Source organism: Oncorhynchus masou, chromosome 19, assembly GCF_036934945.1.
Source record: "Oncorhynchus masou masou isolate Uvic2021 chromosome 19, UVic_Omas_1.1, whole genome shotgun sequence".
Taxonomy (NCBI): Eukaryota; Metazoa; Chordata; class Actinopteri; order Salmoniformes; family Salmonidae; genus Oncorhynchus; species Oncorhynchus masou.
The window spans coordinates 30,805,370-30,945,384 of NC_088230.1; the positions used below are offsets into that span (position 1 = coordinate 30,805,370).

At 42.6% G+C, this 140,015-nt stretch overlaps 7 protein-coding genes across 16 annotated transcripts in view; 1 reads left to right on the plus strand and 6 right to left on the minus strand.

The window, feature by feature from the left end:
- matn3a (matrilin 3a) overlaps positions 1–2,005 on the minus strand; it is an 11,409-nt gene extending 9,404 nt beyond the window's left edge. The window contains exon 1 of the mRNA XM_064924657.1: positions 1,784–2,005. Coding sequence (XP_064780729.1) covers positions 1,784–1,949 — 166 coding nt within the window. The 5' untranslated portion in view covers positions 1,950–2,005. The remainder of the gene's footprint in view (positions 1–1,783) is intronic.
- Positions 2,006–5,966: 3,961 nt separating this feature from the next.
- laptm4a (lysosomal protein transmembrane 4 alpha) lies at positions 5,967–19,585 on the minus strand. Its single transcript, XM_064925626.1, has 7 exons — positions 19,380–19,585; positions 13,419–13,557; positions 11,114–11,190; positions 10,068–10,190; positions 8,476–8,571; positions 8,045–8,143; positions 5,967–6,917 (listed from the first exon to the last, which is right to left on the minus strand). Exons 1-7 carry the CDS (start codon positions 19,506–19,508, stop codon positions 6,843–6,845), a joined length of 738 nt encoding a protein of 245 aa, XP_064781698.1. The 5' UTR covers positions 19,509–19,585; the 3' UTR covers positions 5,967–6,842.
- Positions 19,586–25,167: 5,582 nt separating this feature from the next.
- On the minus strand, positions 25,168–54,695 carry LOC135506162 (pumilio homolog 2-like). 10 transcript variants are annotated; one of them, XM_064925629.1, is made up of 27 exons: positions 54,587–54,695; positions 52,698–53,052; positions 51,935–52,003; positions 51,686–51,791; positions 47,390–47,577; positions 47,001–47,173; positions 46,413–46,728; positions 42,468–42,561; positions 41,927–42,034; positions 41,609–41,745; positions 41,292–41,412; positions 40,331–40,498; positions 39,718–40,008; positions 39,307–39,534; positions 38,697–38,964; positions 38,232–38,361; positions 36,120–36,254; positions 35,541–35,678; positions 34,747–34,872; positions 34,337–34,408; positions 33,050–33,171; positions 32,556–32,748; positions 29,026–32,033; positions 26,208–26,289; positions 25,962–26,104; positions 25,721–25,835; positions 25,168–25,613 (listed from the first exon to the last, which is right to left on the minus strand). In XM_064925629.1, the coding sequence occupies exons 2-23, from the start codon at positions 53,037–53,039 to the stop codon at positions 31,902–31,904; spliced, it is 3,657 nt and encodes a 1,218-aa protein (XP_064781701.1). In that variant the 5' UTR covers positions 53,040–53,052; positions 54,587–54,695; the 3' UTR covers positions 25,168–25,613; positions 25,721–25,835; positions 25,962–26,104; positions 26,208–26,289; positions 29,026–31,901. The 10 variants fall into 10 exon arrangements, with proteins under 10 accessions (XP_064781701.1, XP_064781706.1, XP_064781704.1 ...); XM_064925634.1 differs by lacking the exon at positions 54,587–54,695 and adding an exon at positions 54,222–54,450 and having other exon boundaries at positions 46,467–46,728; XM_064925632.1 differs by lacking the exon at positions 54,587–54,695 and adding an exon at positions 54,222–54,450 and having other exon boundaries at positions 41,609–41,736.
- An 838-nt stretch (positions 54,696–55,533) lies between these two features.
- LOC135506163 (rho-related GTP-binding protein RhoB-like) lies at positions 55,534–57,449 on the plus strand. The gene has a single exon (XM_064925639.1). The coding sequence runs from the start codon at positions 55,739–55,741 to the stop codon at positions 56,327–56,329; it is 591 nt and encodes a 196-aa protein (XP_064781711.1). The 5' UTR covers positions 55,534–55,738; the 3' UTR covers positions 56,330–57,449.
- Positions 57,450–65,825: 8,376 nt separating this feature from the next.
- On the minus strand, positions 65,826–81,272 carry LOC135506161 (apolipoprotein B-100-like). Its single transcript, XM_064925627.1, has 26 exons — positions 81,143–81,272; positions 80,727–80,771; positions 79,814–79,926; positions 79,539–79,684; positions 79,160–79,307; positions 78,558–78,710; positions 77,917–78,041; positions 77,712–77,797; positions 77,138–77,588; positions 76,896–77,013; positions 76,625–76,771; positions 76,142–76,383; positions 75,829–76,051; positions 75,543–75,716; positions 75,239–75,442; positions 74,871–75,038; positions 74,395–74,600; positions 74,111–74,293; positions 73,869–73,999; positions 73,566–73,767; positions 73,273–73,445; positions 72,955–73,130; positions 72,720–72,835; positions 72,209–72,582; positions 67,275–71,956; positions 65,826–67,145 (listed from the first exon to the last, which is right to left on the minus strand). Exons 1-26 carry the CDS (start codon positions 81,195–81,197, stop codon positions 66,054–66,056), a joined length of 9,933 nt encoding a protein of 3,310 aa, XP_064781699.1. The 5' UTR covers positions 81,198–81,272; the 3' UTR covers positions 65,826–66,053.
- Positions 81,273–100,824: 19,552 nt separating this feature from the next.
- LOC135506164 (apolipoprotein B-100-like) lies at positions 100,825–118,798 on the minus strand. Its single transcript, XM_064925640.1, has 30 exons — positions 118,744–118,798; positions 117,264–117,305; positions 117,032–117,144; positions 116,778–116,923; positions 116,482–116,629; positions 115,893–116,045; positions 115,550–115,674; positions 115,366–115,451; positions 114,832–115,273; positions 114,618–114,732; positions 114,370–114,516; positions 114,059–114,270; positions 113,746–113,941; positions 113,448–113,627; positions 113,118–113,321; positions 112,812–112,979; positions 112,484–112,689; positions 112,204–112,386; positions 111,962–112,092; positions 111,647–111,854; positions 111,375–111,547; positions 111,059–111,212; positions 110,141–110,150; positions 109,489–109,598; positions 109,008–109,381; positions 102,858–108,890; positions 102,663–102,774; positions 102,473–102,496; positions 101,939–102,125; positions 100,825–101,811 (listed from the first exon to the last, which is right to left on the minus strand). Exons 1-30 carry the CDS (start codon positions 118,796–118,798, stop codon positions 100,825–100,827), a joined length of 11,424 nt encoding a protein of 3,807 aa, XP_064781712.1.
- A 13,943-nt stretch (positions 118,799–132,741) lies between these two features.
- LOC135506166 (apolipoprotein B-100-like) overlaps positions 132,742–140,015 on the minus strand; it is an 18,316-nt gene continuing 11,042 nt past the window's right edge. The window contains exons 25-28 of the mRNA XM_064925642.1: positions 134,943–140,015; positions 134,710–134,821; positions 134,191–134,377; positions 132,742–134,066 (exon numbers count right to left, since the gene is read on the minus strand). The exon at positions 134,943–140,015 is cut by the window's right edge and continues 966 nt beyond it. Coding sequence (XP_064781714.1) covers positions 133,590–134,066; positions 134,191–134,377; positions 134,710–134,821; positions 134,943–140,015 — 5,849 coding nt within the window. The 3' untranslated portion in view covers positions 132,742–133,589. The remainder of the gene's footprint in view (positions 134,067–134,190; positions 134,378–134,709; positions 134,822–134,942) is intronic.

Below are 140,015 nucleotides of genomic sequence, written 5' to 3' on the forward strand. Positions count from 1 at the left end.
AAGTATTTAAATGTATTTCCAGTTATTCATAGTTTTTCTGTTCCAAATTATAAACTGCGGAGAACAAGAAAGTATTTTTTGACTTGTTCCGGAATGCTTCACCCCAGTATTGTATGGTGTTTTGTCATTATTAGATTGCAAATAACATAAATTCTGTCTGGTTGATTATGTGATGAAATTATCAATGAGAATAGTTGATTATGTGACAGTAGTCCTGTGCTATTATAAAATAAAAAGACAGAGCTGACCTGGACAACTATGGATTGAATTGGTTGGGTAGGAAGGGAAACCTGGCTTCTACCTGTCTCCACACTGGTGGTGGTGATGACAACGCCGCTTTGGGTACTGACAGGTAGTGTTGGCGGCACGGGGGTGGTGGACACCTCCAGTGGCAAGGTGGTCATCACCGGTTGCAATGTAGTCACTGATGGTAGAGTTGGAACTGTGGTGGGTAGGTACACCACAGGGGTCGTTGGCACTGTAGTAGGTTTAGGCTGTACCAGAGGTAAAATGTGTGGACATTTACCTTTGAATTTGTGGTGGTGGCTCACTGGTGGGAAAAAAACTTTAAACGGGTGGTGGTGAACTACTGGAGGTGAAAGGTCTTGGTATAGGTTGTACACCACAGGTGGCGCTCTGTGTTGGTAAGGTGGTAAGGGGACAGAGGATCTGGGGTAAGCCACGGGTGGAGATAGAGGGCCAGGTTGTTGGTAAACCACGGGCAGGTGGATCCCTGGTGGCTGGTGGTGGTAGTGATAGCCTCTATGCCTGTATGCACTGGCGTGAACTAGGGGCCACCAGAGGAGGAGAGGAGGAGCGGTAGAGCAAATTAGTTAGTCAGCAAATGGGAAAGCTGTGAGTCTTTATGAATTATAGTTTCGAAGCGAGTTTGTATGAATGATAGATATGCTTCAATGTGAGTTTGTATAAATTATAGTTATGGGTGTGTTGATGTGAGAATGAACTCTGCTTGCTTTAAGAGTTAGCATGAGAATACTGATTAGTTTTTGAAGCATGAGTGACATTTGAGCTGGTAGCCGCTTGGCTCGTTTCGAACCAGCATAGAAGAATATCGCACTTATAAAATGAAAATGAAGATAAATTACTTACACATGCATTTAGTCTTGTAGCACATATAGATTTGACAGATATGGTATCGGTTTTATAAACTTGGATGTCATTGTTTAGCCAACAAAGCAAAATCAAGTATAATTTGTCTATTTTGAAATTGTATGGTTAAAAAAAGTCAATGTAAATCTATAATGAGTGATTGCCCTGTTGAACTGCATGAACATGGAATGCATATGTCCAAGTACCTTAGTACACGTATTAGAATTTCCACATAGCAGACTAGGGTTGCAAAATTCTGGTAACGTTCCCAAAAGGAATCTCCAACCAGGATTTCTGGAAAACCAGGTTAAAAGTTACTGGAATTGTGCAAATTTATAGCAGACCGAATTATCTACAATTCAAGGAGTGGCTATAATAAAACCAATTGTTCCGTGCATATTTTACGCGATTTTTACGCACGGACACTTGGTTGGTTCCCAATGAGGAGAAGCATAAAATTATCGGATTAATCTCTCGTGGACAGACTACGAGTAGTTCGCACGAGATTTTGATCGGATTAGACAAATAATTGAATTCAAAAAGCTCTTTTCAATTTTGGCGGAAAATGTAGTTGGCTAAACAATCAAGTGATATTCAGTGTGTATCATGACACAAAACACAAACACAAATAGAAAGGTGTATGGGGGACCGACACCTTTCTCTGAAAACCTACCTGAAGGAGCGAGCGTCCGCAGCGGTGGCCGGGCAATATTTCTACGTTGTGCATAACTTTGAGCAGTAACCTTCTGTGGATCGAATCCATGCAAACGGTGCGTTCCGTATACATCAGACACAAAGAGGAAAATGCAGTAGACGAGACTCCCGAATAAAGACTTCATTGTACCAATGTTTTCTTCTCGCGTCCGTTCAAGTTATTGCCAGTTTACCCAGTCAGCACAAATGTCTGAAACTCAAATGTTTAGGAGAGGGACTTGGAGGGTCAATTTGAAGACCACTGACTAAAGCACGTGTGTAATTATTGTCCAATCAGATGCAAGACGGAAAAGAGCGCATTTCCCCCCTCCCCAAACCAAACACCATTTTGGAAGGGTCAGTGATGTGCAGGATCCTTGAAATGAATTGTTTTCAAGAGGTCAAACCAATAATCACTAAGCTATTTGATTTTTAATTTTAAGACCTCTTGAAGTATCTAAAACATATACAGTACCAGTCAAAAGTTTGGACACCTACTCATTCAAGGATTTTTCTTTATTTTACTATATTCTACATTGTAGAACAATAGTGAAGACATCAAATCTATTAAATAACACACATGGAATCACATAGTAACCAAAAAGGTGTTCAACAAATCAAAATATATTTTATATTCTTCAAAGTAGCCATCTCTCAACCAGTTTAACCTAGAATGCTTTTCGAACAGTCTTGAAGGAGTTCCCACATATGCTGAGCACTTGTTGGCTGCTTTTCCTTCACTCTGCGGTTCAACTCATCCCAGACCATCTCAATTGGGTTGAAGTCCGGTAATTGTGGAGGCAAGGTCATCTGATGCAGCACTCAATCACTCTCCTTCTAGGTCAAATAGCCCTTACATAGCCTGGAGGTGTGTTGGATCATTGTCCTATTGAAAAACAAATGATAGGATGGCGTAATCGCTGCAGAATGCTGTGGTAGGCATGCTGGTTAAGTGTGCCTTGAATTTTAAATAAATCACAGACTGTCACCAGCAAAGCACCCCGACACTATCACACCTCCTCCTCCATGCTTCACGTGGCAACCACACATGCGGAGATCATCCGTTCACCTTCTCTGTGTTACAAAGACACAGCTTTTGGAACCAAAAATCTCAAATTTGGACTCATCGGACTAAAGGACAGATTTCCACGGATCTAATATCCAGTGCTCGTGTTTCTTGGCCCAAGCAAGTCTCTTCTTATTATTGGTGTCCTTTAGTAGTGGTTTCTTTGTTACAATTCGACCACAGAGGCCTTAGTCATGCAGTCTCCTCTGAACAGTTGATGTTGAAATGTGTCTGTTTCTTAAACTCTGTGAAGCAGTTGGGCTGCAATTTCTGAGACTGGTAACTCTAATGAACTTATCCTCTGCAGCAGAGGCAACTCTGGGTCTTCCTTTCCTGTGGTGGTCCTCATGAGAGCCAGTTTCATCATAGCGCTTGATGGTTTTTGCAACTGCACGTTTTTTCCAGATTGACTGACCTTCATGTCTTAAAGTAATGATGGACTATTTGCCTATTTGAGCTATTCTTGCCATAATATGGACTTGGTATTTTACGAAATAGGGCTATATTCCATATTTTTAGGGGTGCCCATGTGACTGGGCATCAGAAGTGTCCGGAGGCGAGAGACACAGGTTGAGGTTACCTGGGTTAAAGTAGTGCAGACGTTGTCGTATGCAGAGGCATTGAAGAAAGTAGAGGAAGATGGGTCAAGGGGGAGGGATCCTGAGAATATGTGTGTCAGTAGTAAATCTGTGCCAGCACAGAGGGTTAGGCCAACGAGCAATATATGGTTCAGTAAGATTGGCTTTTTAGCATTCATAGCACTGGTTCTCTTTTTATTTAACTAGTCAGTTAAGATCAAATTCTTATTTACAATGGACGGCCAACGCTGGGCAAATTGTTCGCTGCACTATGGGACTGCCAATCACGGCTGGATGTGATGCAGCCTGGAATTGAACCAGGGACTGCAGTGACGCCTCTTGCACTGAGATGCAATGCCTTAGACCGATGCGCCATATATATATATATATATATATATATATATCACTTTCCCCTTTTTCAACGCAAAGTATAAGGAATTCATACCCCCCAGTCTAGTTGGTGGCGGTAATGCAACATTTATTGAATGGCAACAGCCCTTTAAAACTCATCGAAGAAGTCTGGAGCTGGATTTGTCATGAACATAGATTGAGGGGAAAAGAACTACGCCAAAAAAAGAGCAGAGATCATGAAAAGAAGATGGTGTACAAGGAAGAAAGTGGAACCTTATTAATAAATATGGAGTGGGGGATTGCAGAATCCTTCTGGAAGGAGAAGATGGCGGATAAGGAATATGGAGTAGAGGATTGCACAGAACTTTTGGAAGAGCAGGAGAAGCAAAGTAAATGTGACGAGAGTGAGGGGGAATTAATTTTGGTGGCAGGTGCAGTGATGACCGGGAGCTGAGTGTAGAGGGAAGCGGTGCGGTGAGGACGATTGGCGTCGAGCAAAAAGAGGGATATGTGCTCTCGTAGCTCAGAGATGGAACCTGACGGGAGTATGGATGTTGTACCTGCACTGAGGACCGCTGAGTTTGGGCCTCATCCCCAGGATGGAAAGGATAATTCTGGCCCAGTGGGAGTGAGGTTTGTGGAGAGAATGGATCCTTGAATTTTGGCTGATCCATACGTGGTGTCGGGTTGGGTGGAGAAGAGATTGGGGACTGTTGAGTTGGTGAACGGAGTGGATTAGTGATCATTTACGGTGTTTCTTCAGTCCAGAGGGAGCTGTTGCTTCAGATTACACGATTAGGGACAATAAATGTGACTTTCTCCGGAGCAGGGTGCCATTGAAATGAGTGATAACGGGGTGGCATTAAGTGTTGAGGATCAGTTGAAATTGAAGATTCCTGGTGTCTGGGGATGCCCGCTGTTTGGTGCGATACAGATCCGGTGGAGAGCGTGGGAAATATACTACGGGAATTGCGCCGAAAATACTACGGTGTTTTAGGTGTCAAGTTTGTCATGTTGCAACAGTGTGTAAAACGGAGATTCATAGATGTGAGTAGTGTGCAGGAGGGCATGAGACGCAGGAATATGTTGTTGGTGGAGAAAGTTGTGTGTGTTAGCTGTGGGGGTGTCCGTGGGGCTGTAGATCAGGTGTCCGGTGAAAGGCAGGTTGAGGTTGCCAGGGTTAGAGTAGTACAGAAAGTGTTGTCTGCCAAAGCAGTGAAGGGAGTGGTAGAGGAGCAGAGACCAAGAGAGAGTGATGGAAGAATATCTACTTCAGTAAGGTGGGCTTTTTTAGCATTCATAGCCATGGTTGTCAATTGTACTGCAGAAATGAATGGCCTCACACTCGTACAGTAGGGGGCGGTGCATGCACCTAAAAGTTGGATGTGATCCACCAACGAAATCCAGAAGAAATTTCGCCACAGATGGAAACCACAAACCTATCTTTGATCTCCAAAGTTTGGGATTTTCCATAAAATGCGGCCGTGAATCCACCATATAAATAGTTGAAGCTCTCGTAATATGGATAACTATTCAAAAGATAGCTGATATGCATTTTTCTACATTGTAAAAGACACAGTGGGGCAGTAATTGCTATCGCGCAATTATATCAATTTATAAAATGGCAAGATATTTTTTACAGACTAGCTCAACAATAAGTGAATTTACAAATGATCCAATTATGATAATTCACGCGCCCCCCCCCCCCCCCCAAACGGAGGTGCGAAAACAAAAGTTCCCCTCCTATTTTAATTAGCTTCATGTCTCAGGTGGCCAAGTTGACAAGGCTGTTTGGCTTATCTCGGTCACAAAGAGGAATAACTTTGCAGCTTTTTCTGTTAAAACAATGCTATGCTGGCAGATGGTAACATTTAAATAAAACCCAGTCCCAAAATAATTGTATATCATAGGAAAAGACACCACATTCACATGGATTTTAACACAGAGGGCAGTTTGGATGTCACTTTAAGCCAAAATATATAATAATTTGACTTAAATCATAGTGCAACATCAGTTGGCTGTCATCTTTCAGCAAAAAAAAGGGGGGGGGGAGTGACTGGAATGAGCATTTAACCTGAGTACAGAACCAAATAGGTTCTCAACTAAGGATGTTTCTTTGCTCACATCAGGTTAAAATGAATGGACTCAGTCGGGTAATGGATACAAAATGTTTTTGAATGGTTTATTGAAGCTATTTGTTTCCCACAAGGATCAAAACACAATGTAAAGAAAAAGGCAGAAAGAAAGAGTAGCATGGATCCACTACTGTTCACACTAGCCGTTCGTTCCCTTCAGGTGAACCTTACGCTCTCCTTAAAGGGACAGTCCACTTCAAAACCAAAGTTTGTCTGATTTCAGTCTTCCAAAGCAAACTTTTGTTAAGTCTTATTATTTCATCTTGACATTGGACAAATTTTGAGGTCTGAAAACATCTGCCAACTGTTGGTGTACTATCCCTTTAACCAGCAGTGTCTGGACGCGTCGAACTGCAACACAATACACGAGCTTGACTAAGCTAACAACGCAAGGTCACAAAGGCGGTGGCGGAGAATGAACATGGCGCACACAGGTGGCGAATGGATGTCCAAGGCTAAATAAATAAAGGGATAAAGAGAAAGTGCTTCAAACGCCCCAAGCAAAAAACAATTCAAGGATAAAGATGAGTTATCATAAGTGGATTGTCTTAAGAGTATTCCTTTTTACATTCACGCGTTATAATATCAATCTATAAGGAAAGGATATTGTTTTTCTAAAGCTGGACTGGTGAAAGGCATTGAAGCGATGCTACTTTCACAATATCCTTTTTTATTAAGGCATCAAAAGACGGGGCTCGACAAGGAACGAACAGTCGTAAAGCTTTCATGGCTTTATACACTTCACCTGCCCCTCTCACTTGTCTACAATATTACGGGGGTTTGAATGTTAGCAAGACTTTATAAAGAGTATCCCTCCTCTCTAGAAATGCATGGTGGAGTCAAAATGACGAGCTCTGGGTGGACCACACATACATATATATGGGGGTAGAGAGGGGGGGCACGGGGTCTTCAGGCAAGCATGTAGGGGGGAGGGGGCTCTTTCTCTGGCATCTTCATTGCCATCTCATAGGTAGGCAGGATGTACTGAGGAGAGAAGGAGAATTATTTTAATTTATAAATATACTGCACACAGTGAGAGGACCAAAGCCATAATCATATGAGACATTTGATATTTTGCTAGATCCATCCAAGACTGGAAAGGAGGGCAGACTGGGTGTACAGTCGGGAAGTATTCAGATCCCTTGACTTTTTCCACATGTTACATCACAGCCTTATTCTAAAATGGTTTAAATACATTTTTCCCCCTCATTAATCTACACACAATATACCATAATGACCAAGCAAAAACAGGTTTAGACATTTTTGCAAATGTATTAAAACTAGAACACATACCTTATTTACATAAGTATTCAGACCCTTTGCTATGAGACTCAAAATTGAGCTCTGGTGCATCCTGTTTCCATTGATCATCCTTGAGCTGTTTCTACAACTTGATTGGTGATCCTTGATACTTCAGAGCACTCAGGACCTCAGACTGGGATGAAGGTTCACCTTCCAACAGGACAATGACCCTAAGCACACAGACAAGACAACGCAGGAGTGGCTTCGGGACAAGTCTCCGAATGTCCTTGAGTGGCCCAACCAGAGCCCGGACTTGAACCTGACCAAACATCTCTGGAGAGACCTGAAAATAGCTGTGCAGCAACGCTCCCCATCCAACCTGACAGAGCTTGAGAGGGTCTGCAGAGAAGAATGGGAGAAACTCCCCAAATACAGGTGTGTCAAGCTTGTAGCGTCATACCCAAGAAAACACAAGGCTGTAATCGCTGCCTAAAGGTTCTTCAACAAAGTACTGAGTAAAGGGTCTGAATACTTACGTAAATGTCAGTTTTTTTATTCTTAATAAATTTGCAAACATTTTTAAACTTGTTTTTGCTTTGTCATTATGGGGTAGTGTGTGTAGGTTGATGAGGGGGAAAAACAATTGAATCAGTTTTAGAATAAGGCTGTAATGTAACAAAATGTGGAGAAAGTCAAGTGGTCTGCATATTTTCCGAACGCAATTGAAACCACCTTGCATCCTGGAACAGACTCAGCATGTGAAAGGTATGCCCTCTACTGGTTATGTCACAGTATGCTTCAGAGGTTTGATTACGTGTGTCATTGACAATTAGTTTGGGACCTGGAGAGCAGGCTTTTTAGACACAAACCTGGGGAGGGGCCATGAAGGTAGGGTAAACAGCACTCTCCTGCACATTCCTGTTGTTGATGTACTTGTAGCAGTTCCACACACTGTTGATCAGGTAAGCCTGGGGGGGGGGAACAGCCAAAATGTTAGGTCTTTCTACCTGAGCCAGTGATGCTCAATCCTGGTCCTAGAGAGCTACAGTGTGCAGGCTTGTGTTCTTGCCCAGCTCCAACACCACTGATTCATCTCCAGAAGCTCTATCAACCATCTACTGAAGACCTGTCAGTCAAGGTCTATCATCCGTCTACTAAAGTTCAGCCAATGGATTGGGTAAATCAGATCAAGATCTCAGTTACCACTAACAAGTGCAGTAAATCTAAATATTCTTGGGTATCTGGATGGGGGGAAAATAAGTTTAGTATTCAAATGAGTCCATTTTCCAGAAACACACACCTTCGTGATGATGAGGAAGGCGAAGAACATGAGGACGAAGAGCAGCAGGCAGCTGGAGTCCATGGAGAGTAGGTTGTCCTTGTAGGGGAAGTCTGGCTGAGACGAAACACACATTCAGCATGTACAGAAACGAAACACCCCATAGAACCAGGGATTGTAGTGAAATATGGGCCTACAGAGTATCTTTAGCTTCAGTTCCATTGAACATCCCAGTGTTTTTTCATTTCTCATTCAGATGTCAAATCCATCTGATATAATGGCAGCAGGTCTAATGTAAAGACAAAGACAGTTCATATAAGGAAACTTGAAATCAATTCCCGAGGCCCTAATCTATGGATTTCACATGACTGGGCAAGGGCTTTCCCACGGGTGGCCTGGGAGGGCATAGGCCCAACCACTGGGGTGCCCACAAAAGAGCTTTATTACAGGCAGAAATACTTATCAGCACCCCCCCCCCCCAAGATGATGCTGCAGGTAAAGAAGCCAGATGTGGAGGTCCTGGGCTGGAATGTTACACGTGGTCTGCATTTGAGGCCGGTTGGATGTACTGTTTTGGAGGGCCAGTAGGAGGCACTCTTTCCTCTGGTCTAAAAAAATATCCCAATGCCCCAGCGCAGTGGCTGGGGACACTGCCCTGTGTAGGGTGCAGTCTTTCGGATGGGACGTAAAATGGGTGTCCTGACTCTGCGTCATTAAAGATCCCATGGCACTTATCGTAAGAGTAGGGGTGTTAACCCCGGTATCCTGGCTAAATTCTCAATCTGGCCATCAAACCATCACGGTCACCTAATAATCCCCAGTTTACAATTGGCTCATTCATCCCCCTCCTCTCCCCTGTAACTATTCCCCAGGTCGTTGCTGCAAATGAGAATGTGTTCTCAGTCAACTTACCTGGTAAAATAACGGATAAATAAACTGCCAAATTATCTAAAACAACGTTGGAGGCAGCTTATGGTATAGAAATTAATTAAGTTCTCTGGAAACTGCTCTGGTGGACATTCCTGCAGTCAGCTGGCCAATTGCATGCTCCCTGAAAATTTGAGATGTCTGTGGTAGTGTTTTGACAAAACTGCACATTTTAGAGTGGCCTTTTAATGTCCCCAGCACAAGGTGTACCTGTGTAATGATATTTAATCAGCTTCTTGACATGCCACACCTGTCAAGTGAATAGATTCTCTCAGCAATTGTGAACTGCTCACTAACAGGGAGGTAAACAAATGTACACACTATTTGAGAGAAATAAGTTGTGTGTATGGAACATTTCTGGGATCTTTATTTCAGCTCATAGAACATGGCACCAACACTTTACATGTTGCGTTTATATTTTTGTTCAGTATAGAAATTGTAAAAATAATTCATTCAACAACCAGCCACCCATATTGTTTTGGTTTAATTCATTGCTTTCATTGTTGGTGAGGTGGTGGACTAGCCGACAGGCCTGGGGAGTGTGGCGGACTAGCCGACAGGCCTGGGGGGGGGGTGGCGGACTAGCCGACAGGCCTGGGGGGGGGGGGTGGCGGACTAGCCGACAGGCCTGGGGGGGGTGGCGGACTAGCCGACAGGCCTGGGGGGGGTGGACTGGACTGACTCACCAGCTCTGTCATGTAGTCCTTGATCCGGGGTAGGTAGGTGAGGGAGCTGATGGCCACCAGACAACTCAGAGCAAAGTCAAAGAGCTGGTAGCAGAAGAACGGGATGAGCCAGCCGTCACGATGCTACATGGGGAGGAAGAGTAAACACACGTCATTGACCATACATGTAAAAGGATGGCCATTTCACAAGAGTTTGTCTGGGGGTTTGTCAAGCAAGAAGCATATCAAGCCCTAGCAAAAAACCTGATCTAAATTTTGGGTTCTAAGCAATGTTGAGGATGTCACAAAATTCACAGGCATTGAATCAATCTATGTACATCTGTTCTTAGGTCATCGGGACTGGGTATTTAGCAAGGGAGGCTACAGCCAGCAATGGAACTACTCTGACAAACACTGAATACAGGGCATCTACAAGGGTAACCTAAGAGCCTGTATTCACAGCTAAGGCATAACGCTCGTTGCTCACACAAAGATCAAACAAAACCTAGACAATGCGTCACGAAGCTCTATTCAGGTCCACGTCACATATCCATCAAACCTGTCAGTGTGGATGCCCATCAGGTAGGCCTGGTGAGGTAAAGATGATAACATTAGAACAACGTTGTGTAGCAAACTTTCCGCTCACCCTGGTGGGGCTAGTTGAATGCACAAGCAAGGAGTTTGCATGCAGTGAATCTGTTAAAAAGCATTAAGACATAAACAAATATATTGTCCTTTCAGACACCAGGAAGGGACAAAGCACTGCCATCAGAGTTGTGTTCATTGGGGCACATAGGTTTTAAAACATTTTGCAACACAAAGCACAAAATGAGTGTTTATTTATTGGGTAACTGCAGGTAGTTCTTCCCCGTGTCAGTTCGCTTTCTTCCATAATGAACATGACCATTGGTTGAAGTTCAGTGAGAACTCTTTTCAACTTCCTATTTCTCCCACTCCTCCAGGGGTAATTGTCATCCCCGCTGTCACAACTTACATTTGTATGCAGGGCTTAGAATATATAAGACATTTGATTGACACACACACAAAATAGATGGATAGAAACTTACAGTAATGGCTCCATAGACCATCATGGCGCTGATAGTGAGCATCAACAGAGAGATTGCGAATCCCACACAGGCATTCTCTATAAGCACAGAGAGAGAAATTCAGAGACTAACAGAGTTCATTCATTAGGGTCAAATACTTATATATATATATTCAACTACAAACTCAACTTGTAGTAAGTCTTGAAATTAACGTCAGTCAAAGGCGTTGGGAGAATCATTTCCTAAATCTAAAAAATATTAACCCAAATGTTGAATTATCTATAACTAACAATTGAATATAGTGGTATTGTGCACCTATCCTTGTGAGCCATCATGGCTGCCTGGTCTGGGCCAGTTGCATCCCATGATGGGGCCCCACAGAGTGCATTCATGCAACTGTCAGTGAGAGCGTTACTACAGAGGCCCAATTGATTTGTGTGTAACTGAAGCGTCTCCAGGGATGCATTGCCTACTAACTCGCTCTCTTTTAGCGTTAGCGTGCTCTGGGGAGCCCTTAGCTTCTCCCACTCAGGCACTCAGTATCATCAGTGAAGACGATGCACAACAACACAGGCTACGTTAGGCTAATTAATAGGCCTGCCATCTGCTGCGTCGGTCAATTGCTTCTAACAGCTCACAGCCTCGTGCTGGGCACTAAGTGAGTGAGTTGAGGTGAGGCATGTGTGGTTCACTCCAGACTATCAGTCAGACAGTCGTTCTAAAGCTGTGCAGGAAGCCGTTTCTCTTCAGAGTGGAACATATCCGATTGTCATAACGGTAACTGATGCAATCTGCAAGCCATTCCTTCCTAGTAGGGCATTTCTGAATGTGACTGAATGAGAAGAGGCGTGTGTAGACCATGCGGAGCTTCCAAATTCAGTTCTGAAGCTGTACATAGTGTGTGTGTGTGTGTGTGAATCAGGAGGGTCGTCACTGATGCAATCTGTAGCCCAATCCATTACAGTATATCGTTTAGCCTTACGTTCCGTGTTTGTCTGAGGCAAGGCTATACGTTCATCAGCCTCTGGCAGGCATTCTGGATCGGGGCATCTGGCAACACCAACAGGATAACTGTGTACCTTTCTATGCGCGTGTTAAATATCTGATATTACAGTGAAAGATATCAGTGGAAAAGAACAGATGGAAATGGTAGTCAAATAAAGAACTTTCATTTTTTTATGTAGGTAATTGTAGAAGAGTATTCGGATGGAACAACATCTCTTATTTGGGGCTTCTCCATTTGTTTTCAGCTCTGTTAGAATACTTCAGAAAGGTATCCTGCCTTCCTACCTACCTGGAGGTAATCACAGATCTGAAATGGTTGGATTGGCGCTAACGTTGTTTAATACTGATCCAATCGCTTATAGATCTGCACTTACCACAAGGACACAAGGAAAGATGCATTTTCAAGCCCTCTTCTAACAGGGGCCCTCTAACAAACCTTGTACTTTGATATCACAAAAATATCACACTGCAGGTCACAGCGGTTCAGTCCCTCATGTTTGGTCTGTAAACAATATCCTTTATTTAGACTGTAGGTGGGAGTCCTAGAAAAGGATAGACAGCATTGAAAGTGTCATACCGGGGATTCGTACCTCTAACGCGGGGCGATGTCATACCATTGCTTGTCCGAAGTCGGCTGTGTTGGCTCCAAACTGGCTCGCAACCTTCTTAAAACCCGTCAACCAAGTGGGAAGAAGCTGTCTAGAAATGGCACCCATGAAGCCACAACAGTGCCAGGCTTTGGATTTACATAGTGCGCGCACCCCCCTCCCCTTTTGGCACAGCCCTGCTCTGTGTGTGCGCGTGTGTTGTGGGGGTGGTTCAGTCGCTGCCCACAAGAGCCAAGCCCCTTCAGCTCTTACTGAGTCACTTTCTGGGAAATGAGGAGTCCTTGTGCAACCAAGCCAAATAAACAACGTAACCACACTGAATAAACTAAACAGCCAGCTACAGAGAGCACAGCTCAGCGCTGCCCAGCTCCAGGTTATGTATTAAAATCCTGATTCTACAGGTTGAGCCTGTGACAAAATAAGAGTTCTAGCTAAATCAGTCTGTATAGGGCTGAAAGGTTAAAGAAGCAGGCATTTGGCAAAAGTTATCAATGCTGGATGAGAAGGGGATTGGTGTGTGTGTGTGTGTGTGTGTTATGAGGTACCAGTCCAGAAAAGTACTGCAGCTTTGCTAACAAATACCAACATCGGGAGACTATGCTAAATCATGCCAGCTACTGCCTTTTGGGAAGATAGGCCAGTAGTGACAGCATCCACGATAGTCTACGTAGGCAACTCAAGTTGAACCAAACATGAAGATACAACGAACTAACCCTTTAAGACATTCCCCTCCACCTGGAGGGTGTGGCTAAAGTAGTGCTCGATAACCTCATACTGCAGGTCCACAGTGGGCATGTTCTCTGGATGGGTCACGGCCACAGTCAGCAGAATGCCCATCAACAGGTTCACCACCTGGAGAGACAGAAAGGCATTGCTACACTATGACCTTCAACACATAGCCTGGTCCTAGATCGGTTTGTGCTGGTTTGCCAACTCCTATAATGTGGCGTGAGTGACAATGACCATAGGAGTTGTCAAGACATTACAAACAGATCTGAAACCAGGCTAGGATACAGTCTGTTGTAGATGAGATCATTGATATTTTGTGACATACTAGGTTTCTGTTTCCACAGATAAGCAACAAATTACACTTCATTTTATTTGAAAAAAACCAAGGCACTCTCATTAGGAAGAGCCTAAACAATAGTTATTATTACCAGGTGGTTTGTATGGTTGCTCGGAGTCCTTTTCCCCTAATCTGTTTAATGGACTTTCCCTGTCAAAGTGTATGTTATATTTAAAATATGAAATCCCTCTCACACATTGCATAATATATTTAATGATTAGACTTGTGATATAGGCCTCGGTCATCAATGTATCCAGAGGTTTTGCCAACAACCGTTGTGAATGACGACAGATGGATCAAATGGGTCTTTTTACACTTGTCAACTTGATGTTAAATCATGCACTGTTATCCATCTTCACTGTGCAAAGCAAAACACTCCGAGATGTTAACACTTGTGGTTACGATCCCTCCGTAATTCTCACTTCTTATAATACATATATCAAGTATTAAAAATGCTTTGTTTTTTTTTAAACGAGAAGGAGAAAGTGAACATTTATTGAAGAAAATCCCGCAGGTGAAGAAGGTGGATGTGGAGGTCCTGGGCTGGAGTGCTTAAGTGTGGTCTGTGGTTGGTCTGCGACATTCAATTCTCTGGGAACAGCTCTGGTGAACATTCCTGCATTCAGAATGCCAATCACACGCCCCCTCAACTTGAGACATCTGTGGCATTGTGTTTTGTGATAAAACTGCACATTTTTAAAAGTGGCCTTCTTATTGTTCCCAGAACCTGTGTAATGATCATGTTTTTTAATCAGCTTCTTAATATGCCACACCTGTCAGGTGGATGGATTAGCTTGGCAAAGGAGAAATACTCAGTGTTGTAGAGTGGCGGCCTGTTGCCAGAGAATTTAATGTTAATTTCTCTACCATAAGCCGCCTCCAACATAATTTTAGAGAATTTGGCAGTACGTTCAACTGTCCTCAACTGCAGACCATATGTAACCACACCAGCCCAGGACCTCCACCTCCGCCTTAATCACCTGCGGGATCGCCACCTGATGAAACTGATTTTGCACAACTAAAGAATTTCTGCACAAACAGTCTCAGGAAAGTGCATCTGCGTGCTCATCGTCCTCACCAGTCTTGACCGGACTGCAGTTTGGCGTTTTAAGCTTCGGAGTAGGATTCTATTGCATTGACTGGCACGACTCAGGCCCGTACTCTACACAAATCAGTGCACCATAACAAATAAGAGCTGCAGTTGGGCCTATATGCAAAAAGGCACTTCGCCATATATGGATCTGTGCCGTTCACTTTGAACTGGACTGTGTTTACAACATGAGCGGTTGTCAGTAGATGTGCTTGTTTTGAGAGCAAAGCGACAGCTACATGTAGCGGTGTGCATATTTGTACATATCCTTTGCTACTTAGTGAGTTATTACATAATTTGTAGTCAGCAATGTGGGAGTGTTTGCCTCCTCCTACAAGAGCACACGGTGTGCATTTCTAGACATCTTTGAAGCGAGTCATAGCTTTTTTTTGTCATAAAAAGGGACAGTGTTGTATTTTGAGGCAGGCTTGAATAACCTAAGTAGCCAATAGGCGGAGGGTAGGATACATTGTCTGATTTTCTGTAATAATGGTATGGGAATTATGATGCATTTTCGTTCATCAAAGAACAACATTTTCAGTCACCTTGTCTGAAAAACAAGTGGATAAACCGGTTAATGTCAAGCCCTGCATGTTTTTTTTCTTCAAAAAGTCAAGGAATGTAGGCCTACATTGACCACCACACTGCTACTGTAGGCTTAACGATAGAACAGCTATTTCCATGTTAAAATGTTATGGGATGCATTTTCTCCATTGTTTTTGATTGTAGGCCACAATGGTAGGCCTACATTATGATCAAATATCCCCAGTAGCCTACTTGATCACTGTTAAAACTAACTTAAAGTGGGTACAACCTCAGTGTTCACAGTAAGAGCACGCCAGAAGTTGCACAGAATTTTAAATGTTCAAGTTTGCGCTCGGCAGACCTGAATCTTGCTCAGTGATGAAAAACATTTGAGGGAACATTGGTTATGCTATGGGCAGGCATAAGCTACGGGCAAAGAACACAACTGCATTGTATCAACGGCAATTATGAATACAGAGATACCGTGACGAGATCATGAGGCCCATTGTTGTGCCATTCATCCACCGCCATCACCTCAAGTATCAGCATGATAATGCACGTCCCCATGTCACAAGGATCTGTACATAATTCCTGAAAGCTGAAAATGTCCCAGTTCTTCCATGGCCTGCATACTCAGCAGAAGAGTCACCCATTGAGCATGTTTGGGATGCTCTGGTTTGGTGTACAACAGCGCGTTCCAGTAAATATCCAGAAACTTTGCACAGCGATTGAAGAGGAGTGGGACAACATTCCACAGGCCACAATAAGCAGCCTGATCCACTATATGCAAAGGAGATGTGTCCCAATGCAAAGGAGATGTGTCCCAATTGACCCAAATTAAATGTTCACACCATACACTGACTGGTTCTCTGATCCACTCCTAAGGCATAAAAAAAATCTGTGACCAACAGATGCATATCTGTATTCCCAGTCATGTGAAATTGATAGATTAGGGTCTAATCAATGTATTTCAATTGACTGATGTCCTTATATGAACTATAACTCAGTAAAATATATTAAATTGTTGCATGTTGTGATTATATTTTTGTTCAGTGTATCCAGCTAACGAGGTACTGGTAGCTAACTAGGTACTGGTAGCCAGCTACCGCTAGCACAAGCTACAGCACCGGCACCAGATGTGCATGGGAGGGAGCTGAAAGGAGACGGGTGTAATTGCAGACCGAAATTCAAGGTGTTCCTGCATATGCAGGAATGCCTACATCAGAGCTGTCAATTCTCACACATTGGCTGTGAGACACGCACATTTGACCCTTTTCAAGCCACACCTAATATCTCACACATTGAAAACTGCATTTATTTTCCTAATTTGTACATTAGCGCGTTAACTGTGCTCCAAATCTTTTGGAAATCAAAGCATCTGCGCCTACAATTTAACATCATGAGCAGGACCACTATCATCATCCTGTCTTGCCACAGCACTGTGAACCACAGCACATTGAAGCAAACGATTGGTCTAGTTATGTGAAGGATCAAGGGGATTGGATGCATGTTTTAAAGAAACACCCCTCAAGATTAGAGTGGAGCTGAGTTTATTAAACTGTAAAAAGAGCAGCATGGTAGCTGTGTTTTATGTCAAACGTCAACAGAATTAAGTTGTTGTTACTCCCGTCCATAAATCTATTGCAGCCTTTTGACAGCATGTACTAACGTCAATTTAACCTGCACTTGCATTAGTTCCCTCGTTTGTTTATTTATTTATTTTTTACCTTTATTTAACTCGGCAAGTCAGTTAAGAACAAAATCTTATTTTCAATGACGGCCTATTGGCATTCAGGCTGAGATAACAAAATGGGAGCCGACAGACCTACAGTATGTTTTAGCAGGGAAGTTTGGTAGGGTGACCTGATTTGGAACTATGACAATAATTGTGTCAGATTATGAACCCAAAAGTGTACGTGTGATTCTAAAGAGGATGGAAAATAATTTGGTTAGGGTGTAGTGGTAGATGTCTTATTTTTTTATAATCAATTTATTTAGTCTGATCAGTAGAACAATTCTAATTCTTAACAATGGGCTAAAATACAGGATAATTACTGTGCTTGTCAACAAGAACACTACTGTTATTCCCCAAACTTGTATTATTCCATTTTGCTAGTGGAATTACCCATTTGAAATATGATATACCTGTTGTGTCTTTCAAAACAATTTATGTATTATTGTAGCCATTCATGGACAGTTTTGAATAAGTCATTCAAATACTCCAGGAATTAAATATAATTTTTTACAGTTTAGTATTGTGCACATGCTAGGCAGAGATGGTAGGGGGACTCACCTCATAAAGACATATTTTGTCTATGTAGAGTAAGATGATGTCAAGGATATTCAACTAGTAGACGTAAACCTCCTAAATATTGATATTCATTCAAATGTCCTTGAAAGTTGGGTGATTGAGAAATTAATTGTTATAACAAGAACATTTTCGAACACCCAGCACTTGGAAAACATAGATCAGGGGTGACCAACCCTCCTGGATAGCAAGCAGGGTTTTCTTCCAGACCTATTTTAAAGAGATAGCTAGTTCACCCAAATTACAAAATGTTTGTGTCCTTACCTTGAAAGCAGTCTATGGACAAGGAGACTGCAATCTATGATTTGGCTACCCTTTGCCATCAACCTTTACAGGATCGTTGGGTCCCCAACGGGACGGTTGAGCTAATGTAGGCTAACGAGATTAGCATGAGGTTGTAAGTAACAAGAACATTTCCCAGAACATAAATCTTATATTGTCAGAAAGCTTAGATTCTTGTTAATCTAACTGCACTGTCCAATTTACAGTAGCTATTACAGTGAAAGAATATCATCATATATTGTTTGAGGAGAGTGCACAGTTATGAACTTGAAAAGTTATTAATAAACAAATTAGGCACATTTGGGCAGTCTTGAGACCATTTAACTGAAATGCAATGGTTCATTGGATCAGTATAAAACTTTGCACATACACAGCTGCCATCTGGTGGCAAAAAAAAACACATTTTGTCTTTGTATTATCTTTTACCAGATCTAATGTGTTATATTCTCCTACATTCATTTCACATTTCCACAAACTTCAAAGTGTTTCCTTTCAAATGGTATCAAGCATATCCTTGCTTCAGGTGCCGAGCTACAGGCAGTATGGGTATGTCATTCTCGGCTAAAATTTTAAAAGAAAGGGTCCGATCCTTCAGAGGTTTAAAAATAATGTTTTAACTCCTGTGCAGCGCACTACACACAACTTTCTACCTGAGAACAGGGATCAAGCCCGGTTTCCAATCTTCCCACTTTTTCTACCGTCTCCCTAGCTAATTTCATTACAGTCTGAATGCTTCTCAAACCATGTAAACAAAATGTTAGATTTTGCATAATTTAAAATTTCATCCCCTCAAAGTGGTCGAATGTTGAGTGTTCATTTAATGTTCAAAGCATCCTGAATACACCTGAAGTGTTTTTTTATTTTTCCACCCTGGTCATAGGCCTAACCCAATACGCAGAATGCAGTAAATTAGCTTTAAAACAGTAACATATTCCCAGCCCCCCTTCTAGGGACTCTGTCAAGGGGCAATGAAATCCATTTATCAAATCTCACTCCAGTTTTCTTCAAAAGTTGTCAGCCCTGCCCGAATTGCGTGCCGCAATCACACTATTGGCTGAAAGTCCCTAGCGGGTAACGTTGACACTTAGCTAATTAACTAATTTAGCTAACGTTAGTTAACTATCCGATTACATGTGTTAGTTAGTTAGCTAATACAGGAACAGTTACATAAATCTAGCTGGAAATATGTTCTAAAGTAGGGCACGCATTCAGATAGCAAAGTGACTTTCTCGACAAATAGTAGCTTCGGTTTAACTTACTGGTAACAAGCTAGCTAGTTAGTTAGTTAGTACAACGGCCTACTGTCGACAGTGCAATGGCAACGATGGGGTACTGCAACATGACTGCAACGAAGCTAACGTTAGCACAATCTAAAAGCAAGGCGACCATTGTATAGTACGTACCATGTACCAAGTGCCGAGAATGATGGTTCCCGTCCTGACATGGCAACACCCACAGCATCTCGTTGTGTAGCGCCTGTGTCGATTCGGTTTAAAATGGTGCATGTCTTCCTCTAAAGTAGGGATAAACATCGCTGAAGCTGCGCGATGAAGAAAGCCTGCACCATCGACAACCGACAGTGTTATGACGCGCCCACTTATATGACTGGCGTGGTGAAAGAAAACACAAACTATACCCTGTTTTGATTGACAGACAATTTGGCCATTAGTAGAGCTGAAATGGTGAACGTCAACAAATCAGCTGCCACTGCTCACACTGACAAATACTCAGAACTGTCCCCTGTGGCCCAGGGGTTGAGGGTGATGATGGGGTTGGAATACAACACCATCATCAGTTTCCATTCTCTCACATCAGTTTCCCATCTCTAAAAGACGATATGCTCTCCAAAAAATAAAACAAACTACTCGTTGTTATTCAGAAAATGTTATTGTTCTACCCTTACACACTTAAAATCTCTCACCTCTGCTTGTTGGTGATTAAACAAGTTACAATATGCAGAGAATCTATAAACATGAATAGAATCCATAACTAAAGTGGATGCATAGTTGCATACAGTATTCAGGTCAATGGCAGGGCAATGCAGAAGTCTTTTGGTGTGTTTGACTATTGTTGCTGTTGTTTTTGTTTCCATTTATCCCAGTTAATCTGTTTTTATTTATTTACTTTTCTGCTCTTTTGCACACCAATATCTCTACCTGTACATGACCATCTGATCATTTATCACCCCAGTGTTAATCTGCAAAACTGTAATTATTCACCTACCTCCTCATGCCTTTTGCATACAATGTATATAGACTCCCCTTTTTTTCTACTGTGTTATTGACTTGTTAATTGTTTACTCCATGTGTAACTCTGTGTTGTCTGTTCACACTGCTATGCTTTATCTTGGCCAGGTCGCAGTTGCAAATGAGAACCTGTTCTCAACTAGCCTACCTGGTTAAATAAAGCTGAAATAAAAATAAAAAATAAAAATAATGCTGCAATGATGGAATGATGGATAAATGGTAAAACAACAATGAACTACAGTGCCTTCAAAAATAATTCACACGCCTTGACCTTTTCCAAATTTTGTTATGTTCAGCCTGAATTTTGAATTTATTCAAATGAGATTTTGTCTTACTGGCTTACACACAATACCCCATATTGTCAAAGTGGAGTGATGTTTTTAGAAATGTTTACAAATTCATGTAAAATGAAAAGCTGAAATGTCTTAAGTCAAAATATTCAACTCTTTTGTCATGGCAAGCCTAAATAAGTTCAAGAGTACAAATGTGCTTAACATGTCACATAATGAGTTGCATTTAATGGCTACCTCATCTCTGTACCCCACACATACAATTATCTCTAAGGTCCCTCAGTCGAGCAGTGAATTTCAAACAGATTCAACCACAAAGACAAGGGAGATTTTCCAATGCCTCGCAAACAAGGGCATTTAAAAAGCAGACTTTGAATATATCCCTTTGAGCATGGTGAAGTTATTAATTACACTTTGGATGGTGTATCAATACACCCAGTCACTACAAAGATACAGGCGTCCTTTCTAACTCTGTCTTCAGAGAGTAAGGAAACCGCTCTAAGATTTCGCTATGGGGCCAAGGGTGATGTTAAAACCGTTACAGAGGTTAATGGCTGTGATTGGAGAAGAATGAGGATGGATTAACAACATTGCAGTAACTCTACAATACTAACCTAATTGACAGAGTGAAAAGAAGGAAGCCTGTATAGAATAAACTTATTCCAAAATATGCATCTTGTTTACAACAAGGCTCGAAAGCAATGCTGCAAAAAATGTGGCAAAGCAATCAAGTTTTTGTCCTGAATACAACATGCTAAGTTTTAGGCAAATCCAATACAACATATTACTGAGTACCACTCTCCATATTTTCAAGCGAAGTGGTGGCTGCATCATGTTATGTTATTTAATTTTCAATACATTTGCAAACATTTTTAAAAACATGTTTTCATTTTGTCATAATTAAATTATTGTGTGTAGATGGGTGTAATAAGTCAAGGGGTATGAATACTTTCTGAAGGCGCTGACTGTATGTAGCACAAAGACCATGTATGCCAAACTAAGGGTATTACATGTGACAAATTCAACTGAGATCCAGTCAGATTATTCCTACTTTCAGCTCTAGATGGCAGGACAGCAATAGTGAGACCAAGGTTTTCAAGACAAACTGAAGTCAGAAGCAGCCATGTGTTATCAGGGCAATTTGTTCAGTGGTGAAAAGTAATTAAGTAAAAATACTTTCAACTATTTCTTAAGTATTTTTGGGTAGTATGTGTACTTTACTATTTATATTTTTGACAACTTTTACTTTTACTTCACTACATTCCTAAAGTAAATAATGTACTTTTTACTCCATATATTTTTCAATGGCACCTAAAGGTACTAGTTACATTTTTTTATGTTTAGCCGGACAGGAAAATGGTCAAATTCACACACTTATCAAGAAAACATCCCTGGTCATCCCTACTGCCTTTGATCTGGCGGACTCAATAAACACAAATGCTTAATTTGTAAATTATTTCCACGTTTTGGAGTGTGCCCCTGGCTATCCGTAAATTAAATTTAAAAAATACAATTATGCTGTTTGGTTTGCTTAATATAAGGAATTTGAAATTATTCGTACTTTTAGTTTTGATACTTAATTATATTTTTGCAATTACATTTACTTTAAATTGACATATTTGTTTACTTTTACTCAAGTAATATTTTACTGAGTGACTTTTACCTTTACTTGAGTCATTTTCTATTAAGGTATCTTTACCTGTAATCAAGTATTAAGTACTTTTCCATCACTGCATAGACTGAATACTAATTTAGCAGACACTTGTATGCAAAAAAAATTTTATGAGTGCAGAAAACGCATTAAGATATAAGCAGAACAACAGTTATGGTTCACATAACAATATTCCACTCACATGGACCTATAAATATACATTTAAAAATGTCTACAGTTTCTCTATGAACATGTGAAAATATCTTAGAAATGTGTTTTTGCATGGTAAAACATAGAATCTGGTTCAGAAATGTAGTAATATAGTTCTTTATGACCTCGGTGATTCAGAGTCAGAGAGATAGATGGTTATTATATGGCTCTGCTTTGTGATAAGGTGCTTCTCACTGTTGCAACACAAGGAGTGTATTGTGTTAGGGAGGTCAATTTCCGCTCCTATTTAAGCAATAAGGGATAAGACATAGTACAAACAACTACAAGGTACACTTTAGTCTCAAGGCCACACTATATTAATTACATTCAACACAGTTGTATGTAAAGTGTCCATTACATCAAGGTGTATAATATCCACACAGTGCACACATGTTACAGATAACATAATACAAATGGGGAACAGTAATACAAAATGTACTTTGATTTTAAATAAACCTGTTCCTTACTCTAAAAAAAACTTTTCAAAAACTTGTAATTACATGTGTAGGATCTTAATGTGACCAGTTTCTCACAGCAGGAAAATAAACCTTAAGCAAAAGGAAATCTGAATTATTGTGTGGATTATAATTAAGAAATATTTGTTGAGATTGATTCATTTTTAGTAAGGGCAAATATATATTAAAATTGAAATTAAAACTTTAGAAGCCTTTTTGATAACACTTTACTTGACACCCAGTGTCATAACCATGTCATAAAATGTCATAACAGCTGACATAACCTGTCATAACCTTTCATATGGTCATGACACTGTCATGACTCATATATTTACACCTGTTGTGACATATACACTGAATAAAAACAAACGCAACATGAAACAATTTCAAAGATTTTACTGAGTTACAGTTCATACAAGGAAATCAGTCCATTGAAAAAAAAATGAATTAAGCTCTAATCTATGGATTTCACATGACTGGGAATACAGAAATGTCTCTGTTGGTCACCGATACCTTAAAAAAAGGTATGGGCGTGGATCAGAAAACCTGACAGTATCTGGTTTTGCAGCATTACACATCTCCTTCACATAGAGTTGATCAGGCTGTTGATTGTGGCCTGTGGAATGTTGTCCCACTCCTCTTTAATGGCGGTGAGACGTTGCTGGGTATTGGCGGGAACTGGAACACGCTGTTGTACACATCGATCCAGAACATGCTCAATGGGTGACATGTCTGGTGAGTATGCAGGGAAATTTTCAGCTTTCCGGAATTGTGTACAGATCCTTGCGACATGGGGCAGTGCATTATCATGCTGAAACATGAGGTGATTTGATGGTAGCGGATGAATGGCACAACAATAGACCTCAGGATCTCATCACGGTATCTCTGTGCATTCAAATTGACAACGACAAAATGCAATTATGTTTGTTGCCACTGGCAGCATGGGACACTCTGTTATCAACATTGACATTAGCAAACCGCTCGCCCACATGACGCCACACGTGGTCTGCAGTTGTGAGACCATTTAGACGTACTGCCAAATTCTCTAAAACGACATTGTAGGCGGTTTATGGTGAATAAATTAACATAAAATGATCTGGCAACAGCTCTGGTGGACATTCCTGCAGTCAGCATGACAATTGCACTCTCCCTCAAAACTTGAGACATTTGTGGCATTGTATTGTGTGACAAAATCGCACATTTTAGTGGCATGTTGTGGCCAGGGCAACAAATTGCAATGTCCGAACTGTGAGACACCTAAGACAGTGCTACAGGGAGACAAGAAGGACAGCTGATCGTCCTCTCAGTGGCAGACCACGTGGAACAACACCTGCACAGGATTGGTACATCTGAACATCACACCTGCAGGACAAGTACAGGATGGCAACAATAAATGCCCGAGTTACACCAGGAATGCACAATCCCTCCATCAGTGCTCAGACTGACCGTAATAGGCTGAGAGAGGCTGGACTGAGGGCTTGTAGGTCTGTTGTAAGGCAGGTCCTCACCAGACATCACCGGCAGCAACGTCGCCTATGGGCACAAACCCACTGTTGCTGGACTAGACAGGACTGGTAAAATGTGCTCTTCTCTGATATGAGTCACGGTTTTGTCTCACCATGGGTGATGGTCGGATTCGTGTGTATCGTTGAAAAAATGAGCTTTACACCGAATGCTGTACTCTGGAGCGGGATTGATTTGGAGGTGGAGGGTTCGTTATGGTTTGGGGCAGTGTGTCACAGCATCATCGGACTGGGCTTGTTGTCATTGCAGGCAATCTCAACGCTGTGCTTTACAGGGAAGACATCCTCCTCCCTCATGTGGTACCCTTCCTGCAGGCTTATCCTGACATGACCCACCAGCATGACAATGCCACCAGCCATACTGCTTGTTCTGTGCGTGATTTCCTGCAAGACAGGAATGTCAGTGTTCTGCCATGGCCAGCGAAGAGCCCGGATCTCAATCCCATTGAGCACGTCTGGGACCTGTTGGATCAGAGGGTGAGGGCTAGGGCCATTCCCCACAGAAATGTCCGGGAACTTGCAGGTGCCTTGGTGGAAGAGTGTAGTAACATCTCACAGCAAGAACTGGCAAATCTGGTGCAGTTCATGAAGAGGAGATGCACTGCAGTACTTAATGCAGCTGGTTTGCCACACCAGATACTGACTGTTACTATTGATTTTGACCCTCCCCCCTTTGTTCAGGGACACATTATTCCATTTCTGTTAGTCACATGTCTGTGGAACTTGTTCAGTTTATGTCTCAGTTGTTGAATCTTATGTTCATACAAATATTTACACGTTATGTTTGCTGAAAATAAACGCAGTTGACAGTGAGAGGACGTTTCTTTTTTTGATGTTTATTATGTGTCATGCCAGTGTTGTGACCATATGACAAGTTATGTCAGCTGTTATGACGTATTATGACCATGTTATCTGTTATGATGCTGGGTGTCAAGTAAAGTGTTACCGTCTTTTTAAACCTCGAATACACCACAAGTTTGCATTTTCTGCTGTGAATTTTCTCCTGGCGCAAACCCAACCAACTTCTTTCTCTCAAAAATGAACTCTTCAAACAAATCTGCTGGGTTGAGACATTATTTTGTCTTTGAGGGGAAGTTACGCAATAAACTCCTCCTTGGTCTTCGGTTTCTGATATCCTCCGTTAGGTGTGTTTTTCTGGTTGACAGTGTAGCCTCCCTCATCCTTCCTCTTCATGTTATAGACCATGAGTGTTAACAGGGAGGCAGCCAAGGCCAGTCCCACCACTCCTCCTGCAATAATAGCTGCAAAGAGGAAGAATAAGGTTGGGCTACTTGTACCTCAGCGCATCTGTCAGTTGATATGGAGGAAATAATATACCAAATAATATACTCAATAAGTTGGATGTTACCTGCAAGAGCTTCTTTGTTTGCTAGAAGACCTCCGCTCTTTGCTACATTGCCAATGGCTGATCCGTTGTTGTCATCTAGCTTAGGCCTTTTGTCAAAGGTCAAGTCTGAGTCCTCCTAAAGACACAGAAAAGATGGGATACTCACACGTTGCAATTTTTTCACCTCTATCAAGAGAGAACATATTTGGTTCATAGTGAATAGTGAATTCTTAAAAGACTAATCAATTCTTAAAATACCTACTGATATTTTATTTCTGGTGTTGTCTGTCATTATAATTGGGACGGCTTTATCCTCTTCATCAATGGCATTGAACATTAAGTCATCTTCACTCATTGTCATTGTAAATGTTGAGATAGTGGTAAACCTCACTGAGCCTTTGGACACTGAAGGGAGTGGAAGTAGAAATGTTTACTAAGAAATGTAAAACCCACAGACATAGACAGACAGACACACACACACCCTGACACACACAATGAATAGGATTACCTTCTGCCCGTTCCCCTGAACCTGAGCCAGAACTTTCCAAATCATGTCCCGATCCATCCAGCTCTTCTGGAGGAATAGAATACTGAGTACAAGGAAAAACAACACACGTACAACTTCAGTGTGGAAATGACTCCAGAAGTCCAACATAAGGCCAGTGTCCATAGAAGCCAATAACTGTGTACCTCTATACCAGTGTTGTGGAGTAATAAACTATATGTAGTTCAACTAGTCATTTAATTACATTTGACAGTAGCTTGGTGGTAGTTGAACTAAATTCAATTCTAGGTTGTGTTTTCATTAATTATTTACTTTTTTGCCATGTAACGGTGTACAGTGCATACGGAAAGTATTCAGACCTCTTGACTTTTGATTACAGGCTCAAAATGGCCAGAAACAAAGAGCTTTCTTCTGAAACTCATCAGTCTATTCTTATTCTGAGAAATCAAGGCTATTCCATGTGAGAAATTGCCAAGAAACTGAAGATCTCGTACAAAGCTGTATACTACTCCCGTCACAGAACAGCACAAACTGTCTCAACTGGCAGGTTCATTAAATAGTACCCGCAAAACACCAGCCTCAACGTCAACAGTGAAGACGTGACTCCGGTTTGTTGGCCTTCTAGGCAGAGTTCCTCTGTCCAGCGTCTGTGTTCTTTTGCCCATCTTACTCTTTTCTTTTTATTGGCCAGTCTGAGTTATGGCTTTTTCTTTGCAACTCTGCTTAGAAAGCCAGCATCCTGGAATCGGCTCTTCACTGTTAGAGCCAGTTTGCTCTGTTCTGTGAAGGGAGTAGTACACAGCGTTGTACGAGATCTTCAGTTTCTTGGCAATTTCTCGCATGGAATAGCCTTGATTTCTCAGAATAAGAATAGACTGACGAGTTTCAGAAGAAAGGTCTTTGTTTCTGGCCATTTTGAGCCTGTAATCAAACCCACAAATGCTGATGTTCCAGATGCTCAAGAAGTCTAAATAAGATTGTTTTTCAAAAATAAATTTGCAAAAGAATCCCAAAAGCTGTTTTCATTTTGTCATTATGGGGTATTGTGTGTAGATTGAAGAAAAACAAATGTAATATATTTTAGATAAAGCTGTAACGTAATACAATGTGTAAAAATGAAGAGGTCTGAATACTTTCCGAATGCACTGTATCTAACTACAAGAACTATGCACACTTTATTTTGCAAAAACAAAATCACTTGAAACATAATTGTGTTTAATAGGCTAAATTCCACATTGTTAACATATGACCCCAAAGTGATCTGTTCTTGTGATTTGTAGTCTGACATTTCAGATTTACATATAATTTTTCAGAAAGTAGTGAACTACTTTTTCATAGTCACTTTAGTGAAGTAAACTATGTTTCTTTAGGATAGCTTTAGTGTAGCTTAACTTCTTCCAGTGTGAAGTAATTGGTAAACTATACTTTCAGAGTAGACTCCCCATCACTGCTCTGTATCATTACCTCTCACTGGCGAGGAGGATTGTCACAGAAACAGAAAACAAGGATTTATCACATTTTCATGGTAGTTTTAATGATTTACTGGCTGAATAGTATTTACAGGGTTAACTTTCATGCAACCCTTTGAAACCATGTCATACTAGATTAAGGAGTGCAAGAGGAAAGGTTAAAACAATATTGTCTCAATAACACAGAGCTGTGAGTCAGCCAGTGAATCATGAGGTCTGAAGTCCAGTGCTACGCCAACAACTCGTCGCCCCACCAGCAACACAACATGGCCGATACGTAATGACTCAGGATGAGGCACTGCCGGCAAGCTGCCACTGTCCTATAAAAACACCCCGAGGGGACAATACATAGACTGTAGGGACAACAGCAGTAGCTGGATTTTTACAATGTAAATGAGTGTCAACACACTACAGATTAACCCAGTAAGATAACAAACAGAACATTGGATCTTTTGTATACCAGGAAATGGTTGGTAGAAGAGTGATTCACAACAGAAACCCACATGAAGTGTCAGACAGAATCCACTGAGTGGCTAGGGCCTAGAACTAATAGGGGCATCAATTTGGAAAATAAAATGTTTAATTTTATGTTTCTTATGACATTGTTTTACTAATTGAAGATATAGAATTAGGCCAGGATTTTCTCAGTATCATGGCGACATCATCAACTTCACTCCTGCAGCCCTGTGAAATTAATCTCTTCACAATAATGGTTAGTGATGTACACTCAGTTTAATCCATGACAGTATCATCACACATGAACAAACACTTAAAATGCAACAGTAATCCTGCATATTTAGAAAAATGACACCGATGTACTTTTCAGATCGGAATCTTACAATTTTTCCACCTAAAATGTGTGTGATTGAGTGGAGTCCATACTTTGTTAGGCTTGGTCAAAGGTACACAAGTTGTATTCAAATTCCATCCCTTGAAAGCCTGTCCGAGAGCTGATCCCCTAGCCTATCAAAATCTTAATGAAGTTCAACTGCCTGATATCTTATCAGGTAATGCATAATTGGTGTTAGGTCTAATGATACAATTCCAATGGCATACATACTGTAAATACTTACTTCTTAACTTTGCATTGATGGGAATGGGATCGTAAGTACGCATTTCAAGGTAAAGGCTGCACCTGTTGTATTCGGTGTTTGTGACCAATAAAATTTGATTTGATAAAATTCACAAGCTATCGATCACAAGGTATTCATATTTCAAGCTGCATATATATCCCAAAGCCTATGTTCATTCACTGCAGTCATAGCAAAGGCGACCAAGAAAAGTACACTGCACAAATCAATATTCATGACAAGTAAATGACATTGACATGAGAAGTATACCAGTCTACTCACCGATGTGGTTATTGCAGGTAAACATGCACCCATAGCAAACAGTAAAGTGGAAATCACTAAAGTCCTCATTGTATCTTGTCGTCTTCAGTGATTTTATTACTACTAGTGTAGGTCTTAAAATGTATTTTCCGTCTCATAGTAGTACAGGTGTACGTTAAACCTACCTGTGGCGGGATTCAAGGCCCCGCCCTCTGTTTACAGAAGCAAATAGTGAGAATGTCAGAGTTGGACACAGGATCAGAGTAAGAAAAATCTTGACTCAAATTAAAATTGTGTGCTCTGCAGAATATAGACAGACATTCAGCAACCGGTTTAGAAACTACTTTAAAACAATTGATTTTGAAAATTAGTCTTGAGTATAAACTGGAGACTGGCAAGAAGCACCATCTACTGCTCAAAACAGGTGATAAGCAGGTCAGTGAAATCCAACTTAATGTTCCAAATTCAAGTACTGTAGTTTGCGCAACACCAACTTCCGAAAATGTAAAAAAGGCACAGAAATAAATTATCAAATGTTAGAACGGTTTAATCATACAGCCACAATTCTGCTTCCAAAAAATGAATCTTTTTTTCTTCATCTAAATGTCTGGAAATGTACATAAGGCCACCTGAAAATGTACAAGACTTTGACAGTGTGACAAAACTCATATGTTCATATTTATATAATTGACAATATCTTACATTTCTTTTGCTTACAAGGTAGTAGCTGTTCCAAAATACAGCACTCTTCTGTACAAAAATAATTCTGTCATATCCTGTGAAGTTTCCATGGCAGCAGAGGGGACCAGAAGCAGCCTCATTTTAAGTACAGAGCATTGGTGTTCCTTTAAAACTGTCACACGTCAGAAGGACAATATAAACAGGAGACGTTATAAAGCTCCGCATACAAAACGAGGCCGACCTTTCTCATAACAGATTTAAAACAAAACCATGTCAGATCGAGAAGCCATAAAAAGATTGTTTTAAAATAACGCTTGATCAAATAAAACTGCATACATTATATTTGAGGGGAAAGGAGTGATGAATATACACACACATACATCAAAATGCACATTTAGGCAATTTTCCCCAAAAGTGTAAAAGACATCCATTTACAGCATCAACGTTTACAAATGTACAACTGTACAGACGAAATAAAAATGCATCACTACCAATTTATCAAGGCCTGTCAAACACCACAACTAGACTTTTGCCAATTAAACTTACACACTTATCAACTGCACATATACTACATGTATTCTACAATTATTCATATGAAGCAAAAGCCATTACTACTAGCGTCACAGAGGAGTTGTATAGCTTTTTAGATGGCCCCACTACTCACCCCACCTAATTCACTTGAATATTCAGACCAGAAGAAAAATTAAAATGAGGAATAACTAAATTAAAACAACCTCATAACGGTCGGTCTCGCATAAAACCATCCTGTTATTTTTCTTCATTTCATTCCCAATTCTACCCTCCGCTTTACATACTTGGGATGAGCCACTTCAAAAAAAAATTAAATAAAAACTCTTACCCCAAGCCCCCTAGCCAAAAAAGCAACCATTTAATATTTACTCATACACAAAGATGCTATACATTTTTGCTAAACTATTTCTACGCAAGAGATGAATATTCAGTACATAAATATACCACTTCTAGGGTAGTATTAATCTCAAAACTACAAGACAGATAGATGTTCCACAAAACATGATAAAGAAATCAGTCAAGTTATTAAAAACCTGTTACAGCATGCCTATGCTTACCCCCCACCCACACACGCCCCGCTACGGTCATTTACTGTAAAGATTACAACCAAGTTACACTTCCACTATACAACCCAACCTTGTGCTCTACTTCTGAAAGAGAGAAAACGTCCACGCTACCCGTGTCTGCCGTAAGCCCAAGCAGCCATTGAATGATCTGCGAGAAAATACAATTTTAAAAAGACCGTATAGGTGGGATTTAGTGGAATCACTGCTTACAGATGCAACAGCATATGTGCACTGTTGAATACCCATGCCATTTGTCGCCTGGAGCCGACTAGTCAAATCAAGCAAACAGTGTGAGAGAGAGAGTAGGCCAGTCTGCGGAAAAACAGAGGCAATCATTTTTTTTTATATCGAGGCGATCACAAGCCGGCAAGTGGATGACACTCCACTAAAAATGAAGCACAAAGCATTGTAGGTGTTCAAGTAGAGACCAGTGGATGACTAACTCATTGGCACGAGAGACATAGTAATCGTCAGTGGGACAGATGGGTTTTATAATCTATCCATACTATGCAGTGCAAGAAGTAGAAATGGATCCATCAGCTGCTTTGGCATTGGGATCATTTTGTGGTAGTAGAAAGATATATATATATATATTTAAACACCTGGCTTTTAATTATAACAGCTGATAGTAGTAGTAAGTCTGGGTACAAAAACAAATGAAAAATTGTTTAAAAGGATCACTCAAGTTCGGCCTTATAAAGTCACTTGCTGGTGTAATTGTAAGAATTGTACATTATCAGCAAATGCGGTTCTTTTTTTTTTTCTACAGAGAATTTACAAGGTAAAAAAACTAAATGTACAGGATTATATAAGAAAAACCAGCCAGTTACATCATAAACAAATTGTGTGTGTGTGGGGGGGGCTGTGCTTTACCCAAGAGATTGCCTGCAAAACTGTCTGCTACCCTCCATGGTGGCCACAAGCGCTGAGGGTAGCATTAGAGTGGCAGGGGTCAGATGTCACAGCATTTCACAGGTGACGTTTAAATCTTTTTGGTAATTCAGAGGGTGTCAAAGGTCAGCCCTGATGGCTCAGGAGCACCTCTTTACATAACTAGAAATAAGGTGAGGGGGGGCAGCTCCTACTCTGGCCTTTAGTAAGTGGACACAGAAGGCAGGACTACATGAGGCCGTTGGTGGGCCCTCCGATGGGCCCCAGGTCAGAGCTACTCTTCATGTAGTATTTCTCTAGCTTGGCCAGGATGTGCTTGCCGTAGGTGTACTTGCGCAGGGTGGCGATGTGGGGCCGGATCTGGGGGAGCAGAGAGCAAAGATTAATTATACCATTTTTGGTGGGACTGGACCAATGAGGTTTAAAAGTTGTTCTCGTTTTAATTTAAAAAACAATGCAGTCTGCGTTCCACTTAAAAAGTCTGCCATTGAAGGATACTAAAACAAAAAAAATGATGGGACAGCAGTCTGGTCAACATTCCACATAATACTGGACTTCACAAAGCACGTGATTAGGACAGACTCCTATGGCTAACAATTAGAACAACTTCAGAGTATCCGAACCATGTTGTACCCAAAATCACCAACCTTTGGTTGTATGACAATAAATTAACCTGGCTTAAACTATTCTGATTTAAATGAACAGGTAATAGGAGACGTGGGATGTGCTCACTAGGAACCAAAGCCAAGCAAACAGGCCAAAACGGGACTAACCTGAACTTCTCCAATGAGAAACACAAATGTTCATAGCAAAATGTTTCCCGTTGTGAAACGTATTGCACTAATGAATTCACCTCAGAGACGATGGTATGTGGCAACCCACCTTGTGCATGATGATTTTGCGCTGGGCGGGCTCGGCCATGTCGATCATCCGCTGCACCACGTAGTTGGCATACTGGTCCTTCATCATGGTGTACAGGGCGCTGTGGGGGCCGTCCTTCTGGCAGCACACCTCGTCAATCAGCAGGGCCCGCTCGGCACGGGACGAGTGGATCACGCACTTCTCCACCACGTTACTGAAGGAGAGACGAGAGGCTACATGGGCCGGTGTTCTGGACACAGTCAGCCTAGTCCTGAACTAAAAACCAACTCACTGGAGAATCTACATTGAAAACCACCCCTAGAAGTTTCAGAATGTGACTCGTCTCACTCAGTGGAGGCTAGTGTCACTTTAAAAATGGCCTCATTGTAATGGCTGGAATAAAATAAAGGGAAAGCACATCTCTATGGATCTCACGCCCACCAGCTATGAAACTGTATATAAAATGAAGACAGCCCTGTGATTAGTAATGGGAGAACGAAAGGGTTTTGCCTTACCTTGCAAATTTGTGCTGGCTCAGGAGGAGCACTTTTCCACGGACCTCTGCCACAATTTTGCTCTTATCTTCGGGTCTGCCGTGCTCCAGGACGTGCTGGATGACGTAGTTGCCGTACTGATCCTGCAGAGGGCGATGGAAACAGAAGACAGTGAGCATGTGTGGGATCACGTTTCCCATTCCCCACAAAGGAAAACAATCAATGACATAATCTTGTAACGGCATTTAGTTCACCCCCACTATGGATTCAATCATTTACAGACAGTTGAGACAGATTTTCTTTTGACAGATATCTATCGTGACAACCCCGCAGAATTGTATCAATAGCACCACATCATTACCACAGATTAAGGTCAAAAGACCAGAGAGGCTAGTGATTCGTATGGGACACAGGCCTATACAGGTCCACGAGCAAACAGCTGCATCTCCCTTCAGGGATGGCTGATAAGACCGTTAATGGTTGTGAGGGAAAACAACCCAATACACCTAAACCTGTGCAGGAAGACAGACACTGAAACTCACCTGACCAGATAATAACATCAATAGTGCCAACATTTGACAATCTTAAATGATGACAATTCCTCACGAAAACAGATAAATGCCAAAATGTTACAACTTCAATTCATTATTTTTTCACTAATGCTTTAAGATACAAATGTCAAATATAAAGTCAACATATATATATTTTTTTAAGTACATGTTTTGTCCTGGTTTCTTGTGGGGAAATCACCCATGAGTATCATGCCCCCCTGGCGTAATTACTCTACATGGTCTGATGGACTTTACCCCTAAGTTCCAAGAACCCACAATTGAGTTCAAAGCCTATCAGACAGTCTATGTCAATGTTGGGGGAGGGGGGTCCAAATTGTGGCAAAACAAATGCTCTCGACTTAGGGAGTCTTTCTACCAAGCAGTGAGGAATAAACATCAGAGAAGGAAGAGAAGAGAGCAGGAGGGAGGGGGAAAGAGGAAGAATCAGGAGGCGCCCGTGACCTAAGAGAGGGATTATCTAAACAGAGAGAGCTGAGAAGTGGGGTGCTGTGTATCCTCTACGTGACAGAACAGATTGTTTAGAAGCAAAGGAGAAAAAAAAAAGTGGTGAGGGAGGAAGAGGCGTGCTCTGAGTTTAGAGGAGGAAAGAGGCCTGCAAAAGAGGGATAGAGAGTTTAGTGACGGTAAAAAGGCCGTTACTGTGTTAAAGCACACTGGTTGTTGAGAGAGAAAGAGAGAGGGGAGGGAGGTGACACGAGGACAACGTCCGCGTGGGAGGGAGGCGAATTGCTCTGACCTTAAACAGTGCGTCGCTGGACACTGTATAATATGTTTTGGGTGTCATCTCCAATGAAACGCCTTGATATTTCTAGATGGAATAAGTGGGGGGGGGGGGTAAAATTAACATAGGTCAGAGGTAGAAATCATTGACAGCATTCATACACTTATCCTTATCTATCATTAACTGACAGGGCTCACAGTCATGTTCGTTAGGCACCAAAGGGAAGAAAACCTACTGAAACAGGGAGGGACTGCTGGGACTTGTCCAAAGAAAAAATCAGACACAACCCAGGCGACACAGCAACACTAACAATGCAAACGTCACAAGAACTACAACACACACACACAAAGCTCACCACACTGTCTGTATCTGTGTGACTTGGGCCCAGTTATGAGGAGACCAGGGGCTTAACTGGCTGCACTTACCTGGCCGAGCTGCTCAGAGTGCTGGTGCAGCTCCTCCAGGATGGGCAGGGTCTGCTCCTGGGTGCAGTGCTCTAGGATCCTCTGAATCACCCTGCAGCCGTAAGGGTGGGTGGACAGCACAAACACCTGCAGGGAAGAGACAGACAGCACACCTCAACAAAATGGGTGGCAGGATCCTCAGGTCTAGATAAGTGGAAAATAAAGTAACGCTTCAGATAATTGGAATTAAGCAGCACATTGATTAAAGCGTAGAGTATTTTGTCATTAACTGGCACTCAATGTCGATATGTGAAAATTTGTTCAATTATAAAAAATAATTTAAAATAATTAAAAAAAAAAAACACTTGAAAAGGGCCAAATGGGCCAGTCCATACATTGAATCCTAAGGAGAAAACATTTCTACTGTGCGTCTGGGTCAATTTTCAACAGATTAAGATTTTTCTGAAACGGGCAGGTACTGTTATTGGAGCTGGTCCAAAAAGAACAGATTTTGGTTTCCAGTTGTAAAAAGTGTTGCTGCGGAGTGCCCTGCTGAACACGAGCCTAGCTACACCTATAACTAGTGGTGCGTTTGTAAATTCACTCTGGCTATGTACTCCGATTTCAGAGCACTCTCGTCTGAGTGTGCCAGCGCACAGAATTACAAATGAATTTACAAACGCACAACACCCATTGAATATGGCCGTGTCAGTAAACGTCGGCAACAATTTGTTTTGTTTTTTTGCTAACAGAATCTCTCATTTTCTGTTACAAAATGTTTTTCCCATTGCGTGCCCTATTGAATGGGCTCTCACCTGGCCCTGGAAGGCGTCGATGATGAACTGCAGGGCCTGGGGCTGGACACACTCGATACACTTCTGCACCACATGGTTCCCATTCTGATCCTTCACACACTTCAGCACGTGGCCGTCCAATTCTCGTACGATGTCACTCTGAGGAAGGGGATAGAGGGAGAGGAGTCATCTATCCATCCCTCTCTCACATCCATCTATCCATTTTCAACCCGTCTAGGTCATTCCCATGGAAATTGAGTCATTCTATTATTCTGCTTCTACGGTACATACACCCATTCTCTTCCTTCTAATGGCTCATTGATAACAATCTAATTTCTACCATAGTCCTTAATGTCAACGGCAATTTCAAAGAAGCTTAAGGCTTTTCAAAGTGGACCGAAAAGGTCACAGGATCATATTACACAGGTTTCTATCCATCCACCATGCTTACCGGAGAGTCTTATCAGAAGACAGCAACTGATAACCCTAGGGCTACGTCATGGTCAAAAGTAGTGCACTAGAAAAGGGAATAGGATGCCATTTGGGATGCATCCTAGAAGCAATAAAATAAATCTAATGAGAAGTGAAGATCCCACTTACAATTACCTGCTGGTCAGAGGAGATAGACTCCAGGGCCTTCTGGATGACCCGGCAGCCGTACATCTGCAGGGCCAAGGGCAGCACGTGGCCACGGATACGCGTGGCCAGAGCCAGCTTCTGATCCGCACTGCCAAACTGCAGAGACAAACAATACTTCAATGACAGCGACTTGAAAGTTTGTTCGTTTTGATTGTATGCATTATATAATGTCCAGTAATTTAAAACAAATGCTCTTATCCAGATAACCATACAATAAGTGTATACCACTAAAGTAGTTAAGATAATACACGATTAATATTGAACCTGAAAAAGTAAGCCACAAGCTGCAATATCGGTGCTAGTAAAAATGCTAGTAAAAATTGAATTATCAGACACGTACTGGTTGAAAGCACACTAACAGGTGGTATTAGAGGTTGACCGATTAATCGGAATGACCGATTAATTAGGGCCGATTTCAAGTTCATAACAATCGGAAATCGGTATTTTTAACAAGGCAAGTCATCTGCACTCCACAAGGAGCCTGCCTGTTACGCGAATGCAGTAAGAAGCCACGGTAAGTTGCTAGCTAGCATTAAACAATCAATCATAATCACTAGTTAAACTAGTAATATCAACCATGTGTAGTTATCTAGCGTGTCCTGCGTTGCATATAATTGATGCAGTGCGTATTCATGAAAAAGGACTGTCGTTGCTCCAATGAGTACCTAACCATAAACATCAGTGCCTTTCTTAAAACGAATACACAGAAGTATATATTTTTAAACCTGCATATTTAGCTAAAAGAAATCCAGGTTAGCAGGCAATATTAACCACGTGAAATTGTGGCACTTCTCTTGCGTTCATTGCACACAGAGTCTGTGTATATGCAACAGTTTGTGCCGCCTGGCAGGTTGCGAACTATTTTGCCCGAATTTTACGTAATTATAACATTGAAGGTTGTACAATGTAACAGGAATATTTAGACTTAGGGATGTCACCCGTTAGATAAAATACCGAACGGTTCCGTATTTCACTGAAATAAAGATTTTGTTTTCGAAATGACAGTTTCCGGATTTGACCATATTAATGACCAAAGGCTGGCATTTCTGTGTGTTATTATGTTACAATTAAGTCTATGATTTGATAGAGCAGTCTGACTGAGCGGTGGTGGGCAGCAGGCTCGTAAGCATTCATTCAAACAGCACTTTCGTGCATTTTGCCAGCAGCTCTTCGCTGGTGTAACCAACGTGAAATTGCTAGCTAGTTAGTGGGGTGCGCGCTAATAGCGTTTCAAACGTCACTCGCTCTGAGACTTGGTTCTACACCTGCATTGCTTGCGGTTTGGACTTTTAGGCTGGGTTTCTGTACAGCACTGATATAGCAGCTGATGTAAGAAGGGCTATATAAACAAATGTGATTTGATTTGAGTAGTTGTTCCCCTTGCTCTGTAAGGGCTGCGTATTTTATGGAACGATGGGTAACGATGCTTCGAGGGTGGCTGTTGTCGATGTGTTCCCGGTTCGGAAGCTATACTGTTAGACTGGCAATACTAAAGTGCCTATAAGAACAACCAATAGTCAAAGGTATATATAAAATACAAATGGTGTATAGAGAGAAATAGTCCTATAAATACTATATGGACTAGAACCTAAAACCTCTTACCTTGGAATATTGAAGTCTCATGTTAAAAGGAACCACCAGCTTTTATATGTTCTCATGTTCTGAGCAAGGAACTGAAACGTTAGCTTTCTTACATGGCACATATTGCACTTTTACTTTCTTCTCCAACACTTTGTTTTTGCATTATTTAAACCAAATTGAACATGTATCATTATTTATTTGAGGCTATTGAGGTATTATATTAAGTTAAAATAAGTGTTCATTCAGTATTGTTGTAATTGTCATTACAAAAAAAAAAAAAAATAATAATAATAAATAATAATCCAAAAATAACCCCCCCCCTAAAAAAAATATTGGCCGATTAAATCTGTATCGACTTTTTTTGGTCCTCCAATAATCAGTATCGGCGTTGAAAAATCACAATCGGTCGACCTTGATATGGTATGATCCAATGATATCACAAGTATCCAGAGTGGCATTGAATCTAACCCGACAACTTTGACCAGTTCCCACCTCAAAGAACTTCTGGATGACGTAGTTGCCAAACACGTCTGTCATCAGCTGGTAGGCTGCTTGCAGGATCTCCCCAAACACCATCTGTCTCTCTGCTGGGGTGGCCCTCTCCAGCTTCTGTTGGATGAACCTGGACACAGGGGGGGAAGCAAGAGAAAGAAAAGGAGGAAGAGGAGTTAAGAGCAACCTGAGCATTACAGTGATAAGTGTTTTTCAACAGCATGATCGGAAGGCATAATATGCAGCAGAGGTTGTGTGAGTCTATGTACCACTGTGTGTGCATGCGGCGTGAGAAAATGCATGTTCATTTTATGTGAGTGAGCTTGTGTACGTGAGAGAGACTTTGTGTGTGTGTGTGTGTGTGTGTGTGTGTGTGTGTGTGTGTGTGTGTGTGTGTGTGTGAAAACGAGTTCATAGTATGTGAGAGACTGTGTCCATTCAGCCGTGCGTCTATTCGTCACCTACCTGGAGCCGTGCTGGTCCTGGGAGAACTCCACCATGTGGCCGGGCAGGTCACGCAGCTGCAGGTTGGGGAAGCGGTTGTTGCGGAAGTCCTCCAGCAGGCGGCTGCGCCCGCTGGGCATGACGTCTGAGCGGCTGTAGCGGGGCCGAGACGGCGGGAACAGCTGGCTGCTGGAGCTGAACAGGCTGGAGGTGCCCCCCGCACTGCGGTACTTGGCCTCCGCGCCGGGCGCCGCCGAGATGTAGCGCCCGCTACCGTTCGTCAGGCCACCTGGAGGTTGGGAATACCGGGAGGAAACAAAGGATGAGGGGGTGTTGCCATAGAGATAGAATTTTGACCCTCAGTACGTAGCTTGAATGGGAATTCCCCATCTGGTCACCATTTCTATGCGTGTCCAGCCATCCACTTAGAGTGGTGTTGAGTAAAGTGAACTAGACAGATTATATGTGAGAGACATCTCCATATGGTGCAAAACCATTTTATCTTTTGAAGAGTGACTGACAGGGTGGCGACAAAACTTAATTGTGTATCACTGCATGAAGTTTTCTATCTGCCTGCCCATCTTATGTTCATGTCTATGCTCTCCAACGCATTTATTACACCTGGTCTTACCCAGGTGAAGGCTGGAGGAGGAGCCGTGAGAGGAGGGCAGAGAGGGTGGGGGTGTGAGGGGGGAGTGGCCCGGTGTCAGGCCAATGGGACTGGGCGAGGAGTAGCCCAGGCTGTTGTAGAAGGGCTGACCAATGGGGGTGAGGCTGCTACCACCTCCACGCTTGTACAGGTCCGAGTTGGCCAGCAGGGAGTCCCGGCGAGAGACACTGCTGCTGGTGGAGCTCGACACTATGGGAGAGATGAAGACGGGGAAATAAGGAGACGGGAGAGAAAGAGGACAGCAGGGCATCCAAAGAGGGGGGTACAGAATCTTTAGAAAATGCAATTAATTGTCAAGAGTGCATGACATATCATCTTATGTATGCTTTTTGCCATATGAACAATGAATCTGAAGGTTCCTTCTCCACTAACCTGAGGAGCCGAAGCCTCCGAGCGCTGAGCCCAGGCCCACGCCCAGGGAGCCGCCGGCACCGCTGAATCCTAGAGACGAGGTGGGCGGTGGAGCCTGGGAGGTGTGGGAGAACAGGGAGCTGCTCTGGGAGCTGGCCGGCACCGACCCAGAGCCGTAGAAGGAGCTGGAGGGTAGGCCCTGGTTCTGCTGCTGCTGGGGCTGCTGCTGGGGTTGGGACATGGAGCGGTACAGGCCGTTGGGCTGGGGGCCTGACATGTTGTTGCCCGAGCCGGACGCTGACGCCACAGCCGCTATATAGACAGAGGGGAGAAAGAGGGATGGAAAGAAAAACCAGGTCACCATGGTTCAGTGTGGTGCCTATTTGGAGTAGACATGGGGTGAGCACTATTAAAACTGCTGGATAGCCCTGTTGGTATGAGCAATTAATCCTCATCATTGTAAGATTGAGATTCGATTATAAAGCCTTGCTCAACTTTCACAAGCAAAGTACAGTAATATTGTGTTCACACTATCAACATGGCACTCATTCCACTAGCTGCTAAGCCACCTCCAAAAACACAATTTCCCACAAACATTAGGAGAACACTGGGCCAGACAACCCGTGGTACTCACCAGCCTGCGCTGCGGCCTGTGGGTTGATGAGGAGCGGGGTTTGGACCAGGCGGACGGGCCCTCCCAGACCACCGCGGGCCCCAGGGGCCATCACCAGGGTTCCGTTCTGGTCGTAGTAAGCGGCGGGGGCCAGCATCTGGTAACCTGGGTGGGCAGGAGACAGACAAACTGAGGGGAAACACACTGTGAAAACCAGCCTGGCGAGTGAGAGTTTGGTCTATGAAGTTGCGTGTGGTCTACGAAAGGGCTGAAGACGTGTTATCTTACTGCACCAGAATCAGAAGGGAAAGGCAGTTTGAAAGAGTATGTACACAAACGTATTCCAGAGGGAATATGAGACAAGCTTTCATATCAAATTACCCCCCCCCCACTAAAGCACTACACAGACCTGTTAAGCCTGTTAGAAGGGGCTAAAGGGAAACCTCAACATGCCTTGGAAGGCTTCAAGAGTGGCATAGATGCACATAATGCTGAGAGCCAGTATAATATATTCACATGCTACTCTTCACCTCTCACCCCTTGGGTAAACTCCAGACTTGTACACGACTGGCTGTGTTATACTTTTCACACTCCCGCACCGACCCAAACCAAACGCTGCCTGCTCGGATATCCTCTTTTGACATTGTCCTTTGTTCCTGCAATTATGTGGCTGCTTAACTAGGCCTGCTCAGTAGAGCTTGGTTTGGCTCAGTAGTGTTCAAATCAAATTTTATTTGCGCCGAATACACATGCGCAGAATACAACCTTACAGTGAAATGCTTACTTACAAGCCCTTAACCAACAACGCAATAAAGAAAAACAACAAATAAATATAGGGCATCAGTAAAATAACATTGCAATGCTATTGTTACCAGGGGGTACAGGTACAGAGTCAATGTGCGGTGGCACCGGTTAGTCGAGGTAATTTGTAAATGTAGGTAAAAACCTGTGTGTGCTCAACTAACACTACTCAGTCACTGACCTGGCATACCAGCGTAGGCGAGGGCAGGGTTGGCGGCGGCAGCTGCTGCCAGAGACTCCTGCTGGCTCTGCTGGCCCTGACCAGGGGTGAGAGGGCGCTGGTTGTTCCCGGGGCGCATCACCTGGAGAGAGAGAGAGAGAGAGAGAGAGAGAGAGAAGATCAAGGGGTTATACCACAACCGCACTTAAAATGACTCAAGTCATCTGAGGGAAAATGTACAAGATAAATCATGGTCACTTCCAATACACCTTCGGCTATAACGCTTAACCCTTAAATTAATTCTCTAGTTAGCTGCTGTTAATTGGTGAAATGCCTACCTGTTGCTGTCCTGGCCCCGGTCCCTGATTGGATCCCTGCTGGTTAGCGTTGTGACTGGCAGCCTGTTGCTGGAAGAGGTTGGCTGGGTACACGCCCCAAGGAACACCATAGTACTGGGGAGGAACCACTGTAGGCCCTAAGGGAAGGGAGTCCTCAGTTACTACTACCAAACCTGTGGTATGAACTTGCAATTCAATTTTATACAGAAGATTATACACTCACGAAGCAGTAAAGCAGCTTTTGATGACAGTACCCACTCAGAGTGAAAGAGGTGCTATGTATGAATACAGTGTGTGTGTGTGTGTGTGTGTGCTAACCGGCAAGTGTAGCTGCTGCGGCCAGTCCTGCAGCGGTGTAAGGGTCGGTTCCGGGGGGTCCAGTGTTGATGATGTATGGGTTTGGCACGAACGCGGGAGCAAGGCCGGCTGAAGAAAACCTCCAGTTAGCAGTGTGTCCAAATCAAAACATTCAGACGTAATACTACACCAATAAAAGGTAATACTACCCAATCTGGCACAAATATGCGTGTGTGCAGTTTGGAGCCAAATAATGAATAAATCCACAGTACATTACTGTATATAGTAATCAAAACTACAATCATAATTCAGGGGGTGCTTGTATTGTTGCTGGGCAGCAGCCAGGGTAGAACATCTAGAACCTACTAAGGTGTTGTTGCTGGGCAGCAGCCAGGGTAGAACATCTAGAACCTACCAAGGTGTTGTTGCTGGGCAGCAGACAGGGTAGAATATTTAGAACCTACCAAGGTGTTTTTGCTGGGCAGCAGCCAGGGTAGAACATCTAGAACCTACCAAGGTGTTGTTGCTGGGCAGCAGCCAGGGTAGAACATCTAGAACCTACCAAGGTGTTGTTGCTGGGCAGCAGCCAGGGCATACTGTTGCTGCTGGGCAGCAGTGAGCTGCTGGACAGTCAGATGGTTGGACCTCTGGAACAACTGGACAACAAACGGAACAAGTTAGACACATTAATAGACAAGCTTCCACTATTCTCAGGGACAGGGAAGCAAACTGGTAAGGACCCAAAAAGGTGACAAACTACTTGCACAGAAACATGCATTTCAGATTTTTTTTGAATTATACACATTTGATAAATCTCAATATTCCTAACTATCCAAACCACAAAAACTTTATTGTCCTGGGGTTGGACTCTTTGGTCTGGGTTTAAAGTTACAGTATGTAACTTTTTGGATGAGTCGACACAAAGAAAAGTGAGTTATAGATCTGTCACTCATTAAAAGCAAGTCCAAGAAGCAGATCCTCAAGGTAGAAGGATTATTTTAAACATGTTATTGGACAATAAACAGATATGGCTTATTAACCTATACGGTCCGAATAATGATGATCCAAGCTTCTTTGAAAATATAAGAATTTAACACTAGACTCTATTATTATGGTGGGAGATTTTAATACGGTCTTAAATAGCTCTATGGACCGGAAAGGAAATCACACTACAAACTATCACCCTCAGGCACTTAAGGAAATCATGAATGTCATGGATATATTGGAATTAGTGGATATATGGAGGCATAAATAAAATGACCTAGTGAGATATACTTGACGGAGGCTTAATCAAGCTAGTCGTCTTGACTACTTTCTTATGCCATTCTCTCTGGCACCAAAAGTTTAAAAAGTGTTGATAGGGGACAGAATGCGGTCGGATCATCACATAATTTACATATATATTACTCTTACAGAATTTACACATGGGCAAGGATATTGGAAATGTAATCAAAGCCTACTAGATGATAAATTGTTTAGAACTAGGACAGATTAATTTATAACTGACTTTCAGACATAACATAGTTACAGCCAATCCTTTATTGTATGGGACACTTTTAAATGTGCCTTTAGAGGCCATGCAATTCAGTAATCATATATAAAACAAAAGCCATTTAGATCAAAAGAGTCCATATTAACAAAGGAAATTGAAGGACTAACAGTACTGTTAGATAGCAATAAAAAACGATACCATAGAGGCACAGAATAAGTTAGAGGAAAAACAAAAAGAAATGGAGGAAGTTATTCCAGAAAGATCCAGTGTAATATACTATAAAAAAATAAAGCGAACTGGATGGAATATGGGGGAAAAAAATACACCAAATTATTTTTCAATCTTCAATGTAGAAATGCTACCAATTTGTTTTTATTAAAACTTGTAACAAATGATGGAGTCATGCATGATTCACCAAATTATATTTTGAAAGAGGAAGTAAAGTACTTTAAGAATGTTTGTGTTTATAATATTGTAAAATTAACATCTGTACAGAAAGACTCATGTGAAGGCCAAATTACAGAGGAGGAACTACTTGATGCGATTGGGGCCTTTAACTTCTTCGATATAGGGGGCGCTCTTTTAATTTTTGGATAAAAAAACGTTCCCGTTTTAAACAAGATATTTTGTCATGAAAAGATGCTCGACTATGCATATAATTGACAGCTTTGGAAAGAAAACACTCTGACGTTTCCAAAACTGCAAAGATATTGTCAGTGAGTGCCACAGAACTAATGCTACAGGCGAAACCAAGATGAAATTTCATACAGGAAATGCCCCAGATTTTGAATGCTCTGTGTTCCAATGTCTCCTTATATGGCTGTGAATGCGCCAGGAATGAGCCTACACTTTCTGTCGTTTCCCCAAGGTGTCTGCAGCATTGTGACGTATTTGTAGGCATATCATTGGAAGATTGACCATAAGAGACTACATTTACCAGGTGTCCGCTTGGTGTCCTCCGTCGAAATTATTGCACAATCTCCAGCTGCGTCCACGTTTCCATTTGGTTCAGAGGAGAAAGGCAACTGCCACGAATGATTTATCATCGAATAGATATGTGAAAAACACCTTGAGGATTGATTCTAAACAACGTTTGCCATGTTTCTGTCGATATTATGGAGTTAATTCGGAAAAAAGTTCAGCGTTGTAATGACTGAATTTTCGTTTTTTTTTCTTAGCCAAACGTGATGAACAAAACGGAGCGATTTCTCCTACACAAATAATCTTTTTGGAAAAACTGAACATTTGCTATCTAACTGAGAGTCTCCTCATTGAAAACATCCAAAGTTCTTCAAAGGTAAATGATTTTATTTGAATGCTTTTCTTGTTTTTGTGAAAATGTTGCCTGCTGAATGCTAGGCTTAATGCTATGCTAGCTATCAATACTCTTACACAAATGCTTGTGTAGCTATGGTTGAAAAGCATATTTTGAAAGTCTGAGATGACAGTGTTGTTAACAAAAGGCTAAGCTTGTGAGCCAATATATTTATTTCATTTAATTTGCAATTTTCATGAATAGTTAACGTTGCGTTATGCTATTGAGCTTGAGGCTATGATTACGCTGCCGGATACGGGATTGCTCGACGCTAGAGGTTAAGGATGGGAAAACTCCAGGGCTGGATGGCATATAAAAAAAAAACTACTTTTGATATACTCAAAGGAACATTATTAGCATGTTTTAACCACTCGTATATAAATGGTAGATTATCAGACAAGCAACAAGAAGGTCTGATATCATTATTACTGAAACAGGACCCAAGTGGTATATATAAAGATCCAGTCCATTAAAAAAATTGGAGACCTCCTACACTTCAGTGTTGTGACCGTTTGCTTTATCTTGGCCAGGTCGCAATTGCAAATGAGAACTTCTAAACTAGCCTACCTGGTTAAATAAAATAAATGTTAAAAAAACAAAAACATTGCACACCAGGAAGAGAGTTGTGTTCGGCTAGCAGTGTTTCTGCAGCGGTGTTTGCAAATCGATTGATAGAAATCCTTATGATATCATTCTGTAAGGTAGACCTACTTTGCAGTCAACATTTAATTGGGAAGTTCTTTGGGGGAAAGCCACTAGATTATGCAGACATTAAAGTCATGCTAACTGGCTACACAACACAGAAACAGGCGGTACTTCAGAAAGTTGCAGGAAATAAGAATCACGGATGCATTGTTTGTCGGGTTCACCAAGGGGTCATGAAAAGGGTTGTACCAAAATGTTTGATGTATTATGCTTATGTTTTATTAATAGAAGGAGAGGGGTTATAAGACCCCTCCCTCACATGTATAGGGTCAGGGTCCTTGACTAATATATATATATATAGGTTTATAATTGTTCCACAGTAGTTTGCTCGCTCTCTTATAATGTGTGACAGACAGAACTCTGCAGGAGAGTGTGGGAGATAAGAGACTACTCAGACATTCCACAATAAATCAACTTTGGGGAGGGGACATTTATTGCCTAGCTTTTAGATAAACACTGAAACTCTTGTGTTTGTATAGCTATGGATGCAGGGTTTTGGTCTCAGGAGTAAAAAGGTAATGACGTAGTTAGTGACATCACTAAGGCGGGACTTCAGTTTAATAAAACAACTTGAGACCTTTTGTTTGATGCAGAACTTACTCAGAAACATGTGTGCTATATTCCTGTTTGTCAACTTTTGTCTGCAATTGCATTAAAGGTTTTTGAATGATTTAATTAAAGATAGCCATAATGCTAATTTCATCAATGAACCAATGATTGACAAGGACGAAGAAGAAACAAACACTAACATGTTCATGAATTGTGAGAAACTACTACAACATAACTTATTTTCTAATAAGTTCAACACTTAACTTTCTGTGCTCAGTCAATGATTGGACACAGACCCCCACCCACCCAAAAAACATTGTTCCTTCAGATCTCCAGGTCTATTGGAGATCAAAATGGCTCATATCACCAAAAAGTGACAGGTTTGCATCAATCTATGCACTAGAGAGAAATGTAGTCCCTCGTTACTACTTCCTGGTTCAACCCACCTGCTGCTGGGAGTTGTAGTCAAACAGGCCGACGGGGGTGCCGGAGGAGTCTACCTGGATCTGGTTGCCGGCGTAGTCGAACTGGAGTGACTCCACACCCTGCTGCTGCTCCATGTTGCCCATGTTCTGGGCCTCCTGGCTCTGGAAGTCCTCCTGCTGCTGGGGCTTGTTCTGGGGCTGCATGGTCTGGTGCTGGAGGTGGTGTTGCTGATGCTGGTGCTGCTGGTGCTGGACCATCATCTCCAGCCCTGCCTGGCCGGGGCCCATCCTCTCCACCGCCTCGGTGGGGGAGGCCTGGCGACTTCCTGGGGTGGGACTGGAGAAGGGGGGGTGACGGGAGCAGTACATGTGACAATATGGTCTTTGAGGCTTTAGTTCACAACTATCTCCCTGCAAAGTCTCAGACAGACTGCCTTACAAATCGGTTGCTCTTTGAAGCAAAAGGATTAAAATGTCTAATCGGCATAATTCAAATAACTTTTTTTCAAAAAGGGCTCTGTGTGGTGACGGATTGGTAAATAAAATATCTCAATGATAATTTCATGGCCCCCCATTCACCCCCCAATAACCACCCAAAATGGCCCATACTTGAAGTCTTTGCAGTCTCTGTCCATGCCATTGAGCAGTCCTCTCCCATTGGCCTTGGCCGCATCACTCTCCTCTCCCACTTTCATTTCTAGGCTCTTGTCCTCTTCAAACGGGGACGTCTGGTCTTGGGCGTTACCTTTCTCCCTCCCGTCCGGGTCAGCGTCCCCGCCACCCTACAAAAGCAAAAATGAATCAAACATTCAGAAGGCTTGTTCCTCCAAACAAACGCAAAGCTCCATCAGAGAACAAGAGGCTAGGCCCTAAGCAATAAGAATTTGATGTTGCATTTCTGGAATAACTCTACTGAAGCCGATGTAGATCTTCTGTTGGTTCTGAGTGGATTGGCGTAAAGGGCAGAGAGCAAAATAGACCTTGGCAGAAAGACTTACGTAGCCACCATTCCTGTAGCGGCCATCCATCTTGTCCCCGGGGGAGGAGCTCAGGACGTACTCCACCATGCTCACGCCCAGGCCTCCGCCCTCAGAGCGAGGGGACAGCACGGAGTTGGCGTCGCCGTTCCCATGGAAACCCTGTCCGGGTCGTCGCTGCACCATGATTGGTTGGGACACAGAGTGATCTGCTCATCAGAGGAAAATAATAGACAGCCAGGAAGGTGAGACATGGAGATTGTCCTGGGTCAATGCAGAGACAACCTTTCTCAAAGAGAACAGGAGTTTCGCCAGATATTTATAAAAAAAAAAAAATTTGAAAAAGCTATTTGCATGGTCTTCATGGTACCACTTCAACTATGTATTATCTCTACACACTAACATGTTACACTATGCCTTTATGCACAGAAGGAAACTTTTGATTTTGGGTTGAATCAGCCATTTTGTTAAAAGCACCATTAATTCTGAGCAAATAGAATGTTATAAAACAAGTAACTTAAGCGTAACTAAAAGTAATCCCCAAAAGTAATTATTCATCATGAGATAATAACTAAACTCAGCAAAAAAATAATATCCTTTTTTCAGGGCCCTGTCTAAGATAATTCGTAAAAATCCAAATAACTAAACAGATCTTCATTGTAAAGGGTTTAAACACTGTTTCCATGCTTGTTCAATGAACCATAAAAAAAAAACCATGAACATGCACCTGTGGAACGGTCGTTAAGACACAAACAGCTTACAGACGGTAGGCAATTAAGATCACAGTTATGAAAAATTAGACCCCTAAAGAAGCCTGTCTACTGACTGAAAAACACCAAAAGAAAGATGCCCAAGGTCCTTGCTCATCTGCGTGAATGTGCCTTAGGCATGCTGCAAGGTGCCTTAGGCATGAGGACTGCAGATGTGAATTGCAATTGCAATGTCCGTACAGTGAGACGCCTAAGACAGCGCTACAGAGAGACAGGACAAACAGCTGATCGTCCTCGCAGTGGCAGACCCCGTGTAACACCTGCACAGGATCGGTACATCTGAACATCACACCTACGGGACAGGTACAGGATGGCAACAACAACTGCCCAAGTTACACCAGGAACGCACAATCCCTCCATCAGTGCTCAGACTGTCCGCAATAGGCTGAGAGAGGCTGGACTGAGGGCTCGTAGGCCTATTGTAATGAAGGTCCTCACCAGACATCGCCATCAACAACGTCGCCTATAGGCACAAACCCACCGTTGCTGGATCAGACATGACTGGCAAAAAGTGCTCTTCGTTGGCCATGGCAGAACACTGACATTCCTGTCTTGCAGGAAATCACGCACAGAACGAGCTGTATGGCTGGTGGCATTGTCATGTTGGAGGGTCATCTCAGAATGAGCCTGCAGGAAGGGTACCATGAGGGAGGAGGATGTCTTCCCTGTAACCACAGCGTTGTCATGGCAGGCAATCTCAACAAGCGCAGTCCGATGATGCTGTGACACTTCCCCAGACCATGACGGACCCTCCACCTCGATCCCGCTCCAGAGTACATGCCTCGGTGTAACGCTCATTTCTTCGAAGATAAACATGAATCTGACCATCACCCCTGGTGAGACAAAACCGCGATTCGTCAAAGAGCACTTTTTGCCAGTCCTGTCTGGTCCAGCGACGGTTGGTTTGTGCGCATAGGCGACGTTGTTGCCGGATCTCAATCCCATTGAGCACGTCCTGACAGGTGTGGCATATCAACATATCAAGCTGATTAAACAGCATGATCATTTCACAGGTGCACTATGTGCTGGGGAAAATAAAAGGTCACTCTAAAATGTGAAGTTGTCACACAACACAATGCCAGTCCCCAGCTTTGAGGGAGTGTATAATTGGCATGCTGATTACAGGAATGTCCACCAGAGCTGTTGCCAGATAATATAATGTTCATTTCTCTACCATAAGCCGCCTCCCATGTCATTTTAGAGAATTTGGCAGTATGTCCAACCAGCCTCACAACCGCATACCACGTGTGACCACGCCAGCCCAGGACCTCCACATCTGGCTTATTCACCTGAAGGATCGCCTGAGACCAGTCACCCGGACAGCTGATGAAACTATGGGTTGGCACAACTGAAGAATATTAGGGAAGCTCATCTGCATGCCTGTCGTCCTCACCAGGGTCTTAACCTGACTGCAGAGTGGCGTCGTAACAGACTTCAGTGGGCAAATGCTCACCTTTGGATTGCCACAATGGAGAAGTGTGCTCTTCACGGATGAAACCCGATTTCAACTGTACCGGGCAGATGCTTCCTGCAGGAATGTCGACCAGAGCTACTGCCAGAGAATTGAATGTTACTTTCTCTACTATAAGCCGCCTCCAACTTAGTTTTAGAGAATTTGGAAGTACATCCAACAGGTCTCATAACCACAGACCACCTGTATCTTGTCGTCTGGGCAAGTGGTTTACTGATGTCAACGTTGTGAACGGAGTGCCCCATGGTGACGGTAGGACTATGGTATGGGCAGGCATAAGCCAATGACAATTTGAATGCAGAGATACTGTGACGAAATCATGAGGCCCATTGTCGTGCCATTCATCCACCGCCATCACCTCATGTTTCAACATGACAATGCACAGCCCCAAGTATGTAAAGGAGTTGTCGCACTGCATGAGGCAAATGGTCGTGACACCAGATACTGACCGCTTCTGATCAACACCCATATTCTTTTTACGGTATGTGACTAACGGATGCATTGTCTGTATTCCCCAGTCATGTGAAATCCATAGATTAGGGCCTAACGAATTAATTTCAATTGACTGATATCCTTATATGAACTGTAACTTAGTAAAATTCTTCATTTTTGCATGTTGCATTTATATTTTTGTTCAGTGTAGGATAACCAAATAATAAAGTGACCAACTATAAGACTTCACGTTCCTTATAACTGTAAAATTCATATTTGTATGTTTTATGTTAGAATTTTGGGGGGCATATTTTCTAAAGGTCTTTTGATCAAAATGTCGCTGTTCACGTCTCACAGAGCTGTAGCGTGGCTACCTGAACTTGTTAGGAACAAGCCTTTCATCTCATATTAATCTTAACAGTCTGACAAACAAACGATGCTTAAAAAAAATGTATCTGTGAATTTTGAGATTAATGGCTATAAATCGATCTCTGTGTGCTACAGCGATGAAGCCACACTATACTGCTGTACTATGATGTAAGGATTGCAGGCATGTGCTTTGCCAGTGCTTGTGACATAGGGTTCAGCCAGGAGTTGGACAGTCGAAGAGCGAAAGAAATGGTAGGAGGGCCATCCCAGCTTCAAGTGGTTTCAGATTTCACATCCTACTTCACATCGGCTCAAATATACTATGGTGTCAGTAGGAACCAGCCAATTGGATATAGTGTCCATAAAAATATCAGTCGGAACCAGTACAAGAACCATGCAGATCACCGAAACAGACATTACATCCAAGAAGTTAAAGCTGAAATGTCACTTTTTGGGTGACTCTGACCAAATTCACATAGGTATGCGTGTTATAGATCTGTCATTCTCATTGAAAGCGGGGCTAAGAAGCGGTAGATCTGGTCAATGTTTGCCATTTCTCTGCTTCCGCTCTTAAGTTTTGCTTTTGCGTCTTTTTCACTTACGGTTTTGTACACCAGCTTCAAAAAATATATTTTACAGCAGTTTAGATGGTACAATGATGCTCTACACCAGGAATAATGAACTAGATTTAGCTGCAGCCCAATTTCTCTCTTGAGCAGATGGTCAGAACATAATTACAAATAATTTGTAGACTGCAAATTGACCACAAGAAGCACAAACAGATATATTTGACTAAAACAATCTCAACCTTGCTTACATTTGTATATGATCATGTCATATCTCTTTATTAAGCATGGGTAATACTTGGGAACAGATTTATTGACTTAAATCACTTGGAGCCGATTTCCTGGTGTTTAAAAAAACAAAAAAAACACTTAACAGTATTTTATGTCCAATGAAAATTCCACACACACTATATATTTATATAGAGATTTTTGTTAGTGCTCAGAAAACCTGGGGGGATAAAACCAACCGGCGACAGTTGGGGAACCCTGCTCTACACAACAGTATACTGTTATGTCACATAAAAACAGAAATGATGATAACTATTAGAATTTTAGCAGCCAGGAAATTGAGGAGCGATTTCTGCATAGTGCCTCGAAGAATGTATGCATATGGGGGAGCCAAGGGGTTGATAAAAATAAAATTGGTTCTCAAAAAGCCCCGAGGGTTAAACAAACAGACAAACAAGCAGAGGCATAGAAAACCACTCACGAGAAGATCCCCATGCATTCTCCCGCCATTCCTCTCCAAGGAGCATCCCTTTCCTTCCATCCTTGGACAAGTCATCCGAATCCCACAGTTTTTTTGCTGGCAGAAGCTGTAAAGAGAAGGCAAAATGGCTACTTGGACATTCTCAACATTCTGGGTCACCGTGGGAAACTTCAATGGAAGATGTAGCACAGAATCTATCCTAGTTTTAAAGGGAGGAAATGTGAGATGTTGTGGTGGATCTCAACCTACCTCACCCATGCCCCTGGACTCCAAAGCAAGGGCTTGAAAACCATAGTTCATCTCATCCACAGTTCGAACCTGATAAAAAGAATAATTTGGCTTCAGTCAGAGCACATACACAATTCAACCTGGCAAAAATGGTATCCTCCAGCTAGTTCTGGACATCATATTGAAATTGGAGGAACACAAATTGATACAACACAAATGTATGCAAACTCCAGCCACACTTGCGAGGTTGTCCTATACAACAAAGATACGAGTCTAAATAAATTACCATGTTCACTAAAAAGTAATAAAAATCCTACTACTGTATGAGTTGTTAAAGCACAGGATGAGTTACAAATCTGAATTCGAACCTTAGATAGAGATCACTGACAGAGACCCCCCCCCCTCCCTCTTTACACAGACACATACTTCAAGTTAGTTGTTGTCATCAACAGGCTGGGTGTTTACTGGGAATGGAACATATCCTTCAAACTTTCACGTGCAACTTTGAAAATTAGAATGAACCACTAGGATATTTGACAGGCTAATGCTTTCTACAATTAATATTTGTTGAAAGTGATTTCTATGAAACAGAAGCAAGTGTAGCTTTCTAAAGAGTGGGAAATCTTTGGCTGGTGCAATTTATGTCATGCTCTGGACTGAAACGGCAAGGGTCTCTTGTGGTAAAGTAGTTTCTAGAAAGTATAAGATCTGCTTCATTCAAATATTTTATTATCAAACAGGAAGCTTGTAGCCAAGTAGTTTGGCTCTGGCAAAACCATTGTACCTGGTCAACGTGGTTGCCGTCTCCAGTGGGCCAACGGTGCTTGCTGGAGGTGCAACCTCCCAGCTGCTCCCCAGGCTGCCTCTGGAAGAAGTAGCCCACAGTGGCATCATCCTGAGAGCGCCCACTTAGTGGAGGCTGTGGGGTGCCTGGGATGGGGTTGGGTCCCTGCAGACGGTGTGGCCCTCCGGGACCCTGACCTGCAACCCCCATGGCAGCCAGGGATCCCCCTCCGTGAACTCTGACGCCTCCGGCTTCAGGAGCACCGTTTGTGTGCAGCATCCCGCCTCGTGTCTCCTGCCAGGCCACGTCATTCATACCTAGGATGCTGCATGGAACACTCATTCCACGGGGAAACCTTTGGAGGGGGAAATAACAGAACATGTGTGAGTAGAGTTGCTTTACATTGCATATGGATAGCACTTATCAAACGTAATGTATATACATTAACCTGAGGTTTCTGATATCGAATGTATTTGTATTTATTAGGGATCCCCCATGCATGCTTATTGAACCAACCACACACATGTATACAGTCTTTCTTTGGTCCCTAACAGAGAGTTTCCTTGCTTTGTTTCATAAGTTACAATAACATTTGTAAATTGACACACTGAAAGGTCGGTAGAACTTCAGCATAAAGCACTAGCAGCTAGTGTCAATCTAAGGTAACAATCTTCTCTGGGGACGTTACCTGCCCTTCCTTTGACTTGGCTACCTAGCTTGCTAGTTAAGTAGCTAGCTATTACATTAATACACTTGAGCTCGTTGCTAGCTAGCTAGCTAGCTAACATAAACTAATAAATATTCAGTGTCCGAAAGTCCGTGTAATACGCAATTTGGCCTTCTTAGCCAAACTAGGTAAAATCAATCGCTAACATGGTCAAATTTAACTAGCTAGCTATAGACAGTGGAAACCAATCTCTTGATAATAATCAAAACAATGTTAGGCAACGTTAGATGGATAACGTTAACTAGCTCTCCATCTAGCCTAGCTAAATTAGCTAGCTTGCTAAATAACTTGTTAGCGTAGCCAATCGAACAATGAATGTCTGCCCACCGAATGCTCAACTCTTCGGTGTCGGGTGTGTGTTTCGACATATTACAGGCAGCATGTAGCTAGCTAGATAACGTACTGTACTTCGTTTGATTAGTTTGGCTAGTTAAAAAAAAAAACTTGTCTGAATGTTAGTTATCATGCAAAATGTATACATTCGCCAATTTACGTTTCCTGGCAACATAACATAGAGATAGTTAACGATTTCTCTGTTCCGGACAACGGGCAAGTTCACTGGAAAAACAACCGTTCGTGAACTACGTTAGCTAGCTATCATTAGCGGTAGCTACCTGACGTTTGTTAGCTAGCTATACTGACAGAAGCCAAGTTAGCTAGCTAGCGTTAACAGTTCACCTGTAAATCCAGCGTCAATGTTGCATTTGTTAAAAGTAACTAATTTAACGAGCTAGTCAGATAACTAGATTTGTTGATGCTACCATGGCTAGCTAGGCAGATTAAGGAAGGCCTCTTACCTTTTCAGTTTGATAATAAAAATAAATAAAATACTCCCAAAAAATTACTAGCTAGCTATTGTAGTTAAATAAGTGCATACAATAAAAACATAGCTCTCCGTTGTTCACACGCCGCTGAACAGTTGTAATCAAACGTTTTTAACCGAGTGAACCATACAAATGCCGTCTGGTGAGCTGCATTAACAAAACACCATTGCTGCTGGGTAACTACACACTCACTAACAACATGGCCCCCCTCCAAGTTCCAGAGGGGCCTTACCCGCTAAACAAAAGGGGGAAATTCTCAACGACCACGGCAATAATCCACGTTTAAAATAATGAGAATACGTACAACATCGCATTATAGACATTTAGAAGATACTCACGCGCTGTCTTTTCGGTAGAAGAGCGATGCTTGTACAAAATGTCAGGGGTATAAATGTATATTGTTTTGTATCTGTGGAGATCGGTGTTTTAATGCTTTGGGATTGAACATGCAATATATACGAGTTTGACTATATCACGCTAGTGCCCTCTCTGCAGCCTATTATGCATATTGTACATTAATTAGACCCGCGCATAGTACGTCAATTAAACCCGCTATTTTCAATTATAATACAATATAAAATAATACCCACTCAAAAATTCTCAATTGTTGACATGTGGTAGCATATGCATGATTTATCCGTATCAATAAAAGTATTCTAGGGAGTCGTTTCAGTAAATGCTGATCAATATTTTTCATGATTGTTATAATTCTATATGTGTAACTAAAATCGACGAAGACACACGTTCCTATGCTTCTATCTCTATGTAAATGAGAGAGGGGGATTGTGAGGAGCATAGATCTGCCTGTGCTAAGGCCCTGAACAAAAAACGTGGCCTATGGAATTGTTATCTTGGGAGTTGATGACCAGTTGAAATATTTTAGTATCAGTATGGTCGAAGCCTTTTCTGGCCACGGTACTATAGCCTATTGTAGTCTACAGTTTAGGACAGTACCTGTGTGTTTGACAGAAGGATAAACTAGTGGCATATGCCCATGTCAAATGATTTTTCATAAATTAAATTATGTGATAATGAATTATGAAACATTTATTGAAACATTGTTTTGTGGTGTATGAAATATCCCAAAATCATATTGCCAAATTAGTTGAGCTCTGATTTTATAGAGCTGATCCCAGGTCAGTGTCTGGGCGAGACATGATCCTCGTGGTACGACCCTCCTCTACCGACAAAGCAGGTCTAGGATCCAATCACCTCCTTCTTTCGAAATAATGATCTCACCGCCCTACTTCCGATTGGATTGCTATATTAGGAAAGCACCCATGCTCTTTATAAAGGAAGCGCTTCAGTGGCTGGACAGGGAGCAAATAGTTGAGAAATATCGAATCCAGCGGAGAAAAGCAGACGGCTACGTTCAGGGAAGTTTAACCAGGCTCGTACCATAATTTGACTTCTTAGCTAACACAGACAGTTTATACGTCATATTTGTTTAACAGTTAGGATCAAGGGAAAGTATCGGTTAAGAGAAGCAAATGGCAGAGATACGAAAAAAGCTGGTCGTAGTCGGCGACGGCGCCTGTGGAAAGACCTGCTTGCTGATTGTGTTCAGCAAAGACGAGTTTCCTGAGGTCTATGTGCCAACTGTATTTGACAACTATGTGGCCGATATTGAAGTGGACACCAAGCAAGTCCAACTAGCACTGTGGGACACGGCTGGACAAGAGGACTACGATCGCCTTCGCCCGCTATCCTATCCGGACACTGATGTCATCCTGATGTGCTTTTCCGTGGACAGCCCGGACTCCCTCGAAAACATCCCCGAGAAATGGGTGCCAGAGGTAAAGCACTTTTGTCCCAACGTGCCCATTATTTTAGTTGCCAACAAAAGAGACTTGCGCAACGACGAGAATGTTAGGAGCGAGCTGTCCAGAATGAAACAGGAACCAGTGAAAACAGAGGACGGGCGCGCCATGGCCATGCGCATTGGTGCATATGACTATTTGGAGTGTTCTGCGAAAACGAAGGATGGTATTCGGGAGGTGTTCGACACTGCGACACGTGCTTCTTTACAGAAGAGATCAAAACCCTCCAGCGGTTGTGTGAACTGTTGTCTGTTGTTGTGAATGAACAGCTAACGTGAGCAATAATGTCTCTTACGTTAATGTACGGCTGCCAACACCACCAAGACCTGTTGTCATTGTGCTTGAAAAGATGCATGACCAAGTCTGTCTCCCATTAGGCTAAAGACTTTCTTTTGAGCCGGTAGCCATGAGAAATGTAATAATCCTCAGATTGTGGATCATCTTGATCTATTTACCTGATCCCTCAATTGACGCGAATACATACTCTAATACAAGTAGCCAACAACTGACACTCCATGCGATTCTAATTTACTGAATAAATTCATTGGCCAAGCATTCCGGATGCTACCTGAAATGATGCTGTAGCCTTTGAGGATATTGTTCCAAGGAGCCTACTTGAGTGTCGGGTGCCAAGGCTTGTTGACATGCAACCAGTTAGTCACGAAACGTGGTGATGCCTTAAACTCCACGCACATTTACATGGACAAAAACCTACACTTCCCTTGTCTGTCACGAATGTTGAGTACATTTTATATTTCAACTTAATCTGCCGATTGTGAGTGGTGTTGGTCCTTTAGCTGGTCGACATTTGAGACAAAATATCCACAGGGACGTATTATTAAACCAACTTCAAAACGCAGGTCTGTGTGTGTCAATCAATATGTTTGCTCATGAACAAAGGCATGTGCACAAGACCGAAGTACATGCACGTGATGTATGCATGATAACTGGTGTTTACATGGTTTTGTACATGTGCCAGGTGATAGAAATTTCAACTTCAGTATCAGCACTCTAAAAAGTCTAGCTATTTGCCTCAAATTCCAAGCAGCTGAAGGACCAACCACACAGACAACTGGTAGAATAAATTCCAACTTAATTTATTCAACATTCTGGCTTGTAAGGAACATTTCCATGATTGTTTGTTTGCTATGATGCTCTCCTAATGTTTTTAGAAGGCTGTTCATCCTGCCGTGTGCATCATTGCATTAACATGACCGGGATACCACTGCAGCACTGTAAAGCATGAATGCTATTATTTCACATACTGTATATGGTGGAGTTTAAAAAAAGATACCCATAGTGCAATATTTTGTCTTAGTTTCAAGTTTGTCAGTTTATATTGTTTTATGTTTTTAAATAATAAAGATCTGATTAGAATGTGTATAGCCTACTGCCAATGGAATTGTATTTGTATGGCCTGTTGCTGTGGATGTAAACTGTAAATGCACATGGGAAAACCTAATTATTTGACTTTTTGCATAATTTTCTGTCCCACATGGGAAATTTCATAATGGATCATCATATAAAAAATTAACGCTGGAATTTTAAGGTCACCATTACAGGGACATTAAAATGTGAAAAGGATCTCTCACCCCTGACTTATGGGTCTGGTGTTGTTCAGGGTCACAAAGCAATCCACTTATGTAATGCAGCTATAGCTTATTGATAGCAGCAGTTAACCCACAACCTGCATATTTACACACTCTCACAGCCTTGTTTTGGATAAATATTATCACAATTCAGGACAACACAAACTACCTCTGATGCAGAAATGGGTTAGGTGGTATGGAAAGCTATTATAATAAATAATACAGTAAATATATATTGGAAATTAGAGTTACAGCACAAGCGGATGACATGAGGACAGAACACAAAGGCACTGTTGTAATATGGGGGGACTGGGCGAACAGGTAGGCTGGGAGACTGCTTTCCATCACAACCCAACCACACACAATTGACTGGAAGCACTGGTAGGCCTGCTAAATGTGACGGTGGTCAGCTTAGTGGTTTAGAACAATAATGACACACAATTCTGTCCCCTTCTATTCTCTGACTCCATTATTTGGTTTAAACCAGGGAGATAAGATAGCAAGTGTGTGTTTCTAAAATTGATTATTTTGCGATGTTTCTATCAAGAGAACTGTCAGGATATTACGCTGTAATTTTTAAGCTACTTTGTCTAAAAAACAGTGCAGTGGAGGATGGATGAAAAAAATTACACATGAAAAACATGAGGGGGACTTTTGTAGCACACTTCTTAGATTCCACAGCCAGATTAGAGGAAGGTGAAAGGAATTCAATTGAAAGCAACAAAAATTAGTTGCACAGTGAATGTTTGAGAAGGCGCTCAGTTAATTAATAAGATATCTTGATATGTCTTTGTCAGTGTCTCAACAAACCAGTGTTTTATTGATGTTTTTGGTGCTCGACCTTTACAGTACCATGTTAAAATAGCCTTTGAATCAACACACAGGTGATGGGTGGGACCTATTTTCAGCTGTTTAATTCTCAGTAATCTAGTTTTTGAGAACTATAAGACATTTTTATTCACATCTTTAAAAAGTACAAATATCCACGTGTATAATGTGTGAAATGATTCTTGGGGGTCAACTAGTCATATGTCCACAGAAAACATTGTTATTACAATTTAGTAACTACGTACAGTACCAGTCAACAGTTTGGACACACATACTCATTCAAGGGTTTTTCTTTATTTTTACTATTTTCTACATTGTAGAATAAAACAGAAGACATCAAAACTATGAAATGACACATATGCAATCATGTCGTAACCAAAAAGTATTTTATATTTGAGATTCTTCAAAGTAGCCACCCTTTGCCTTGAAGACAGCTTTGCACACTCTTGGCATTCTCTCAACCAGATTCATGAGGTAGTCACCTGGAATGCATTTCAATTAACAGGTGTGCCTTGTTAATTTGTGGAATTTCTTTCCTTAATGCGTTTGAGCCAATCAGTTGTGTTGTGACAAAGTAGGGGTGATATATAGAAGATAGCCCTATTTGTCAAAAGACAAAGTCTGTATTATGGCAACAGCTCAAAAAACAAAGATAAACGACAGTCCATTACTTTAAGTCAGTCAATCTGTAAAATGTCAAGAACTTTAAAAGTTTCTATAAGTGCAGTCGCAAAAACCATCAAGCACTATGATGAAACTGGCTCTCATGAGGACCGCCACAGGAAAGGGAGTCCCAGAGTTACTTCTGCTGCAGAGGGTAAGTTCATTAGAGTTGGGGCGGCAGGGTAGCCTAGTGGTTAGAGCGTTGGACTAGCAACCAGAAGGTGACAAGGTGTCATTCTGCCCTTGAACAGGCAGTTAACCCACTGTTCCTAGGCCATCATTGAAAATCGGAATTTGTTCTTGACTGACTTGCCTAGATAAATAAAGGTAAAATAAATTATCAGCCTCAGAAATTGCAGCCCAAATAAATGCTTCACAGAGTTCAAGTAACAGACACATCTCAACATCAACTGTTCAGAGGAGACTGTGTGAATCAGGCCCTCCTGGTTCATTTGCTTCAAAGAAACCACCACTAAAGGACACCAATAATAAGAGGAGAAGTGCTTGGGCCAAGTAACACAAGCAAATTTGAGATTTTTGGTTCCAACCGCCGTGTCTTTGTGAGACGCAGAATAGGTGAATGGAAGTGTGGTTCCCACCGTGAAGCATGGAGGAGGAGGTGTGATGGTGTGGGGCTGCTTTGCTGGTGACACTGTCACTGATTTATTTAGATTTCAAGGCACACTTAACCAGCATGGCTACCATAACATTCTGCAGCGATACGCCATCCCATCGGGTTTGCGCTTAGTGGGACTGTCATTTGTTTTTCAACAGGACAATGACCCAAAACACCTCCAGGTTATGTAAGGGCTATTTGACCAAGAAGGAGAGTTATGGAGTGTTGCATCAGTTGACCTGGCCTTCACGATCACCCGACCTCAACCCAATTGAGATGGTTTGGGATGAGTTGCTCCGCAGTGCTCAGCATATGTTGGTAACTCCTTCAAGACTGTTGGAAAAGCATTCCAGGTGAAGCTGGTTGAGAGAATTCCAAGAGTGTGCAAAGCTGTCATCAACGCAAAGGGTTGCTACTTTGAAGAATCTAAAATATATTTAGATTTGTTAAAACGGTTGGTTACTACATTATTCCATACAGTATGTGTTATTTCATAGTTTTGATGTCTTCACTATTATTCTACAATATAGAACATAGTACAAATTTAAAAAAAAACTTGAATGAGTAGGTGTGTCCAAAATGTTGACTGGTACTGTATATCCAAGTAGTATTCAATTTTTATAGGAGACACACACTGGCCAATAAAACTTAAATGATGCTGTGTTCAGATGGCTGTGACATTACTGTGCTTTATTTGGTGGGAGCCTGGGAGGGTCTCCACAGATGACAGCATTGGAACAACCATTGGAGACATATAATTTTCTTTCTTTCCTTTCCCCCTGACCCCCTCCAAGGACAGCTGGGCTCTTTTGTGTAACATAACGATCTTGTTGGGGGGGGTTCTCAAAGGGTTGCTTTTTTTTCATTTGCAATTACTTAAGTTCTGTTGCTGGACCCTTTGTTTACGTTCTGTACCCACTGGATCTCTTTCATATAAACATTTCTTCCTTTCTCCTTTTTCCATATATAATCATGTATGATTTCATTCTTCCTGAAGGATTGGCAGAAAACATGGTTTTCATGGTTAAAACAAGTTTAAAGAAAGCTATTGGGTCTTGTTCCAAATTGAGGAAGTCTGCCTTCGGATACTACGATCTTAAATGTTCCAATAATGGGGTTTTCCCCCATGTAACAGGCAAAGTAGAGGACACTTTTTTGGTAGGGACTGTCCAATCTTATCTCAGTCCTAGATAAATTCATCAACAAAAGTAAATTGGTAGGAAACAAACTAAAGTATGTAACATTACACGGCATAATCTCTGCAATAATACATAGATTAGTGCAACTGTGCATTTCCAGGTTGATTTAAACCAAAACCTCAACTCAGCAAAAAAATGAAACGTCCCTTTTTCAGGACCCTGTCTTTCAAAGATAATTCGTAAAAATCCAAATAAATAAACAGATCTTCATTGTAAAGAGTTTCAACACTGTTTGCCATGCTTGTTCAATGAACCATAAACAATTCATGAACATGCACCTGTGGAACGGTCGTTAAGACACAATCCGATTACAGACGGTAGGCAATTAAGGTCACAGTTATGAAAAATTAGGACACTAAAGATGTCTTTCTACTGACTGAAAAACACCAAAAGAAAGATGCCCAGGGTCCCTACTCACCTGCGTGAACGTGCCTTAGGCATAAGGCAAGGAGGCATGAGAACTGCAGATGTGGCCAGGGCAACAAATTGCAATGTTTGTACTATGAGACGCGTAAGACAGTGCTACAGGGAGAAAGGAGAGACAGCTGATTGTCCTCGCAGTGGCAGACCATGTGTAACAACACCTGCACAGCATCGGTACATCCAAACATCACACCTGCGGGACTGGTACAGGATGGCAACAACAACTGCCCGAGTTACACCAGGAATGCACAGTCCCTCCATCAGTGCTCAGACTGTCCGCAATAGGCTGAGAGAGGCTGGACTGAGGGCTTGTAGGCCTGTTGTGAGGCAGGTCCTCACCAGACATCACCATCAACAACGTCGTCTATGGGCACAAACCCACCGTCCCTGGACCAGACAGGATTGGCAAAAAGTGCTCTTCTCTGACGAGTCGCGGTTTTGTCTCACCAGGGGTGATGGTCGGATTCACGTTTATCATCGAAGGAATGAGCGTTACACCGAGGCATGTACTCTGGAGTGGGATCGATTTGGAGGTGGAGTGTCCGTCATGGTCTGGGGCAGTGTGTTACAGCATCATCGGACTGATTCTTGTTGTCATTGCAGGCAATCTCAACGCTGTGCGTTGCAGGGAAGACATCCTCCTCCCTCATGTGGTACCCTTCCTGCAGGCTCATCCTGACATGACCCTCCAGCATGACAATGCAACCAGCCATACAGCTCGTTCTGTGCGTGATTTCCTGCAAGACAGGAATGTCAGTGTTCTGCCATGGCCAGCGAGGAGCCCGGATCTCAATCCCATTGAGCACGTCTGGGACCTGTTGGATCGGAGGGTGAGGGCTAGGGCCATTCCCCCCAGAAATGTCCGGGAACTTGCAGGTGCCTTGTTGGAAGAGTGGAGTAACATCTCACAGCAAGAACTGGCAAATCTGGTGCAGTCCATGAGGAGGAGATGCACTGCAGTACTTAATGCAGCTGGTGGCCACACAAGATACTGACTGTTACTATTGATTTTGACCCTCCCCCCCTTTGTTCAGGGACACATTATTCAATTTATGTTAGTCACATGTCTGTGGAACTTGTTCAGTTTATGTTTCTGTTGTTGAATCTTATGTTCATACAAATATTTACACATGTTAAGTTTGCTGAAAATAAATGCAGTTGACACTGAGAGGACATTTCTTTTTTTGCTGAGTTTAGTAACTAAACTCCACTTTGTATCTCGGAATAGTACCTAAAATGAAATGAATGGAAAGTTTTAATTGGAAAAGCAATAGAGAAATCAAGGGAACAATTGCCAGCAGCAGGACCATCAATATCTAATCAATGGATCTCCATTCCCCTATGTGCCAACGGGTTTCCCATTTATATGACAAAGAGTAACATCAGACTGTTCTTGTAAATCACAGGGAAGTTGGGATATTAATATCAGTCATCTTTATGGCTACTACGTATAACAGAGAATTGATAATTATAAACAAATACCTCTAATGACCTCATAGTCCCTCAATTGAAAGCCTAACATTGAGCTAGCTAGGCCTACACCACAGTACAACAACTCTCCACTATTTTCATCTCCAACTACATAAAGGACACTACACTCGATACTCTGTTTAAACGCTCCAGTGAAGATGTTTAAAATTACAAATGCTTTTAAATCCAGCCCCATGAAATAGTGTGTGTACCAGGAACAGCAGTTCATGACCTTGCATGCAAGAATTGAACCCATATATCAATTACACGGATAATATTCTACACAACTACACCGATGGATCACAGTGTGTTTCATGCTGAAAGTTGGTTGTTGTAATACATTTTACATTGACATTTTAGTCATTTAGCAGACACTCTTATCCAGAGCAACTTACAGGAGCAATTAGACTTAAGTTCCCTGCTAAAGGGCACATCGACAGATTTATCACCTAGTCGGCTTGGGGATTCAAAACAGCGACCTTTCGATTAATGGCCCAATGCTCTTAACCGCGAGGCAACCTGCCACCCATAATAATAGTGACGGATGCTGATATAGTTTTAGATGTTCCATTAGGAGGGAGGTGAGGATTTTACCCACTGGCTTTACAGCACTGGGCATGCCAGTATCATAACCAAGGACTGTGGAAATTACAGTAAACTTCTCTCCAGAGACACGCTAGCAATGACGTCATTTTTGTCTGCTGTAGTTTATATTTAGGCCATAGGATTTCATTCAACTTAAGGGTGGGCATGTTTGTTGAAGAAAGTTACATCAGAATGTATATGATGGAATTCCATAAGATTGTAAGGTTATTAATTATCTGATGGATACAAATCTGATGATGCAGTGAAATATCTTAATATTAATATATCTTAATATTGTTCTGTGAAGGAGAGTACGTTTTGATAGTTAAGAGAGTGTGTTGTAAAAGTTTTTATAAATTCCTTATTTTTCTGGCTTTTGAACAAGTTTGTGTCAGGCTGTATAATCCCTCATATTAAGAAATAATTCAGTTTCTTTCTCATATTTATTGTATGACTCCTAGGCCATTGGAAACACTCATTTGGTTTTTGGCTGCAACAGCATCTCCTTCAGGGCTACTGAAATATTGCACTGTGTAAAAGTAAAACATTTGAGTAAAATACACTGCTCAAAAAAATAAAGGGAACACTAAAATAACACATCCTAGAGCTGAATGAATGAAATATTATTATTAAATAATTTTTTCTTTACATCGTTGAATGTGTTGACACACAGAAATTATCAATGGAAATCAAATTTATCAACCCATGGAGGTCTGGATTTGGAGTCACACTCAAAATTAAAGTGGAAAACCACACTACAGGCTGATCCAACTTTGATGTAATGTCCTTAAAACAAGTCAAAATGAGGCTCAGTAGTGTGTGTGGCCTCCACGTGCCTGTATGACCTCCCTACAATGCCTGGACATGCTCCTGATGAGGTAGCGGATGGTCTCCTGAGGGATCTCCTCCCAGACCTGGACTAAAGCATCCGCCAACTCCAGGACAGTCTGTGGTGCAACATGACGTTGGTGGATGGAGCGAGACATGATGTCTCAGATGTGCTCAATTGGATACAGGTCTGGGGAACGGGTGGGCCAGTCCATAGCATCAATGCCTTCCTCTTGCAGGAACTGCTGACACACTCCAGCCACATGAGGTCTAGCATTGTCTTGCATTAGGAGGAACCCAGGGCCAACCACACCAGCATATGGTCTCACAATGGGCCTGAGGATCTCATCTCGGTACCTAATGGCAGTCATGCTACCTCTGGCGAGCACATGGAGGGCTGTGCGGCCCCCCAAAGACATGCCACCCCACACCATGACTGACCCACCGCCAAACAGGTCATGCTGGAGGATGTTGCAGGCAGCAGAACGTTCTCCACGGCGTCTCCAGACTGTCACGTCTGTCACATGTGCTCAGTGTGAACCTGCTTTCATCTGTGAAGAGCACAGGGCGCCAGTGGCGAATTTGCCAATCTTGGTGTTCTCTGGCAAATGCCAAACGTCCTGCACGGTGTTGGGCTGTAAGTACAACCCCCACCTGTGGACGTCGGGCCCTCATACCACCCTCATGGAGTCTGTTTCTGACCATTTGAGCAGACACATGCACATTTGTGGCCTGCTGGAGGTCATTTTGCAGGGCTCTGGCAGTGCTCCTCCTTGCACAAAGGCGGAGGTAGCGGTCCTGCTGCTGAGTTGTTGACCTCCTACGGCCTCCTCCACGTCTCCTGATGTACTGGCCTGTCTCCTGGTAGCGCCTCCATGCTCTGGACACTACGCTGACAGACACAGCAAACCTTCTTGCCACAGCTCGCATTGATGTGCCATCCTGGATGAGCTGCACTACCTGAGCCACTTGTGTGGGTTGTAGACTCCGTCTCATGCTACCACTAGAGTGAAAGCACCGCCAGCATTCAAAAGTGACCAAAACATCAGCCAGGAAGCATAGGAACTGAGAAGTGGTCTGGTCACCACCTGCAGATCCACTCCTTTATTGGGGGTGTCTTGCTAAATGCCTATAATTTCCACCTGTTGTCTATTCCATTTGCACAACAGCATGTGAAATGTATTGTCAATCAGTGTTGCTTCCTAAGTGGACAGTTTGATTTCACAGAAGTGTGATTGACTTGGAGTTACATTCTGTTGTTTAAGTGTTCCCTTTATTTTTTTGAGCAGTGTATATAGTTGTTGTATTGTAGCTAATTATGTTTATAAATAGATCAAGTACATTAAATACATAACAGTGTATTATAGTGTATTATCATAGTACATTTTATTTAATTAAAAAGCTGTTTCATAAGGTATTTGACCAAAATCAGAGAGACCCACCAAGAACCCAAGACAACATAGGCTTGATCTGTTAATGTTATTGATCTTGGCCGAGCAAGATAGATGTAAGGTTATGAATGGGTGGGGAGTGATATAGAAAAATGTATCTCGTCATTTGCATCAAATGGTCTTTATTCATGTTTTTCTTTCAAGTTTTTAAAAAGAACAAGACACATAGGGAGCAAAATTAAACCAGTTAAGTTGGCTGTCTTAACTTGTGAATAATAAACTAAATTATTAACTTACAAAAAATAAATGGAAATGCATTATAATATGAATAGGCTACATGAGAATAACAGTTATGTTTGTAAGTTGAAAGCCAATGAATTGGGCATATATGTTTTACATGTTACGCTGAGCAATGAATGGAATAGGAATTTCAATGTCCATCTGTTTGTCACTCACTGTCACAAAAGACCCAGCATTTCTGGTAATGTCCTGAAGGAACTCAGTGACCTTGATGTGGATGGCATTAATACTCTGAATCACGGAGTCAATCCAAGACTGGATGTCAGCATTGAGCTGCTCAATGGACATTTCAGCAAAGAGGTCGCGATATTCTCGGATAATTCTCTTGGCTTCCTCGATCTGCTGTGCAATATCAGACATGGCATGGGAGTCGATGGCTTTGCTGAAGACGTCACTCATCCACACGGTAAGTTTCTCCATATCCTGAGATTTCAGGGAGACAATGAGCTCTTCGGTTTTCTGCACGGTTAAGCGCAGGAATGCAGACAGCCTGCTCACAATATCCTCCAGAGGGATATCTCCGACTCTCTTCACAATGATGATCACCTGCTTCTGAATCTTCTCAATGGCAGCCATCAGGTCATCCAGGATTTCTCTCCCGCTGACCAGGTTGCTGGAGCCAGGAAGTGTGAATTTGATGTTTCTGATCTGTTCAAGGAGAGCTGCACCATGGGAGGCAAAGAATTCTGGAACCTTCTTGATAGCTTGCTCAACCAATTCAGCAAATAATCTACTCAGTTTCTGGTAGGCCTCAAGACCGGACATCTTTCCCTCAAGTCCAGGCATCTGGAACTGGGTCTCTCTCAGGAACTTGATGGCAGCATCGAGCAAAACCTGAACATTCTTCTGGTACTGCCTGAGGACGAAAATGACACTGTTGGAGAGCTTGTCTGTGATGGCTGTAAGATCCATAGCTGCAATGTTTTCTGCAGCCCTCTTGTAGATGACCTTGCCCTGATCCGTGATCTGTTCCATACTACCCTCAAGTCTGTCGGCTATCTTCTGGGGAGCAGACAGGATATCCTCCATGCAAACTGCTGACATGATCTCAGGCACCTTCGCCTTCACTACCAGGAGCATCTCAGTGGGAACCTCCATATTCCAGGTGGTCTGAATGTTCAGCTTCTCAGAGTTGATCACAGACATTTTCAGGGCCATGATCTCCACATCAGTGGTGGGTTCAGACTGCATGAGAGAATGAAAACAAAAACAGTAATAAGTGAGTGAAACAGCATTGTAACATGCTCTACATGGCTGTCATGAACACATTGCAAACAGTACTTATCAAGTCATTGAAATGTACATGAGTCTTACCGGGTATCTGCCGTAGAGTCTTCCTTTCACTTGGGGTGTTTTCTTGGCCTGCAGCTGGAGTCCTAGGAGTCCGGCATTTGGAGAAGACACAGAGATGATGAGGCCTTCCTGGGCATTTCCGAAGACCTCTTGGTTGACTTCCAGAGTCCAGAGGGTAGCTGTATTTGTGATGGAGGCATCCATACCATTGCTATTGAGGCTGATGGTGCTGTCATGACTGCCCTCAACATACATCGCTTCCAAATTCAGGATAGAGGCCAGTTTCAATCCATTGTTCCTGTTCAAGGTGGCGCTACCATCAATCTTGGCCTTCAGAGCATCAAACTCAGAGGTGGAGGAAGCGTCAAATCGGACAATGATGTCATCCTGATTGAGGACAGCAGCATTTGCCTTCACTGTCAGCACAGCTGTCTTCATGGAGAACTCGTAGGTCAGGTCACCGAAGATAGGGATCATGATGTTGCTCTGCATTTTGGGCAGAGTGATTTTTGGCAGGGTCAGCTTGCTAAGAGCAGATGGAACATGCATAGTAGGCATTGTGATGAGACTGAAGTCAGGCACAGGAATGGTGAAACCAGACACTTCAATATTCAGCACTGGAACTATGTGTGCCGGAACAGTGAGAGTTTTGGGTAGCTCAATGTTGTATTTCTCGTACTCTGCCTTTGCCTGGTCAAATGAGGTAGAGAGAATGGCAACAGCCTTGTCCCTTCCAACGATCATGTTCTTGTTCAGACTCCTGGTGTGCTTGTTGATGGCATTGAAGATTGGCTCCATGTCAATGCCAATGGTGATCATCTCAGGGTTCTTCTTGTATGTGAGCTTGGTGTCCATGTCAAAGGTCTGCTGAGGTGTGGTCAAGAGCACACTCAGACCGGTGTCCTCCCACAGAGAGAACTCAGTCCTACCTATGAATTCTACAGCTCTCTTGGGAATGGAGATGGGCTCCTTCAACACATCAAGGTTCACTTCTCCATTGATCTGGGCGAAGACGTGGATTTCCTGCTCACCATTGTCCATTGTGAAGTAGTGTGAGTATTTGTACTGGTTGAATCGTGCCAGTCCAGTCCAGCTAGCCTGCTGCACTCCAGAGTTGAGGTTAAAGGCAAAGTCATTCTGAAGATCAATCTTTCCAGTCAGCTTGAAGGGAAGCGCAACCTTGGTGTTTTCCTTGTTCTTGGTGTCAAACACAAACTCATAGGGTGTAGCGATGAAGTTGATTGAGTTGGAAATAATTCCCTCAACTTTGCCTACCAGCTCTGTGTTGCAGTTGGCAGATACCTCAATTTTCAGATCCTGCACCTTAGCCTCTGCTTTCAGCTCAGCAACACTGCTTTTGATGAAGGGAGTTTCGGTCTCAGTGTTGGCTTCAATGATGATGTGACTGAAAATGCTGGCTTCAGCATTCACATTCTGCTTCATTTTCAGGTTGTTGGTGTCGGTTACCCCAGTGAAGATCAGTTTGACAGTGTTGAGGTTCATTACAATCTGCATGTCATACTTGTGGGTTCCTTCATCTGAGTAATCCTGGATGGCAGATTTACCGTTACCCTCATTGGTAAGAGTCAGAGTGACAATGCCACCTTCCAGGAGAGCAACTGCCTTCTGGGTTATGGCAGCCTTGCTGAAGATGTTGAGAAATGGGAGGTTCACATTGTGGTTGTAGGTAGTCTCCAGTGTGGTAGAGACTCCATTCTCCATGTCGAAGAAGGCATTGCTAACCAGCTCGGCGGTGTAGGACTCAGTTGTGGCCTTGGCATTGGTCTTGGAGGAAGCCTGGACTGATGTGCTGTAGAAGGCAACTGTCCCTTGGTGGTCCACGGAGAAGTCCGTGTGCACGATATTGATGTTCTCAGAAACAGACAGGTGGCTCATCTTGGGCAAAGCAATGTCAACTTTGGCATCCAGGGTGTAGGCGAACAGATCAAAGGTAGAAGTGGCCTGAGATTTGAGGATAGCGTAGAACTCTGGTGTCACTGCGGTTGTTGTGGCATTCCGGAACTCAGCATTGGTGCTCATAATGTAGTCAGGTGAGATGACACTGAACTCTCCGTTGAGTTTTCCGAAACAGGGGACCCTGCTCAGTTCGATGACTTTCTGTTTCAGCTCCTCGGCGAATGTGTTATAATCAAAAGACCTGATCTTCTCTGTCAGTCTATCAAAATAGACACTGATGTTGTCTACCATTTGCTTGAAGTCAAAGGCATTCAGTTCATTTACAAACTCATTCACATGTGCCATGATTTTGTTCAGCATAGCTTGGATATCAATAGACTTAAGAGCATTGCTTGCTGACTGAATGTGTTTTCTGAGCTGGTAGGACTTCATGATTTCCACAACCTCATCCATGATGTTCTCAACCATCTTTTCAACCTCATAATTGGACAGGATCTCTTCAATTTTGGTGTAAACAGCATTTATCTTGCCAGTGATGTCATTTTTCTTGATCCACCTCATAATAGTGTCCCTGATTGACTTCAGGACATTCATGATTTCTTCAGTGGGAATCTTGGCCATCAGTGTAGGAATGTGGCTTTCAATGGAATTGATGAAGTTCTTCAGGTCCTGAATGAACAGGTTGATGTCGAAGCTCTCAACAACTTGTTTCAGTTCACCCACTTTCCCCTGGATCTTTGCTCTAATTTCGTATTTGGTGTCAATATCTAGCAGCAGGCCTTTGCTGTTTTTCATTGTCATCATCGTGGCAATTTTGACTTGTTCAATGACTGCAGGGAGGTGCTCAACAAATGGCAGCAGAATTAAATGGCTGTCAACATTCTTCTCGTACTTCAGGGAACCAGAGATGGCGTATTCCTCGTTTTCAACGGCCTTGTTCAAGATGGTGGTGAAGACAGCTCCTGTCATCTCCATTCCCATCGTTTCAGCATTGTTCAAGGCGCTAAGCTCTTGGTTGAATTCATGGTTATTCAGTTTGGATGTCATCTTCATTGAGGCATACTGCTCCTGAGGAGTCAGACGACTGGTTATCTTGTTGTCCAGGTTGGTCTTGACAGAGTCTCCATTTTCCAGCTGGAGGCTGGTGGAGGCCTTGCATTCGTGGGAGTGGGAGAAAGCCAGGGGCTCTGCCTTCAACAGGAACTGGTTGAACAGCTCAATGTTCTGAATTCCAAACATATTCGGAGTTCCGTTGGAGTTGAATAGAGCAGAAATGTCAACCATGAATGGCTCAGCGACAACGTTGACAGTGCTGTCCAAGTTCAATGCTTCAGAGTTGATGCTAGCCACGCTGTTGAACTTGGTGGACAGACCAGCAATCTCGAGGTCAGCGGTGTGTGTCATCTGAGAGAGTGCATATTTTCCATTGGTGTTGCACTTAGCAGTGGTGGTCATGTCAGCAAAACTGATCTCATAAGTGTGCTTGAAATTGGCCTCTTCGGAAGAGACTCCCTTCAGGCTGCCGGTCAGTTCCATCTTGTAATCCTCTACCTTGAACATAGCCTCGTTGACAAAGTTAATCTCTGTGATCTTGAGGTCGTTATTCAAGTTCACAGCAACACCCAAGCGTTGAATGTCGACAGAGATGTCGTGCTTGTAGGTGTTCTCCTTGTTGAAGAAGTTCTCGGTCTTGGAGCGGAGGGCTAGAGATTTAAGAGTGAGAGTCAGGCTGTGTGTGTTCTCAGTCTCCATCTGATACAGTCCAGCGACCAGCTTGTTGGTGAGGGACAAGCCATCTTCATTCACCTTCAGGTTCACTCTGTTCATGGTGTTGGCATCGAAGAGATTGCCCTTGAAAATGCTGTTTAGGTAGACCTCAGAGCTTGCCACTTTCCCCTCCAAGTTGAGGTTGGCGGTGGTCTCCCCAAAGGTCCCCTTGGTGTTGATGGACACATGGGCCCCGGTGGTATCGACTCCACCATTGAAGACATTCTCGAAGGTTATGGGGCTGCTTTGGGCGGTGGTGGTGGCACTTGTTGCTAGACCTTCCTTGTTCAGCGTCAGAGCAGCCTTGTGGAAGGCGCGGCTGCCGAGGACATTGACGGAAGCATCTGCATTGATCTCTAGGCTGGCGGGGTTCAGGGCTCCGGAGAGCAGGGAGTAGGCACGATTCTCAGTATCACCAGCCTGGTTTTCTACCCTGATGATGGCTTCATCCCTGGAGGCGGTGAAGTCCACTTTGCTGCGGATAATTTTCTCTTCAGCCTTGGTCACAGAGTTGGACTGGATCATCAGCTGGGCCTCTTTGTAGCTGATGCTGAACTTGGTGGTGTGCTTAATGGGGTCGTTGTTCAGGTTGGTATTGGACTCAATCAGAAGCTGCTCATTAGCATAGCCGGCCTTGAGCTTGTTGACAATCTCCAGGATTGGGGAGTTCACCCTCAGTGTGGACTCGGCTCTGGCTTCTTTCTTCATGTGTTCGAAAGAGAAAGACTGGGAATAGGTGGTGCTGGCGGTCACGGATCCAAGGGTTACACTACCATCCATGTTAGCATCTCCAATGAGCATGTCAGAGGCCAAGGAGGCCTGCGAAGTGATGTCCAAGGATGTCTGCAGACCCAGAGGGCTAAAGACCTGAATCTTGTGGTTTCCTGTGGCTCTCACTTTGTCTGACACACTGACGGTTTCCATTACCTCAAAGCTGGTGTCAATGAGCTTGTGGCTCAGGGAACCATTCAAAATCACATTCAGAGAGTCTTCTGGCACGTCAGTGATGAGGGCAGTTCCTGTAATGAGACAAAACAAGGGACATGAAGTCACTATAGTACACACAAGGTAAATCAGTCAAACTGACTCAAGGTAGGTTATATTGTATAACCTAATTTTAAGTTATTATGTAACATGTTTCTTCCTTTCCAAACATGATAATATGGCAATCTGTAAAACTACTAAACATTTCTGATTTGGAAGTTCAATGAACTTTTGTTAAGGTTATAAAAATCAAAAAGGTTAAAAAAAAGTTAAGAGAAAAGGTTTACCTTCAGATGTGAAAGCGAGGAGTTCAATGGGACTGTCAGCCACCACCTTAAACTTGGCAATGTAGCTGGGGCTCTCCACAGAGTTGTTGCCACCGGAGACCATTCCCTCCCAGTTATAGTAGTTGCTGTTCACCTTAGCAAACACTTCAACCATTCCGAAGAGTGGCACAGTGAGCTTGTAGTCATTGGGGATGGAGAAGGTGGGGACCTGGACCTCCTTGGAGGCAAGCTCCAAACCGACCTGGGGCACGGACAGATGTGGGGTGGTCAGCATGGCAGGGATCCTCAGCTCCTCAGATGACTTTCCTCCGAATGGCATGGGGATGGTGATGGTAACACGGTTCTTGTTGAACTGGTATTTGAATGTGCTCTCACTGTTGAAGGAATGAAATAATGCAACTAGTTTGTTATTATCAGACTATGATACTGGACACTGACATCACATAGAAAATTACTAGGCTCTATAGAAAATAGACCCCCAAAAGAGTTTACTGCTTTCAGATGTACTTACGATTTCAGGAACAGTCTTTCGGGCATTGTGGGCATCGCCAGCTCTGGCATGTTGTCCTTCAGTGTCTCAACCATGGGAACATCAAAGGTGATCTTGTCCATCCAAATGTTGAAGGCCTGTTAAAAAACTATTTTGTTATGCGTTGATCTGCCACCATTGGTTTGACTTCTATGGAAGAATAAAACATGAAAAGAATTGAGGAGACTGTACGAAAAGGATTTGGGTGTTGTCTTACCTCAAGAGATTTGGTGAAGATTTGACGCAGTTTCATGTCGGTCTTGACCACCTGCTTGTCCAGGATGTCCTCAGAGAGCTGCTTCAGCCGTGCCTGGAGGGCTTCGGTATGAGGGATGACCTTTTGGATCTCAGAGCCCATGTCGGACACCAGCTGAACCTCAACCTTGTTCTCATCTAAAAGGAAAACATGTTGTATTATTAGTACATTCAACTTTGAACCTTATGTCTATTGCATACTAGTCAAATAAACATACCACATAAAGATAGACCTCCTCCCTACACAATGGTGTATTATGAATTTGTAGAATCAGTGTACCGTATTTGAAGATGACTCCCTGAATGGAGGTGGTCTCGGGGAGCTTGATATCACTCCTGAGCTCCAGGGTGAGTTCCTCTGCACTCTTCATAGTGGCAGTGATAACTGCGTCAGTCTTGAGGGCAGGGACAACCAGCTGGACCTGCAGCATACTGTCGCTCATGGCCTCAAGCCTGGAGGAAAGAAAACCATCAGAATCTCTTAGAGATTCAATTCATTTCCAACATGTGCCGATCTATGAAGACATGCACCAATGAATGTGGCTAAAGGGGAGGGCTTTTGCGTTTACTTACTTGGCGCGGCCAATTAGAGATAGCTGAGGGATGTTCTTGTTGGTGATGTCGATGGTGATGGACTTTCCATTGGCTCTGCTGTCGGTGAGACCAATCCTGATTCCAGCCTCCACATCATAGTCGGGGATCTGGACGTTGGTGGTCAGGATGTTCCTGTTCCTGTTGTACTTCATGGTGGCGGTGGCCTCAGTGGGTTTAGCACCTAGGGAAACAAGGAGGAAGAGAGTGAGTTGATTTTAACCACTGACTCACACCAAACAGTATGAACCATGGGAAATGTAGTGCTTGGACAGATGTTCCTACCCTCCGCTCTAAGTGTCATCCTCACGGTGTCAACCTTCTGGCGTCCCTCCTTTCCCTCGCTAAGGAGGTCATAGGCGAAGGTGGCGGTGTACTCAGAGACCTCGTCAGTGGGCTCGATATCAAGAGCAAACCTAGAACAGAGAGAATGTTGTTCAGTATGATGCTCGTTTGATCTTCATACATGGTGCATTAGCAATATCCTTCCATAAACACATCCAGACTCCCTCAAATGTTGTACTTACTTAGTCTCTCCATTGAGAGGGAAATAAGGAGCAGCAGCGTTGTCACCAGCTAAGTTGTAACGGATGGTGGTGCAGTACTTCACTCCAGAGAAGAGAGGGTTGCAGTTCACGACGTTGGTCCTGCCCTCATCCATGGGGGGGATCAGAGTAGCCTGGCCAGAGGAAACTGTCAGCATTCTGTTGCTGTTGTTGAAGAAAAGCAAAAGAACAAAAATAAATAACAAATCATGTGATACATTTACTCGATTGAAAATTTGAATTTGTTTTGGTTGTTTTTTATGTACCTGACTCTGAAGAGCTGGGTGGAGCCCTGAGGAGCAGGGATACCCAGCTTGATCTGGTTCTGCTCCATGGTGATCTTGGCGTTGACGGCGCTTTCGTGGTACATGTTGGTGTGCATCTCCACAACGGAGCTAGTAAACTCAGGGATGTGTACTCCCATCTGGGTCACAAACTCCACTCCCACAGAGGGCATGAAGGACACTTCCTGCTGTTAAAAGAAAGCAGTGAGAGGCCCATTAGAAAACTCTTATGTATAAATGCCTTCATTATTATAAATGTTTCATATATTATTATTAAAAATGTTTATTACAAATACTTGAGAATTTTTATAAATGTCTACAAACAATTCGATACAAATGTATTAATAGTATGAAAACTACTGTTACTGAAAACTCAACAAAAAATGGAATTAGAATCTTGTGAAAGAATGTTGATTGAGTGCAGGAAGATAGCAGAGAACAGTGAGTGAGATATTTACCATGTTGCGGTGAAAGCGCAGGCCACCCTTAGCTCCAGGAGCAAAGGTACCGGACAGAGAGAACTTCAGAGGGAAGCCAGAGGCAGTTGACAGGGAAAACTTGTTGTCCATGAAGATGTAATGGGCAAACACTTCATTGTCAGTGCCTGCCACCATCTTCTGCATGAACTAAACCCAGGAAGAAATGTAATCAATGACAATAACAATAAATACATATAAAATATACCATTCAGCAGATGCTGTTATCCAAAGCGACAAGTCATACATTCTTGAACATTTTTATTAACATTAAATTGTTCTTATCTGGAAATAAAACAAGAGAGTTCTTCACACTTGGAGGTACACATATATGTAAACATGTGAATTACCTTTGTGGGCATGTCCTTGAGGAGGATCTCAGCGTACATGGCTGCGTATTGGGCAATGCCCTTCAGCTCGCTGCCCTTGATGTATCCAAGCTCAGTTCCCATGATCCTTAGATAGGCCATGGCTTCAGGGGACTCCTGAGCCTGCAGATCCTTCGCCAGCTTGTTGAAGTTGCGTATAATCTCCCTCATGATGTTCTCTGGGACCTGAAGAAAATATTTGAGAAGAGTTAACAATGACAATCGTACCACAAACTGAATGCAGTGGAGTAATATATATTTTTTTTACAAGATGTATGGTAATCACCTTTGTTTTCTCATTCTTCAATGGGGCAGCGAAGTTCTTCAGAACCTCGTTCACCTGGTCTGGCATCTTGTCTCCAGCCCAGTACATAGCCTTGGATATGGTGTCAGGGAAGAACCCGCTCTTTCCGAACAGAGCCTCAATGGTTGGCTCAAAGTCTTTTCCCTCCATGCCAATCTATAGACAAAAAAACAGCCAATGCAATGTAGAGTGGATATAACAAAAATCACACTACAAACCTGTTAATATGAGTTACTAGACATAAAAACATATTTCTGTTATTACATACCTCCCACATGTCCATGTTATAGCCGAAAGCCTTCAGGGTAGTCTCAAGCATGATCTCCTTGGGCAGTTGGCTGGTGGGATCAAAGATCATGTTTCCTTGCATGCTGGTCTTCATGTTGTTCATGGCAGCATCCATCTTGTAGTTGCGAGACATAGTAGTGTAGTCACCATGAGTGGTTGCAATGGTAGGGTCAGCGAGGACATCAAGGATCTTTTCGCCCAGCCTGGGGATTAGGATCACAGAATATTAAAGATCAGTACTAACACTAGATACTTAACTTTTTTTGTATAATATTATCAAAAAGTATACATACTTTATGGTCTCGGGGTCATTGGAGTGGATGATGTTGTAGATGTGAGAGGTCACGAAGGCCTTGACCTGCGCATTCTGCTCCTGGACGTCTGGTTTCTGCTCCTGCATCGACGCCTTCAGTATTTTCTTCACCAGCTCCAGGTCACTTGCCTCAGGTGTCCTCATCAGAATCAGGTAGGCTGCCAGTCTCTTCTGCACAGCACCCTTAGCGTATGAGCTCACCCTCTGGAGGTTAGAGCGCACCTGGAAAGGAAAAACAAAATGGCAGCTAATTAGTCAATGTATTTTTGAAAGGAGAATGTGTGCCACAGTATAGCAGTGCATGGCCCTTATTCACATGTCTCAGGAGTGCTGATATAGGATCAGCTTGTCTATTTATTTAGATCATAATGAAAAACATTATATGGGGACCTGATCCTAGATCAGCACTCCTACACTCCTTTTTAGTCCTTCAAGTTAATTTTGGAGTTTGAATATAGTTTACCTCATCGGTTACAGACATGCGCCTGAAGGCCTGGATGGCAGCGAGCTGGACCTGCAGGGTTGTGGTGGGCTGTCTCATGCACTTCAGCAGGGTGGTCTTCACGGTAGCGTCGGTGGCCTCCATGGCTTCTCCTATGTTGCCAATAATCTGGAGTCCATTACAAATAAAGAGAGAGAGAGTCAGATAAACAGTCAAATAAGTCAAGCTTTCCATGTCATGTGATTAGGTGGGAAGAAGAATCTAATTAGTTGAGCAACAGGTGACAACATACCCTCAGGGTCAGGAAGGTCAGCTCCTTTTCTCCAGCACAATCAGCACCCAAAAGGGAGACAAGGAACTCAGACACAGCAGCAATCTCGGGGGTGACTTTGCCCTCAGCCTGGTAGAGCCTAGTAACACAAAACAAGAGGGTGGCAATGAACATTTGAACCATAATGTTTATTAAACTAAATTGAAACCGTCAGTCATTGTCTATCAGTCAATAACCAAGTAGAGTATACATTTTGGACTTACTTTCTGACGACATTGCCTAAAGCAAACATGATGGGCTTGCTCTGTTTGTACTGAGCCATGCTGAGCATGTCTTTGACAAGGAGGCGGGAGGGGTTGGGCAGGAGTCCCAGGGCATAGACGGCGGCGTCGACTTCCATAGCTTCAGGCTCGAAGGTCCTGAGGTGCTGGAGCATGGCGCTGCTACACTCAGGAGTACCGCACTGGGCCAGGGCCTGCCAGGTCAGGGTGTCCGATACGAACACCATCTCAGGGACGGCAGGGCTCATAGCCTCACCCTTCAGTCCCCGGAGCTCAGACACGAGTCTCTGGAAGGTGCTGGCGCGCTGGTGGCCCTGGTTGGTCTCGGACAGGGTGCTCAGTTCCCTCAAGGTGGCAAGAGCAGCATCTGCTGTCTGGACGGCAGCTTTGTCCTCAGCAGCCTCCATGGGTAAACCCTTGAGGTTGGCCTCATCTTTAGAGAGTAAGATAGAAGACATTTAGTTTTAAAGGTTATTCTGTAAAGGCCGCCTGGTACAGTACACATTCTGTTTATCATTTGAGTAAAAGACGAATTTTGTCCAGTGTCAATTCTTACTGTGGTTGAAAACTCTTTCGTTGATCTTGCTAGTCTCCAGGAGAGTCAAAGTCTGTTTGACCAGTGTTGACACTCCATACTCAGTCCTGCATTTAGGAAGAGGATTGAAGAACATGTGACGAATTCTAAACTGGCCTGGGTCAAATCATTGCAGACTCAGTATTCTGTTCATAGGATTAAACAGATTGAAGTTGCCTGGATTTACTGGTGGGAGAAAGGGAGGAAGATGTGCTTCTCTGTGCAGGATCCAGCAGTCATGTGCTTTTTCTGGTTGTCAAACTTGTAGTTGCAAGTCTGGGTGCTGCTGATCAGCTTGGACAGTGGGTATTGCTGTTGACAGGGAAGCACAATTAAACACTTTGTCAGGAACAATAATCATGATGGGTTTATGGTGTAAATCAAGGTTCCCCAACTGACGTGATTTTATTTGTCCCCCCAAGTAAAAAAAAAGTTTAAAAAAGTGAGTTATATATTTTTTAAATTGTTGGCCATAAAAGACTAAAAATACCAGCAAATCAGCTCCAAGTGATTTTAATTTGGGAAATCTGCTCCAAAGTATTTCCAACAATAATATAGAGATATGTGAATGTGTACAAATGTAAGCAATGATGTTTTAGTCAAATATTTTAATCTGTTTGGGCATCTTGCGGTAAATTTGCAGTCTACAAATTATTTGCAATTATGTTCGGGCCCCGTGACTATCCGCTCAAGAAGAAAATTGGCCCGTGGCCAATTTATGATATGATATTCTATTAAAATGTAATGCTTAATCGAAGAATGACCAAATGTTTTTTTGTAAATGATGGCCATAAAGTTCTCTTTTTGCACTTTTCCCCTCCCTCTAACCATGCCAGAGATGATAGCCAGGGGGCTGGTGTGGTCCCTCTGGGCAATGAAGCTGTCGCATTTGGACAGGTCCCTGGTGATGGTCACGTCAGTGGCAATGTCTTCTTTGGAATTGACAGCGAAGTTGGTGCCACAGACTCCATGAAGGGTGGCCTGAACGTTGAGAGAGTTTTTGTTAAAGTAAATGACGAACATGCATCCATTTCGATTATTAGGTTAACACAATATACTTTGGTTTCTGTGATTCCTTGTCACATGACTGGTACCAAGAAGGATATTTACAGATTATAGATCTAGAATGGTCAACTCAATAAGATGGACACACAGTTTTGAGATGAAGCTATTAAGGACTTTGACCTGCAGCTTTATCTATGGTGCAGTCATTCTAGGTAGTCATTGTAACAACTTGTTGTTTGGTATTTATCACCCTAGATTGCGGCATCTTATCTGTTTATTATGTAATTTGTATCTTGATACATCACAAACAAAATCAAATTGCCTTGATGACCCAGACCTATATGGACCTGATGACTGTTATGTCACGTCACTGACTAATTGGCTGTGAGCTGGCAGGTGAGGAAATTGCCTTGGTCAGCTCTTACCATGTCCTTGTTCTTCTCTTCCTCCAAGGCAGGCACGATAAGGGCTGAGACAATTCCCCTCTTGATGTTTAAGATGGTGGTGGTCTCATCCTCCTCAGGGAAGAGTTTCACACCTGTCTGTCCCTCAACCATGACCTTCAGGGGGTTCCTGGACAATAAAGGAGTGATCATCTTATTTCGTCTACTCTTATTCTGAAATGAAAAGGAATCTCCGCACATTCAGGATCAATGCACAATTTTCTATTTATTTACGTTGATCTTTCGGTAGTCAAACTTTCATCAGAGCCACTAAGTATACTCTTATTCTATCATCAAGGGTTATCAAGCAATAGAAAAGGTCTGTAAATCGCTGTGGGATAAGAGTGACGTGATAGCGTACTTCGCCATGGCAGCCTGGAAAGCCTCAGCACCAGCAGCGGGCGCAAACACAGCAGAACCCTCTGTGTCGACGTGGACGACCTCGCTCAGGGAGCACTCTGAGGTGCGCAGGATGAAACTGCATGTTTGGGGCACATCAATTTCGACCTGTGAGAAGGAGAAAAGGAACGGTCAGAGGACTGTCCCTTTAATGTCCCCTTCTGTAAGGGAGGAATGGAAGTTGAGTGAGAGCCCGGAGTTGCTGGAGGGCTCAGGGCTCAGCTGTCTGTCACGTACCTTGCAGGTTACTTTAGGGCCATTCTTGAGGTTGGTAGCTCCATTTACGCCGTTAAGTGTCTCAGCTTCATACTGGTACAGAAATCTTCTGAAGTTCTTGAACCTCTTTGCCACTAGAAATAAGGGGACATAAATTACTAACGTTGCAATTACAGTTATGAGAAAAAGGGAGCAATACGTAGGGACATGTTATGAAAGACATCTAATCTCTAGTGAGATAAGGAGTTCTGGACTCTACCTTTCCTATGATAAAATTGATAGTGTTGACATTTGGCAAGTCAACATGACACTGATCGATGATCTCATCATCGAGTTCAAAGTCACACATTTTAGCTGAGACCAGTGCAAATTGAGTAGACCTAGGTGAAGTAATGTTCCCTAGAACCGTTGTGAGTACTAGACTACAAGGAGTTGAAACAAAGATTTGCCTATTCCTCTATGGTTTTAACAAGCAGTGATAACTTCTCACAAAATTACTCTCCTTTTTTGTTTGATATCCTGTTTTGGGTTCTGATGACGTCAGAATTAGTGTACGAAAATTATCAGAATTTTATCAGAGAAAAAGCTAAGCATAAGTTTTGTCCCACCCTGTTCATTCACTCTTTTTAAATGTTTGCAAATTAAGTATAGTCTATAGGCGAATTCACAAAAATTCCATATCAGAGTTGTATTGACAACTTGCTTAGTATCTTAGTCTGGAACACCATGTAGCTATTTTAATTGTAATCCTGAGGTAAAACAAAATCCCCAGAAGCTTGATTCCTAGCTAGCAAGCAATATGGTTGTTTCTCCTCTCTTCTCGTTGACATTTTGCAACTTGTTGAAAGTTGAAAACCCATTTCCTCCTAGAGACCATTATCTACTGGAAGATTACCTTCATCTAACATTTAAATAAATACAAATAAAAACTTACAGAGACAAGTTGGAGATTGTCCCTCAGAATTCCCAATATCTTGCTCTGTGAATAATGAAAATAAAAAAGGATTAGGAAAAAAGTTGAAATACCAGTGCACAGAACATCATCCATTACAGCAATTGTCTGTCTGTAAAATGTATTCAGAGTATCTGCATATTATCATTATATATATTATATATATATGTATATATATATATATAATTCAAAGTCACATAGGCTTATATGTCAATGACAATTTAAAAAAGTGTATGTAAGCTACCCAGAATTAGTTATATCGTCTCTTGTTAAATGTAGACCTATTTCAACACAACTGGATGCTTGTAGCACAAAACTACCAAAAACCTTTGTAGAGAATGAAAAGCATGTATCAAAAATGGACCTCAAAAACAATGTGTAAATTGCGCTGTACTTACGGGCCAAGGCATAGGTGCCTAGCAGCAGCAGAAGGCAGAGCTTAGTATCCCCCATGATGGGTTGGAAGAAGCTCTGTAAGCCTTCCAAATAGAAGAAGAGGTCTCTTCACTCTTTCAGTAGACTGATTCCTCTGCTTTGGCTCTCTGCTTTTATAGTTCTCACAACCCTCTTTCAGAGATCCAGAACTGCCAGAGTGCCGCCCTGGTTCCAGAGTTCAGGCAGTCCTTGTGGCAGGGCAAAGGTAGGCCTAACTCATTTCACAAACACTCCCAAGACTTGTCAGTCAGCACTGGACTTGATTGGACTCTCTGATTGTATTAGATTAGCTTTTTATTATTATCATTTTTATTTTATTTACAAACTAAGGTTTTTCATGCTTTAGAAACAAGTGATTGAAGTAAGGGGTTGTAAAATAAACTTGTGTATTTAAACAAAAACATTGTCACTGGTGCTCAAGCACTGTAGCAAATTATTTATCATCGTTACATGGGATTTACTGTACACCTGTTCTGATATTTGTGTTGTATAGATAAATGTGGTCAGATGAGATTGGTGGCCTGCAAGTCACTCAGAACATGCCTACTAACATGAATGATCTACTCTACCAACCCAAATAGGTTAGTTGAATGGATAAATGTGTATTTTAGTCATTTGTTTTCTGTATGCTTAATTATACTTCCCTGAAATTCTATCTACAAGACCCTGAATGCTATTTTTCTAACCGAATATCATATGTACACATTTATAATGGACAGAAGTGTAAACGGAGGCCTTGTAATATGTACATTAAGATAAGGCAACAGTAACACAACCATATTTCAGTTGATTAATATAGCACCCCCCCTTGGGCTTATCAAATGTATTTTGTAAATGCCGGATCTCTATGGCAAGATGCATCATTTACCCAAGTTTAGTTAAAATCAGGCCAGTGGTGTCTGACATATCGTGTGTGACTAACGTATGAATGGACAGAGACAGATGCATAGTTCCCCCTTTCACCTCCATAAAGAAATCTATGAACCTCTTTGATCAGGATTCCCACAGAAGTGCACTCAGTCAGCGTGATGATATTGGCTAGAGTGAGAAGATAACATAATCAGGCAGACGAACATAATGTGAAGTTGCATAAGTCCTTAAAAGAGTAACCTCAGGACTGCAGAACACTATTATGTACAGAAAATGTTTTGAGTAAACATTTAAGGCTTCATAGATAGCAGTCATAATTCTAAAAAGCAGGATAAGAGAAAAAGTAGTCATAGAAAACTTTGACTCTCATAATGGTTCAGTGTGCACACTTATATACACTTCAATGACTAAATCAACTGGGATAGAAGTTATTTAAATTACATCTGAAAATTTAAAGAAATACACATTAAGTCAATGTTTATTAGCTTACTTCAACAGTTGATTTTATGGCAAATTGAAAACTAAAGTTTGTGCTGATACAAAGCCTTTTTATTTACTGGTACTCCTTTAGGCATGAACAATGACTACATCAGTGATTAGGCAACATTAACAATAGGTTTATGCCTACATTAAGCGTTTAAAATAGACCAAGGAGCTCATAAAGGGGGACACAGAAGGGACATACTGTTGGTCCCATACAGACTAGGGTTGAATATGGGTTGTAGGCCTCATTTTGAATTAAAATGTCTTATGCCGTTCATTTGTGTTGGCATGAACACTTTGCACAACTGCTGTTGTGGCAACCCCTTGAAAAATGTTCCTCCCCCCTCCTAGCACCCCTCCTCCCAAAAAACCCCCACCAACAACAAATAAACAAACAAACAAAAAAACATCAGAACAAACACACAACAACACAACTACCAACACAGTGGTGTAAAGTACTTAAGTAAAAATACTTTAAAGTATTACTTAAATCGTTGTTTGGGGTGTCTGTACTTTACTATTTATATTTTTGACAACTTTTACTTCACTACATTTATTTTCTTTAGCAATGTCCTTTTTTCTTCATACATTTTCCCTGACACCCAAAAGTAATCGTTACATTTTGAAAGCATTGCAGGACTGGAAAATGGTCCATTCACACAATTACCAAGAGAACATCCCTGGACATCCCTACTGCCTCTGATCTGATGGACTCACTGAACATACATGTTTCGTTTGTAAATTATGAGTGTTGGAGTGTGCCCCTGGCTATACATACATTTAAAAAACAAGAAAATATTGCTGTCCAGTTTGCTTAATATAAGGAATTGGAAATATTTTATACTTTTACTTTTGATACTTAAGTATATTTAAAAACAAATACTTTTAGACATTTACCCAAGTAGTATTTTTCTGGGTGACTTTACTTTTACTCAAGTATGACTTTTGGGTACTTTTTTTCACACTGTACCTACATGCATTTTTACAAGGAAGTAGCATTGGGCTCAATCACTTTCTTCAAACCTCAAACTCTGATGACCTCTGGTGGCATTTTCTAAATGACCCATAATATTGTATGCTGCCTGTTATATCTAGCTGAGCTGTAGAAGAACGCACATCTGAGCGGTTTCACATTATACAGTGGCTTGCGAAAGTAATCACCCCCTTGGCATTTTTCCTATTTTGTTGCCTTACAACCTGGAATTAAAATTGATTTTTGGGGGGTTTTTGTCATTTGATTTACACAACATGCCTACCAATTTGAAGATGCACATTTTTTTTATTGTGAAACAAACAAGAAATATGACAAAAAAACAGAAAACTTGATCGTGCATAACTTTTCACCCACCCAAAGTCAATACTTTATAGAGCCACCTTTTGCAGCAATTACAGCTACACGTCTCTTGGGGTTTGTCTCTATAAGCTTGGCACATCTAGCCCCTGGGATTTTTGCCCATTCTTCAAGGTAAAACTGCTCCAGCTGCTTCAAGTTGGATGGGTTCCGCTGGTGTACAGCAATCTTTAAGTCATACCACAGGATCTCAATTGGATTGAGGTCTGGGCTTTGACTAGGCCACTCCAAGACATTTAAATGTTTCTACTTAAACCACTTGAGTGTTGCTTTAGTAGTATGCTTATGGTCATTGTCCTGCTGGTAGGTGAACCTCCGTCCCAGTCTCAAATATCTGGAAGACTTAAACAGGTTTCTCTCAAGAATTTCCCTGTATTTAGCACTATCCATCAATCCTTCAATTCTGACCAGTTTCCCAGTCCCTGCCGATGAAAAACATCCCCACAGCATTATGCTGCCACCACCATGCTTCACTGTGAGGATGAGATTCTCGGGGTGATGAGAGGTGTTGGGTTTGTGCCAGACATATTGTTTTCCTTGATGGCCAAAAAGCTCAATTTTAGTCTCATCTGACCAAAGTACCTACTTCCATTTGTTTGCGGAGTCTCCCACATGCCTTTTGGTGAACACCAAACGTGTTTGCTTATTTTTTTCTTTAAGCAATGGCTTTTTTCTGGCCACTCTTCCGTAGAAGCCCAGCTCTGTGAGGTGTACGGCTTAAAGTGGTCCTCAGGACAGATACTCCAATCTCCGCTGCAGAGCTTTGCAGCTCCTTCAGGGTTATCTTTGGTCTCTTTATTGCCTCTTGATTAATACCCTCCTTGCCTGGTCCGTGAGTTTTGGTGGGCGGCCCTTTCTTGGCAGGTTTGTGGTGGTGCCATATTCTTTCCATGTTTTAATAATGGATTTAAATTGTGCTCTGTGGGATGTTCAAAGTTTGGGAAAATGTTTTATAACCCAACCCTGATCTGTCCTTTTCCACAACTTTGTCCCTGACCTGTTTGGAGAGCTCCTTGGTCTTCATGGTGCCGCTTGCTTGGTGGTGCTCCTTGCTTAATAGTGTTGCAGAGTCTGGGGCCTTTCAGAACAGGTATATACATACACTGAGATCATGTGACAGATCATGTGACACTTAGAATGCACATAGGTGGACTTTATTTAACTAATTATGTGACTTCTGAAGGTAATTGGTTGCACCAGATCTTATTTAGGGGCTTCATAGCAAAGGGGGTGTATGTACACACCACTTTTCATTTTTTTAAAACAAGTCATATTTTTCATTTCACTTCACCAATTTGGACTATTTTGTGTATGTCCATTACATGAAATCCAAATAAAAATCCATTTAAATTACAGGTTGTAATACAACAAAATAGGAAAACCGCCAAGGGGGATGAATACTTTTGTAAGGCACTGTATATCACTCTCGTTTAATGACACGTGCCACTCATTCTCACAACCCATTCATCCATAAAGCAGCACAATGTTGTAAACCATAACGTACAGCACGTCGTACCATACATAACATTTCCCCCCTTTCCAAAACCAGGGAAAGAACCTAGAGTGATACCTGAAAGAAAAATTAACCCTTTAACAGAAGAGGTAAACAATGACTCTCCAAACTAGCCAGTTCAGTCCATTAACCTGGAGGTTGACTAAGACACCAAATGGAGCTAAGTCTAAAAGGCATGCGTGTGTATCTGAACACGCCAGCATGTGTGACAAAAGCCGTGAGGTCTCTGCTGGCTGGGTGGAAGGGCACCTGAAGGTAACCTGACGCAGGTCAAGCTTCGTGAAGACCCTGGAGCCATGAAATTGTGCGGTCAGTTGGCCAATTCTGTTGCCATGTGCAGGTAACTTGGTGGATAGATGACCCACTGTCAGTGTGAACCCCAAGCCTGTGAAGAGGTCGAGGCCCAGGAGGTTGACACCCCACTTTGAAACGTGAATGATGGTAGATGCTTGGCGCCGTAGTGCACTGGGACCTGAAGGGTGCCTGTGTAACAGTATAGACTTTACATCCGTCCCCTCGACCCGACCAGGGCGCGAACCAGGGACGCTCTGCACACGTCAACAGTCATCCTCGAAGCACCGTTACCCATCGCTCCACAAAAGCCACAGCCCTTGCAGAGCAAGGGGAACCACTACTTCAAGGTCTCAGAGCAAGTGACGTCACCGATAGCAATTTCACATCGGCTACACCTGCAATGTCTATCTTGGATCTACCATACCCGCAGTGGAGTGCTGTTGGAGTGGTAGGTGACGGAAAAACTTGTAGTAAGTGGCAAGGTTGAGCAACGACACCGCAGTGCTCCAGTAGCAAAGGCAAACCCACGTCGCTGAGCTGCACAGTACATGTCTTGAATGTCACATGGTTGGTGGAGACGGTTCGGATTTCAGTGTGTTCATGTTGAGAGTGAGATGAAAATAAGTGCCTGTTCTGAGTGTGGCTAAAAGCTGGAGCAGAATGACACATTTTGCAAAGTGATTGTATTTTGAACAGTTCTTGCATGTTTTCCCATGGGCTGGGCAGTTTGAAGCCTTTGAATTGTGAGAGTCTGTCTGTTTGTCTGTGTGTCTGCTGTATGGGCATGCTGGTAGGTGTGCCAACAAATTTTCAGGGCAGGTTGCTAGAGGCAGGTTGATTTGTTGCTAAAAGTTGCTAAATGACATTGTGATGTCATTGCGTGATAGCGTAAAACTGCGTCATTACGTAGAACACACAACAACGTTACTCAAATTGACTGGCCATCTCAGCGAAAAATATGATTTGACATGTTCAGGTACAGACTCCCACTCTTTTCTGTTCTTCTGGCTGTACAATTTTTATTGAGACATGTTGATTGATGTTGTAAGTTCTTTTCAAAAAACGTTTTTGTGTCATTTAGAGGGAAAATGTGTGCATTTTAGTCACGTTTCAAAAGTTGCTAAAAGTTCAAAATTATATATTTAAAAGTAGCAAAATTTGTTGCTTTGTGCTGTTTGAAAAAAAGTAGCTAAATCTAACAACAAAATTGCTAAATTGGCATCACTGATGCTGGTGTCTGTGTCCATGCAGCTATCTATGTAGGAGGGCGTGCACAGCACGTGATCGTTGTAGTGCGCATGCTCGGTCTGAAGCTGCTGTGTGAATGGCTGGGGGCCGAGTGTATACTGCAGAGCTGTCTGTCAGCATTGTTGAGCATTCCAACGCCGCTTCAACCTCAACTTGTAAATTATTTGATTCCAAAAGCTGCTTCTCCCGCCTTGTCTTTTCACATAACGTCCCCTCTATCAGCTGATCTCGTCCTGAAGTGTCCTATATATACCCACAGAATAGCCAAGTAGCTTTGAATGGACTCACCCGGCCATTGATTTATTTTCTATAGCCGGTAGCGTCGGAGGAGCACTCGCTTTTTCCCGGCAAAGTGGTTCAGTTGGAGGCTGACTGCAGCAGAATGTTGGAGCCGATCCAAGCGCTCTGAAAATCCTCTGTCCCTCTGTACGGAGTCAGTGATGGAACAGTCCATAGCTTCGAGATAAGAGTTAAAACTTATCAAGCCAGTTATTTCAAGGCGAGGAATGGTGCTGGCGTCGTTGCCAATATTATATCTAGTTTAGCTGTAGAAGAACGCACATCTGCACGGTTTCACATTGTACATCACTCTCTCTCTTAATGACATATGCCACTCATTCTCATAACCCATTCATCCGTAAAGCAGCACACTGTCGTAGACCCTAATGTACAGCACGCTGTACCATACATAACACTACCCTCATAAAGTGCATTTCGGATTCAAAACTATAAGTCCTACAAACACATGCATAGTACTTTCAGAAAGGTAAGAACTATGGGATTCTGATATAGGTGTCAGAAACAATGTGACTACTGCCATATGTCCACCAGATGCACATGCGTTTTGCCATGTGTTGTTTTTGCCCGCATTTTCTGTACTTGATGCACATGTGCTTCACAAGGCTGCAGAAGGGGTTGCATCACGGATAAGATCATTTACGCCCTGTTTAACCAAAGCTAATAATTAGAACAAATGGAAGTTATTCTCCTGTTGACCTAATGGTTTCATAAACTGCTAGAGCTACCAACAGACTAACATGCACAAGGGCACATTGCAACAATTAATCTAGTTCGTTTCTATTCATCTGTCACTATCAACATCAATAAATTGAACTGGTTGTCCCCATATAGAGTACTGATTTTAAATCACTAGCTTGCCCTGCATGATGGCATCCTTCTAGCTTCGCCAGCGAGTTGTACTCCCCACAAATGAGAGGCTTTTAATACTCAAGACTGAGTGTTAGGGCCTGAGGAAAGTATGGCATTCATTCAGATTAAATATGGAAACTTGAAATGTGTCCTCCCCATTTTCAATTATATTTTTGGTTTTATTCCCCAAATTAAAACTATACTAAATATATTCACGTCACCAAATAATTGATAAAAACACACTGTTTTGCAACAAAGGTCTACAGTAGTTTCAACAGTACTCTGTTGGGTAGCACCATGGTGTGGGTGGAGGACAGCTACTTTCCGTCATCCTCTGGGTACATTGACTCATGGTTCTCACCCCATTCCATTGACTTATCCAGTAGTTATGACAACTTCTGGAAGACATCCTCCAACCTATCAGAGGTCTTGTAGCATGAACTGACATGTCCATTTACATTTGACATTTTAATAATTTAGCAGATGCTTTTATCCAGACCGACTTACAGTGAGTGCATACATTTTCATACTTTTTGTTAATTCTTTGTTCCAATCAAATGATCAGAGAATGAATCTAGCACTGAAAGCATAAGCTACAGCTAGCTGGCACTGCAGTGCATAAAATGTGGTGAGTAGTTGACTCAAAGAGAGAGAAAGACAATAGTTGAACAGTTTTTAACAAATGTATTTATTTAAAAAGGAGAAGCAAGGTTAAAAGAGAGAGAGACATAGCTATGTTTATTTGTATTTTTTTCACTTTGCTAGCGAATGGAACTAGCTAGCTTAGCGTGCTCAAACAGAGAGGGATGCTATTGTAACAGTATAACTTTAGACCGTCCCCTCGCCCATACCTAGGCGCGAACCAGGGACCCTCTGCACACATCAACAACTGACAACCACAAAGCATCGTTACCCATCGCACCACAAAAGCCGCGGCCCTTGCAGAGCAAGGGGAACCACTACTTCAAGGTCTCAGAGCAAGTGACGTCACCGATTGAAACGATATTTACCGCGCACCACCACTAACTAGCTAGCTATTTCACATCCGTTACACTATGTTAGCTAGCTGTTGTAACGTCTGCTTCCAACTCACACTCTCATACACTTAGAGCCCCTGAATGTAGCTCACTCTCCAGATCCCAATCACCCGAATTCTGATGACCTGTTCACACACCTTTAATGTCATTATCACACACTATTTAGTTCAGTTCTTTGCACCCCTTCTTTGTGGGGTATTGTTTGTTTTTGACACACTTCTCTTTGGAGCTCTGTTTTTCCCGTAATTTACTCCTCCTGTGTATGATAGTTTTTGCCTGCCTCACTAACAACCCCTTTAGCCTATTCCATTCATGTACCTGAGCCTATCGGATTTCCTGTTATATACCTATTGCCTGATCTCACGGACGACGTTACTAGCCTTTTCCCTGCCTGTACTGTTGCCTTTTGGACCCCATGTGTATGACCTGCTGCCTGCCCCTGGACCCAGCTACCTGCCTCCTCCTGTGGTCCTTTACATTAAACACCTGCTGCGCCCTGCGCTTGAAACCAGCTCTCTGTCTCCCTCGTGTTCATTACAGCTGGCTATGGCTCTCCAACAATAGCTATGTTGACTTGGGCGGACGGTTTTACAGTTCATAAAATGTTTGTTTTGATACTCAGTGTTGGAGGTTGTGACAACCTGTCCAAACTGTTTCCGTGCACTGTTCATGCAGTGGTTGCACTGGTTGTATTTATAAGTGCCCTTGTGTGTTTTTTTTTGTCTGCATCCACATTTTGTTACATTACAGCCTTATTCTAAAATGGATTAAATAAAAACAAATCCTCATCAATCTACACACAATACCCCATAATGACAAAGTGAAAAAAAGTTTTAGCCATTTTGCAAATGTATTAAAAATAAAAAACGTATTTACATAAGTATTCAGACCCTTTGCTATGAGACTCGAAGTTGAGCTCAGGTGTATCCTGTTTCTGTTGATCATCCTTGAGATGTTTTTACAAATTGATTGGTGTCCACCTGTGGTAAATTCAATTGATTGGACATGGTTTGGAAAGGCACACATCTGTCTACATAGGGTCTCACAGGTGACATTGCATATCAGAGCAAAAACCAAGCTATGAGGTCAAAGAAATTGTCCGTAGAGCTCAGAGAAAGGATTCCTTCGAGGCACAGATCTGGGGAAGGGTACCAAAATATTTCTGCCTCATTGAAGGTCCCCAAGAACACAGTGGCCTCCATCATTCTTAGGTTGAAGAAGTTTGGAACCACCAGGACTCTTCCTAGAGCTGGCCGCCCATTCCAAACTGAGCAGTCAGGGGAAGAGGGCATAAGTCAGGGAGGTGACCAAGAACCTGATGGTCACTCTGACAGAGCTCCAGAGTTCCTCTGTGGAGATGGGATAACCTTCCAGAAGGAAAACCATCTCTGCAACACAACACCAATCAGGCCTTTATGGTAGAGTGGCCAGATGGAAGCCACTCCTCAGTAAAAGGCACATGACAGCCCGCTTGGAGTTTTCCAAAAGGCAATGAGAGAATGAGAAACAAGATTATCTGGTCTAATGAAACCAAGAATAAACTCTTTGGCCTGAATGCCAAGCATCACATCTGGAAGAAACCTGGCACCATCCCTACGGTGAATTATGGTGGTGGCAGATTCATGCTGTGGGGATGTTTTTCATCGGCAGGAACTGGGAGACTAGTCAGGATTAAGGGAAAGATAAACTGAGCAAAGTACAGAGAGATCCTTGATGAAAACCTGCTCCAGAGCACTCAGGACCTCAGACTGCTGCGAAGGTTCACCTTCCAACAGGACAAGGACCATCTGTACACATCCAAGACAACTCAGGAGTGGCTTCAAATCAAATCACATTTTATTGGTCACATCCACATGGTTAGCAGATGTTAATGCAAGTGTAGCGAAATGCTTGTGCTTCTAGTTCTGACCGTGCAGTAATATCTAACAAGTAATCTAACAATTTCACAACAGCTTACTTATACACACAAGTGTAAAGGAATGAATAAGAATATGTACATACAAATATATTGATGAGACGATGGCCGAATGGCATAGGCAAGATGCAGTAGACGGTATAGAGTACAGTATATACATATGAGATTAGTAATGTAGGGTATGTAAACACTACATAAAGTGACTAGTGAATGGAAGACTGCCTTCAACATGGCCAGTGGCCACTACGAGTATTTGGTCAAGCCATTTGACCTCACCAATGCCCCTGCTGTGTTCCAGGCTCTGGTAAGTGATGTTCTCCACGACATATTGAACCGGTTCGTCTTCTTCTACATTGATGACATCCTCGTCTTCTCCCGCTCCCCCCAAGAACATGTGCTCCACATCCGACAGGTTCTTCAGTGTCTCCTGGAGAACCAGCTGATTGTTAAGGCAGGGAAGTGCGAGTTCCATCGTTCCACCATCCCCTTTCTGGGGTACATCCTCCCCTCTGGGAGTGTCCAGATGGATCCCGGGAAGGTGAGCGGTGGTGGATTGTCCCCAATCTTCGTCCAGGGTGCAGCTGCAACATTACCTGAGGTTCGCCAACTTCTATCGCCGCTTTATCCGGGGTTACAGCACCCTGGCTTCCCCCCTGTCAGCACTTACTTCTCCTAAGGTTCCGTTCATGTGGTCCCCTGCTGCTGACCGGGCGTGCCGGGACCTCAAACACAGCTTCACGGCTCCCATCCTGGTTCATCCATATGATGAAAATTATGAAAGACAAGCATTGTAATTTTGATTTCCGAAAAGTGAGTGTGGAAGAGGTGAATAACTGATTGTTGTCTATTCAGTGCCCCACTTGTTTAGCTTTGCCTGTTTTGCATGTTATATTGGCATTAATGTGTGTCAGATATCAGTTTGCAAGCAATGTAAAAAAAATATATAAATCATTGAGTTAATAAAGCTGCATACAAACATGGTCTCTTTTTTTCTTTATTGAGTAAGGCAGCTCCAAAATGTGTGTGTTTCAGCTTAACTCAGTGCTTTCTGTGGTGGTGGGGCAGCCAGCGGAAAATACTAAGCGTAGGGGTTGGTAATGTTCTTTAGCTGCGCCGTGATTGGCTCAGTGTTCTGTCACTCATGGGGACACTATGTCAACGCAAAATCTACATGGAGAGCTCGAATATTCAAGCCCCTTGGGTGCTGCCATAGAGTTGCATTAGAAGTGCCCATCCAAGAAGGCTCAAGGTCATTGGCCACAGATAAATTGATGTCAAACCACATTATATCTACAGTAGCTGTGATTGGACTGATCATGTCAACATAATACTTTCATAATCTTAGCCATCAAGCTAGCAGTCATCATGATGAATCAAGTCAACAATCTACTGGCAAATCCTTTTCCATCCTTGTCATATGAAGAGAAATTATGAAGAGAGATTTTAGATAAAATGTATCGCTGCTCATTGGCCATTGGAAATAAACATTACAAAACAAGTTGGATATCACAGATTCAACAACAAGTTGTTTGGAAGGAATCAGTGTCTAACTGCAAGGATAGCAAAGCAATCCCTAGCCTGCTATTCAGTGGAGTGGATGTGTGGTCCAAGTCTGGATTTAAGGGTCTCCTTTTCAAGCTTATAATTAGTTTTGAAAACTACTTGTAACTCAGAACTGGGAAATCCCAGATTTCAGTGAATTCAAGACAACTGGGAACCCGTGGAAAAAAACTAGCTCCGACTGGGAAAATAGGTTGGAATTCCTCTTTCTCGACTTGGAACTCCTCTTTCTAGTGCTCCGACATGAAGATCACTAATGTCCTGATTCGACCTTGTTTTTTTCAGAGTTCCCAGTTGTCTTGAAAGCACCATAAATCCAGATAATGCCAGACTTTGATGCCCACGAAGGACCTCCATGCCACCTTCCTGTTCAAGTGAGCAAAGCACAACAAGATGAGTCCAAAAATGTATTGTATGCTGCTGCATAATATTATATTTGATTTAACTAGGCAAGTAAGTTAAGAACAAATTCTTATTTTCAATGATGGCCTAGAAACAGTGGGTTAACTGCCTTGTTCAGGGGCAGAACGGCAGATTATTTTTACCCTTGTCAGCTCGGAATTTGATCTTGCAACCTTTTGGTTACCAGTCCAAAGCGCTAACCAGTAGGCGACCTGCTTCCCCGCTGCTGCTCCACTTGCATGCATACTGTAGGAATACTAGGTGTATGTTGTGTAGTAAGCTGTTAGTAGCCCATGTGCCTCACCCTAATAATTTGGTCCCTTTTCCCATCATAATTTCGACTACTTTTCTGACTTGGTGGTGCACATGTAGCCTATAGCCTGTTTTAGATAAATGTCATCATCAAATATTGTAAGAGCTTTCATTTCATCTGCTTATATGGGCCCTTTATTTATCCTGCGGTTCTGACTTGGTATGCAGAGAGAATACTGTAAGAACGGCCCATGTTCTGAATTCTGTTTCTGTACATTTCAAAAGCTCTGAACAAGTGGCTGTTCCACTGGATGTCAGAAGGTGAATTCACCAATTTGTAAGTCGCTCTGGATAAGAGCGTCTGCTAAATGACTTAATAGTTACATTGACCATGTCCGTCCTAGCTCGCTCATTAATGTCTTAATCGAAATTACGGATTGCCTTACATCCGCTCGTCGTCCCCTTATGCCATAGTTTGTACATCTCAATTGTCAGTAGAAACCTCATTTGTTAAAGCATGTCAGCCATATCAGCGATGTTTTTCATGAGGCTGCGTATTCCTCCAAAGCTCAGTTGTCCTGAGTCTGCACAACTCTGCCAGGACCTAGGATCAAGAGAGACACTCAAGTGTTTTAGTACTTGTTGGGAAAATTATGATTAAATGACTGAACAAATCATTTTAAATGGAACTGAAACTAAGTTAAAATTATACTCTGTTTAATTATATCTGATTAACAACATGAGTTCATACGATGGGATTGTGTGACAACACAGACAAGGAGTAATTAAAGTTAATTAACACCATTCCAACGAGGAAGAAAGAAGTGGACTGTGTAAACAGATAAGGTCGTTAACCTATGGTTGAACCGACGAAACTTAGCTCTGTGGTGTTTAAGATAAGACTGAGTGCATTCCTAGGTTTTTTGTTAATTAGAACTGTCAGCTAAGTGGTGATTGATAATGTTGAGGGGTCAAAGTTACCTGAGAGTGTGTTAGTAAGTTAGAATGAACTTTTCACCTCACTTTGTCCCTGTCGAGAGGAGGGGTTTCTGTTAAGCAATGAAATGACATCATGTTTTGTATATAAACTGTTGCTCGTGGTGAAGTGGCAGCACGCTCCGAGAATAAATTCTGTTACCTATTATTGAAAAGACTGGTCTCCATCTATTTTATGCAAACAAGAATCTTACAAATTCTCATAAAATAGATTAAGGGTTTTCAATTAATGAAAATACATTGGCATCATTAAATTACACTAACAGTACTATATCTCTTGACACAGTGATGAAAATAATCATGGCCTCCAAACCTTCAAGCTGCATACTGGACCCTATTCCAACTAAACTACTGAAAGATCTGCTTCCTGTGCTTGTCCCTTCCATGTTGAACATAATAAACGTCTCTTTATCCAGCGGATGTGTACCAAATTCACTAAAAGTGGCAGTAATAAAGCCTCTCTTGAAAAGCCAAACCTTGACCCAGAAAATGTAAAAAAAACTATCGGCCAATATCAAGTTTTCCATTCCTCTCTAAAACTTTAGAAAAGGTTCTTGCACAGCAACTCACTGCCTTCCTGAAGACAAACAATGTATACGAAATGCTTCAGTCTGGTTTAAAAACCCATCATAGCACTGAGACTGCACTTGTGAAGGTGGTTAATGACCTTTTAATGGCGTCAGACCGAGGCTCTGCATCTGTCCTTGTGCTCCTAGGCCTTAGTGTTGCTTTTGATACCGTCTATCACCACATTTTTTTTGAGAGATTGGAAACCCAAATTGGTCTTCCACGGACAAGTTCTGGCCTGGTTTAGATAGTATCTGTCGGAAAGATATCAGTTTGTCTCTGTGAATGGTTTGTCCTCTGACAAATCAACTGTAAATTTCGGTGTTCCTCAAGGTTCCGTTTTAGGACCACTATTGTTTTCACTATATATTTTACCTCTTGGGGATGTCAATCGAAACATCATGTTAACTTTCACTGCTATGCGGATGACACACAGCTGTACATTTCAATGAAACATGGTGAAGCCCTGAAATTGCCCTCGCTAGATGCCTGTGTTTCAGACATAAGGAAGTGAATGGCTGCAAACTTCCTACTTTTAAACTCGGACAAAACAGAGATGCTTGTTCTAGGTCCCAAGAAACAAAGAGATCTTCTGTTGAATCTGACAATTAATCTTGATGGTTGAACATTTGTCTCAAATAAAACTGTGAAGGACCTCAGCGTTACTCTGGACCCTGATCTCTCTTTTGACGAACATATGAAGACTGTTTCAAGGACAGCTTTTTTCCATCTACGTAAAAATTGCAAAAATCAGAAACTTTCTGTCCAAAAATGATGCAGAAAAATGTATCCATGCTTTTGTTACTTCTCGGTTAGACTACTGCAATGCTCTACTTTCCGGCTACCTGGATAAAGCACTAAATAAACTTCAGTTAGTGCTAAATACGGCTGATAGAATCCTGACTAGAACCAAATGTTGATCATATTACTCCAGTGCCTCCTTACACTGGCTTCCTGTTAAGGCAAGGGCTGATTTCAAGGTTTTACTGCTAATCTACAAAGCATTACATGGGTTTGCTCCTACCTATCTTTACGATTTGGTCCTGCCGTACATACCTACCCGTACGCTACGGTCACAAGACGCAGGCCTCCTAATTGTCTCTAGAATTTCTAAGCAAACAGCTGGAGCCAGGGCTTTCTCCTATAGAGCTCCATTTTTATGGAATGGTCTGCCTACCCATGTGAGAGATGCAGACTCGGTCTCAGCCTTTAAGTCTTTACTGAAGACTCATCTCTTCAGTAGGTCATATGATTGAGTGTAGTCTGGCCCAGGAGTGTGAAGGTTGAATTGAAAGGCTCTGGAGCAACGAACCGCCCTTGCTATGCTATCTCTGCCTGGCCGGTTCCCCTCTCTCCACTGGGATTCTCTGCCTCTAACTCTATTACAGGGGCTGAGTCACTGGCTTACTGGTGCTCTTCCATTCCCTCCCTAGGAGGGGTGTGAAACTTGAGTGTGTTGAGTCACTGACGTGATCTTCCTGTCTGGGTTGGCGCCGCCCCTTGGGTTGTGCCGTGGCGGAGATCTTTGTGGGCTATACTCGACCTTGTCTCAGAATGGTAAGTTTCTGGTTGAAGATATCCCTCTAGCGGTGTGGGGGCTGTGCTTTGGCAAAGTGGGTGGGGTTATATCCTGCCTGTTTGGCCCTGTCCAGGGGGTATCACTCCAATGACCCATCCTGTCTCAGCCTCCAGTATATATGCTGCAGTAGTTTGTGTCATGGGGGCTAGGGTCAGTCTGTTATATCTGGAGTACTTCTCCTGTCTTTGCCAGTGTCCTGTGTGAATTTAAGTATGCTCTCTCTAATTCTCTCTCTTTCTTTCTTTCTTTCTTTCTTTCTTTCTTTCTTTCTTTCTTTTTTTCTTTCTTTCTTTCTTTCTCTCTCTCTCGGAGGAGGACCTGAGCCCTAGGACCATGCCTCAGGACTACCTGGCATGATGACTCCTTGCTGTCCCCAGTCCACCTTGTCATGCTGCTGCTCCAGTTTCAACTGTTCTGCCTGCGGCTTTGGAACCCTGACCTGTTCACCGGACGTGCTACCTGTCCCAGACCTGCTGGTTTCAACTCTCTAGAGACAGCAGGAGCGGTAGAGATACTCTTAATGATTGGCTATGAAAAGCCAACTGACATTTACTCCTGAGGTGCTGACTTGTTGCACCCTCGACAACTACTGTGATTACTATTATTTGACCATGCTGGTAATTTATGAACATTTGAACATCTTGGCCATTTTCTGTTATAATCTCCACCCGCCACATCCAGAAGAGGTTTTAGGCTGAGTTTCTGTACAGCACTTTGAGATATCAGCTGATGTAAGAAGGGCTATATAAATACATTTGATTTGATTTTAATGACCTGTTTCACTGCCATACAAGGCTCCACTGATAGCCAGGTGTAGCAGTGGTAAGGTGTTGGGACAGTTTTATGTAGGCCCTAACAATTTGTGGGCACCGTTTTTCACCGTTATAATCCAGTTAATGTATATCCCCCCATTATTTGAGTTTGGCTCACCAAGATAATCATGCTAAAATCGCCACTGATTGTCTATCAACAATGACAAGCCACTTGGGTCTGACAACATAGATGGAACATTACTGAGGACAATAGCGAATAGGAGTGGCAATATCGTCCGCTATTATCCTCAGTAATTTTCCATCCAAGTTGTCAGACCTTGGTGGCTTGTCATTGTTTGTCTTCAGTCTAAGCCAAAAAAGTGTGCGCCCTCAGTCCTGCAGGGAAGCAAAAATAATTTAGCTACTCACTACCCCTAGAATAGTACAGCCCACTTTACTGGCTCAAATAGCCTACCAATCAGGCTGTAACCAACCCTTAGTAAACGTTTGGAAAAAATTGTGTTTGACCAGATACATGTTTTTTTTTACAGTAAACAAATTGACAACAGACTTTCAGCACGCTGATAAGGAAGCTCATTCAACATGCATGGCACTTATACAAATTACTGATGATCAGATGAGAGAAATTGATCATAAAAAGATTGTAGGAGCTGTTTTGTTAGACTTCAGTACGGTTTTTGACATTATCGAGCATAGTCTGCTGCTGGAAAAATGTATGTTTTATGGCTTTACACCCCCTGCTATATTGTGGATAAAGAGTTACCTGTCCAACAGAATAAAGAGGGTGTTCTTTAATGGAAGTCTCTCAAGCATAATTCAGGGCAGCTGTCTAGGCCCCTTACTTTTTTCAGTCTTTACTATTGACATGAGTCCTGTGTGGCTCAGTCGGTAGAGCATGGCACTTGCAACGCCAAGCGTCGTGGGTTCGATTCCTGCTGGGGCCACCCATATGTAAAAGTAGTGGCCCCAGCCGACTTGTAAGTCGCTTTGGACAAAAGCGTCTGCTAAATGGGATATATATTGACATGCCTCTGGCCGGTGTGTATGTACGCAGATGACTCAAGACTTTACACGTCAGCTACAACAGCGAATTAAATTACTGCTTAACAAAGAGCTGCAGTCATTTTCAGAATGGTTATCAAGTAATACAGTAAGTAAGTCCTAAATATTTCCAAAACTAAAAGTATTGTATTTAGGACAAGTCATTCACTAATCCCTAAACCTCAAGTAAATATTGTAATGAATAATGTGGAAATTGAGCAAGTTGAGGTGACTAAACTGCTTTGAGTAACCCTGGATTGTAAACTGTCATGGTCAAAACATGTTGATGCAACAGTAGCTAAGATGGAGAGAAGTCTGTCCATAATAAAGCGCTGCTCTGACTTAACAACACAGGCCCTAGTTTTGTGTGGTCAGGTGCCACAAAGAGAGATTTAGGAAAATTACAATTGGCTTAGAACAGGGCAGCACAGCTGGTCCTTACATGTAAACGGAGAGCTAACATTAATAATATGCATGTCAGTCTCTCATGGCTCAAAGTAGAGGAGAGATTGACTTCATCACTACTTTTTTTGTAAGAAGTATTGACATGCTGGTCTTATGGTATGGGGGTGGAAGCTGTTAAGGATCCTTTTGGACCTAGACTTGGCTCTGCGGTACCACTTGCAGTGCGGTAGCAGAGAGAACAGTCAATGCCTTTGGTGACTGGAGTCTTTTACCTTTTTCTGGGCCTTCCTCTGACACCGTCTAGTATATAGGTCCTGGATGGCAGGACGCTTGGCCTAAGTGATGTACTGGCCATACGCACTACCCTCTGTTGGATGCTGAGCAGTTGCCAGAGCAGGCGGTGATGTAAATGGTCAAGATGCTCTCGATGGTGCAGCTGTATAACTTTTTGGGGATCTGGGGACCCATACCAAATCTTTTCAGTCTCCCGTACAGTACATTTTCTGATGTTCAATCACGCGTTTTCTGCATATTCTGCTGTTCCACTGATTAAGGATTGCAGCTTTAAAGGTAGACTCAGTGATTTCAATGTAAACAGGATAGTTTGTTAATTTCCACAACAACTAAGAGCGTTGAAGCGTGAGGCTCAGCTTCTCTGCTGTTTCGGTGTCGTGGATACCAATCTGGGAACAGCATGAAGCGAACCGTGCCCATGTGCAGATACTGTGTGTGACTGTGTGAGAGTGAAGTCTTGCATCTCGCTCATCTCAATATCTGCAGTGCTGCTCATGGCAAACTCATTTAGCTGAGTCTACCTTTTAATATTCATATGTATTTCATTTCTATCTTGAAAGTATATTGCCTTTGATAATTGTCCACCGATGACCATAATATGTTGTGAGTAGCCACTCCCTCACCAGTCATGGTTGAAATACTGTTTGTTCTGTAGTTTGTTCCCATGACAAGCCATGTTTTTTTTCAATCATTGCATTACTCCTGGACGAAAGATAGACATGCTGAAAAGTTGTAAATATTTTGTTCCATTCCACCCCAATAAAGGCATTTTAATTACAAGAAGAGTGTCTTGGTACTCCTTGCTTTTTGACGCCCACACTAAATAATTAAAGAGGTGCTTATGAACGGAAAAGTTACACAAACTTATGAAAAATAAATAAAGTTGCACACTATACATAGTCACATACTTATGTCCCAATTATTTAATTAGTGTAGAACAGCCCATATCCTCCAAATCGTTCACACTTAAACTAGCTACCTACTGACGTGATGTTACCCTTTGCTGCTCTGAAGCCTGAATACCCTAAGGGTGTTGTAGAAAATGTGAAATGTATTCCTCCCCGAGTGATTCCCTAGTGACTAGTCAACCAGAGTACATTTATCTCAATGTTGTTTTACACATGCAAGACATCACAGCCACTAAACGTGCCGTGTTAAGGTGTACAGCAGCATACATCAGCCCTTCATTTGAGTACAGTGTTCTATGTTACAGTAATATGTACTTTGCATCCCTTGGAGATCCATAAACAGGTTAGGATTACAGTCAGATCAGAAATGAAAAATAATATTTGAAATAGGAGGGTAGTTTTGATAGCATTCCATGTACAAGTATTTGATAATGCTCAATGATGTGTTTGAGCCAGAGTTTGTGTCCTGTGATTCCATAATATCGGTTGGTTTTAAAGTTCAGCAAGGGATCTTATATTATTCATATAGGCTTTCCACTTTGCTCATTTTGGAAGTTATATTTGGGCTATGTCTAAAGATCTCTCAACACTGAAAGAAAGTCAGTCTTATCAATATTAATACTGTCTATGGTTCGCATCACTCATTTGCATCACTAATGGAATGCTTGTTGTTAAAATACTGAGGATCTCAAAACATACACATAGCAGGTGGAAAAATATAAATCAAACATAATGCTGTATAAATGTTATTTATTTTGTACTCTCATATTGCATCTTGTATGGTACAGACAGATCGGGAAATAGGACTCAACAGTATTTCATTTTTATGTTGGTAAGTGTACCAATTGTCATTTACACAAAAATTATCAAATAATAGCTGCATGTTTAAAGGCTTTAAAGACGTGCTGAAATACTTGTTTGAGGTACGTTCCCAGCCCTGTGCCTCTGAATAGCATAATGTTAAACACGTTGTAGTGTTAGACTCAGGGTTCAGTCTGTGAGATTATCTCACTGGTGGAAGGGAAAGGGAAGCTCCATCTCAACCCTTCCACCGCTAACTTTGATGAAAGCCTGGGCCTCCTCAGAGGCCTGCTGCAGAAGACCAGTGATGGCGTGGTTGAGCTGGTTAACCACAGACAGAACCATGTCAGCGATGTGTTCCATTGCTAAGTTCACCTGCTCCATGTTCAACACAGTATTGACTTGGTCCAGGACGGTCTTGATCACGCCGACAAGGTTATTGTACAGAGCGTTGATGTAGATAGAGACGGCATCCAGGTAGTCAGACTTCAGAGTGTCGACAAACTCCTGGGCCTTCTCAACAATGACCTTCAGGGTCTCGCCAAGCTTCTCCAGGACCATGTCAAGGCTCTCCAGATGCTTCACCAGACCCACAAGCTGGGCAAGAGCATGCTTCATGTTATCTATAATCTGGGCTCCAGTCATCACATCACCAATTGGCATAGTGACCTGGATGTCGCTGATCATATCGACCAGAGCATTGAAGGAGGCCTCTGCGCTGTCTATGAGCATCTGGATGGCCTGCTCAACCATAGTGGCAATGCCGGTGGTCAGCTGCTTGAGGACCTCAGGCAGGGTGGTCATTTCCTCAGAGCCAGAGAGCTTGAACTCTGTCTCCCTAAGGAACTTAATGGCAGCATCCAGGAACACCTGGATGGTTTTCTGGAACTGTAAAACAGTGTTCCTGAAGAGAATTGACAGCTGGCTCAGCTCAGCTGCGTGGCTGTTGGCAGCAGTGTAGGCTTCCTCAATGAGGTTGATGATGGAGCTTTTCAGCCCCTCCACGTGCCCGAAGATCTCATACTTGTTAGAGAAGCTGTTCAGGGTGGATGTGATGGCAGGGAGTCTCTCCTTCAGACCCAGGAGCATGTCGTGGGGAGCCTTCATGTTGTAGGCAACCTGTAGTTTGATCTTATCGGCATCCTTAGCAGTAGCTCTGATGACCAAGATGTCAACATCATCCTCAGGGGCAGACTGTTAGATATAGGAGAAACACAACACATTTCAATTGACCTGTACAATAGGGTGACATTTATTTGACTTGTGTATAGGGACACAAGTATTGAGTATTTTAAGATGAATGAAATGAAAAGAAACTCACAGCATAACGGCTGTAGAGTCTAGCGCTCAGCTGAGATGGGATCCTGCCCTGGAGCTGAAGACCCAAGAACCCAGTGGATGGAGTAGAGATGGAAGCACTGACGCCATCTCTGCGGGCAGCATAGCGGAAGTTCACATCAGTGAAGGTTGGGCTGGTGATGTCCACATTCAGGGTGTGACGGGAGACACTAAGAAGTGGAAGAAAAACAGTGTGATCAGTTACTGTCTATTCATTCATAGTTTAATTAAGCAATAAGGCCCGAGGCGGGTGTGGTATATGGCCAATATATCACAAACCCCCAAGGTGCCTTAATGCTATAATAAACTGGTTACCAACGCAATTAGAATAGTAAAAATAAATGTTTTGTCATACCATGGTATATGGTCTGATATACCACAACTTTCAGCCAATCAGCATTCCGGGCTCGAACCATCCAGTTTATAACTTCATGTAATACATGTGTGTAATAGAAGGTCAAAAGATGTAGACTTTATTTGCTCATTGATGTGAATTGAAGGTACATTGAGTATTTACCTTCCCTCCTCTTGACGCTTCTTCCTGAAATGCACAAATGACAAATCAAACCATACTAATACCTATTCAGGTATCTTCAAATTGCTAAATGTTTGTAATGGTTTGATTAACATTGTGCTAACAAGCCTAAATCATTTGTTTCAATATGTATTATGCATTGAAATCAGCCTGTTTACAAGTATTACTTCACCTCATAGCCTGGGTAATCACATTCTGAATGTCCATGGTCAGGTCTGCATGGTGAAGGACAGCCTTGCCATTCATGCTCAGGGCTTCGTTCTCAAAGCTTGCAGTGAAGGAAGCTGTTGAGGCAGTTTCAATTTCCTCAAATACAATTACATTGCATCAAATAATGACATTATAGAGGACATTTTTATAATTTTACCATTCACGTCGTAATCCAGGAAGTTGATGACAGAGGTAGCAGATGACTTCAGTTCAGCCTTGAAGACAGGGGCATCACCCTTCAACTCAGCTGCCAGATTTGTCGTATACACAGGGGTAGCTATCTTGGCGGTGGTAGAGATCTTCTGCTTGGTACATGTCAGCTCGACAGCAGTCTTCTCAAAGAGGGAAATGTCACCCATGTTGCTTGGCTGAGACATGTCAATCTCAAGATCAGCAGTCAGTGATGTCAATGGTGCAATGTCAATTGTAGCCTGGGCTACATGCTTTCCCTTGGTGTTGAATGTAATCACATTGGCTTCGTTGTTGCTGGCGAATTTCAGCACTGCATACACACGGCTCACGGATGCCTCAACAGCCAGATTCTCATCCACATCCATTTCCAGGATAGTTGTCTCACCGTTGCTGAGTTTAGCATTGGCAATGATCTTTGACGTGGAGCGTAGGCCATCAGCATTCAGGTAGATGTTAGCTTCATTGTGCAGAGCTCCCAAAACAGCATTGTATTCCAGGATTGTGCCATCAATGTTGCCCTTGATGGATGACTCCACAGATATATACTCAAGGGTTCCCTCTAGCTTCAGGCTGTGGTCAGCCTCTGCCTTGCCAATTGCTTTGATAAGGGGCAGGTTGAAATCACCTTTCAGCTTCAATGTAGAGGCAACATTTGGCTTGGTCTTGGTGTCTGCAACAAGTTTCTGATTGGCTTCTAGGTTGAAGATGGGCAGGGCAATCTTTGCAATGGTAGCCACAGACACCGCAGCTTCCAGGTTGTCGGTGCTTAGGCTGAAAGTGCTGTCATGGTTTCCCTCAATGTGGGCATTCTCCAAGGACAGGGCAGTGGCCAGCTTAAGTCCTCTTTTGGTGGTCAAACTGGTGGTGCCATCAAGCTTGGTCTTAAGAGCCTCAAAAACGGAGGCAGTAGTAACTCTGAGACGGAACACAAGGTCGTCTTCAGTGTAAAGTCCAGCATTGGCATTCAGATTGAAGATGGGTGACTTCAGGGAGAGTTCGGTGATCAGGTTGCCCAGAGAGTGAAAATGTCTCTTCTGGTACAGGATCTTGGAATCAACATCAAGAGACTGCTCAGTGGTGGTCAAGATGTTCTTTAAGCCAGTATGCTCATACAGGTTCAGATCGCTGATGGCTGGAATGTGCAAGTTAATGAAGGGCAGATGAATCTCAGGGATGCTGATGGGGTTTGTCAGGAATTCAAGATTAGCCTCACCATTCATGGTAGCAAAGATACCAGCCTCCTTTTTGTTGTTGTCAATAGTGAAGTTGTAGGAGGATTTGTACTGGTTGAAACGGGCAAGAGCCACAGTGTTGATCTGTTGAGTTTCAGGCTTGATGATGGCAGAGTAGTCATTCTGGAGATCAATCTTGGCCACCAGTGCCTCGTTGAAGCTGAGCTTGGTGTTTCCCTTGTTTTGGAAGTCAAAGACAACTTCAATAGGATGAATCTTAACAGTGAGTGAGTTTGACAGGATTCCACTGAGATCTCCAACAAGCTCTGTGTCATGGTTTGCCTTCAGTTCAAACTTCATATCTCCCAAATTGGCATTTCCAGATGCCACCAGAAGGCTGTTCTTGATGGCTGGGCCTTCTGCCTCAGAGCGGGCCTCAAATGTGATGTGACTGAGAATGACTGCATCAGCGTTCATGGTCTGCTTCATCTTCAGAAGGGCAGTGTCGGTGTCAGAGGAGATTGTCAGCTTAGTAGTGCTGGGACTGATGGCGAAGTGAAGGTCACACTTGTGTGTGCCCTTGTGAGAGTTGGACTTCATAGCACCATCATTTCCAATGGTCAGAGTGATTGTTGTGTCCTCCAGGCGGGCAACAGCCTTTTGGGTCACAGAGGCTCCATTAGTGAAGCCAAGGATTGGGATATTGATCTGGTGGTTGTAGGTGGTGTCCACAGATGCAGACATACCACCCAATGTGGCAAAGAAGGCATTATTGACAATATCAGCCGTGTAGTGTGCAGTGGTTGCCTTGACTGTGGTCTTAGCTGAGGCCTGGGCTGCAAGGCGGTAGAGGGTCACTGATGCCTGGTGTTCGACTGCAAGTGCAGTGTGGGTAAACTTAAGGGTCTCTGCAACTATCACACGGTTAAACTTGGGGATGGCAACGCGAGCAGTGGAGTCCAGGTTGTAGCTGAATATCTCAAAGATGGGAGATATGGCCTGGGAGGTTAGGAAAGCAGTGAGCTGAGGAGTCTCCTCACTGTCAGTAGAGTTCTGGAGCTCAGCAGAGGTCCTAATGCTGTAGATGGGGGTGCTGACTTTGATCTCACCATAGAGCTTGCCAAAGCAAGGGACACTGATTTCACTGGGAATGGCAGGGAGCTTGATCTTAGGGATCTGGAGAGTTGGAATCTCTAGGAGCTTATCTGCGGACACCTTAGGTAGGACAGGGAAGGAGAACTCTGGGAATGTAATCTCTGGGAGGGTAATGTCAGGTAGGGTTGGCAGGTAGCTCATGGTCAGGTCTCCGAAGAAAACATCCAAATTAAGATTCTGGATCTCAAAGTTGACAATAAAATCTATGAGCTCTGTGACCTTCTGCTTGATATCGTCAAAGGAAACGGTGGTGGCTGGCACTGTGTGGAAACCCAGGATAGTGAACTCAGGGATATCCAGCTGTGTTGGAATTTCAATCTCCTGAAGCTTCTCCAGATTGACCTTCATGGAGGGTATGACCAGGTCAGTGAGAGGGATGGTGAATGAAGGAAAGTCTAGCTCAGCTGTCTTCAGTCCAGTAACAACTCCCACAATTATCTGCGTGACCTCGCTGACAATTTGTTGTTCACCAGCAAACTTCTGGATCACCTCAATCACATTGCCGTACACCTCATTTATGACAGTGATGACCTTGGTGTAGTGTTCGCTCACCTGCTGCAGGTATGAGATGATATCATTTCTAAGGTCCATATCGGTGATTCTCTGCTTTAGCCTCTCAGAAATTGCCTTAAGGTCATTAAGGATGGCATGGTCGACCATGTCCTTCACTGTTCTGATCATGTCTGCAACCTTGATTTTCCTCAGATGTTCAATGTAGTTAAGTGCAGATGACACAAAAAAGTTGACAAACTCTCTTGAAGCCTGAAGTTTCTGTGGGATCTCAAGTGCCTTGATCAGCTCGTTTACATGAGCAGTGTATTCAGCAATTATCTGGTTGGTTTCATCCACATAGGCATTGTAATCAAATGACCTCAGCTGCTGGACAACAGAGTCAAGATATTCATTCAGCTGTTCAATCACCTGTTTGATCTCAGTAGCTTTCAAGTAGTTGATGGTTTCTTCCAGCATCTGCATTACCTTCCCTGGGATATCGATGGTCTTCAGGTTGTTAGCAAGGACCTGAATTGTTTCAACAATTTTGAACTGCTTAATTAGACCCGCAACCTTCTCCAGGACTGCTTCAACCTTCTTGTCAACCTCATACTTGACAATCAGACCTCTCAGCTTGGCGTGGAAAACATTCAATTTGCCAATGATGTCCAATTCCTGGATCACTGCCTTGACAGACTCAATTATCTTGCTGATCACTTCAGTGGGAAGGTGTTCCATCAGCTGCTCAACATGAGCTTCCAAGTTGATGGAGGAAATGTAGTTTCTCAGATCCTCAACAGTTTTGGTTCTGTCAAAGGTCTCAATGAACTGCTTTAATTCACTCACTGTGTTTTCAATTTTAGCCTTGATTTCAAACTGGGCGTCAATGTCGTAAAGGAGTGAAATGCTGCTGTCCTTCAGTTTCTGCATGTCAATCTGCTTGATCAGCTCTTCGATAGCATCAATGACAGCTACGATCATAGTAGTGATTTTATACTCCTCATTGATGGAATTCAGCTCCTGGCTGAGCCTCTCAATTACAGTTTCAAACAGGGTGCCACTCGCAATCATCTCCTTGGTGGCAGCAACAATGCCCTGGATACTGGATGCCAGGCCCATCAGCAGTTTTTCAACTGCAGTCTTGAGGTTCAGAAGGGAGACCTCTAGGTATTCCAGAGTGATGGGGTACTCCTCGGCGAGGGCAATCAGGTTCTGTTTGAGCTGGACAGCCTTGCCTTCCAGATTCAGTTTGGCAACAAAGTCACTGACATGATGGGGCAGAGCCTCAAGCTTAGCCTTGACCTCATCACTATTGATGTAATTCTGAATAGCCTCTGCCATGTTAACAATAGTGATCTTGATGTTTTCCAGGATTGCAGGCAAACTTTTAAGGAAGGGCAGGTTAATCAAGTGACTGTCAGTGTTCTTATCATACTTCAGGAACCCAGAGATTGTGAATTCCTGGTCTTCACTGGCAGCTGTGTTCAGGAGGCCGGTGAGGAGGGTTGCAGACAGCTCCAGTCCAAGCCTTTCAGCATTGTTGTAGGCACTCACTTCCTGATTAAGGGCATGGCTGTTCAACTTTGACTTCATCCTAAGTATGGCCCTTTGCTCCTGGGGAGTCAGAAGTGCGTCTATCTTGTTGTCAATTGTCATTTCCAGGGGGAAGCCATTGTCCAGCTGATGGGTGACAGAAGCTCTGCATTCATGAGAGCTGGCAAAAGCCAGGGGCTGTGCTTTAAGAAGGAATTTTCCATAGAGCTGAGCGCTCTGCTTGCCATACAGGGTCAGGTCACCATCAGCATTAAAGATGGCGTCAAGATTGAAGTCGAAGGGAATAATGCTGGCACGGATGGTGTTGTCAAAGCGGAAAGGCTGGGAGTTGAAGCGGGCATCATTTTGGATCCTTGCAGCAAAGCCAACAATTTCAAGCTCAGTGTTGTGGCTCATGTGAGCACCGAGGAGCTTTCCAGTAGTGCTGCACTTAGCATTAGTGGTCAAGTCTGCATAGTTGATCTCATAGGTGTGTTTGAGCTCGTCCTCACCATAGGCCCCCTTCAGGCTTCCAGTAAAGTCAATTTTGTAGACCACTGCCTTTAGCTGAGCCTCGTTGACTAGGTTGGCTCCCAGCAGTTTCAGGTCATTGTTCACATTTACAGAGGCAGTGTAGTCCTGCAGGTCAATGGTGATGTCATGTGCATAGGAAGTGCTCTCGCTGACAATGGCCTCAGCCTTTGAGTTGAAGGCAAGGCTGGAGAGAGTGATGGTCAATGAGTTGGCATTCTCAACCTTCATGTCATTTAATGCACTCTTGGTCTCAATGGACAGAGTAGCCTTGGAGGCATCAATGCCACCGTTGAAGGTGTTCTCCATGGCGAACGGGCCCTGCAGGGTGGTTGTTCCGCTTGTGGCCAGGCCATCCTTGTTCATTGTCAGGGTAGCTTTGTGTGCAGCTTTGTTCTCAAGCAGCTTTACAGTGGCATCACTGTTCACAGCCAGGCCATTGACATCCAGGGAGGCAGTGACAAGAGAGTATATGCGATTCTCAGAGTGGTCAGCGTTGGTCTCCATCTTGATTGTGACTGCTCCAGAGCCAACAGAACCCTCAGCCTGGTTGTGGATCTTCATGCCAAGGGCAAGGGCATTGGTGTCACATTTCAGGGACAGCTGGTTATCCTTGAAGGTAAGTTCAGCAGCATGGGTCAGGATGTCTTCGAATGCATTCATGTTAGACACAACAGACAGCTCGCCATTGGCAAACGATGCAGCAATGGTGTTCTGGGCCATAAGAATGGTTGAATCAATTTTCAGGGAAGAATCAATCTTTGCCTCTGGTCTGAATGGGAAGATGGTAAAAGACTGGGTGGTGATTGTGGTGCCATAGACAGGTCCTGCTTTGACTGTTCCCTCCAAGTTGCTATCACCAGAGATCTTCAGTGTTGGAGCCAGTATTGGCGCTTCAGTATTGAAGCCAAGTTGGCCGGTGTGCTCTAGGTTTACACTCAGACCCATGGGGCTTGTTACTTCGATTTTACTGCTGGATTTCACATTGATCTTGTTGTCTGTAACAGTGCCTACTTCCCTTATGCTAATCCTGGCATCAATGAGCTTGTGGCTCACAGAGGTCTTCACATGGGCCTTGATGGAATCAGCAGGAGTGGTGGCAAGCAATCCAGATCCTATTTACAACACAGAAGGAACAATGATTGATTATTGCACAACTAAACATGTTCCAGATGGTGTAATTCTCTATTATTTACAAAGGCATTAGAAAATGTCTGGAGGTGGAGCATTACCTTCAATCTTGATGCACAGGAGTTCCATTGAGCAGCTGCCTGTCACATCAAACTTGGCAGAATAGCTTGGTGTCTCAGCGGCATCTTTGCCAGCAGACACTGAGCCCTCCAAGTTGTAGAAGTTGCTCTTCACTTTTGTGGACAGCAGAGCTTTTCCAAAGAGGGGCACAAACACATCAAGGGTCTCTGGGATGAAAAGCTCAGGGATCGGGATCTCCATGGATGCAATGTCCAGGCCAAGCAGGGGCAGAGCCAGGTGTGGTGTGGTCAGTGCAGCTGGGAAGTTCAGCTCCACAGATGATTTTCCACCAAGAGGCAGGGGAATGGCGATGAAGATACGCTCATTGTTGAAGTGGTAAGCAGCTGTGGCCTCACTGTTTCAGAAAATGATATTTAATAATGAATTAATCATGGAATCCAAAAAAATCAGTTAATGTATTGACTGAAATTATTCTCATGCTAGTTGATTGATGTAACTTACGCATTCAGGAACAGTTTCTCAGGCAGAGTCATCTCCGGCATCCCAGGGACTCTCAGGTTCTGCATGTATGGGATATCAGCAGCATATTTCTCCAGGTAGTAGTTGGTTGCCTGTAATAGAATACAATACCAGTCAAAGGTTTGGACACACCTACTCATTCCAGGGTTTTTCTTTATCTTTACTATTTTCTACATAGTAGAATAGAGGTGAAGACATCAACACTATGAAATAACACATATGGAATCATGTAGGTACTAAAAAAGTGTTAAACAAATCACAATTTATTTTACATTTGAGATTATTCAAAGTAGCAACCCTTTGCTTTGACAGCTTGGCATTCTCTCAACCAGATTCATGAGGTTGTCACCTGGAATGCATTTCAATTGACATGTGTGCCTTAAAAGTTCATTTGTGGAATTTTGTTCCTTAATGAGTTTAAGCCAATCAGTTGTGTTGTGACAAGGTAGGGGTGGTATACAGAAGATAGCCCTATTTGGTAAAAGACCATGTCCATATTATGGCAAGAACAGCTCAAATAAGCAAAGAGAAATGGCAGTCCATCATTACTTTAGAACATGAAGGTCAGTCAATCCGGAACATTTCAAGAACTTTTTAAATTTCTTCAAGAGCAGTCGCAAAAACCATCAAGTACTATGAGGAAACTGGGCCTCATGAGGACCACCACAGGAAAGGAAGATCCAGAGTTACCTCTGCTGCAGAGGATAAGTTCATTAGCGTTACCAGCCTCAGAAATTGCAACCCAAATAAATGCTTCACAGAGTTCAAGTAACAGACACATCTCAACATCAACTGTTCAGAGGCAACTAAGTGAATCAGGCCTTCATGGTCGAATTGCTGCAAAGAAACCACCACTAAAGGACACCAATAAGAAGAGACTTGCTTGGGCCAAGAAACAAATGGATTTTAGACCGGTGGAAATCTGTCATTTGGTCTGATGAGTCGCAGAGTATGTGAACGCATGTGTGGTTCCCACCGTGAGGCATGGAGGAGGAGGTGTGGGGGTGCTTTGCTGGTGACCCTGTCAGTGATTTATTTACAATTCAAGGCACACAACCAACATGGCTACCACAGCATTCTGCAGCTATTTGACAAAGAAGGAGAGTGATGGAGTGCCGCATCAGATGACCTGGCCTCCACAATCACAGGGCTTAAACCAAATTGAGATGGTTTGGGATGAGTTGGACCGCAGAGTGAAGGAAAAGCAGCCAACAAGTGCTCAGCATTTGTGGGAACTGCTGGTTGAGAAAATGCCATGAGTGTGCAAAGCTGTCATCAAGGCTAAGGGTGGCTACTTTGAAGTATCTGAAATGTAAAATAGATTTGGATTTGTTTAACACTTTTTCGGTGTTAAACAAACTATTTCATAGTTTTGATATCTTCATTATTATTCTACAATGTAGAAAATGGTAAAAAAATATATAGAAAAACTCTTAAATGAGGTGTATCAACTTTTGACTGGTACTGTACATATTGTAATATATTAAGATCAGAGAGGACATAATAGTGGTCATAAGATGAAAGTGTTTTTTGTTGTTTTACCTCCACAGACTTGGTGAGGATGTGACGGACCTTCATGTCAGTCTGGCCCACCTGCTGGTCAAGAACATCCCTGACCAACTTCTGGAATGCCTCGGCATGAGGGAGGATGTTCTGGATCTCAGTGTTCATGTCAGACTTGACCTCAGCCACAATCTTCTTATCATCTACAAAGTAAGATAAATTCATTGTAAATTAAATTGAATGTTAATGACTTTCCAATGGATATTTGACATTTAAAGCTCTCAGGAACATACAGTTAAAGTTGATCATGAAGCAAAACAATTTATCATTGTACAAATGATGGGCGATATTGAATGCCTGCATACCATATTTCAGGGTGATCTTTTGCACTGAGGTGGTCTCTGGGAGCTTGATGTCACACTCAAGCTCAAGTTCCAGTTCCTCACCACGCTTCACGTTGGCTGTAACTGTGGCGTCAGCCTTGATTGAAGGGACAAGCAGCTGCACCTGCAGCATAGCATCTTTCATGGCCTCAATTCTGCAAAGAAAACCATTAGTCAGTTGGAATTTGGAAGAAAGGAAAAACAGAAGAAACCAAAACAGGGAAGTACTTTGTGGGGTAGCATTGTCAGCTTACTTAGCGCGGCCAACCAGCGACAGCTGAGGGATGTTCTTGTTGATGAGGTCAATGGAGATGGAGTGTATTCCGTTGCCCTTGGTGTTGCCATCAACAACGCCCAGTCTGATTCCGGCCTCCAAGTCAAAGTCAGGGATCTGGATGTCGGTGGTGAGGACATTTTTCCTCCTGTTGTACTTCACAGTGGCTGCGGCTGTGGGGTCAGCACCTGTGTCCAGGATAAACTGAATTAGTTAGTCACCAAGGAAAAGGTGGTACGGTAGAAATGGAAGGACTGTGTTACTCTAAAAGAGGGATTTTGTAACTTAGCTATACCTTCTGCCTTCAGGACCACCTTTACAGTGTCAACTTTCTGACGACCTTCTTCTCCCTCCCTGAGGAGTTCGTAGCCGATGGTGGCCGTGTATTCAGTGACATCCCCAGTGGGGTGGAGCTCCACAGCAAGCCTAAATAATTGTTTAATTTCCAAAAGTTATGGCTAAGATCAATTTCTACCTGAAAATAGGAAAACATAAATGGAGCATGTTAAAATGTATTTGCATAGAACTAGTACTTACTTGCTATCTCCGGTAAAGGGGAAGTAGGGTGCAGTGTCATGGGAGCGAGCATCAGAGTACTGAAGGGTGGTGCAGTACTTCATACCAGCTAAGAATGGAGTGCACTCAGACACATCAATTCTGTCCTCTACCAGAGACGGGATGGGTTTCACTCCAGCAGAGGTCACTTCGAACAGCTTGTTGCTATAATAGGGGTTGTGGAAAGGAAATGTTTAGGCTCTGATAGATATTGGTCATCAGGTATTATCTGATACTCTGACACTGATACTCTGACACGTACGTGATGCTGATGAGCTTGGCAGGACCCTGAGGAGCAGGGATGGTCAGCTTGACCTGTTTGTCAGCCATGACGAGCTTAGCGCTGAGCCCACTCTCATGGTATAGGCTGGTGTGCATCTCCAGGCCAGAGAGAAGGTACTCAGGAATGTGGGAACCAACCCGGGCCACAAACTCAATTCCAGCGGAGGGCATGAATGAGACCTCGCTCTGTGGGAAAGGGATCCGTCCAAGTATATTATATAGATATGCAAAAAGACTGACCGACGTCACATGTATTAGGGTTACTACAAATAGAAAACAGATCAGTGAAAATAAATATAAAGGTTTACCATGTCGGGTGTAATGTGCAGTCCTCCCTTGATGCCAGGGGTGAAGGTACCAGACAAGGCAATCTTTAGTGGCACACCAGTGGCAGTTGGCAGGAAGAATTCGTTATCCATGAAGATGTAATGGGCGAAGACTTCATTGTCAGCGTTGGTCATCAGTCTCTTCATCAGCTGTGGAACATGGAGATTTCAGATTTTGGTAAATTGAGTTTACATTTTTTATCATTGATATGTCATTCTTGCCAGGTGAGTTAACATGAATGTATATCTGATGTGATAGTGTTTCTTTTTTCCATATTTTGTGCATACATCAGTGGGGAACATTTTGAGTACGTTGTCAATCATCAGACCAGCAGAGTAGGCCATCTTCTCTATCTCATTGGTCTTCAGGTATCCAAGTTCATTTCCCAGCAGTCTCAGGTAAACCATAGCCTCAGGGGACTCCTGAGCCTTCAGATCCCTGACCAGTCTGTTGAGGTTGCGGCCGATTTCTCTCACGATGTTCTGGGAAGCCTACAGAATATTTTTTTCAAGGAAAGAGACAGTTAGCTCATGCTACAATTAAATAACTAGGATTAAAATCACACTAATTAAAATGTTTTGTAAGGAAAGAGGAAGAAGTAGTATGGTTTTAAATACCTGTCTCTTCATTCTTTCTTTCTTCAGAGCGGGCACCATCCTCTTCATGACATCATTGAGCTGCAGGGACATCTTGTCAGAAACGAAGTAGACGATCTTTAGAACCGTGTCAGGGAAGAATCCGTTCTCTCCGAACAAAGCCTCAACAGTTGGCTCAAGTCCTTTGCCTTCCATGCCAACCTTACAAGTGAAGAGAATGTTCACCATGAGACCGATAGAAATATAATTGTACATTCTGCAAAAAAAAACATAATCTCTATAAAAGGCTTAGGGAAACAAATTAAATCTTATTTTTTACCTCCATCATGTCCACATTGTAGCCGAAGGCCTTCAGAGTCATCTCCAGCATGACTTCCTTGGGCAGATAGCTGGTGCCCTCAAAGAGCATATTTCCTTGCACAGATCCAATCATGTAGTTGCGGGAGAACTTGGTGGGATCCATGACAGTTCCAACCTCATTGCCCTGCAGGGCATCAAGAATCTTCTGTCTCAGCCTTTAATGAAAGGAATAATTTCTTACATGGTCAGACCTATGATGAGGAGGGAACAACCGAACAGAATATTTCTGTTAGCTGAGGCAGTAAATACTGTAGATGATATCTCTCACGTACTCCTGGGTCTCTGCTGCTGTGGATGCCAGTATGTTAGTCAGGTGGGAGATGACAAAGCTCTTGGCCTGCTGGTCTTTTTCGATGGGCAGAGCGGCGGCCAGCTGAGCTAGTTCAGCAGGCTGGGGGTCCTTCATCAGCACCAGGTAGGCAGCAACGCGCTTCTGCAGGGGGCTAGCACCATTCAATAGAACCTGCAGGAGCACCTCTCTGCCCTGTAAACAGGAGAATGTGTATAACAGTACTGCAGTGAATGAAGAGTTGATGGTTTCCATATATATATTTTTAAAGCTAATAGGAAAAGAGTGAGTTACCTCCTCAGGGACAGGGGTCTGTTTGAATGCCTGAATGGCAGCCTGTTGGACTTCCAGGGAAGTGGTGGGCTCGTTTACACACTGGATCAAAGCAGACTTCAGGGCAGGACTGGCGGCTCCCATGGCTGCAGCCATGTTACCAATAACCTGGGGAGCAGAAAGAAGGAAACATGAATTATTCTGATTCAAATTGTTGATTGCTGTGTGAGTAAGTCTGAAAAAGCTAAGGGGAGCGATGGAACATTCACCCTCAGGACCAGGAAGTTCTGCTCCTTGTCACCAGTGCAGTCACCCAGCTGGGCAACAGCAAACTCAGCCACAGCCTTGATCTCAGGGGTCACTTTGCCCTCGGCCTTGTAGAACCTGATGAGGAAGACAATGTGAAATTCAACATAAGAATTTAATTGTCTGCATCTGCTCAGTTCTATTTAGAAAATATGTTGCTTTAAAATGTTTGTTTACCTCTTGACAACATTGCTCAGGGCATACAGGATAGGCTTGCTCTGCTTGTACCGTGCCATAGCCAGCATGTCGTTGACCAGGAGGGCAGAGGGGTTGGGGACCAGTCCCATAGCGGACACGATGGCATCAACCTCAAAGGCAGAGTTGTCAAAGGTCCTGAGGATCTGCATGATGGCACTGCTGCACTCTGGGGTACCGCACTGGGCCAGAACCTGGTAGGTCAGGGGTCCGGATAACTTCAGTGCCTCGGGGATAGCAGGGCTCAGGGTCTCAGCCTTCATTCCACGGACCATGCTCACAAGCTGATGGAAGAGGTGGGCTCTCTTCTCACCGTTGGACAGAGTGGCCAGTTCCCTCAGGACAGCCAGAGGAGCATCCTTGTCCTGAACAACGCTCTTGTCCTCAGCGGCCTCCATTGGCAGACCCTTAAGGTTGGCCACCTCTGCATGAAGATAAAGTCAGTTTTGACACTGAGCGGGTGAAATCCTTTTTCAATCATCTTCATAATTAGAATGCAATGTAAGGGATACTTACTGTGGTCAAAAACTCTCTCATTGTATGTGGAAACCTCCAGCAGAGTCAGGAACTGCTTGCCAACGTTGGTAACTCCATACTCTCCCCTGTGGAAAGCCAAAGAGATGATAAAGACTTATGCAACATCTCTTAACATTGCAGGTGCGTATTTCATAAAACATTATAGGCATAATGTTTTACACACTTGTGAGAGAAAGGCACCAGGATGTGGTTCTCAGTGCAGGCACCAGAGATCATGTGCTTCTTGTCATTGTCAAACTTGTAGTTGCAGGTCTGGGAGCTTCTGATCAGCTGAGCAAGAGGATAGTGCTGTAGGACGATAAATTATTATTGTTTAGGTTTTCTTGGAAAGGAGTTAAAAAATGAATTAGGAGTAATATTAGTTGTCATTTCAGCTACTGGAGCAGAGAAAGATAAGTACTTTGAAGGGTTTTTGGAAAGGAGTTAAAAAGTGAATTAGGATTAATAAATGATTTAGGGTGTATTTCAGAATCTAACCAGCAACTTTTACTGTCTTGCAGTCTTACCATGCCAGAGACGAGGGCCAGGGGGCTGGTGTGGTCCCTCTGGGGGATGAAGTGGTCACATTTGGACAAGTCCCTGTTGAGAGTGATGTCAGTAGCGATGTCCTCCATGGCGTTGACTTTGTAGTTGGTCTTGCACATGCCGTGGATGGTGGGCTGAGGGGAAAGTCCTTGACATATTTGAATAACTATAAATACTGATTTATGTTTTATGAAAAACTGAATGTGAGAAATTGCTCTCTGCAGAGCCATGAATATAATTTTCTTTGCTAGTCTTATACCTTGTAGTGCATCACGTCGGTGTGCCAACAATACTGCATACCCTTTCATTTATTATTGCTTTATTACACAATAATTACATTTTTCTTTCTTGGATTCACTAAAACAAGCACCAATATGTACCATTGTTTACCAGGTAGTTTCCAATTGTATTGAATAATATGGAGTAATAAGGTATACACTGTTAGTAATAAAGTACCCATTAGAGTAATAAAGTACTCAATACAAAATTACTTGCTCATATCACTGAAACTACACTGTAATACAAAGTGTATAGTTATGATTAGGGTGTTTTCTGAGAAGATCAACAGACCATTTTCTTGTTGTTCTCCTCTTCCAGCAGGGGCACAGCAAGAGCAGAGACGATACCTCTCTTAATGTTCAAGATGGTCATGGACTCATCCTCCTCAGGGTACAGTTTCACATCATACACTCCCTCAACCACAACCTTCAGAGGATGTCTGAGCAGGGAGAGAGAAGTGAAAGGTTGGTTACCAGTTGTTAACTCCAAATTACAATGTGCTTAATAGAAGAGAGGACAAGGAACTTTTAACAAATATTGGGGACAAGGGTTGGGTTAGGGCATTTGTGACAGCCTTGGGGTCTTACTTCTCCATGGCAGCAGCGAAGGTATCAGATCCGGGGGCAGGTCCGAACACAGGGTTGCCCTCTGCGTCCATATCAACAACCTCACTCAAGCTACAGCCTGTGGTGCGCAGGATGTAGCTGCAAGACTGAGGAATTTCAATCTCGACCTGTAGGGGGAGACAAAGAGATTAGACTGCTTGCTTACTGGGATGTTGCGTGAGGACAATATTAATGGACTGAAGTGAAGGCTTAATGCTCTGAGGTGTGATGTCTACCTTGCAAGAGCACTTGGGTCCATTCATGAGATTGGAAGCTCCTTTAATTGCATTCAGGGACTCTGCTTCGTACTGGTATTCATATTTGTGAAGGCTCTTGTACCTTCTTGCCACTAGGGAGAGATTAGAAATTGTATTTTGAATGTGTTTGAGTAAAGACCCGTCATGTTGCCATAACAGTGAGCAAACTGCAGCACATTGGTAGGATAAGCAATGATTTGTTGGTACGTACGCAAGCATGTTGGATGTTCTTCGGCACCATCGTCTTGGGAGTCTGTGAGTGGATAACGCAATTTTGGTCAAAGCAGGATTATACAGAAGTTTTATAATTAATTACAAATGACTGAAATAATTTTTTAAGTGTGTAAAAAGCAGCTTTAATTTCTTTGAATGGTGTGGGCGCAGTTATGTATCTGTTCAACTGCCTGTCCCCTCTACTCACTATACTATCAAATCATGTGTGTGTGAGGGGGAACTGCCCCCACTCGTATAAAAACGTATATTGTTTACATCCCAGAAAGTGATATTTGCACATCTGCACTGTCAGAATTAAGATATTTGTAAAATTGCTTGCACAGTATAACTTATTAAATCATACATTTTGTGAGAAAACACTGTTTTACCAGACTGCAAATAGAGGACAAAAGCTCAAAGACAGATCTGGATTTACATCGACCAGCTTAACAGGACTCATCATTTACATTTTGTTTTGATGGTTCAGGTTCACCATCAGAAATAGTATTGCTGATATACAGTCAATGTATTTGGTGGTTTTGAAGAAAGTTAACTTGTAATTTCGCAAAACAGGGACAGTGCTTATTTTATGAGATTAACCGTGCAGTGTCGAGAGGAGATGCTTCAGTTCACTCTGTAATGTTCCAAGTGTTATTTTACAAAAAAATATATTTTACAACAAAATTATATAATAGATATTGCACGTGCAAAGCAAAATGCACATAGATAAAAACACCACTTTTATAAACAAATTCTAGTTGATCAAGTCAACAGCTACCGAATATTTGGTTTGGCATTAGAATATTTAAAATGGAACATCTCCAAATGGAACACTTCTGAAGAAAATACCTCAAATCTGAAAATTACAAACATGAAAACTTAAGAAACAAACTACTGTTACGCTTGTCGTTAAATGAAGACCAAGGTGCAGCGTCATAGGCGTACATTTTCTTTAATTTTAAATGTTCCACCAAAAACAATAAACAACTCAACGAACGTAAAGCTAGGAGTGCAAACACATGCAACAACCAAAGACAAGATCCCACAACAGAAGGTGGGAAAAAGGGCTGCCTAAGTATGATCCCCAATCAGAGACAATGAATGACAGCTGCCTCTGATTGGTAACCACACATGGCAAAAAAATAAATACATAGAAAACATAGAAACAGAAAACCTAGAATGTCCACCCTAATCACACCCTGACCTAACCAAAAACAGAGAAATAAAAGGCTCTCTAAGGTCAGAGCGTGACAACTACTGCTTGGTAAAAGTTAATTTTAAAAATTTTAAAAAGTTAACAGCTACATACATGTCTCTTTGGTATTTTAATATGTAAAACTAAAAATGTCCCAAATGAAAACTTTTAAAGCATATACTTCAAATCTGAAAATAACAAACATGTAAACTCAAGAAACAAACTACTACCTGGTAAAAATAGATTTTTATTCACAGCAGGGACCAGTCAGAGAGGTACTTACGGGCTAAGGCAAGGGTGCTCAGAAGAAGCAAAAGAGAGAGCTTTGTGTCCCCCATGATGGGTTTGTTGAAGCTCTTTCCTTTGCGTTGGCGAGTCCTCGTCGAGACTGATTTCTCAACTCCAGCACTAGTCTTTTATACCCTAGGGATTCTATAGGAAGGGGAAGTGGGACCTACAGACAGTGCTGCCCCTACTCCAAAGTCCATCCCATACGTATGTGTGGAGGGACAAAGGCAGCTAGTTTCATAAAACTGTCCATGGATATGATAACAAACTTGCAGAATCAGTCATTTTTGTGCAGTTGTAACACGTATTTTCCAAGATTAGGAAGACCACTGAAGAAAACAGCAAAAACGAGTGATTTCTCTCAGTGTAAATTAATTACGAAGGTTTCATCTTATTTCACACATTTTTTATATTTTTTTTCCTGATAAAACTCCAATTCACTTGTTAGAAGGGGATTGAGACAAAAATTAGGCAATACATAATCCCAACTTTGATATAGTATAATTTTAACTCAATGTCATAAAAGCATGCATTCAAACAACATGACATAATATATAAAAGCAATACATAACCTATTACTAAATGTTTTGTTTATACACATTTACTTGTCTCATTTTAGTTCAGATATTGCATTTTAGAACATATTTATGTGCTTAAGAAGAGTAAATACTTCCACTTGTTTAGTTTGAATGAGTTAATTAAGCAGATCATGTTATGACTATCAATTACTCCCATCTTAGGATATTCAGAGGGATATCACATTCACAAGAAACAAATAGGTCACCATTGTGTATGTATCTATGAACTTATGACTTATTGCATGGACATAATATACTTAATGCATTAGGCAAGTGTAGCAAGGCCTGGCCCCTGCCACTGATTGGAGCGAGGTGGGTCTGGGTACACAGCTACAGGCAAGGGTGAAGTCCAAAAACAGGCTTTATTGCATCATTTTCTTGACTAACAAAAAGCTGACTTGCATATAAATTCAAACTGAGAATTCAAACATAAGCTTATAGGTCTACATTATCTATAATCAGCCTCTCTTCATTCAATATGGAGATGAGAGTTCAGAGCCAAAAAGGTAATAATTTCTTTGCAGGGTATTATACTGATATTTCCTGTGTATTGATAACAAGTGATGTAATTGGGCATGTGTGTATCGTTATCAATAAACTCTTCAAAGGAGCACTGATTTATCACTGTTTTTGTCTTGAGCACACGTGTGATGTGATATCTGCTTAGCACAGGGAACATATTCTCACATCTACAAATCTCAATGTCTTCATTGGATTAAGATAGGCAGACTGTACCTATTGAAAATCATTTTTTGTTTAACTATAAAAAATAGAACAAATTCTTATTTTCAATGACAGCCTAGGAACAGTGGGTTAATTAGAAGCGGATTGAGACAAAAATTAGGCAATACATAATCCCAACTTCGATATAGTATAATTTTAACTCAATGTCATAAAAGCATAATTGCCTTGTTCAGGGGCAGAGCGACAGCTTTTTACCTCGTCAGCTTGGGGACTTGATCTTGCAACCTTTCGGTTACTCGTCCGTGCACCTGAGCATTTTACAGTACTTTTTTGTCAACCATGTCCATTATTAACCTGGTTGCTAATAAGATAAGATAAATGTTATTGTCCCTGAGAAAGCTTTTTTCTCAGACATACAGTGTTGCTGTGTAACATTTTGGCATACAGATGGCATACAGAACCAGTCAAAAGTCTGGACACACCTACTCATTCCAGGGTTTTTCTTTATTTTTACTCATTTCTACATCGCAGAATATAGAATACATTTCAATTAACATATGTGCCTTGTTAAAAGTTCATTTGTGGGATTTCTTTCTTTCTTAATGCGTTTGAGTCGATCAGTTATGTTGTGACAAGTTAGGGGTGGTATTCAGAAGATATCCCTATTTGGTAACAGACCGAGTCCATATTATGGCAACAACAGCTCAAATAAGCAAAGATAACCGACAGTCCATCATTACTCTAAGACATGAAGGTCAGTCAATCCAGAAAATTTCAAGAACTTTCTTGAAGTACAGTCACAAAACCCATTCAGTGCTATGATAAAACTGGCTCTCATCAGGACCGCCACAGGAAAGGAAGACCCAGAGTTACCTCTGCTGCAGAGGATACGTTCATTAGTGATAACTGCACCTCAGATTGCAGCCCAAATAAATGCTCCACAGAGTTCAAGTAACAGACACGTCTCAACATCAACTGTTCACGGGAGACTGCGTAAATCAGGCTTTCATGGTCGAATTGCTGCAAAGAAACCACCACTAAAGGACACCAATAATAAGAAGAGACTTGCTTGGGCCAAGAAACACAAGCAATGGACACGAGACCGGTGTAAATCTGTCCGTTGGTCTGATGAGTCCAAATTTGAGATTTTTGGTTCCAACCGCTGTGTCTGTATGATGCAGAGTAGATGAACGGATGATCTCTGCATGTGTGGTTCCTACCATGAAGCATGGAGGAGGAGGTGTGATGATGTGGGTGTGCTTTGCTGGAGACACTGTCAGTTATTTATGTAGAATTCAAGGCACACTTAACCAGCATGGCTACCACAACATTCTGCAGTAATACTCCATCCCATGTGGTTTACGCTTAGTGGGACTATCATTTGTTTTTCATCAGGACAATTACCCAACACACCTCCAGGGTGTGTACAGTGGCTTGTGAAAGTATTCACCCCCCTTGGCATTTTGCCTTGCAACCTGGAATTAAAAATAGATTTTTGGGGAGTTTGTATCATTTGATTTACACCACATGCCTACCACTTTGAAGATGCAACATATTTTTCTTGTGAAACAAACAAGAAATAAGACCAAAAAAAACAGAAAACTTGATCATGCATAACTCTTCACCTCTCCAATGTCAATACTTAGTAGAGCCACCTTTTGCAGCAATTATAGCTGCAAGTCTCTTGGGGTATGTCTCTATAAGCTTGGCACATCTTGCTCCTGGGAGTTTTGCCCATTCTTCAAGGTAAAACTGCTCCAGCTGCTTCAAGTTGGATGGGTTCCGCTGGTGTACAGCAATCTATATGTCATACCACAGATTCTCAATTGGATTGAGGTCTGGGCTTTGACTAGGCCATTCCAAGACATTTAAATGTTTCCCCTTAAACCACTTGAGTGTTGCTTTAACAGTATGCTTAGGGTCATTGTCCTGTTGGAAGGTGAACCTCTGTCCCAATCTCAAATCCCTGGAAGACTGAAACGGTTTCCCCTCAACAACTTCCCTGTATATAGTGCAATCCATCATTCCCTCCTTTCTGACCAGTTTCCCATTCCCTGCCGATGAAAACATCCCCACAGCATGATGCTGCCACCACTATGCAACACTGTGGGGATGGTATTCTCGGGGTGATGAAAGGTGTTGGGTTTGCACCAGACATAGCGTTTTGGCCAAAAAATGCAATTTTAGTCTCATCTAACCAGAGTACCTTCTTCCATATATTTGGGGAGTCTCCCACATGCCTTTTGGTGAACACCAAACATGTTTGTTTATTTTTTCCATTAAGCAATGGCTTTTTTCTGGCCACTCTTCCGTAAAGCCCAGCTCTGTGGAGTGTATGGCTTAAAGTGGACCTACGGACAGATACTCCCATCTCCGCTGTGGAGCTTTGCAGCTCCTTCAGGGTTATCTTTGTTCTCTTTGTTGCCTCTCTGATTAATGCCCTCCTTGCCTGGTCCGTGAGTTTTGGTGGGTGGCCCTTTCTTGGCAGGTTTGTTGTGGTGCCATATTCTTTCCATGTTTTAATAATGGTTTTAATGCTGCTCCGTGGGATGTTCAAAGTTTGGGATATTTTTTTATAACCCAACCCTGATCTGTACTTCTCCACAACTTTGTCCCTCATCTGTTTGGAGAGCTCCTTGGTCTTCATATTTCCGCTTGCTTGGTGGTTCCCCTTGCTTAGTGGTGTTGCAGACTCTGGGGCCTTTCAGAACAGGTGTATATATACTGAGATCATGTGACACACCGGTGGCCAACTGAAGGTAATTGGATGCACCAGATCTTTTTTAGGGGCTTCATAGCAAAGTGAATACATATGTACGCACCACTTTTCTGTTTTTATTTTTTTTAATAATTTTTTTAATAAAGTAATTTTTTCATTTCACTTCACCAATTTGGACTATTTTGTGTATGTCCATTACATGAAATCCAAATTAAAAATAAATGTAAATTACAGATTGTAATGCAACAAAATAGGAAAAACGTCAAGGGGGATGAATACTTTTGCAAGGCTCTGTAAGTGCTATTTGTCCAAGAAGGAGAGTGATGGAGTACTGCATCAGATGATCTGACCTCCGCAATTCCCGACCTCAACCCAATTGAGATGGTTTGGGATGAGTTGGACCGCAGAGGGAAGGAAAAGCAGCCAACAAGTGCTCAGCATATGTGGGAACTCCTTCAAGACTGTTGGAAAAGCATTCCAGATGAAGTTGATTGAGAGATTGCCAAGAGTGTCCAAAGCTGTCATCAAGGCAGAGGGTGGCTTCTTTGAAGAATCTCAAATATAAAATATTTTTTGATTTGTTTAACACTTTTTTGTTTACTGCACGATTCCATATATGTTATTTCATAGTTTTGATATCCCAAATGGCGCAGCGGTCTAAGGCACTGCATATCAGTGCTTGAGGTGTCACTATGGACCCTGGTTCGATTCCAGGCTGTATCACAACCAGCTGTGATTGGGAGTCCCATAGGGCGGTGCACAATTGGCCCAGTGGCGTTAGGGTTTGGCCTGTGTAGGCCGTCATTGTAAATAAGAATTTGTTCTTAACTGAATTGCATAGTTAAATAAAGGTTAAAGTACAAATAAAGAAACAACATTGAATGAGTAGGTGTGTCCTAACTTTTGACTGGTACTGTACATAAAAGATGACACACGTCATGCAATGTACTGAATGGTTTATGTTTATTTTTCTTCTAAATTAATAATTATACTACTTTATTTACTTCATGACAATCCCCAAAACATTATTTATAGAGAGGTATAATATTATTGTTTTGTTTATGTTCCTATGTGTTTGTTCACACACACTGCAGCACATTGCACGTGAGATACGACACAAACACATTAAGCTACAGTCTGGCATTTGAAAAACAACAAAATAGCCGCCCTACCACTTGTTTTGATAATTCAGGAATGAGGCTGGCAAAATTGAACTACTGTCAAATTCATAGATGGAGCTATGAATGCAAGGACTGACAGTTCATATGATTAAAATGACCATTTTAACCATGTTTTGAAGCTATACAATGTTGAAGCAGTAATGGAATGGGTGGTTGGTACTTCAAATGATGATGCAGATTTTGTACTGAATAATGTTATTTGTGTGTGTGAGAATAGGCTTCTGCTATAGGACTTGTGGTTTGGAATATTACTTTTCAGACAGAAAACGTGCTCAGACATCTGATGACTGATTCCATGGCTATTTCCGTGGTGAGTAATCAAATACAACTTTTATTAATCCAACTGTTTCATCGAAATGTAGTCTTCTGCTCTGAACACATTTGAGAGGTGCACAGGGTCAGCCACTGTCAAGTAGGAACAACAGTAGGAAATATAACTTGGGACCTGTAACTTTTTAGTGCCTGGCTAGAGTTTATAACCGAAGACCCTCCGGTTACAGGTCCTCCTCTCTAATCTGTCGGCCAGGGGTTTTCAGCGACCTTTGCCCAGGCAGACTGATGACCTACCCACCTCCTATCATATGTTAGCAAAAAATAAATAATTTAAAAAATAATGGCAAGTAAAATTTATCAACATTTTAAAATGAATATATTTCATTATTTTGAACTTCCCACAGAGGAAGTGTAAACTCTGAAATAATATATTACTTAAAAAGGTATCAAATTTTTAGCAATTCTACTCATTTTTCGAGCTGAGAGAAAATAATAGAAAGAAATGTACATAGTCAACAGTATGTATTTTCCAAACATTTATACTTTTTATTTTCCATAAAATGTCCTTTGCTAAAAATACCAATACAGTATGTACACTCTAACTACAGCTATAGCGATGAGACTTGCCTACAGAACCCTCAAATCTGAGATAAAGCCATTCTAGAAAACCAGAAGCCAGTCAAAACCAAAACCAGGTCAAACTCTGGGACAATCTGTGACCCCTCTAGTTCTAAACTGGGAGACACACTCCATTGTGATAGAAAAGTACATACTTACCTGATTTGTTTGATGTTAATAGTAAACAATTATTTACTTAACAAACAGTAAGATATTTCTGTCCTGTTAATGCTGTGTTTTATGGTTTCCACTCTAGTTCCCTGCAGCTAATCTGGGCGTATGTTCACTAGATATGGCTTGAGCTGACAAATGAGTTAAAGACTGCATTAAATAGACAAGATGTGGTGTGTATAAACCGAGATAGAGATAGCCAGGAGGAACAATTCCTCATTGTCTCTAAATCATCCTTGGAAACTAAGCCAGAGTGGGGTTAAGACAACAACCCACATGCAGATAACGACAGGATGAACCCAGAGTGACTTATGATGCTCCTTGGTCTGCATTCGTTCAGGCTATTTTGTTTGGATTTCAGAGCAGCAGTTTGAATGTACCAGAGCGCAGAATAACTGATGAATTTACCAATGCTCAACGCCGGTTGAATATGGTCGTTGTCAGCAGATGTTAGGGAAATAACATAATTTGAATTATTGCCAGCAGCACAGTTAGTCACCAATGTTTTGAATAAACATGTAAAAGCCTAACGAGCTCTGCTTAATACTTATTTTCCACCATAATTTGCAATAAAAAGTCATAAAAAATCCTACAATGTGATTTTCTGGATTTTTTTTCTAATTTTGTCTGTCATAGTTGAAGTGGACCTATGATGAAAATTAGATACCTCTCTCATCTTTTTAAGTGGGAGAACTTGCACAATTGGGGGCTGACTAAATACTTTTTTGCTCCACTGTATGTTTACAAATAGTCAAGCTTTGTTTCATGCCGGTGAGCGTGTAGATTTGGGGCTTCTGTGTTGATACAATGTGTCGTGAATTTGTTATTGGCGTTAAAAGACGAAGCAACTCATACCAAACATCACCACATTAGTAAACTATGTGGTAGAGCAGGGTCACAAGGCATTATATGGTAAAGTACAACCTGCGAAACAAGAGATAACATATTTGGGAGTTTTGAGAACAATGCGACTCAGGAAAACCCTAACCCAGCTTTTCATTTTTTATTAATTAGTAAAAAAAATTGGAAAACATAGTTTCACTTAGACATTATGGGGTATTGTGTATGTATAGTATTGTATGTATTTTTATTTACTAAGGATCCCCATTAACTGCTTCCTAGGCAGCAGCTACTCTTCCTGCAGTCCAGCAACATTAAGGCAGTTATATGCAATTTAAAATATTACATATACACTTCACAAAACTTTTCACAACACATTAAGTGTGTGTGTTTTACTCCTCACAGTCCCTGCTGTTCCATAAGGTCTATTTCTATCTGTTTTTTAAATCTGATTCTCCTGCTTGCATCAGTTACCTGAAAAGAGTTCCATGTGGCCATGGCTCTATGTAGTACTGTGAACCTCCCATAGTCTGTTCTGGACGAGTGTTGTTAAAAAGGCCTAGCAGCGCTTTATTATGGACAGACTTCTCTCCATCTTAGCTACTGTTGCGTCTACATGTTGTGACCATGACAGTTTAAAATCCAGGGTTACTCCAAGCAGTTTAGTCTACTCAACTTGATGGTAAAGTTCATACTTCCCTTTTAGGATATGAAGACCATTCAATCTTTTCATGTTGATATCTGTAGAGGTACAGGTGACCCTGAACACGTGGCAAAAATCATTTTTAAAATTGCCTGCACAGAAGCAGAGTTAGAGCATAACCTATAAACCCATGTTATCCTTAGGGAGAAACTCGGATGTGTCAAACTACATGTACCTGCGAGCGTAACTAGAATAACTGCGGCTTATCCACCCCAACCTCCCCCCTTATCCACCCCAACCTCCCCCCTTATCCACCCCAACCTCCCCCCGATGAGCCCATTGAAAACGGAGTGTCTCTGTGTGACCCAAGGGCTGCAATATGTCAAATGGACGTGGCTGTTTCTGCGCCTGAGAACCTTCTAGAGCTACATAACTCACGGTGCACTACCGACTTAAGCTCTAGAACCGGTTCATAAAGTTTCAGAGCTCTAGGTCTAACTGTTCTTTGATGGTTCGAACACTGGAAACTATTGCAGGCTCTGTTTATCTGTAAGCATTTACATTACATTACATTTAAGTCATTTAGCAGACGCTCTTATCCAGAGCGACTTACAAATTGGTGAATTCACCTTCTGACATCCAGTGGAACAGCCACTTTACAATAGTGCATCTAAATCATTAAGGGGGGGGGTGAGAAGGATTACTTATCCTATCCTAGGTATTCCTTGAAGAGGTGGGGTTTCAGGTGTCTCCGGAAGGTGGTGATTGACTCCGCTGTCCTGGCGTCGTGAGGGAGTTTGTTCCACCATTGGGGGGCCAGAGCAGCGAACAGTTTTGACTGGGCTGAGCGGGAACTGTACTTCCTCAATGGTAGGGAGGCGAGCAGGCCAGAGGTGGATGAACGCAGTGCCCTTGCTTGGGTGTAGGGCCTGATCAGAGCCTGGAGGTACTGCGGTGCCGTTCCCCTCACAGCTCCGTAGGCAAGCACCATGGTCTTGTAGCGGATGCGAGCTTCAACTGGAAGCCAGTGGAGAGAGCGGAGGAGCGGGGTGACGTGAGAGAACTTGGGAAGGTTGAACACCAGACGGGCTGCGGCGTTCTGGATGAGTTGTAGGGGTTTAATGGCACAGGCAGGGAGCCCAGCCAACAGCGAGTTGCAGTTATCCAGACGGGAGATGACAAGTGCCTGGATTAGGACCTGCGCCGCTTCCTGTGTGAGGCAGGGTCGTACTCTGCGGATGTTGTAGAGCATGAACCTACAGGAACGGGCCACCGCCATGATGTTGGTTGAGAACGACAGGGTGTTGTCCAGGATCACGCCAAGGTTCTTAGCGCTCTGGGAGGAGGACACAATGGAGTTGTCAACCGTGATGGCGAGATCATGGAACGGGCAGTCCTTCCCCGGGAGGAAGAGCAGCTCCGTCTTGCCGAGGTTCAGCTTGAGGTGGCCCCACACACTGTCACTCAATGTTGTCTGGTGTGTGTGTTTGAGTACTATTCTTGGGTAGTGCAATGACTTTTGCTTCCCTCCAGGTCTGAGGGCACACACTTTCTTGTAGGCTTGAAGATATGGCAAATAGGAGTGGCAATATCGTCCTCTATTATCCTCAGTATTTTTATTTTTAATAAATACTTATTTTCCACCTTAATTTGCAAATAAATTCATTAAAAATCCAACAATGTGATTTTCTGTATTTTTTTCTCTCATTTTGTCTGTCATAGTTGAAGTGTACCTATGATGAAAATTACAGGCCTCTCGTCTTTTTAAGTGGGAGAACTTGCACAATTGGTGGCTGACTAAATATTAATAGTGCCAGACATGCACATAGTGCCAGACATGCACACAAACATATACAGTTGGCATTGCTGTTATGATTTCAGTTTGTCCTTGTCCTTTATTTTTAACTATTATATATTTTTTTTGCATTGTTGTTTGCTGTTTTCTTCTGTCTTTTCCTGTTTTCTCTTTAGTTCATTATCTTGGTTGTTGGTGCATTGGGGGTTCTTGGGGCTGGGGAATGAAATTAATTGTATTTTTTATTTTTATTTTTCTGGGGGAGGGGGACTGTGGGAGGGGTCTCGAATGGTTGACGGACAGCTATTGGGGAACTGTGGGGGGGGGGGGATCTTGGAGGTTTCGGGTTTCACAAGATTGTGATCATGAAAAAGGAAACTATGACATATTTTATATCACTATCATGCACACACACCCTCACACATAAGGATGGCTCTGTTGCGGAGACTGACACATGTTTGATAATGTCTTGATGCTGTATTGTTTGTCCTTCATGTTATAACACTTTTATGTTACCCCTTCCTTGTGTTTTTTTGTAATAAATAATTATTTAAAAAAATGCAAAAAACATTAATCTGTGTTTCAGCCCACCAGCACCCTCCACTTTGTTTCGTATAAAGCTGAGAGATGGGTTTGGTGAAATTTGACCACTCTCAAATGTATAGACGGAGCTTTCGTGGAAGGACTGATAGTCCAAGAGATTGTAAACATTTTATTTTCAAGTTATGTTCAAAACAAAGACTCACTGTCAGGACCCGGTTACGAACCCGGGTCTCCGGAGTGAGAAACAGTCACTTAACCAACTGAGCCACAAATAGTCAGCAGAACCCAGAAGATGAGGCAGACACAGCAGTACTTGAGACGGTGTATTTAATAAAGTAAAAAGTGAAGTCCTTCAGGAAAACATGTAACTCCACAAGCTCAAAAGGAATTCCACAAGAACAAGGTAATCCACAAGGTAATCCTCCAAGACAAAAAGGTAAATCCACAAGGTGGTAGGTATAGCATAAAAAGCCTCAAAAGATACTCAAAAATAAATAAACCAGAACAAAAAACAGAATTCCACAAGAGCGTCCACCGGGATCAACAAGAGTACACAGAATACTAGGGCTGGGTGCTAACATACAAACACAGAGCAAAGAACTGAGGGAAAAAAGGGTTTAAATACAATCAGGGGAAACGAGGCACAGGTGCAAATAATAATGGGGATCAAGGGAAAGCAAAAGGTCAAAAAGCACAATGGGGGCATCTAGTGACCAAAAACCGGAACAACCCTGGCCAAATCCTGACACTCACCTTACAAAAACACTGAACAATGGAGTTTTACAAACTTGGTATGGCTCAGTTGGTAGAGCATGGCACCTGCAACGCCAGCGTTGTGGGTTTGCAATTCCATGGGGGGACTAGTAAGGAAATGTTTGGACTCACTACTGTTAAGTTGTTCTGGATAAGAGTGTCTGCTAAATGACTAAAATGTAACTTATTTTTGGATTATAATAGGTTAAGACTGGTGTCGTAAGCTAATAAGGCTTTATTTTTTAGCAAGGTCAAGGTATAATACTGTATATTTATTTGAAATTACCATTGTGTAAGGACAGACGCTGGGAGACGAGAAGCAAGTACAGGGAGTGAAGTTTAATAAAAAACAGACATTAAACAAAACACGGTCAGTGTCTGAGCAGGGGAAAAATAATGACATCAATGCTGACACGGGGAACAAACTGAGGAGCAGACAGATATATAGGGTCAACAAAGTAATGGAGTCCAGATGAGTCCAATATTGTGCAGATGCACGTAATGATGGTGACTGGTGTGCGTAATGATGGGCCGCCTGGCACACTCGACCACCAGAGAGGGGGGGCAAGCGCTACACATTGAACAGATTGTGCTTGAAATGTGGTTACTGCAACAACACATATTGGAATGAGGGGTTGATATCTGCTGCTATGGAGTTGGTAGTCAAAAATATATTACATACAGCTTTGCGTTAAAGGGATACAACACCTCAATATCTACTTTGTCAGACAATTTTATACCTTGGACATGTCCTTAAGTCCATGTTTGTCATTCCATTTTTTAGTGATTCCCAGAAGGAATGGACATTTCTATCTGGGATTTGTACATCCATTATGGGACTTTTAAAATAATTGATTATCTCCTCTATTTAAACCCTTCTAGGGTATTTGTATTTTATGTATAAATGACAGTGACAGTGTTGTTTAACACAGTAAACTCAATTTCTCTCAGTTTCTTGATCCAACAAACACGTTTTTGCAACGTAAAATTGATTTTCTACTATTATATAATTATATGAGCAGTGCAGTTATGTTGGCTTTCACATTGCCAAGCTCTATGCAGAAATACATCTCTTATAAAATGTACAGTTGACGTCAGAAGTTTACAAGTATATTTAAACTCAGTGTTTCACAATTCCTGACACTTAATCCAAGTAAAGAATCCCTGTCATCGGTCAGTTAGGATCACCAGTTTATTTTACAAATGTGAAATGTCAGAATAAAAGTAGAGAAAATGATTTATTTCAGCTTTTATTTTTTTCATCACATTCCGAGTGGGTCAGAAGTTTACATACACTCAATTAGTATTTGGTAGCAGTGCCTTTAAATTGTTTAACTTGGGTCAAATGTTTTGAGTAGCCTTCCACAAGCTTCCCACAATACGTTCAGTGAAATTTGGCCCATTCCTCCTGACAGAGCTGGTGTAACTGAGTCAGGTTTGTAGGCCTCCTTGCTCTCACACGCTTTTTCAGTTCTGCCCACAAATGTTCTATAGGGTTGAAGTCAGGGCTTTGTGATGGCCACTCCAATACCTTAACTTTGTTAATCCATTTTGCCACAACTCTGGAAGTATGCTTGAGGTCATTGTCCATTTGGAAGACCCATTTGCGACCAAGCTTTAACTTCCTGACTGATGTCTTGAGATGTTGCTTCAATATATGCACATAATTTCCTACCTCATGATCCCATCTATTTTGTAAAGTGCACCAGTCCCTCCTGCAGCAAAGCACCCCCACAACATGATGCTGCCACCCCCGTGCTTCACATGTGGGATGGTGTTCTTCGGCTTGCAAGCCGACCCCCTTTTTCCTCCAAACATAACAATGGTCATTATGGCCAAACAGTTAGATTTTTGTTTCATCAGACCAGAGGACATTTCTCCAAAAAGTATGATCTTTGTCCCCATGTGCAGTTGCAAACTGTAGTCTGGCTTTTTTTATGGCGGTTTTGGAGCAGTGGCTTCTTCCTTGCTGAGCGGCCTTTCAGGTTATGTCGATTTTGGACTCGTTTTACTGTGGATATAGATACGTTTGTACCTGTTTCCTCCAGCATCTTCACAAAATCCTTTGCTGTTGTTCTGGGATTGATTTGCACTTTTCGCACCAAAGTACCTTCATCTCTAGGAGACAGAACACGTCTTTCTTGAGCCGGAATGACAGCTGCGTGGTCCCACAGTGTTTACACTTTCGTACTATTGTTTGTTACTATTGTTTGTACAGATGAACGTGGTACCTTCAGGTGTTTGGAAATTGCTCCCAAGGATGAACCAGACTTGTGGAGGTCTACAAAAAAAATTCTGAGGTGTTGGCTGATTTGTTTTGATTTTCCCATGATGTCAGGCAAAGTGACACTGAGTTTGAAGGTGGGCCTTGAACTAGATTCACAGGTACACCTCCAATTGACTCAAATGATGTCAATTAGCCTATCAGAAGCTTCTAAAGCCATGACATCATTTTCGGGAATTTTCCAAGCTGTTTAAAGGCACAGTCAACTTAGTGTATGTAAACTTCTGACCAACTGGAATTGTGATACAGTGAATTATAAGTGAAATAATCTGTCTGTAAACCGATTGTTGGAAAAATGACTTGTCATGCACAAAGTGCAAACCGACTTACCAAAACTTTAATAAGAAATTTGTGGAGTTGTTGAAAACCTAAGTGTATGTAAACTTTTGACTTCAACTGTAGATATTCCATAAAAAATCTGCCGTTTCCAACTACAATAGCCATTTACAACATTAACAATGTGTACACTGTATTTCTGATCAATTTGATTTTTAAATTAATGGAGAACAAAGTTCATTTTCTTTCATAAACAAGGACATTTCTAAGTGACCCCAAACTTTTGAACTGTAGTGTACAGAAGCTTAACTTTGATTTGAATATTTCTTAAACTAGACGATTAACAAATTGTTTGTTTAAAAGCAATGTTTCTCTGTTGAAAGTTTGAGACTTTAATGGTATAGAACGTGTTATTGTTTTGACAGTTGAGAAGTTCAGTGAATGAATTTGCAACAAAGTTGCATCTCATTTAAGTCCCATGCTCATAGAATGGCACCCTCTAAGTTTCAGAAAAGATTTGCCTATTTTTTGCTATTGAAGTAACTTAGGAGGATCTGTCACACACCCGACTGTACTTAAGGTGCAGGAGATGAAGAGCAATAACGTAATGGAATAAAGTCTCCGCACACTCAGAATCAATGCACACATTTCATTTAATTCGCTTTCGGTCTCAAGAGCTTCAACAGAGCATACACAAACACACAGTGACCACATATAGCTAATGTGTGTCAATGCAATCAAACATGAGCAGCATCTGCGTTTAAACATATACTTGAAAGCCTAAAATATACAAAATACCAGAAAGTGAGGTTTATAATGTTTTCACCATACTTAAAAATAATTAATGCTGTATGGTATAATTAAGCAATAAGGCCAGAGGACCAATATACCACGGCTAAGGGCTCTTCTTAAACACAAAGCAACGCAGAGTGCCTGGATATATTGGCCATATACCACAAACCCCAGAGGTGCCTTATTGCTATTATAAACAGGTTACTAACATATTTAGAGCAGTTCAAATAAATGTTTTGTCATACTCGTCAGCCAATCAGCATTCGGGGCTCGAACCACCCAGTTTATAATATACTTTATTGATACACTTCACTCTTTACATCTTGAATAGGAAAGACAAGGGAAGTGGAACACAACAAAGTATTGCATTTCCATGTTGGAACATCAGGTGTCATTTTCACAAAATAATAATACAACATATTTTTATCAAGTTGTACATGTTAACTTGACTGCTATAAATACATGCTGAAACATTTATCGGGCTAAGTGTCAATTTTTTCCCTCCCAAGCGAGCATATGTGTTTAACAGATGGCAGTGTTTAATATACTCAGGGTTCAGTCTGTGGGTATCTCTCTGGTGGAAGGGAAAGGTCGTTCTCAAGCCTTCCACTAACTTTCACGAAAGCCTCATCAGAAGCCTGCTGCAGAAGACCAGTGATGGGGAGATTGAGCTGGTTCACCACAGACATGCTCATCTCCATGACTCCACATTTTCAATGATCATCTGGATGGCCTGCTCAAGAATGGAGGCAATGGCGCTGGTTATCTGTTTGAGGAGCAGCAAAGGCAGGGTGGTTATCTCCTCATACCCAGGCAGCTTCAACTGGGTCTCCTTCAGGAACTCAATGGCAGCATCCAGGAAGACCTGGACGGTTTTCTTGCACTGGGCAACAGTGTCCCTGAAGAAGAATGACAGCTGGAGAACATGGTGGCAGACAGCATTGAAGGCTTCCTCAATGCGTTCGCCTGAAGTGAGGATGGGCGTGATGATCTCAAACCGGTCTGCGAAGCTCTCCAGGGTGGATGTGATGGCAGGGAGTCTCTCCTTCAGGCCCAGGAGCATGTCGTGGAGGGCCTCCTTGTTGTTGGAAACCTGTAGTTTTAGATTATCGGCGTCATTGGAAGTAACTCTGATGACCAAGATGTCAACATCAACCTCTGGGGCAGACTGTTGGATATAAGAAAAACACAAGAGTAAATAACAATTTCTAAATAATTTAACAATAGGGTGACATGTATCTTATGTGTAAATAGGCGCACAATAAATATTTTAAAATATGAAAGACACTCACAGCATAACGGCTGTAGAGTCTAGTGCTCAGCTCAGATGGTTTCCTGCCCTGGAGTTCAAGACCCAATAACCCAGTGGATGGAGTAGAGATGGAAGCACTGACTCCATCTCTGCGGGCAGCATAGCGGAAGTTCACATCAGTGAAGGTTGGGCTCGTGATGTCCACATTCAGGGTGTGGCGGGAGACACTAAGAAGTTCAGGAAAAACATGACAAGCATATTCAGTTGCCATCTTAATTTATACTTATGTGGTTAAGGTAGTTCTAAAAGTAAAGCTCAGCCTTTGTTTTATCTCAGACAGAGATAAGGAAGTTAAGATACTTTTTATAATATTTACCTTCCCTCATCTTGGCGTTTCTTCCGGGTATTCACAAATCAAATAAAGCCAACTGTGTTAACTAATATTGAAATATCTTCAAATCTACATAATGTATCTTATTTTGATTAACATTGTGAGACTAAATAATCTTCCAATGGGTATTATACATTGAGAAGGGGTCTGTTAAAAAGAAAGTATTACCTCATAGACTGGGTAATCACATTCTGAATGTCCATGGTCAGGTCAGCATGGGTCAGGGTAATCTTGCCAGTCAAGCCCAGGGCTTCATTCTCAACATTTGCTTTGATGGAAGCTGTTGAAAGTAGTTAGAGTTACAAATCATTTGAATAACAATTTACAGTAAAAGATCAGTGACAATATGATTCGTTTTTCAGCTATTACTTAAAAATAATTCCAATTTCAAATAAATTTACCATCCATGTCATAGTCCAGGAGAACAATGGCAGAGGTAGCAGATGACTTGAGTGTGGCTTTGAAGACAGGGGAATCACCCCCCAACTCAGCTGCCATATCTGTGGTGTACACAGGAGTGGCAATCTTGGCGGTGGTAGAGATCTTCTGCTTGGTACATGTCAGCTCGACAGCAGTCTTCTCAAAGAGAGAAATGTCACCCATGTTGCTTGGTTGAAACATGTCAATCTCAACATCAGCAGTCAGTGATGTCAATGGTGCTAAGTCAATGGTAGCCTGGGCTACATGCTTTCCATTGGTGTTGAAAGTAATCACATTGGCCTTATTGGTGCTCATAAATTTCAGCACTGCATACACCCGGCTCACGGATGCCTCAACAGCCAGGCTCTCGTCCACATCCATCTCCAGGACAATTGTCTCACCGTTGCTGAGTTTAGTATTGGCAGTGACCTTTGAGGTGGAGCGTAGGCCATCAGCATTCAGGTAGATGTTAGCTTCATTGTCCAGAGCTCCCAAAACAGCATTGTATTCCAGGATTGTGCCATCAATGGTGCCCTGGATGGATGACTCCACGGAGATGTACTCAAGAGTTCCCTCTAGCTTCAGGCTGTGGTCGGCCTCTGCCTTGCCAATTGCTTTGATAAGGGGCAGGTTGAAATCACCTTTCAGCTTCAATGTAGAGGCAGCATTTGGCTTGGTCTTGGTGTCTGCAACAAGTTGCTGGTTGGCTTCCAGATTCAAGATGGGCAGAGCAATCTTTGCACCGGTAGCCAGAGACACCGCAGCTTCCAGGTTGTCAGTGTTCAGGCTGATTGTGCTGTCATGGTTTCCCTCAATGTGGGGATTCTCCAGAGACAGGGATGTGGCCAGCTTAAGTCCTCTTTTGGTGGTCAGGCTGCTGGTGCCGTCAAGCTTGACCTTAAGAGCTTCAAATACGGAGGCTGTGGTAGCTCCGAGACGGAACACAACGTCGTCCTCAGTGTAAAGTCCGGCATTGGCATTCAGATTGAAGATGGGTGACTTCAGGGAGAGTTCGGTTATCAGGTTGCCCAGAGAGTAAAACTGACCCTTCTGGTACAGGATCTTGGAATCAACATCAAGAGACTGCTCAGTGGTGGTCAAGATGTTCTTCAAGCCAGTATGCTCATACAGGTTCAGATCATTGATGGCTGGGATGCGCATGTTAAGGAAGGATAGCTCAATCTCAGGGATGCTGATAGGGGTTGTCAAGAATTCAAGATTAGCCTCACTGTTGACAGTAGCAAATATACCAGCCTCCTTTTTGTTGTTGTCAATAGTGAAGTTGTAGGAGTATTTGTACTGGTTGAAACGGGCAAGAGCCACAGTGTTGATCTGTTGAGCTTCAGGCTTGATGATGGCAGAGTAGTCATTCTGGAGATCAATCTTGGCCACCAGTGCCTCCTTGAAGCGTAGCTTTGTGTTTCCCTTGTTCTGGAAGTCAAAGACAACCTCACTTGTATTAATCATAATGTTGAGTGAGTTGGACAGGATTCCACTGAGATCTCCAACAAGCTCTGTGTCATGGTTTGCCTTCAGTTCAATTTTCAAATATCCATAGTCAGCATTTCCAGATGCCACCAGAAGGCTGTTCTTGACCTCTGGGCCTTCTGCTTCAAACCGGGCATCAAATGTGATGTGACCGTACATGACTGCATCAGCGTTCAAGGTCTGCTTCATCTTCAGAAGGACAGTGTCGGTGTCAGCGGAGATTGTCAGCTTAGCAGTGCTGGGACTGATGGCGAAGTGAAGGTCACACTTGTGTGTGCCCTCGTGAAAGTTGAACTTCATAGCACCATCATTTCCAACGGTCAGAGTGATTGTTGTGTCCTCCAGGCGGGCAACAACCTTTTGGGTCACAGAGGCTCCATTGGTGAAGCCAACGATTGGGATATTGATCTGGTGGTTGTAGGTGGTGTCCATAGAGGCAGATATTCCACCCTCCATAGCAAAGAATGCATTATTGACAATGTCAGCCGTGTAGTGTGCAGTGGTTGCCTTGACTGTGGTCTTAGCTGAGGCCTGGGATGAGAATCCGTAGATGATCACTGATGCCTGATGTTCAACTGCAAGTGCATTGTGAATGAACTTAAGGGTCTCTGCAACAATCATGCGTCTCATTTTGGGGATGGCAACACGAACACTGGAGTTCAGGTTGAAATTGAGGATCTCAATACTGGGTGATGTGGCCTGGGTGGCCAGGAGAGCAGTGAACTGAGGAGTCATCTCATTTTCAGTGTTGTTCCAGAGCTCAGCAGAGCTCCTGATGCTGTAGACTGGGGTTATGACACTGATCTCACCATAGAGCTTGCCAAAGCAAGGGACACTGATCTCACTGGGGATGGCAGGGAGCTTGATCTCAGGGATCTGGAGAGTTGGAATCTCTAGGAGCTTCTCTGCGGCCACCTTAGGGAGGGCAGGGAAGGAGAACTCGGGGAATGTGATCTCTGGGAGAGTAATGTCAGGTAGGGTTGGCAGGTAGCTCATGGTCAGGTCTCCAAAGAAAGCATCCAAATCAAGCATCTGGATCTCAAAGTTGACAATGAAGTCGATGAGCTCTATGACCTTCTGCTTGATATCGTCAAAGGAAACAGTGGTGGCTGGCACTGTGTGGAAACCCAGGATAGTGAACTCAGGGATATCCAGCTGTGTTGGAATTTCAATCTCCTGAAGCTTCTCCAGGCTGATCTTCATGGAGGGCATGATCAGGTCTGTGAGAGGGATGGTGAATGAAGGGAAGTCCAGCTCAGCTGTCTTCAGTCCAGTAACAACTCCCTCAATTATCTGCTTGACCTCGCTGACAATTTGTTGTTCACCAGCAAACATCTGGATCACCTCAAACACATTGCCGAACACCTCATTGATGACGGTGGTAACCATGGTGTACTGTTCGCTCAGCTGATGCAGGAATGAGATTATATAATTTCTGAGATCCATATCGGTGATTCTCTGCTTCAGGCTGTCCGAAATTGCCTTAAGGTCATTAAGGATGGCATGGTCAGCTATGTCCTTCACTGTTTTGATCATGTCTGCAACCTTGATTTCCCTAAGATGTTCAATGAAGTTAAGTGCAGATGACACAACAAAGTTGACAAACTCTCTTGAAGCCTGAAGTTTGTGTGGGATCTCAAGTGCCTTGATGAGCTCGTTTACATGAGCAGTGTATTCAGCAAATATCTGGTTGACTTCATCCACATAGGCATTGTAATCAAATGACTTCAGCTTCTGGATAACAGAGTCGAGATACTCGTTCAGCTGATCAATCACCTGTTTGATCTCAGTAGCTTTCAAGTAGTTGATTGTTTCCTCCAGCATCTGCATTACCTTCCCTGGGATATCGATGGCCTTCAGCTTGTTAACAAGGACCTGAATTGTTTCACCAATTTTGAATTGCTTAATGAGGTCCACAACCTTCTCCAGGACTGCTTCAACCTTCTTGTCAACATCATATTTGACAATCAGTTCTGTCAACTTGGCATGGAAAGCATTCAACTTACCAAATACGTCAAAATCCTGAATCACTGCCTTGACAGGCTCAATAGCCTTGCTGAATCTTTGCCAATCTTGCTGAAACTGATCTATCATCTGCTCAACATAAGCTTCCAAGTTGAGCGAGGTAATGTAGTTCCTCAGATCCTCAACAAATTGGTTTCTGTCAAAGTTCTCAATGAACTGCTTCAATTCACTCACTGCATTTTCAAGCTGAGCTTTGATTTCAAACTGGGCATCAATGTCGTGCAGGAGTGCAATGCTGCTGTCCTTCAGTTTCTGCATGTCAATCTGCTTGATCAGCTCTTCAATGGCATCAATGACATCTATGATAATTGTAGTTAATTCATACTCCTTGTTGATGGCATTCAGCTCCTGGTTGAGCCTCTGGATGACAGTTTCAGAAAGGATGCCACTCGCAATCATATCCTTGGTAACATCAACAATTCCCTGAATGCGGGATGACAGATCAATAAGCAGTTTTTCAAAAGCTGTCTTGAGGTTCACCAGAAAGGCCTCTAGGTCTTCCAGAGAGATGGCATACACCTGGGTGAGGGTAATCAGGTCCTGTTTGAGCTGGACAGCCTTGCCTTCAAGATTCAGTTTGGTAACAAAGTCACTCACATGCTGTGGCAGAGCCTCAAGCTTAGCCTTGATCTCTTCACTGTTCATGTAATTCTGCAGTTTCTCTGCCATGCTCACAATAGCGATCTTGATGTTTTCCAGGATGGCAGGCAAACTTTCAAGGAAGGGCAGGTTAATCAAGTGACTGTCAGTGTTCTTATCATACTTCATGAAACCAGAAATTGTGAATTTCTGCTCTTCACTGGCAGCTATGTTCAGTAGGCCGGTGAGGAGGGTTGCAGACAGCTCCAGTCCAAGTCTTTCATCATTGTTGTAGGCACTCACTTCCTGATTGAGGGCATGGTTGTTCACCTTGGACTTCACCCTGAGTGTGGCTTTCTGCTCCTGGGGAGTCAAAAGTGTGTCTATCTTGTTGTCCAGTGTGGTCTCCAGGGAGAAGCCATTGTCCAGCTTCTGAGTGATGGAGGCTCTGCATTCATGAGAGCTGGCAAAAGCCAGGGGCTGTGCTTTAAGAAGGAACTTTCCATAGAGCTGAGCGCTCTGCTTGCCATACAAGGTCAGGTCACCATCAGCATTGAAGATGGCATCAAGATTGAAGTCGAAGGGAATAATGCTGGCACGGATGGTGTTGTCGAAGCGGAAAGGCTGGGAGTTGAAGCGGGCATCATTTTGGATTCTTGCAGCAAGGCCAACAATTTCAAGCTCAGTGTTGTGGCTCATGTGAGCACCGAAGAGCTTTCCAGTAGTGCTGCACTTAGCATTAGCGGTCAAGTCTGCATAGTTGATCTCATAGGTGTGTTTGAGCTCTTGCTCATCATAGGCCACCTTCAGGCTTCCAGCAAAGTCAATTTTGTAGACCACTGCCTTTAGCTGAGCCTCGTTGACTAGGTTGGCTCCCAGCAGTTTCAGGTCATTGTTCACATTTACAGAGGCAGTGTAGTCCTGCAGGTCAATGGTGATGTCATGTGCATAGGAAGTGCTCT

What these genes read in the sequence shown, in the direction of transcription:
- LOC135506164 (XM_064925640.1), bottom strand. Translation starts at nt 118,798, where the DNA reads ATGGGGGACACAAAGCTCTCTCTTTTGCTTCTTCTGAGCACCCTTGCC. An exon ending in TGCACATTACACCCGACATG is followed by an intron (nt 112,690 to 112,811) that starts GTAAACCTTTAT and finishes CCTTTCCCACAG; the next exon opens with AGCGAGGTCTCATTCATGCC. An exon ending in AAAGATCACCCTGAAATATG is followed by an intron (nt 111,213 to 111,374) that starts GTATGCAGGCAT and finishes CTTACTTTGTAG; the next exon opens with ATGATAAGAAGATTGTGGCT.
- laptm4a (XM_064925626.1), bottom strand. Translation starts at nt 19,508, where the DNA reads ATGTTTATCCCTACTTTAGAGGAAGACATGCACCATTTTAAACCGAAT. An exon ending in TGGTCTATGGAGCCATTACT is followed by an intron (nt 10,191 to 11,113) that starts GTAAGTTTCTAT and finishes CTCCCCATGTAG; the next exon opens with CATCGTGACGGCTGGCTCAT. An exon ending in AGGACTACATGACAGAGCTG is followed by an intron (nt 8,572 to 10,067) that starts GTGAGTCAGTCC and finishes GTTTCGTCTCAG; the next exon opens with CCAGACTTCCCCTACAAGGA.
- LOC135506163 (XM_064925639.1), top strand. Translation starts at nt 55,739, where the DNA reads ATGGCAGAGATACGAAAAAAGCTGGTCGTAGTCGGCGACGGCGCCTGT.
- LOC135506162 (XM_064925629.1), bottom strand. Translation starts at nt 53,039, where the DNA reads ATGAGTGTTCCATGCAGCATCCTAGGTATGAATGACGTGGCCTGGCAG. An exon ending in CGGGGCCAGGACAGCAACAG is followed by an intron (nt 41,413 to 41,608) that starts GTAGGCATTTCA and finishes CTCTCTCTCCAG; the next exon opens with GTGATGCGCCCCGGGAACAA. An exon ending in TCATCCAGAAGTTCTTTGAG is followed by an intron (nt 36,255 to 38,231) that starts GTGGGAACTGGT and finishes TTGTCTCTGCAG; the next exon opens with TTTGGCAGTGCGGATCAGAA.
- LOC135506161 (XM_064925627.1), bottom strand. Translation starts at nt 81,197, where the DNA reads ATGGGGGATACTAAGCTCTGCCTTCTGCTGCTGCTAGGCACCTATGCC. An exon ending in TTCCTCCCTTTCTCCCACCA is followed by an intron (nt 77,798 to 77,916) that starts GTAAATCCAGGC and finishes TCCTAAATGCAG; the next exon opens with GACTGAGTATGGAGTGTCAA. An exon ending in TGAAGAATGAGAAAACAAAG is followed by an intron (nt 75,443 to 75,542) that starts GTGATTACCATA and finishes TATTTTCTTCAG; the next exon opens with GTCCCAGAGAACATCATGAG.